Source organism: Bos mutus, chromosome 5, assembly GCF_027580195.1.
Source record: "Bos mutus isolate GX-2022 chromosome 5, NWIPB_WYAK_1.1, whole genome shotgun sequence".
NCBI classification, from domain to species: domain Eukaryota; kingdom Metazoa; phylum Chordata; class Mammalia; order Artiodactyla; family Bovidae; genus Bos; species Bos mutus.
The window spans coordinates 19,591,931-19,736,109 of record NC_091621.1 but is presented as its reverse complement, the minus strand read 5'-3'; positions in this window follow the sequence as shown (position 1 = coordinate 19,736,109).

Genomic DNA, 144,179 nt, shown 5'->3' with positions numbered 1-144,179 from the left:
TCTATGGGGTTGTAAAGAGTTGGACATGACTGAGCAGCTAAGCACTTGGCACAACACACACACTAGCAAAGTAATGCTCAAAATTCGCCAAGCCAGGTTTTACTGTTGAAACTTCCAGATGTTCAAGCTGGATTTAGAAAAGGCAGAGGAACCAGAGATCAAATTGCCAAAACCATTGGATCATAGAAAAAGCAAGAGAATTCCAGAAAAACATCTACTTCTGTTTGATTGACTACACTAAAGCCTTTGACTGTGTGGATCACAACAAACTGGAATATTCTTAAACAGATGGAAATACCAGACCACCTGACCTGCCTCCTGAGAAATCTGTATGCAGGTCAAGAAGCAACAGTTAGAACTGGACATGGAAAAACAGACTGGTTCCAAATCAGGAAAGGAGTACGTCAAGGCTGTATATTGTCACCCTGCTTATTTAACTTATATGTAAAATACAGCATGTGAAATGCTCGGCTGGATGAAACCCAAGCTGGAATCAAGATTGCCAGGAGAAATATCAGTAACTTCAGCTATGCAGATAACACCACTGAAAGGCAGAAAGCAAAGAGGAACTAAAGAGCCTCTTGATGAAAGTGAAAGAGGGGAGTGAAAAAGTTGGCTTAAAACTCAACGTTCAAAAAATGAACATTATGGCATCTGGTCCCATCACTTCATGGCAAATAGATGGGGAAACAATGGAAACAGTGTCAGAATTTATTTTTGGGAGCTTCAAAATCAGTGTAGATGGTGACTGGAGGCCATCAAATCAAAAGACACTTGCTCCTTGGAAGAAAAGGTATGACCCACCTAGGCAGCATATTAAAAAGCAGAGACATCATTTTGCCAACAAAGGTCTGTCTGGTCAAAGCTAAGGTTTTTCCAGTAGTCATGTATGGATGTGAGAATTGGACCATAAAGAAATCTAAGTGCTGAAGAATTGATGCTTTTGAACTGTGGTGTTGGAGAGGACTCTTGAGAGACCCTTGTACTGCAAGGAGATCAAACCAGTCCATCCTAAAGGAAACCAGTCCTGAATATTCATTGGAAGGACTAATGCTAAACTGAAGCTCCACTACTTTGGCTAATTGATGTGAAGAGCTGACTCATTAGAAAAGACCCTGATGCTTGGAAAAAATGAAGGTGGGAGGAGAAGGGGATGACAGAGGATGAAGTGGTTGGCTGGCATCATCAACTCTATGGACATGAGTTTGAGCAGAATTTAGAAGCAAGCTCCAGGAGATGGTGATGGACAGGGAATTCTGGCGTGCTGCAGCCCATGGGGTCACAGAGTCAGACACAACTGAGTGACTGAACTGAACTGAACTGAATGATGTCTTTGACCAGATGCTTCATTAGAGCCTCCTTCCCTTCCTTGTAAAATCCATCTTCCAGTAGTGAGTAACTTCGTTTCACCAGTCTTCCATTGGTTTATTTAGTTGTTCAGTTCCAATTTACAGGTATGTAGGTGCCAGAATTATTAACCCATGCTGCCTTGGCAAAAAAATACCATCTAGGATAGAATGATTATGTATGGTTTCTTTTGTCTTTAGTTTCACACACTGCATTCAATTCAAACATTTACTTAGGTTAGCATCTTTTTACCCTACATCTTTAAGTGAAGTTATATTCATTTGTATAATATAATACCATACTGGCAACCCTTTACCACCTAAATGTTCTTTTCAAAATATTTGCACACAGTAAGGGTCACGCTTTGTGTTGTGGAGTTCTATGGATATTTGACTAAATATGACATGTCATGTAACCACCATTAGTGTGTAAACAATTAGTAAGTAGAAACCTCAGTGAAATAGAGAAGGGAGACCAAAAGGAGGAACACTCATGCCCTGCAACAAGAGCAGAGCCCATATGGAAGAAGAAAAACACCTGGACTTCCCTGCCAAGGACTTAGCCAATGAAAAGGCATGGACTCCTTGTTACAGTCCTTTCAACTTCCTTTTTCTTCCTATAAAAGCATTCTCCTTCCCTTGCTGAGTGAGAAACTGAACATGCCAGGGTGGCAGACTGCAATTCTCTGCTGATTCTGAAAAAAATCCATCTTTTCTGGAGAAATATCTGGCAGTCTATTTGTTTCAGGTCAACAGGTGTCACAAGGAATAGTTTCCCAGCCTAAAAAATCTGTCCTTGACCCATTCAACCCTCCACTGACCCTGGCAAAAAGCCTTCAGTTCTATCCTATATAAAATGGGTGAGAAGATGTTCCCTCTACTTGTTTTTGGAAGAAATTATAGAGAATTGGTATGATTTCTTCTTTAAATATTTGGTAAAATTCACCAAATTATCCAGGCCTGGTGTTTTCTTTATTAAAAGGTTATTAATTATTAATTAAAATTTTAATAGATATAAGCCTATTAAGATTGTCTCTCCTTATGTGAGTTTTGGTAGTCAGCATCTTTCAAAGAATTAGTCTATTTCATCTAGATTAGAAATTTGCAGGGCTAGAGGTGTTCATAATATTCCTTTTAAAGTTTTTCAATGTCTCATGAAACCAATAGTGAAGGTCTTTTCATTTCTGATACTAGTAATTTGTGTCTTTTCCCTTTTTTTCTTCTTTAACTTGGCAAAAGTATGGCAATTGTTTTGATTTCTTTTGAAAAAATCTGTTTTAAATTTTTTGGAATTAACATATTCTGTTTTCATTTTCATTGCTTTCTGTTTTGATTTTTATCTTTTCTTTGATTACTTTAGCCTTAAATTACTCTTCTTTTTCTTCTAATGTAAGTTATTGATTATAGGTCTTTCTTCTTTTTCTAATTATATGCATTTAATGCTATAAATTTTCCACTGAGAACTGATTTTACTGCATCCCACAAATATTAATAATTTAATATTTTATTTAACTAGAATATTTCTAAAATTCTTGAGGCTTTTGCTTCCATCCATGTGATATTTTCAAATGTTATTTAACTTACAAATAATTAGTAATTATCTAGATAGCATGTTATTGATTTTTAGTTTAATTCCATTGTGATATGGAAACATAACTTTGTGTGATTTCTTTTCTTTTAAATTAACATTTGTTTTGTGGCCCAGAAAGTCCTTTATCTTAGTGACTGTTCTGGACTTGAGAAAAATATATATCCTGGTGGTTTAAGATAAAGCATCCTATAAATGACAACTAGATCACGTTAATTGATGGTTCTGTTCAAGTCAACAATATCCTTTCTGATTTTCTGGCTGCTTGACTCTATCAATTACTGAGAGAGGGGTGTTGAAGTCTGTCCAGCTATAGTAGGGAATATTTTTTCTTGCCGTTCTATTGGTTTTTGTCTCATACAGTTTTACTTTCTTCTGTTATGTGCACACACATTTAAGGTTATGCCTTCCTGGAGAATTATTACTCTTATTATTTAATGTCTGCCTTTATCCCAGATATTCATTTTTATTCTGAACTTAGCTTTATCTGAAAGTAATTTAGTTAATCCAGCCACATTAGTGTTAACAAAGTATATTTTTCTCCCTCCCTTTACTTTTAATCTATCTGGATTTTTTAGCAGTTAAAGTGGATTTCTTATAGACAGTAGAGTTAGGTCTTTTTTTTTTTTTAATTTTATTTAATTTTTAAACTTTACATAATTGTATTAGTTTTGCCAAATATCAAAATGAATCCACCACAGGTATACATGTGTTCCCCATCCTGAACCCTCCTCCCTCCTCCCTCCCCATACCATCCCTCTGGGTCGTCCCAGTGCACTAGCCCCAAGCATCCAGTATCGTGCATCGAATCTGGACTGGCATCTTGTTTCATACATGATATTTTACATGTTTCAATGCCATTCTCCCAAATCTTCCCACCCTCTCCCTCTCCCACAGAGTCCATAAAGACTGTTCTATACATCACTGTCTCTTTTGCTGTCTCGTACACAGGGTTATCGTTACCATCTTTCTAAATTCCATATATATGCGATAGTATACTGTATTGGTGTTTTTCCTTCTGGCTTACTTCACTCTGTATAATAGGCTCCAGTTTCATCCACCTCATTAGAACTGATTCAAATGTATTCTTTTTAATGGCTGAGTAATACTCCATTGTGTATATGTACCACAGCTTTCTTATCCATTCATCTGCTGATGGGCATCTAGGTTGCTTCCATGTCCTGGCTATTATAAACAGTGCTGTGATGAACATTGGGGTACACGTGTCTCTTTCCCCTTCTGGTTTCCTCAGTGTGTATATGCCCAGCAATGGGATTGCTGGATCATAAGGCAGTTCTATTTCCAGTTTTTTAAGGAATCTCCACACTGTTCTCCATAGTGGCTGTACTAGTTTGCATTCCCACCAACAGTGTAGGAGGGTTCCCTTTTCTCCACACCCTCTCCAGCATTTATTATTTGTAGACTTATGGATTGCAGCCATTCTGACTGGTGTGAAATGGTACCTCACAGTGGTTTTGATTTGCATTTCTCTGATAATGAGTGATGTTGAGCATCTTTTCATGTGTTTGTTAGCCATCTGTATGTCTTCTTTGGAGAAATGTCTATTTAGTTCTTTGGCCCATTTTTTGATTGGTCTTTTTCCCCCCAAGTTCACTCTGAAAATCTTTGTATTTTAATTGATGTATTTAGACCCTTCATCTTTAAAGTGAATACTGATGTGTTTAGATTAATATGTACCATGTTGTTTGTAGCTGGTTTTGAGGTAGGAGATAGATGGGCTCCAGGTTGGACATTTGCAACTAGCCTCCTGTTTGCATTTCTCGAGTCATGAGATAGGTAGACCCCAGTTGAGCAATTTACAGTCAGCCTTGTATTTACAAATAGCCAGTCCTTTAAACACCTCAAGATAATAATCATGGCAAGGATAAAGAGAGGAAAAACAAAACAAAACACCTGTTTGGGTAAAGGATTAAGGGATCTCACTCTCCCCATTTTATGACAAGGGAGACACTACATATGCGCAGAAAAACTCCTTGGGGTCAAAAGTCAAGGGATAATGAGTCTAGCTCCTCTCAGAAGCCTTCATTTAGAGATCCATCTTGGCTCGGGGTGCATGTGCACCTGAGGATCTGGAAACAAATAATCCAGGGTGGAAATGGGAGGTGGGGTTGGGTGTTGGAGACAAAGCAAAATGACTGGCCTGAGGGAAGACAAAAACCCAGAAAACTGCCCCCTCATGAAAGATTTAAACTTCTCTGGGTTTGATTCCTGGGTTGGGAAGATCCCCTGGAAAAGGAAATGAACACCCACTGCAGTATTCTTGACTGGAGAATCCCATGGACAGAGGAGCCTGGCGGGCTACAGTCCATGGGGTCACAAGAGTCAGACTGTCTTGGAGACTAAACCACCATCACCAAGGTGCAACTCTCTGAGTTCACCTGTGCGCCTTTCCACATGTACTTTTCTTTTTACTTTGCTCTTTACCTTCTGCCTCCTCACCTGAATTCATTCTTGACTAGGCATGCAAGGACTAGGGACCCTAGCCGTAACTGCTGGCTCCTGTGGTTCAGTAGTTAGGACTCCAGGTCTGGGAAACTAAGACCTTGCATCCATTTCCCACTCTCTGCTGCTTGCTACAAGCTGTCTTTCACTGCTGCGTGCATCTCAAATCAGTTTCTATTTGTTGCTTTTGTTTATTTTTCTTTTTCTCTGGTTTTAAGCATTTTTTATATGATTCTATCTTATTTCCTCCTTAGTTTTCAGTTTTTTAAATAATTTTTAAAAGTTACTTTCCATTTACAGTTATTACATAGTATTGAGTCTGTTCCCCATGTTGTCTAATACATCCTTGAGCCTATTTTACACACAATAATTGTACCTCCCACTCCCTGATGCCTATGGTACCCCTCCCCACTTCTCAGGGTAATCACGTGTTGGTTCTCTATATCTGTGAGTCTGCTTCATTTTAAATTTATTTACTAGTTTGTTGTATTTTTTAGATTCCATATATAAGTGATATTATATAGTATTTTTCTTTCTCTGACTTATTTCACTTATCATAATGCCCTTCAAGTCCACCCATATTGTTGCAAATGGAAAAATTTCATCTTTTTTTATGAATGAGTAGTATTCCATTGTATATATGTACCACATCTTCTTTATCTATTTATCTGTTTGTAGATACTTAGGCTGCTTCTGTATCTAGGCAATTATAAATAATGATTCTATGAACATGGGGTCCATATATCTTTTTCAAAGGACTGTTTTTTTAGATATGTATGTACAATATTGATAAGTATATATACATATATATATAAATAATGCTGCTATGAACATTAGGGTACATATATTTTTTCAAATAACTGTTTATATATATATATATATATGTATATATATACTTAATTGTATGCATCAGTTCATTTAGTTCAGTCTCTCAGTTGTGTCCGACTCTTTGAGACCCGTGAATCACAGAACACCAGGCCTCCCTGTCCATCACCAACTCCCGGAGTTCACTCAAACTCATGTCCATCGAGTCGGTGATGCCATCCAGCCATCTCATCCTCTGTCATTCCCTTCTCCTCCTGCCCACAATCCCTCCCAGCATCAGGGTCTTTTCCAGTGAGTCAACTCTTCGCATGAGGTGGCCAAAGTATTGGAGTTTCAGCTTCAGCATCAGTCCTTCCAATGAACACCCAGGACTGATCTCCTTTAGGATGGACTAGTTGGATCTCCTTGCAGTCCAAGGGACTCTCAAGAGTCTTCTTCAACACCACAGTTCAAAAGCATCAATTCTTCGGTGCTCAGCTTTCTTCATAGTCCAACTCTCACATCCATACATGACCACTGGAGAAACTATAGCCTTGACTAGACGGACCTTTGTTAGCAAAGTAATGTCTCTGCCTTTGAATATGCTATGTAGGTTGGTCATAACTTTCCTTCCGAGGAGTAAGCATCTTTTAATTTCATGGCTGCAGTCACCATCTGCAGTGATTTTGGAGCCCCCTCAAAACAAAGTCTGACACTGTTTCCTCATCTATTTGCCATGAAGTGATGGGATCAAATGCCATGATCTTGGTTTTCTGAATGTTGAGCTTTAAGCCAACTTTTTCACATACATACAATTAAGTCTATGTAAGCCAGCATTCCACGAGAGAGAGACAGAGACAGAGACAGAGAGAGAGCACATTTAATCTGAAAGGAGCAGAGCACACATTCTTTTTTAATAGCAGCTTTACTAAGGAAATGGCAACCCTTTCCAATATTCTTGCTTGGGAAATCCCGAGGACAGAGAAGTCTGCCAGGGTACAGTCCATGGGGTCGCATACAACTTGGAGACTAAGCAACAACAGCATACTAAAAGGTTAAGATGTTGCACATTTTTTGATATACTTATTGACCATTTGCAGATCTTATTTGAACAAATATCAGTTCAAGTCCACTGTCCATTTTTCAATGCAGTTTTCTTTGTTATCGAGTTTTAGGAGTTATCTATATATTCTGGATATATCAATTCACAATATAGTGACTTTGTTTATTTTTGGCTGTGTTGGGTCTTCATTGCTGCACACAGGCTTTCTCTAGTTCTGGTGAGTGGGGGCTACTCTTCGTTGCTGTTTTGGGCTTATCGTTGTGGTGGCTTCTCCTGTTGTAGAGCATAGGTTTTAGGGTGCATGTGCTTCGGTAGTGGTGCCATGGGGACTTAGTAGTTGTGGTGCATGGCCTTAGTTGCTCTGTGGCTTGTGGAGTCTTCCTAGATCAGGGATCAAACCTATGTCTTCTGCAGTGGCAGATGTATTCTTAACCACTGGACTTCCAGGCAACTCCTTCAGTATGGTGTCTTTTGATGTACTAAATTTGAAAAAATTTCATGAAGTCCAGTTTCTCAATATTTTTTTTTTTGTTACCTGTGCCTTTGATATCTTATCCAAGTTATCAGTGCCAAATCCAATGTCACTCTATTTGTTCTGTTTCTTTGTTTTTTGTTTGTTTGTTTGTTTTAACCCTACATTTAAGTGTTTAATCCATTTTGAGTCAATTTTTATACATGGAATTAGTTAAGTTTTCACATTTATTCTTTTTCATGTGGATAGACAGTGTTCCCTGTCTAGCCTTTCCTGCACTGAATGGTTTTGGTATCCTTATAAAAAATACTTAGACCTTGCATACAAGAGAATATTTCCACTCTATCTACTGTATCTCATTGTCTATATATCTGTACTTATGCCAGTACCTAACTGTTTTGATTACTTTATCTTTGTAGTGTTTTCAGTTACAAAGTACGATCTACCAGTTTTGTTATTTTCCAAGATTGATTTGGATATTTGGAGTTTGTTGAGAATCCATAAAAATTTTAGAATTTTTTTCTATTTCTCCAAAAAGTCATTGTACTATTGAAAGCGATTGCATTGAATATAATTTGAATAGAATATTGAAAAATTGGCCTATCAATATTAGAATACTATTGATTTCAGCTGCTTCTAGCTGCCTAGTGATTTTGTTGGTAGTGTGACTAAGTGATGTCTGTCAGTTCAGTTCAGTCTTTCAGTCGTGTGACCCCATGGGCTGCAACAGTCCAGGCTAACCTGCCAACACCAACTCCCAGAGGTTGCTCAAACTCATATCCATCAAGTAGGTGTTGCCATCCAACCATCCCATCCTCTGTCGTCCCCTCTCCTGCCTTCAATCTTTCTCAACATCAGGGTCTTTTCTAATGAGTCAGCCCTTCACATCAGGTGGCCAAAGTACTGGAGCTTCAGCTTCAGCACCAGTCCTTCTGGTGAATATTTAGGACTGATTTCCTTTCAGATTGACCGGTTTGATCTCCTTGTTGTCCAAGGGACTCTGAAGAGTCTTCTCCAACACCACAGCTCAGAAGAACAAGTGATGTCTATACCCCATGAAAGTGTCAAACCCTAGACCAATTTGCATTCTGATTTGGTTACTGTTATTTTCAGAATATGTTCCAAGCCAGTTTCTCTTGAACCAACTCTGAGACTTTCCAGAGTCCTCTAAAAAGCTTCTTTCTTTTGGAATTGCTATTGTTTGAACTGACATACCCATATTGATATAGAAAATATAACCTAGATTATTTTCAGACAGAAACAGGAGGGATTATATGATTTATTTTCTGGGAATTTTAGGGTTGCAGGCAGTGAAAATATAGTTACTCTTTCAAATTTTTAAAAATTTTCATCAATACTAGAAAACAGATCATATTTTTGTGTATCATCATTTGCAAGGAAGCATCCACTGAATAAAGGTTTGGGGGCAGGCAGGTAGGTGCCCAATATGCTACTGGAGATCAGTGGAGAAATAACCCCAGAAAGAATGAAGGGATGGAGTCAAAGCAAAAACAACACCCAGTTGTGAATGGGACTGGTGACAGAAGCAAGATTCGATGCTGTAAAGAGCAATATTGCATAGAAACCTGGAATGTTAGGCCCATGAATCAAGGCAAATTGGAAGTGGTTAAACAGGAGATGGCAAGAGTGAACACAGACATTCTAGGAATCAGTGAACTAAGATGGACTGGTATGGTTGAATTTAACTCAGATGACCATTATATCTACTATGTGGGTGGGAATCCCTTAGAAGAAATGGAGCAGCCATCATGGTCAACAAAAGAGTCTGAAATGCAGTACTTGGGTGCAATTTCGAAAACAACAGAATGATCTCTGTTCATTTCCAAGGCAAACCATTCAATATCACAATAATTCAAGTCTATGCCCTGACCAGTAACACTGAAGAAGCTGAAGTAAACAGTTCTATGAAGACCTACAAGACCTTCTGGAACTAACACCCAAAAAAGATGTCTTTTTCATTATAGGGGACTGGAATGTAAAAGTAGGAAGTCAAGAAACACTTGGAGTAACAGGCAAAATTGGCCTTGGAGTACAGAATGAAGCAGGGCAAAGGCTAGTAGAGTTCTGCCAAGAGAATGCACTGGTCATAACAAACACCCTCTTCCAACAACACAAGAGAAGACTCTACACATGGACATCACCAGATGGTCAACACCGAAATCAGATTGATTATATTCTTTGCAACCAAAGATGGAGAAGCTCTATGCTACTGCCACTAAGTTGCTCCAGTTGTGTCCGACTCTGTGCGACCCCACAGACGGCAGCCCACCAGGCTCTGCTGCCCCTGGGATTCTCCAGGCAAGAACACTGGAGTGGGTTCCCATTTCCTTCTGCAATGCAGGAAAGTGAAAAGTGAAAGTGAAGTCGCTCAGTCGTGTCTGACTCTTAATGACCCCATGGACTGCAGGCTAACAAGCTCCTCCATTCATGGGATTTTCCAGGCAAGAGTACTGGAGTGGTCTGCCATTGCCTTCTCTGGAGAAGCTCTATACAGTCAGCAAAAACAAGACTGGGTGCTGACTGTGGCTCGGATCATGAACTCCTTATTGCCAAATTCAGACTTAAATTGAAGAAAGTGGAGAAAACCACTAGACCATTCAGGTATGACCTAAATCAAATCCCTTATGACTATACAGTAGAAGTGAGAAATAGATTTAAGGGACTAGATCTGATAGACAGAGTGCCTGATGAACTGTGGATGGAGGTTTGTGACATTGTACAGGAGACAGGAATCAAGACCATCCCCAAGAAAAGAACTGCAAAAAAGCAAAATGGCTGTCTGAGGAGGCCTTACAAATAGCTGTGAAAAGAAGAGAAGTGAAAAGCAAAGGAGAAAAGGAAAGATATAAGCATCTTAATGCAGAGTTCCAAAGAATAGCAAGGAGAGATAAGAAAGCCTTCCTCAGTGATCAACGCAAAGAAATAGAGGAAAACAACAGAATGGGAAAGACTAGAGATATCTTCAATAAAATTAGATATACCAAGGGAATATTTAATGCAAAGATGGGCTCAATAAAGGACAGAAATGGTAGGGATCTAACAGAAGCAGAAGATATTAAGAAGAGGTGGCAAGAATACACAGAAGAACTGTACAAAAAAGATCTTCACGACCCAGATAATCACGGTGGTGTGATCACTAACCTAGAGCATTCCAGACATCCTAGAATGTGAAGTCAAGTGGGCCTTAGAAAGCATCACTACGAACAAAGCTAGTGGAGGTGATGGAATTCCAGTTGAGCTATCTCAAATCCTAAAAGATAATGCTGTGAAAGTGCTGCAATCAATATGCCAGCAAATCTGGAAAACTCAGCAGTGGCCACAGGGCTGGAAAAAGTCAGTTTTAATCCAATTGCAAAGAAAAGCAATGCCAAAGAATGCTCAAACTACCGCACAATTGCACTCATCTCACATGCTAGTAAAGTAATGTTCAAAATTCTCCAAACCAGGCTTCAGCAATACATGAACCGTGAACTTCCAGATGTTCAAGCTGGTTTTATAAAAGGCAGAGGAACCAGAGATCAAATTGCCAACATCCGCTGGATCATGGAAAAAGCAAGAGAGTTCCAGAAAAACATCCATTTCTGCTTTATTGACTATGCCAAAGAGTTTAACTGTGTGGATCACAATAAACTGTGGAAAATTCTGAAAGAGATGGGCATACCGGACCACCTTACCTGCCTCTTGAGAAACCTCTATGCAGGTCAGGAAGCAACAGTTAGAACTGGGCATGGAACAACAGACTGGTTCCACAGGGGAAAAGGAGTACATCAAGGCTGTATATTGTCACCCTGCTTATTTAACGTGTATGCAGAGTACATCATGAGAAACGGTGGACTGGAAGAAACACAAGCTGGAATCAAGATTGCCAGGAGAAATATCAATAACCTTAGATATGCAGATGACAGCACCCTTATGGCAGAAAGTGAAGAAGAACTAAAGAGCCTCTTGATGAAAGTGAAAGAGGAGAGTGAAGAAGTTGGCTTAAAGCTCAACGTTCAGAAAACGAAGATCATGGCATATGGTCCCATCACTTCATGGGAAATAGACAGGAAACAGTGGAAACAGTGTCAGACTTTATTTTTCTGGGCTCCAAAATCACTGCAGATGGTGATTGCAGCCATGAAATTAAAATATGCTTACTCCTTGGAAGGAAAGTTCTGACCAAACTAGACAGGGTATTAAAAAGCAGAGACATTACTTTGCCAACAAAGGTCAGTGTAGTCAAGGGTTTGGTTTTTCCATTGGTCATGTATGGATGTGAGAGTTGGACTATAAAGACAGGTGAGCCCTGAAGAATTGATGCTTTTGAACTGTGGTGTTGGAGAAGACTCTTGAGAGTCCCTTGAAGTGCAAGGAAGTCCAACCAGTCCATTCTAAAGGAGATCAGTCCTGGGTTTTTCATTGGAAGGACTGATGTTGAGGCTGAAACTCCAATACTTTGGCCACCTGATGTGAAGAGCTGACTCATTTGAAAATACCCTGATGCTGGGAAAGATTGAGGGAAAGAGGAGAAGGAAACAACAGAGGATGAGATGGTTGGATAGCATCATCGACTCGATGGACATTGTTTTGGGTGGATTCTGGGTGTTGGTGATGGACAGGGAAACCTGGTGTGCTGCGGTTGATGGGGTCACAAAGGGTCAGACATGACTGAGCAACTGAACTGAACTGAGGAATTGTTACTGTAGGGTACATGATGGTTAAGATAAATTGCATTAAATGTGGAGGTCTTTATTTTTTTTCCCTCTTTTAGAAACTATAGAGAGCTTAAACAAATGGAAATAAAGTCCAAATTTCCAGAATCTTGTCTCAAATTGTGTACTGACAGACACTTTATGTTACTATGCTATTCATTTTCCCCTTGAAGCCACAGTTCTTTAGCAAACTGAAATCAAACTCACATTTCAATCCTGTGCCTTATTGACTTTAAAAGACATTTAAATCCCTTTCAGGTCACTAATATGATGTGATCATATTGATTGGCAAATAAACAACAAATAGAATTGAGATATTGATAATTTAAGTCCTGAGCCCTCAAACTTTACTGAATCTTACTTGGCATCTGAAGCAGACTTTCTTCATTTGATATGACCTTCCCTTCAAAGTTTGAAGAGGTTGATATTTTGAAAGAAACGGACAGTTCTCTTTGTAACTGAAATTGCTCATCCTTTATAATCTCCATCTAATTAAAGGAAAGTTGTACTTGTGCTACCTGGGTGAAGTGGAAGGGGTAATAACAGTGTTAAACCTTGAACAAAAAGTATACACTTGAAAATGCAAAATGCATTTTGATAAAGCACATAAAAATTAATGCATGGGGATATAAGTGCTGGGAATATTTAACTAAATATAAAAACATCCAGCTTTTTTTAAAAGTGATTTTATCTGCGTGGTGTACCTATGAGATATACTGGATTCAGTGTGCCAGTAAGAAGGCCTGGAAGAATTTGCACTTGTTTCATTTGGTTAATGGATAGAAATCTGGATCTATAGTAGATAAAATTAAGTCAAGCAATCAGAATATTTTGGCAAATGTACATGGTAGAATTTAGAGATTTAGATAAGTCTGCTGCTGCTGCTAAGTCACTTCAGTTGTGTCCGACTCTGTGCGAACCCATAGACGGCAGCCCACCAGGCTCCCCCGTCCCTGGGATTCTCCAGGCAAGAACACTGGAGTGGGTTGCCATTTCCTTCTCCAATGCAGGAAAGTGAAAAGGGAAAGTGAAGTCGCTCAGTCGTGTCTGACTCTTAGTGACCCCATGGACTGCAGCCTACCAGGCTCCTCCATCCATGGGATTTTCCAGGCAAGAGTACTGGAGTGGGTTGCCATTGCCTTCTCCTTAGATAAGACTATTTCCATGGATTGTTAAATGTAGTCTATGTACACACTTTGAAACTTTATTATAAGAGGGTCCATAGTCATATACTATAGCTAAACAATGAGAAACATATTGATAAAGGTAGAAACTACACTTTAAAAAGCAGAGACCAATATTCATAGGCCAGGGGTGATGGAGAGTTATGCTATAAATGAGTTCACTGATTTCTTTGGGAATATTGGGTTCACAGTGAGACACAGACCAATTATTGGCATTTCAGGGCTGAATGCAAAGTGAATTTTGTTTCCATAATAAAATGTTAAATTTGATTTCCATAATAAAATAATAAATATATTTGTTAATCAGAATAGTGTGACCTGCGGAAGTTTTTGGTCCTGTAGTCCTAGGACTGATATAGTTAGGCAACTTGCTAAGTTATTAGTAAGTGCTGCGTTGGAAAAAAGCAAAATTTAAACGTGAAAATAGGCCTGTCTGTCTTGAGCAACTCCAATAGAGAATTACAGCCTTTTGCCCAATTTCCAAATATGTCAATTCATAGACCTGATACTTTTTCAATAAAGAAAGCCCAAGTGCTTTTTAAACAAGCCCTCAAAATAACATGACAAGTACATCATGTGAATCTTTTCCTCAGCAGTTTACAAATGGAATCTCTAACAGGCAGCTGCACTTTGGAAAAGAAAACTGAGATATCCTCAGTGTTTATTTAACACTGGATATGAGTTAATACTAATTCTAGGAAAACTGTGATTTGACAGACATGGTGATATCAGATGATTAATGAAATTTTAATGTGAGTCTGCCTCAAAATGATCCAAGTGTAAGGCTTGATGCCTTCCTTTTTAATTGCTTTCTGAGTTTCTGGATATCAAATGCAAAAATCAATGTATCTATGTGCCTATCTGTGTATCTGTCTATGCATCTGCCTGTTTGTCTATGTATCTACTGAGCCCTCCATGGCACCTGACCCAGGAAATATGAATTGCTGTGGTAAATATGGCTCAGTAGCATGAATGCACAGAAGATTATAGAATGCCTCCTAACCAAGAGTAAATCTCAAATGATACCAACTCTGGAGAAACCACAGAGATTACATTTAAGTCTTGAAACTATAGTAGTGAAATTTCAACTCTTTGGCAGGTTGAAAAGATGTAAGGATCTTGGTCATTATAAAATTAATATGCTAGTTACTTCTGCACTTTTCCCTTTATGTTCTCTGTTTTAAAACAAGTCAACACAACTTAGTGTACCTGGTAAAATACAGGTCTGATAAGTTTTCCCTTTCTTCCCATCCAAGTTCACATAGACCATTAAGATTATGACTTTTGTCATAACTTTTCATTAAGACATTTTAGGGAAAGTGTACATCTGAGACATCTTATTGTAATATCATCTCTTTTGCTCTGTGTAGCAATTTGGTTCCCATCATCTTAGATTTTCTTACCTTACTATAAAGCATTATGCTGGAAGGATCTAAAGAGTCACAAATAGCAATAACACCAAGTTGTCTTGAGAAGACACATACCTGCCTGTGAAAAAGTAATTTTATAAAAATACAGGGACCATACAACTAATTCAAGTTCTGAGGATCATATATGGTTGGAAATGATGACATAATCTGCCTAGTGAAACATAAGTTTCTATATAATTTATACCTATGCTGCAAAAAAAAAAAAAAAAAAATCAACAAAACTCACAAAATTTGGAGTTCCTTAACTTTTGAATACAATGTATGTTACAATTAGATGTTCTGCTCCAATTGATCCCTTTGAATTAAACCTGAATAAAGAAATTACCTTTTAGGTTATCCTGAACTGCAATTGAAACTGCTTTACCTCTTAATTTTTATGATCCAGATATTCAATGGTTTGATAGTCATCAGGTTTTTGGAGTCATTTTTGATGAGTGAGAAAATTTTTCAAGCATAGATCCATGGATAGAACTTTTAATGTATCCAAGTGTGGGATTATTTGTGAATGTGTAAAATAAAATTCGCTTTCACTTTGAGGAGGCTTTCACTAATTGGGAGGATTATATGATACACATTGTGAATATCAGTCAATTTCTGTTCTTAACTGCCTGAGTATTTGCTTAATGGGCTCATGAATAATAACTCAGTCATTAGACGAATCTAAGTTATGCACACTCTCAATAAATTACTTCTCAAGACAGGATATTATGTTCACAAGAAGCGCTTAAAGTCAAAACAAAAAAGACATGTTGGTGTATGTTTCAGGCTTAAAGACAAAGTAACCACCATCAACTATGCAGCCTAATTAATGTAATGTCCTTAATTAGATGCTCCTCTTTTGGAAAGAAATAAGTAAAAACAATGAGAAATGGCTGAAATTCTTTTCACTAGGAATGTTGGATGAGTTTCCTTATTTGTGGGTTTAAGTAGACATGGGGTGAAAAGAAAGGGGTTGTCTCCTACATAGCCCTCAGATATTGGGACCAGAATAAGGCAACCCAAAGTACCAAAAGAATGTAAGTATAATGTGTTTGTAAATATTTTATTCATATATTATGTTTAGTTTTCATAGAATCATTTCTTAAGATATTGTGAAATCGGTACCAATTCTCCAATTTTATGCCAATTCAGATATATTGTCTGCAATCTGTTTAAAACTGGGCATCATAACAATTCTAATTCAGAAAGTCTCAGAAGTATTTGAGTTTTTTCCTAAGTTGCTTCTTCACTTATTCAGCTTGTGTTTTCTGTTTTTTTTTTTTTTTTTTCGGGGGAATTGAGGGACAAGAAAGGAGGTAGAGGTGGCTTGTAGATAGAATAGTCATCGTATAGTTATTTGTCCACAGATGCTGTCTTGTGGTGTAGGTAATTGTCATTCTTGCCAGAAAACTGGAGGTGGAAATTGATTGATAGTAAATACCCTTTATACATACTGATGTGTGATTAACTTTTTAGGCTTTGGGCACTGACTCTATTATATCTGTGGAAGCCAGATAATCAGCAGCAATTTTTCCTGTAAGCTTCTTGTTTTCAGATTTGTTTTACAGTGGTATTTTGGTAAAATTATTTATCTGGCTAATTGTAAGATCTTCAAGAAAATAAGTTATTGGCAGCCTCTCTTCTTGAACAGCTTACAGTTTTCAGGGACTGCTTACAATTCAAAAAATTCTATATCTAAAATTATTGCAAGTGAAAAACCAGAACTACTTTCTTAAAGGTTGTGGATGCCTTAATCTCCAGAATATCCTGGGGGTATAGGGATTTTTTTTAAAATTTATTTTCACGATGCAATGAGGTGAAAAATATATACATATAATTGGTAAATTTTCATATTGGAATTTTTCTGTTCTAACACATGTCTATATCATTGTCTTAGTCTGTTCAGGCTGCTATAACAAAATACCACAGACTAATAAGATTATAAATAGCAAAATTTTATAGCTTATTGTTCTGGAGGCTGGAAAGTTCAAAATCAAGGTTCCAGTATGATCACCATCTAATGAAAGTACCTATTCTGGTTCCTAGCCTGTACCTTCTTATGTCCTTATACCATAGAAAGAGTGATCTCTCTGGAGCCTCTATTATAAGGTATTAATCCCATTCATGGAATTAACCTGGTGGTTCAGACGGTAAAGCATCTGCCTGCAATGAGGGAGACCCAGGTTCGATCCCTGGGTCTGGAAGATCCCCTGGAGAAGGAAATGGCAACCCACTCCAGTACTCTTGCCTGGAAAATTCTATGGACAGAGGAGCCTTGTAGGCTATAGGGTCACAAAGAGTCGGACACCACTGATCGGCTTCACTTCATTTCACTTCAATCCCATTCATGAGGGCTCTACCCTCATGACCTAAGCACTAAATCTCCTAATACTATCATCTTCAAAAAATAGGGTTTCAACATAATATTTGGAGGGACATAAACAATCACCCCATAGCAATAATTAACTGTACAGATAATCTCTTCCCAAAGGAAAATATGACTGTAAGTATTAATTTTTCCACATGCATATTACTTTTTCTAAGCTATATAAATCAGGGAAACTAATTGTAATATTCATGCTTTTGACATTAAAATATAAAACAGTGAATTTTGTATTTTTCCTTGATATTTTTGAAGCTCAGAGACCATTCTTATGTATGGTGGTAGTTTAGTCACCAAGTCGTGTCCGACTCTTGCAACCCCATGGATGGTAGCCTGCCAGGCTCCTTTGTCCGTGTGATTCTCGCAAGAATACTGGAGTGAGTTGCCATTTCCTTCTCCAGCGGATCTTATGGACCGTGGGATGGAACCTGGGTCTCCTATATTGCAGGCAGATCCTTTACCATATAGCCAAAGACTAAAAATGCAATTTTGTTTATGTTACATTGTAGAGAATGGTTTCATTCAAATGAATTCTTCCTGCGATTGAACACACATTAAAATGCTGTTACTAGTGAATTAAAACTCCTTAAATTTAAACGTATTTGATGAGGTTATGATGGATATTGAAAATTACAACATGCTGTGTCCATTGCAAATGCAGAGAAAACAAAATAAAATAACAAAGGGGACCTAGGGTGTGCCTAAATATTTAAATGTATTTTAATGGCTACTTATAAATTAAGGATATACAATAAACTCAAAATTATAAATGTGCATGATATAAAACCTACATAGGAAAAACAGCTACCAGGTTAGTAGTTATGACTTGATTGACTATTTTTATAGCCCTTTTACATGAATGTTTACTTCTCCATTGAAAAGAATTAGTAGAAGCTTAAGCAGGTTATCTATAATTTAACAGTGAATTTGCCTTGTTTATGTTTGTGAATAGACTGTGAGGCTAATAAAGCCAATTTGAATTCTTTTGTCCTGTGATGCCTTGCATGTTTATTTTGTTGCCTATAGGAATTGAGAACAACCTTTCTAAGCAATATAGGTATATTACTTTTAGGCATAAAAGCAAAGACATTTAAATTTAGGCATGTCAGATTGTAACTAAAGTCAGATAGTTAGCAACTGGATGCATATAAATATGGACAACTGTATTCCTACCAAAAAGATAATCATCTATTATCTTTTGAAAATATGTTCCCTCTAATATTGATTCATTTTTTTGTTTATATGTTTTACTTTATTTTTTGAAATAAAGTATTTTGGTTTTTAGATAAAACATGAAAAAAATTCCTTGCACCACACCAAAAAAAAAAAAAAATGTCAAGTCACAGTTGGCCAAAACACAGCTATCTACTAACATGTACAGATAACTCTATGCAAAATTTAAAAGTACAAAATTTAAAAAAATTTTAAACTTCTACTAATTTTTTTTAAGGTTTGATTTCTGAGCCATTTTAGATTTTAAAAAGTGTCTAATCATAACTGAATCTCTTCTAATGGTCATGGGACTTTGCTGTGGAACTTATTTAGTTGAGTGTGTTGGTTAACAATTTTTAAAACTTAAAACTATAATTAAATGTTGCAGAGAAGATAAACATAGAAAACTCTGAGAATAATGAAATTACAGTAATTATTTTATTTTCTGTTTCTTTAGAATCTAAAATCCATTTAAGGTAGGGATATTTGACAAGTTAACTCACAATTCTCTTCCCCCTCTTAGAATATTGCCTAGCACATTCAGGTGTTCAATAAAATTTGAACATTAGTAACTGGATTTTTAAATGATTTGAGCAATCAATAGATTAACTACATTTCTCTCTTCTATATAACATTTCAAAATATTATATCAAATAATGAAAATTTGAGAGATTATAAAGTTCCTTAAAATAAAAAGAATATTTGAATCTTAGTTACTATAAATGAAGTCTTATACTGTCACACTTTGCCAACTAAATTAACCTAAATTAATTTCAAATTACCCTAGCAGTTCAGTGGTAAAGAATCTGCCTGCAATACAGGAGAGAGAAATTCAATCACCAGGTTAGGGACATCTCTTGGAAAAGAAAATGGCAACCCACTCCAGTATTCTTGTCTATAAAATCCCATGGACACATGATCTTGGCAGGCTCCAGTCCATGGGGTCACAATCAGATATGACTTAGAGACTAAGCAACAATTTCAAATTGAAACAATCTGAATGAATGCAGAAACTATGTCAAGAGACTTCAACCTAATTTTTCTTTGAATGTGCAGAAAAATGAACTTTATTTAGTCTCTACTATTTTGGCAATGGCACCCCACTCCAGTACTCTTGCCTGGAGAATCCCATGGATGGAGGAGCCTGGTAGGCTGCAGTCCATGGGATCGCTGGGAGTCAGACACGACTGAGCGACTTCACTTTCTCTTTTCACTTTCATGCATTGGAGAAGGAAATGGTAACCCACTCCAGTGTTCTTGCCTGGAGAATCCCAGGGATGGGGGAGCCTGGTGGGCTGCCGTCTATGGGGTCACACAGAGTCGGACACGACTGAAGTGACTTAGCAGAGCATAGCATTTTGGCTTTAGCTTCCTTCCCAAACTCTTAGTGTTTCTGAACATAAGTTTGTGTGTCTGGTGCACAATGAAAGTGAAAGTCATTCAGTCATGTCTGACTCTGTGACCCCATGGACTGTAGCCTGCCAGGGTCCTCTTTCCATGGAATTCTCCAGGAAGAATACTGTTGTGAGTACCCATTCCCTTCTCCAGGGGCTCTTCCCAACCCAGAGGACAAACCCACATCTCTTATATCCCCTGCATTGGCAGGTGGGTTCTTTACCACCTAGCGCCACCTGGAAAGCCCCAACATTATTTGATCAAAACCCCCAAAATCCTGATGATTTTCAGAGAGAGGATTTTATAGCTGAAATTTGGTGTGAGGGCTGTGGGGTGCTTGGATTTCTTCTGATTGGTCGGGACTGTGGTGAGTGGGCAGTGTTGCAGGAGTCCTGTCTGTTGCCTTAAGTTACCATCCTTCACCTGGTGGGGGCCTTAGTTTCTGCTTCAGTTATGTCAAACTCTTTGTGAGTCCAGGGAATGTAGCCCGCCAGGCTCCTTTGTCCATGGAATTTTCCAGGCAAGAATACTGGAGTGGGTTGCCATTTCCTCCTCCTGGGGATCTTCCTGACCCAAGGATCAGAGCTGCATCTCCTGTGTCTCCTGTATTGCAGGTGGATTCCTTACCACGGTGCTTCCCAGGTGCTGCTAGGGGTAAAGAACCCACCTGCTAGTGCAGGAGGCCTAAGGTTCAATCCCTGGGTCAGGAAGGTCCCCTGGAGGAGGGCATGGCAACCCACTCCAGTATTCTTGCCTGGAGAATCCCTATGGACAGGAAAGCTTGGCGGGCTACAATTCATAGGGGGGCAAAGAGTCAGACACCGACTGAAGTGACTTAGCATACACACACTCTTTAACACTAGTGCCACCTAGAAGCCATTAATTTCTGCAGAACAACTCAAAGGTATTGCTTTGTGTATCCCTTGAGGAGGGAGCAGGTTCCTGTCCCAAGTCTGCACTATTGTTTCTCCTTTGTTCCTCCCTTGTTTCTGCATTTACTCCTTCCTAGATTTGTTGTTTAGTTGCTCAGTTTTGTCCAACTCTTTGAGACCCCATGGACTGCAACATGCCTGTCTTCCCTGTCCTTCACTGTCTCCCCAAGTTTGCTCAAACTCATGTTCATTGAGTCAATGATGCCATCCAACCATCTCATCCTGTGTCCCTCTTCTCCTCCTGCTCTCAATCTTTCCCGGCATCAGGGTCTTTTCCAATGAGTTGGCTCTTGATGCCAGTATTTATTGATGCCAATAGCTTTTGATGCTAGTATTTCTCTTGGAAACATAGTGAACATTCCTAAAACACTCCAAATATTCAGTTCAAGTGTGGCAAGTTAGCAGTCTCATAACATGACATGGGACCAGAAGTGCAATGATTTCCTCCGTTCCCTAAAAAAGAAGCCTAATGACAGAAAAAACAGCTATGGTTGTCATGCTAAGCAGGTTTTCTAGAAGAAGGTCAGACTTCAAAAAGGATTGTTCTGGGGTTTACTGGCCATTAATAGATATATAAATTTTTAACTGGAAGGAGCAAGAAGAGGGAAAGCCAAGTCATCTTGTTCTAACCTTCATCTTTTTTTAGTAAAATTAAGATAGTAAAACTGTGAAGTTATGTTTAAAAAATATAATATATATATATATAGTTGTTTCAGTAACTATTTAAAAGGTCTCTTTTCATCCAAAAAGAGAAATATTTTCACAAAGTAAAACAAACTGGTATACTATAACCAGAAAAAAATCAGATTGATTATTTTAGTAGCCAGTAGAGTCTGATGTAGATGATATATTTACATGTTTTCCCACCACACAGTTATACATATGAATCAAATAAAAATCTCACACACGTGAACACCTGAATACTGAAGGATCATACATATGCATACTTCAATTTTTCATTTAAAATTTTAAGTCTATAGCTTATTTCCCATTGAACAGAAAAGCTTTCTGCCATTATTATGTTATTACTAGCTATACAGACACAAATATTCTGTTTATTATTCAAGGACATTGTATTAGAACCCTGTGTATTTAGAGCAGAGGAATTAAGAACATGCTAGAAAATCACTGATAATGCAATATTCAAGGAACGTGGTGCATTGAATAGGATAAAAACTTTTAGAAGCAAGGTAATAAATGTCAAAACTTGCTGTTAAACAAAGGCTGCCCTTTATGGGTCTCATAAGATTAACAAAAATAGTTACTGGTGTGTCTGCTAGCATCTCTAGAACAATTACTGCAATGTAACTTTCTATCTACAGACTTCATTATATTTTGTTGGATATATTTTGTTGGATATACTTTTATTCCTATAATAGATGTTAAGGTAGATGATACACAATAAAAGATAAAGAAAAAAATAATCCCTAGCGATCTGGAAAACTCATACCCATCAAATATCTCTTTCTCTTTCCCTAGTCTAACTTCAGAAAATTCTGTTGTAGCATCTAATATTTAGAATGGACATGCAAGCTACACATTGATTTAGTGATCTCTTTTCAGCAAACTGTATTAAAAAAATATTTGTTTGGAAATAGAAAAACAAATTTTTGGTATGATTATAAATGATTAACTTGCATAAGATTAGACAAACCAAATGCAACTATATCTTCCCGTTAGTGGAAATCAGGTTAAAACTTTATTTCCAGGTTTGTGTTCATACCATTTCTGGAAGTTTAAGAATGTTTATACATTTTATTAAATAAAGAAGAAAATTTAGTTCTGTTTTGGTGAGTTCTTGTAAAGAAAAGATATATTAAGGTATATACTTTCATTCCTGACTCAAAAAATTATCAAAAGGATTAATGAGACATTTGGGTTAAAAACACAATTTTAAAAGTTGTAAACATTTTAGTCTGTTTATGATTTTCATTTGACATAGGTAATTGAATAACTAATGAACCAATCATAATAGCTAATACTAAATTTATTTTTAAATTATTAAGGTTTCTCAGCAATGTTTGTATTAATATTTAATCTTCAGATTTTAATTTTAAACATTCAGTGACATGGCATGATCATGGTCTTACTTGAATTTATACTCAGATTTGACATTCAGGTTTCTTATCTATAATATTTCTGTAAATATTTTACTTAAAGAAATAGTCATTATTTCAGTAGTATAGAATGAATCATCCCATTTGGCCTGTGATCTCAAATTGTGCTAGACTTGGCCTATGTCCTGTCAAGGTCACTCTTGTTTCTCTACTTCTTATTAAAATGTCCATTCCTCATAGGCCAATGGAATAGATAAGAAACTCTTTAGTAATGTTCATATTTTGACAAAATTGTTACATAAATGACAACTGGCTGGTGTCTGCCATTCTGTAAATTTGATAATTTGGAGCCAGACTTATGTGAGAGTTTTGATAATATTAAAAATTTTATAAAAACATGTTCCCAGTTTATAAATTACTGTGGCCATGACCTAGTTTTCCTGTGTGCTGGAATAATGTTTTAACTATGAGACATTAATATCAAGTACTTTTTATTTGAAATCTTAGGAAGAAGTATAAATCAATTAAAATCATAATTCTACACGATGTATGGAGAACTCTGGTGCTTGTTACAACACAATCTTGATAACTATAATGAAGCCAGTTGGTTTCTTTTTTTCATAGAATTGTCTATAAACACAGAATGAAATAGTGTCTAAACACCAATAATGAAGAGTTGCTAAGGGCAAATGACCCATGGATGACTTATTACTACATATAATTTAATCAGATACTGATTATGTCCATAAGTAGCCTTGAAAATTTGATTAAAGACTAATAGATAATGTGAGAGATAAACAACATAATTACTGAAAGTATGGAAAATTGAAAAAACTTTCAAACGGATCATAGTTATGTGCCTCAGAAGTCAGCTTGCACCCTCTCTCTTTCTCTTTCTCTAAGGATACTGAGTCATTTATTACTCTAAATAAAGCTTTTATTTAGAATAGTTTTAGATTTGCAGAAAAGTTGTGAGGATAGTGCAGAGTTCCCATACTCATATCCATACACAATTTCCCCAGTAATTATTTAATTTGGAATATTTCTCACAACTGATTCAATATTGACATATTATTATTAACTAAAGTCCATAGTTGTTGTTATTGTCCAATCGCTAAGTTGTGTCCGACTCTTTGCAACCCCATGAATTGTAGCACGCCAGGCTTCCCTGCCCTTCACCATGTTCAAGAGTTGGCTCAAACTCATGTCCCTTGAGTCAGTGATGTCATCCAACCATCTTATCCTTTGTCACCCCCTTGTCTCACCATTTTCCCAGCATCAGGGTCTTTTCCAATGAGTTGGCTCTTAGCATGAGGTGGCCAAAGTATTGGAGCTTCAATTCAACGTCAGTGTTCCAATGAATATTTAGGGTTGATTTCCTTTAGGATTGACTGATTTGATCTCCTTGCTGTCCAAGGGATTATCAAAAGCATTCTCCAGCACCACAGTTCAAAAGCATCAATTCTTCGGTGCTCAACCTTCTTTATGGTCCGACTCTAACATCTGTACATAACTACTGGAAAAACCATAGCTTTGACTATACAGACCTTTGTTGGCAAAATTATGTCTTTGCTTTCTAATATGCTGTCTAGGTTTGTTGTAGCTTTCCTCTCAAGGAGCAGGCGCTTTTTTTTTTTTTTTTTTTTTTAAATTTTGTGGCTGTATTCACTTTTTGCAGTGATTTTAGAGCCCAAGAAAATAAAATCTTTTACTGTTTCCTCTTTTTCCCCTTCTGTTTGCCATGAAACAGATCGACCACATGCCATGATCTCAGTGTTTTTAATGTTGAGTTTTAAGCCAGCTTTCTCACTCTCTTCTTTCACCCTCATCAAGAGGCTCTTTAGTCCCTCCTTACTTTCTCCCAGTAGAGTGGTAACATCTTCATATCCAAGGTTGTTGATATCCTTAGTTTCTATATTGAGATATCCTTGGTTTTTACCTATATCTATATCTGTTCCAGAATCTCATCTGTTATGTCATATTACAGTTAGTTGTTATGTTTCCTTAGACTCTTTTGGCTGTGATATTTTCTCAGATTTTTCTCATTTCTAATGTCCTTCATAGTTTTGATATTGATAGATTCTTGTATTCTATGTAAATAGAATCATATGTACATATTCTTTTGTTTCTGATTTCTGTTGTACAACGTATTGTATTTGAGATTCATCCATATTCTTGAGTTTATCAGTTCTTTAATGATTTTTGGCCATTGCGTTACAACACTATATGTTGTATAGTCTGTTTTTAAGTCTGTTCTCCTTTTGATACGTACGTGGTTTCCAGAGTTTGGTCTTTAACCTGTATAACTATGATATTCTCTTACATGGATTTTACTGGATATAGACACTGTCAGTTATTGTAAAGGTCTGAGATTTTTACACTTCTTACAGGTTTTCCAGGTAGTTAGCCACAGTTTCCTGAGTCAGAGATGAAGGCCAGTTTATTATTCACAACAAGAACAGTAGCTAGGGTATTAGCATTTTTGCATTGGCTCTCTGAGCTCCAATTCCTACAGAGCAATACAAAGAAAGCTAGTTGACAACTGTACATTAGAGAACACAAGTCTTTTTAAATGGGCACTAAGATTGCAGGTACTTTGGTTCAGAAGGGTTTTTTTTTTTTTTTTTTAATACTGAATGGGAAAATTGCATATCTTTGCTTCAGAAGTAGATATTATCTCTATCTTTCAAGGCTGTTTGCAATACAAATAACCCTGTAAAGGTAGTCTGGGACGAGGGACAGTCAACATTTCTACTAGAAAGACACATAGTACAAGAGACCCTTGGAGAATTGTTTCAACTATGTCATGTGAAGAGTTGACTCATTGGAACTCTGATACTGGGAGGGATTGGGGGCAGGAGGAAAAGGGGACGACAGAGGATGAGATGGCTGGATGGCATCACCAACTTGATGGACGTGAGTTTGAGTGAACTCCGGGAGATGGTGATGGACAGGGAGGCCTAGTGTGCTGCGATTCATGGAGTCACAAAGAGTCGGAAAAGACTGAGCGACTGAACTGAACTGAACTGATGTCCACTTTTGTTTCTATATCACCCTGATCTCTGGTGAATATTCTGGTGATTAACCTGACCAAGAGATCAGATCAGATCAGATCAGTCGCTCAGTCATGTCCGACTCTTTGCGACCCCATGAATTGCAGCACACCAGGCCTCCCTGTCCATCACCAACTCACGGAGTTCACTGAGACTCACATCCGAGTCAGTGATGCCATCCAGCCATCTCATCCTCTGTCGTCCCCTTCTCCTCCTGCCCCCAAACCCTCCCAGCATCAGGGTCTTTTCCAATGAATCAACTCTTTGCATGAGGTGGCCAAAGTACTGGAGTTTCAGCTTTAGCATCATTCCTTCCAAAGAAATCCCAGGGCTGATCTCCTTCAGAATGGACTGGCTGGATCTCTTTGCAGTCCAAGGGACTCTCAAGAGTCTTCTTCAACACAACAGTTCAAAAGCATCAATTCTTCAGCGCTCAGCCTTCTTCATAGTCCAACTTTCACATCCAAACATGACCACAGGAAAAACCATAGCCTTGACTAGACGAACCTTTGTTGGCAAAGTAATGTCTCTGCTTTTGAATATGCTGTCTAAGTTGGTCATCACTTTCCTTCCAAGGAGTAAGCGTGTTTTAAGTTCATGGATGCAGTCACCATCTGTAGTGATTTTGGAGCCCAGAAAAATAAAGTCTGACACTGTTGCCACTGTTTCCCCATCTATTTCCCATGAAGTGGTGGGACCGGATGCCATGATGTTCGTTTTCTGAATGTTGAACTTTAAGCCAACTTTTTCACTCTCCTCTTTCACTTTCATCAAGAGGCTTTTGAGTTCCTCTTCACTTTCTGCCATAAGTGTGGTGTCATCTGCATATCTGAGGTTATTGATATTTCTCCCAGCAATCATGATTCCAGCTTGTGTTTCTTCCAGTCCAGCGTTTCTCATGATGTACTCTGCATATAAGTTAAATAAACAGGGTGACAATATACAGATTTGACGAACTCCTTTTCCTATTTGGAACCAGTCTGTTGTTCCATGTCCAGTTCTAACTGTTGCTTCCTGACCTGCATACAAATTTCTCAAGAGGCAGATCAGGTGGTCTGGTATTCCCATCTCTTGAAGAATTTTCCACAGTTTATTGTGATCCACACAGTCAAAGGCTTTGGCGTAGTCAATAAAGCAGAAATAGATATTTTTCTGGAACTCTCTTGCTTTTTCTATGATCCAGCGAATGTTGGCAATTTGATCTCTGGTTCCTCTGCCTTTTCTAAAACCAGCTTGAACACCAGGAAGTTCACGGTTCACATATTGCTGAAGCCTGGCTTGGAGAATTTTGAGCATTACTTTTACGAGCATGTGAGATGAGTGCAATTGTGCAGTAGTTTGAGCATTCTTTGGCATTGTCTTTCTTTGGGATTGGAATGAAAACTGACTTTTCCAGTCCTATGGCCACTGCTGAGTTTTCCAAATTTGCTGGCATATTGAGTGCAGCACTTTCACAGCATCATCTTTCAGGATTTGAAATAGCTCACCTGGAATTCCATCACCTCCACTAGCTTTGTTGGTAGTGATGCTTTCTAAGGCCCAGTTGACTTCACATTCCAGGATGTCTGGCTCTAGGTCAGTGATCACAGCATCGTGATTATCTGGGTCGTGAAGATCTTTTTTGTACAGTTCTTCTGTGTATTCTTCCCACCTCTTCTTAATATCTTCTGCTTCTGTTAGGTCCATACCATTTCTGTCCTTTATCGAGCTCATCTTTGCATGAAATGTTCCTTTGGTATCTCTGATTTTCTTGAAGAGATCTCTAGTCTTTCCCATTCTGTTGTTTTCCTCTATTTCTTTGCATTGATCACTGAAGAAGGCTTTCTTATCTCTTCTTGCTATTCTTTGGAACTCTGCATTCAGATGTTTATATCTTTCCTTTTCTCCTTTGCTTTTTGCTTCTCTTCTTTTCACAGCTATTTGTAAGGCCTCCCCAGACAGCCATTTTGCTTTTTTGCATTTCTTTTCCATGGGGATGGTCTTGATCCCTGTCTCCTGTACAATGTCACGAACCTCATTCCATAGTTCATCAGGCACTCTATCTATCAGATCTAGGCCCTTAAATCTATTTCTGACTTCCACTGTAAAATCATAAGGGATTTGATTTAGGTCATACCTGAATGGTCTAGTGGTTTTCTCTACTTTCTTCAATTTAAGTCTGAATTTGGCAATAAGGAGTTCATGGTCTGAGCCACAGTCAGCTCCTGGTCTTGTTTGTGTTGACTGTATAGAGCTTCTCCATCTTTGGCTGCAAAGAATATAATCAATCTGATTTCAGTGTTGCCCATCTGGTGATGTCCATGTATAGAGTCTTCTCTTGTGTTGTTGGAAGAGGGTGTTTGCTATGACCAGTGCATTGTCTTGACAAAACTCTATTAGTTTTTGCCCTGCTTCATTCCGTATTCCAAGGCCAAATTTGCCTGTTACTCCAGGTGTTTCTTGACTTCCTACTTTTGCATTCCAGTCCCCTATAATGAAAAGGACATCTTTTTTGGGTGTTAGTTCTAAAAGGTTTTGTAGGTCTTCATAGAACCATTCAACTTCAGCTTCTTCAGCATTACTGGTTGGGGCATAGACTTGGATTACTGTGATATTGAATGGTTTGCCTTGGAAACGAACAGAGATCATTCTGTCATTTTTGAGATTGCATCCAAGTACTGCATTTCAGACTCTTTTGTTAACCATGATGGCCACTCCATTTCTTCTGAACGATTCCTGTCCGCAGTAGTAGATATAATGGTCATCTGAGTTAAATTCACCCATTCCAGTCCATTTCAATTCGCTGATTCCTAGAATGTCAACATTCACTCTTCCATCTCTTGTTTGACCACTTCCAATTTGCCATGATTCATGGACCTGACATTCCAGGTTCCTATGCAATATTGCTCTTTACAGCATCGCACCTTGCTCCTATCACCAGTCACATCCACAGCTGGGTATTGTTTTTGCTTTGGCTCCATCCCTTCATTCTTTCTGGAGTTATTTCTCCACTGATCTCCAGTAGCATATTGCGTACCTACTGACCTGGGGAGTTTCTCTTTCAGTATCCTATCATTTTGCCTTTTCATACTGTTCATGGGGTTCTCAAGCAAGAATACTGAAGTGGTTTGCCATTCCCTTCTCCATTGGACCACATTCTGTCAAATCTCTCCACCATGACCCACCCGTCTTGGGTTGCCCCACAGGCATGGCTTAGTTTCATTGAGTTAGACAAGGCTGTGGTCCTAGTGTGATTAGATTGACTAGTTTTCTGTGAGTATGGTTTCAGTGTGTTTGCCCTCTGATGCCCTCTTGCAACACCTACCATCTTACTTGGGTTTCTCTTACCTTGGGTGTGGGGTATCTCTTCATGGCTGCTCCAGCAAAGCGCAGCCATTGCTTCTTACCTTGGACGAGGGGTATCTCCTCACCGCTGCCCTTCCTGACCTTCAATGTGGGATAGCTCCCCTAGGCCCTCCTGCGCCGGTGCAGCTATGGCTCCGGGTAACTCCTCTCATTGCAGCCCCTGGCCTCCGGCGTGGGGGTGTGGGGTAGCTCCTCCCGGCTGCTGCCCCTGACCTCGGATGTGGGGTAACTCCTCTCGTCACCACCCCTGGCCTCGGGCGTGGGTTGCTCCTCCCGGCTGCTGCCCCTGGCCTCGGGCATGGGGCGAGCGGTAGTTCCTCCCCGCTGTCGCCCCTGGCCTCGGGCTTAGGGGTATGGGGTAGCTCTTCCCAGCGGCCCCCCTGAACTCGGACGTGGGGTAGCTCCTCTCCGCAGTTCCTGCGCCATTGCAGTCTGGTACTCTCGGCCGCTGCCCTTGACCTCGAACGTGGGGTAACTCCTCTTGGCCGCTGCCCTTTGGGCGTGGGTTCCTCCCGGCTTCTGCCCCTGACCTCGGACTTGGGGTGGCTCCTCTCAGCCGCGCTATGGTGCACCATGTCACAGCCGCCTGTGCTATGGCGTGCCATGTCGCAGCCACCTGCGCTATGGCGTGCCCATCGCAGCCGACAGAGGATGGGACCAAATCTAACACTTAATTAAAACCATCATTACCATAGGATGAGACCAATATATAGTGCTGACTTCAATCCAGAACCAGAGTCTAGGACAAAGCCAGCAGAGCAATTTCCATAAGTCATTAATAATTAGAATTCCAAGTGATGTTCTCAATTTTTTTAAGGGTAATTTGTATTACCTTTTTCACTTATCCCATGCCTTGAAGCCCAAGATACAGCAGGATATATTAGTGATTGCAAAAGTTCTGCCTTTGCCCGCAACAAAGAAATCTAGGCCAATTCTGTCATCTAAAACAATGGTAGACATTGAGTTGAGTCTTTTCAGATCCAGTGTGATCATATTAGGAACAAATTTTGTACCACGTTTCCTAATTGAAGACTTTTCTAGCTGGAGTACAGGCAGTTGCCTGTGGAGTGGTTATAAACAATGAGTCAATCATCTTAGTTTTCCTTTTGGAAAGGTCTCTTCATAACCAAGTATAGCCTCATGTTGGTGAAACTTCTGTAGTTAGAGCTATGTGAGCTACTGGTATTATCTTCTTACATAATTGAAGAACTCATATGATTACTTCTAAGAAGAAAGTCAGTGTGCCAATATCTGACTTCTCCACAAGAAGTACAGTCCCAGAACATAGATGATGCCCACAGAAAGAAAATGTTATTTATGGTATAAGGGTCCTCCAAGCAGGGCTCACACCAGGAAAGGTGACAAGTCTACAGAATCTTTAATATGTGCTCCTGTCTGGCTATTAAATCTCTGGGTTCCCAGTTCAGTTCAAACAATTGAGTAAAGACCTTGTTTTTGAAAGGACTTCCATAGGGTACTCATTTCAATATGTTCTCTATCTATGCTACCAGCTGCATGACTTTCCTTTGTCCCATAGAATTACTAAGCAGTGACTATGGAAATGGGGAAAATATAGCACACAAATCTGACAAAAGAAGTGTGATGGGGAAAAGAAAATGAAATGTCACTTTGTTATGGAAAATATAAAAATTACTAATGACTACATGGAAAGATATTCAAAGAAATTATTTATTAGCAAAAGTCAATCAGTACCACAATGAAATAACACTTTTTACCCACTCTAATGGATAAAATGCAAGGGTTGGCAATACCAAGTGTTGGCAAGAATATGATTCAACTTAAAAATTCATAGTAATACTTTGCTGATAGGAAGGTAAAATTGTAGAACTATTTGGAAGATATTTAGGCAGTGCCTCATAAAGCTCAACATCCAGTGACCCAACAATTCTATGTCTAGGATTTTACTCAAGAGAAATAAAAGTTTATATTAAAATCAACACAAATGTTCATAGCTTTATTTAGTAAGAGCCAAACCTGAAAATGATACAAACGTCCATTGAGAGGTAAATGGTTAAGAAAACTCTTTTCTATTCATATGGTGGAATATTAGTCAGCAATAAGAGATGATAAACTACTGATGCATGCAATACCATGCCTGAATCTCAAACACATTATTGGAGCAAAATAAACCAGAAACAAAAGAGGGCATAGAAAGGAATTCCATTTATAAGGCATTTGTTTCACAGAACAGACAAGTCTTGTTAATGTTGTGGGGAGCTTGCTCACATCAGCTTATGGTAACCTGTTATAAAACTTTCAGGGTTTCATTGAGCCAGTTAAACACAGCAACTATTAGAAATCAAGTTGTATAAATTTACAATTAGGTAATATACAATGAACACTTAAAATTTATCAGTTCTTACCTATGTTGAGTTTATTCATTTACACTTATTTGAAATATGGAAATAGTGTTTATGTGTGCTTAGTCACTCAGTTGTGTCCGACTCTTTGCGACCCCATGGTCTGTAGCCTGCCAGGCTCCTTTGTCCATGGGGATTCTCTATGCAAGAATACTGGAGTAGGTTGCCATGCCCTTCTCCAGGGAAATCTTCCCAACCCAGGGATCAAATCCAAGTCTCCTGCATTGCAGGTGGTTTCTTTACTATCTGAGCCACCAGGGGAAGCCCACCATAATGTATGCTGCTGCTAAGTCGCTTCAGTAGTGTCCGACTCTGTGCGACCCCATAGATGGCAGCCCACGAGGCTCCGCCAACCCTGGGATTCTCCAGGCAAGAACACTGGAGTGGGTACCATAATGTATAATAGTATGCTAATTCATGTTTCTTCCCAAATCTGCATTCAGTGAAGTTAACCTTGATAGTTTAAAATCAGCCATGCTATCATAGTAGGCATATTTACACTATCAAAATTGACAAACTTTACAAAATAAGTTTGTTTGGTTTTTTTTGAGACAATTTTTAAACCAGCACACCCTTGAATCTAGTTTGTAGTGACAGAAATCAGTAAGATCATTGGGAAGGTGATAGATGAGGATTACCTAGTAAGGGATCTAAGAACTTTTGCTTTATAGAAATATCCTCATTCTTGTTAGGAATATGGTTAAATGAGTGTATAATTTGTCAAAACTGATAAGAACAAGGAGGGCATATGTAAGAGCAGTGGTGTAGCAATAAAATAAATAACAAGAGAAGTGTAGGTTACTGGAGATTTGCCCAGATGTACCTAGAACACTGAAAGTGCAGCTGGTTTGGTAAGGCATAGCATCTAGGAAACATAAATATTAATATATGTTTTTTTAAAAAAAGTGTGGGAACTAGTCAGATTCCTCATTAGAAAATGAGATCCCCCAGAGATGATTAAGCACATGAACTTATGACTGAATTTTTGCTAGCATTCTGCTTAAAGAGATATCCATTACTTGTGATACTTTTCTTCATAGGTCAACAGCTAGGTAAGCAGACTTAGTTTTCAGAGCTAGGCTTGAATCCAAGAGAGGAAATATATTTTAAAATAATTCAATAAAATATTAGAAGAGAGAGTAATGGCAAAATCCTAGTCACTTCAAACAAAGGATGAGAGATTTAGTTAGATTCCAAGGGAAATTAGACAAGCCCATATTCATTCCTAAAATACAAGGAATTCAATGAGAAAAATAATGCCCCACAATATTTTCATGCTGAGGCTATTTGTATAATGCTAGCTCTGAGATTGCAAAGATGATAGGAGCTAGATTTTCAGTTAAACTTGTCATTGATTAAAGCAAAAATGGTAAATTAGGTAGAACTGATATTTTTTTCTTGAATGGTAGTTATTACTTTGAAGGCACTCAATGAACCACACCCTTATATTCATGCCTTTGTAGTCTTCACCCACATTATTTTCTGAGTTGACCATATAACCAGTGTGGGTCAAGAAACATAAGCATGCCTGATGAATGTTAAGGCTGGGTAAGAGCTGACATGTTGGTGTTTGTATACTTAGACTGCTCCTTCATGGAACTAAACCATTTTGATGTAAGTCCTTGAAGTCGTGCGGTGAGGCCCTGTGCAGGAGTGCTGAGGCTACTCATTAATGATTTCAGCCAGTCTCCCAGCTGCCAGCCTTATGAGTAAAGCCATATTTACTTTTTTAGTCATCCTGGCACCCCGTTAGACACCATATGAACCTGATCAACACACCAACTCCTGGAAATAAATGATTTCTGTTATTTAATGCCATTGCTTTCTGATGATATGTTAATTCAGCAGTATAAAACAGAAATGATATATCCCTATTTTTGACTTATTTTTGTCCTCACTGCTATTATTGATACATCTATCATCATTCAGATAGTGTACAGTGTGAAAAATATTAAGAAATGATTTACCTAAGACTATGAACAGTATTTTTAATATTTACTCCATTTCAGTTTATATTTTAGGAAAAAAATATTGACTCTAAGGGCAAGATTGAACAATTTCTTACAGGCATTTCCTATAAGCAGGAATGTATTGACTCTAAAAACACATATTGCACAACTTTCTACGGGTTTGGAAATAGTTTTCTTCAGAGCTCTACAAATGAATGTTTTTCAATTGAAAGAAATATTTGTGTGGATTAGTGTTTATTTAACTTATATGAAGAGTACATCATGAGAAACGCTGGGCTGGAGGAAGCACAAGCTAGAATCAAGATTGCTGGGAGATATATCAATAACCTCAGATATGCAGATGACACCACACTTATGGCAGAAAGTGAAGAAGAACTAAAAAGCCTCTTGATGAAAGTGAAAGAGGAGAGTGAACAAGTTGGCTTAAAGCTCAACATTCAGAAAACGAAGATCATGGCATCCTGTCCCATCACTTCATGGAAAATAGATGGGGAAACAGTGGCTGACTTTATTTTGGGGGGCTCCAAAATTACTGCAGATGGTGATTGCAACCATGAAATTAAAAGATGTTTACTCCTTGGAAGGAAAGTTATGACCAACCTAGACAGCATATTAAAATGCAGAGACATTACTTTGCCAACAAAGATCTGTCTATTCAAGGCTATGGTTTTTCCAGTGGTCATGTATGGATGTGAGAGTTGAACTATAAAGAAAGCTGAGCACTTAAGAATTGATGCTTTTGAATTGTGGTGTTGGATAAGACTCTTGAGAGTCCCTTGGACTGCAAGGAGATCCAACCCAGTCCCTCCTAAAGGAGATCAGTCCTGGGTGTTCATTGGAAGGACTGATGCTGAAGCTGAAACTCCAATACTTTTGCCACCTGATGCGAAGAGCTTACTCATTTGAAAAGACCCTGATGCTGAGAAAGATTGAGGGCAGGAGGAGATGGGGACGACTGAGGATGAGATGGTTGGATGGCATCACTGACTCGATGGACATGGGTTTGGGTAGGCTCTGGGAGTTGGTGATGGACAGGGAGGCCTGGTGTGCTACAGTTCATAGGGTCACAAAGAGTTGGACATGACTGAGAGACTGAACTGAACTGAACTGTGCAAAAATGCAAACATTTTAGAAAGAAGACCCCCCCTTAGGCTTAATCTATTATATTTTGAGATAATCAAATACACATTAATATCAATGATATTAATAAAATACACTTTAGAAACTCTCATGTGTTTGATTCATGTGACTTATGTAGAGCTGTATTGTAGAATACTGATTAAATGCATATTGTGTTGAACTACAATCCTTGATTTGTATCTTTGCTCTGCTCTTATGAGTTGTGTGACCTCAAATTATGTAATCTCTCTATCTGATTTCTCTTATCTATGAAATGGTAATAAGGGTTGTACATACTATATATAGGGTTATGATGAATTTTAAAAAAAAGTTAGCATGAGGGAACTTCTTACAACAGTAAGTACATAAAATGTACAATATATTACACATACTTCAAAATTACATGTGATATGTGCAAACATTTTGATGACTGTAGGACCACTAAAGATCAATTGCAGAGACGGACACATTTATAAACCCTACAATCCATTAGAAAACTGGGAGAGAAAATCTTCTTAAAAAGAAAGGTAAATTAACTCAGAACCTCACAAGCAATGATATTAATTTAATATAATTTTAAAAATGCAAATAATCTGATTAATCATGAACTATAAAAAACTTAGTATTTGTTTTTCAGAAAGGGATATTATTCTGAAGTAGGTATTTTATTCGTGGAATGGATTGTTAGCTTATTGCCTATGAGTTAACAGCTTTTAAATTAAATATTTTGGTTTTAATAAAATTTTATTTGTAGTATATCCCAGTTAAATATGGGGAATGTAAAATTTTGATTTCACTTTGTTTTACCCTCAGTAGGTCTTACTGTGAACAAATTTCTTCAGATCACCATTCTTAAGTATATATTATCTCTTCAAACAAATAAATTGATTGCAATTTATTATAAAAATTATATATAATACAGTGTATACCAAAACTTATTAAATAAAAAGTTGAAGTTATAATTTGAGTATTTTTATAATAGTGGAAGAATTATTTTGTTTAGCAATGGACCAAATTACATTTACTCTTATTTAAAGCTATAAATATAAATCTGTACACATGATAGACTACTTAACATACTTTCCTGTCGAAGGGCTTTCTTGAGTATCTGGCTTTTTAAATTCAGATAAATATCCCTTGAATTATTTTGTGTACCTCTAAGGGTTTGGTCTCTTTTCATATACACAGGAAAAATATTAGGAAACAGCTGGCAATAATGAAAGCAGAAAACAGAAACTGGAGATGGAAAAGACCCATTAAAACTAGTGCTTTGTTCCCTGACACTGCAGGGAATGTAACTGATCAAGGATGAAAAGCAGAAAGAGAAGCAGGACAGGGTGGAGATAATAAAGGTTTACACAAAGCCCAGTCAGCTGGTAAAGTATTCAATATGGCACACTCCAGAGCTGAAACCCATGTTCATACAGGTTGATTGGCACTACAGACTTCAGGGATCTAAGCCACCACTGGAGCTGGGATCAGAGAACATTTTAGCTTTAGGTTTTTAAGACATGCTGGTTTCACTTGCAGGCAGAAATAATCCCTCTGAAACTCTACTGGAGGAAATGTTCAGGATGTTAATTCATTTGGATATACCCATGCATTTATTTTCAAACATTTGGGCAAAGAACGGAACTAGAAAGTCACTAAATCTTTATCATTCAGATATTTTACTAAAATAGAGGCACTTAAACAATAATTTTCTTGTTTTCATTCTTTAAAATTATTCAAATTGCACACATTTTAAAGGGTCACCAGAGGATTCATTTATACCATCTATTTATTTTCTTTAACTTAGAGTTCTCGAAGAAGATTGTACAAATTTTCTAACTGCTAACTCAAACTGCCCTTTATTATATAACCCAATACTTTCAAATAACTATTATGAGTACAGCACTGTGTTATGAGCTAGGAATACACAATGACTAGAACAGACATTGAACCTACCCACACTATATTTAAAATATAGGTGTAAAGAAAATAAAACCAGTGATAAAAACAAAGTGTTGTAAATATAATGACATACAGGGAGTAAGAAAACTCTAGGAAGATCTAGTCTAGTTAAGAGTAGGTCTCCATGAGTCAGTCATCAACCAACACATAGGCTTATTTTTTAAGATTTAACTTGGTAAGTAGTCAAAGCTGTTTCTGGAACATAGTAAGAGCTCAGTGAATGTTTATTTGTATTAGTATGACTATTCGTCAAGCTTTGAACCATTTTAAAGAGGGAGATTTTGATGGGCACATTAGAATAGTTTTAAGAAGGGGGAATCCAATATTTTCACTTGGTTCCCAAAGGTTGTGCTTAAAAAAACATGCAATATCTTCATTTAGAAGGTAGGAAGGGCATATGCAATTTTCAATCCCAAACTTACCACTTTGGTATGTATGAATACATTACATACTCTTTGTATGTGTGTGTTAGTTGCAAAGTTGTGTCTGACTCTTTTTCGACCCCATAGACTGTAATTCACCAGGCTCCTCTGTCCATGGAATTCTGTCCATGGAATTCTCCAAGCAAGAATACTGGAGTGGGTAGCCATTCCCTTCTCCTGGGGATCTTTCCAACCCAGGGATCAAACCCAGGTTTCCTGGATTGCAGGCAGATTCTTTACCATCTGAGCCACCACAAATGTGTTGCTAGGGTTCCTGAATTACATTTTTTAATGTAATTTCTCATGCTACCTCCTATTGGTAACTCCTATTGATCTTTAGCTACCTCCTATTGGTCTCTTTGAATCTTAACAGATGAAGCACTCTGTAAACCATTTCCTGGATTCTTTACTACTCTTCTTGGTGAATTTACTCAACATTTCATTTTAGAGAGCATCACTAAAACATCCTGTGATGTTGCATCTGGCCAGGCATTTTGTTTCAACTGCAGCCATCAGAAAGGCACACTCAAAAACTAAATTACCAGAGCTAGCAGAACCAATATTGCATTTTAGAAATTAATTTAAAAATCACAGTTTTAGAAAGCTATAACCTGATATTATTAATTTAATATCTATCTGAGGCATATGAAGAGACATAATCTCTTTTTTTCTTTTTTTCCTTAAATACTGAAGTCCCAGAGGTAGATAGCTGATGGTCTAGGAATGCAAAATGAGTATTACATGCATGGGCCTATAATTAAAATTAAGGAGGAGATCCATTTACCCAATTAATCTCAAAGGTAAATGAAGACCAGTGCTTATGTTTCATCATAAGTCTACTTCTCAAATCTAATTCAAAAGGCTTATACTGTGAAAATGAAATATCTATGTTTTTAAAAGAAAAAAATGGTAAGTTAAATAGGATAGCTCCAATTATGGAAATGAGCCAATTAAATCTCATATCTTACTAGGGCCCAATCATGTTTGTTATCGAAGACTAATTATATTAATGAAACTGTTAAAACATAATTTAGATTATCACAATATAGTCTTTGATGATTTAATTGAGTTATTATTATTTTATGATTTAATGGAATGTTCAGGAATGACCTATAAAATTATATCACTCTGTACTTCAAAAAGAAATACCTCCATGATGATAACAGAGCATCTGGGTATAATAAAATGGTTCAACCCAATCTGCTTTGGATGCTGCATGCATTTGATTTTATTAAAATATCAAGATGTATTTTCCATATTCTGATGCATGAGTGATTAAGGATGAGAAAAGGAGAGATTTTTGTTCATTAAGTTAAATTATAGATATGGGGAAAAGTTTCATTGAAAGGAAGTAGTTGTAAAAGTTTCCTGATTGATTTCTTAAAAATGTATTCAGATAATTACAAAATTTAATTTGTTTAAAAATACTACCTTTTTATAATGTTAAATGGTATTTTCTGAATTGTTATTTTTAGTCTTGTGAATTAATTCAATCTCCTGCAAGAGATACTAGAGATTATTAATATCTCTAATTTAATAATTAAATAATTTAACATGAATGCTTTACTTTTTTACTTAGTTCAACTTTTCAGAAGCTTCATTGAGGTTATGGGCTGTTGGGCTTAATAACTACCCTTTAGTATGGAAAATCCCATGGATGGAGGAGCCTGGTGGGCCGCAGTCCATGGGGTCGCTAAGAGTCGGACAAGACTCAGCGACTTCACTTTCACTTTTCACTTTCATGCATTGGAGAAGGAAATGGCAACCCACTCCAGTGTTCTTGCCTGGAGAGTCCCAGGGACGGGGGAGCCTTGGTGGGCTGCCGTCTATGGGGTCGCACAGAGTCAGACACGACTGACGTGACTTAGCAGCAGCAGCAACAGCATTCATACTTCTTACTATTTGGAAGCATGCCTTCTTCCTCTGTACGTTCTGTTATCAGATACCATCAGTGTAGTGTTGTTTCTGTTTGGTGGCCATTCTACAATGAAATGCGTTTATTCAGGGGTTAGCCTAAACTCAATGGAGGATTGGCTGGAGGGAAAGTGGTAATTTTCTCTCTAAGGAAGGAAATGCCTTTTCAGGGAAAGACTGCTTTCTGGAGCAAGAGAGACCAAGTGGAAAGTGTTGCAGAGATGTTTTGGAGTCCGGATACTTAGAGCTCTCTAAAACCTCTCAAAGTTTTATTTTTTAATTAAAAAATTTTTTTAATTTAAATTTATTCATTTTAATTAGAGGCTAATTACTTTACAATATTGTATTGGTTTTGCCATACATCAGCATGCATCCGCCACGGGTGTACCCGTGTTCCCAATCCTGAACCCTCCTCCCAACTCCCTCCCCATATCATCCCTCTGGGTCATCCCAGTGCACCAGCCCCAAGTATCCTGTATCCTGCATCAAACCTGGACTGGCAATTCGTTTCTTATATGACACACAAGTTTTATGTGAGGGATAGACATGTTCTGATTATTAGTCCTCCTCATTTGACAACTGTCTTTCTTAGTAAATCAAAATTTGTATGCCTCTATCTTTCTTCTTTTGAGTTGGATTTCTTACAGGAGAAACTTTAGTCTTACAAAGACAATTGCACTGAAAAACAAATTACACTGGAACCACACCAGTGGAGTTTCAGAAATGTATTCACTAACACTCTTGTTGAATTTCCTCAAGCATGCCATCTTGAAACCACTGCATCCATCAGCCTCCTTTTACATATTTGATTTAAGTTTCTGTAACTCCCCTTCTTACATTTTACCATTCAAGAGTGCTACACAACTTACAGTTCATAATTATGCTAGGATTTATCATTCATTCTTAACAAATTGTATATCCTGTAATGTTATTCCACCTTTGACCATGTGGCAAAATTCTGATTAATTCATCAAGAGACTCAATGGCTGCCTTTTTTGTTGAGTCATCTCTGAATTCCCAAGCACTCAAGTGATCTTTCCTCTACATTATACAGGAACAACACGATTTACCATTTAAAATTGTATTATTTTTATTAACATTTTAAAATGTCTATCATTTTTAGATTTGAGTTCTTCAAAGTTGGAGGCAGGGAATGAGTTGTCTTTTTTTTTTTTTTTTTTAAACTTACATCTTTAGCCTGAGCAAATTACCTGCACTTTAGTACATATGCCCAATAGTATTTTGTTGAATGAAGGAACAGTAAAGTGGAAACTTAACATTATTTCTCCAAAAGGAAGTTCCATTGTCTTGTATAGGCATATGTCTTAGAACCATTGTTAGAACTCTTATTTTTGTTGTTATTTTATCCTCATTGTCATTATGACAATCATGTTTTAGGCAATTGATATTAAATAGTAATTTAATAGTTATTGACAATATCACATGAGAATTACTGTACACATTACATGAGTGTTACTGTCTTTATAATTTGAAATACTAAAACATATACCAGCATTTTTATACCCCAAAATACATCATGGTGCTGATCTGATCACAAGAAGCAAAATATTAATACACATCTTGAAATAAGTGCAATACTGAGGAAGTTCTGAAAATAGACAGGTGTTCTCAAAGAGAAGTTTTGCTGACATCTTAAAGTCATGGTAGGCCATGTTCTTGACCTTAAAATAAATTCTGCCTGGTATATCTGAGTGTCAAAAGCAGAACTCAGCTTTCTACATCCCAAGAATTACATTCTGGCCTGGAGAATCTCATGCACAGAGGAGCCTGGTGGGCTACAGTCCATGGGGTTGCAGAGTTAGACATGACTGAGCGACTAACAAGAATTGCATTAATTATTGATTTCTTTTAAGAATTAATGCTTGTCTTTTCTAGACTAGCTTATGGGTTACTTATAGGAAGGGATTGTTTTAGTGTCCTTAGAATTTCTCATAATGTTTAATACTGCCAAGTGATAAAGAAATTTTAAAATGATCACATTATAGGAATTACATTTTATTTTCTACTCCTGCATTCTTGATCTTATTCAAGTGTTCTCAAATAATGCTTTTATTTGAAGAACCTAACTATCTCACTATGTAAGTTATTTTGCCTATGAATAAATTTCCTGAAAGATGTATAATTTAATAAGATCTGAAACTGTGTCTAAATACTCCATAACTGCATTCTTCCTGCCTGTTTTTCTTCTGCTTGAGTGCTATTTGACAAATTTAAGGATTTCCCTGGTGACTCAGATGGTAAAGAATCCACCTGCAATGCAGGAGACCTGGGTTTGATCCCTGGGATGGGAAGATCCCCTGGAGGAGGGCATGGCAATGCACTCCAGTATTCTTGCCTGGAGAATCCCCATGTACAGAGGAGCCTGGCAAGCTACAGTCCAGGGGTCACAAAGAATCAGACACACCAGAGCAACTAAGCATGGACTACTTTAAAAACTTATACCTAAAACTCTCGGCATCCTTACCTCAACTAATTCTTCAGACCAAGTTGTTTCCTAAAGTTCACCCACCTAAATCCTGGGTTTATAAGAGGTAATTGCAAAATGGTCAAGATTGTAATATCTAGGTTAAAATTGCCTGCAGTTAGACTCTAGTTCCACCTCTAGGTGTATAACTGGAATAAATTGCTGAATGTATCTAAACCTAGTTTCCTAATCTGTACAATAGGAGCAATAAAAATTTCCTACTTCTGAGGCTGATGAGGTTGAATAGTATGATGCATGTAATACATTTAGAACTATTCCTAGTACAGCAAGACTCTGTCTTACTTGTGAACATCAGTTCAGTTCAGTTCAATCACTCAGTCATGTCTGACTCTTTGGGACCCCATAATCACAGCACGCCAGGCCTCCCTATCCATCACCAACTCCTAGAGTTCACTCAGACTCATGTCCATCGAGTTGGTGATGCCATCCAACCATCTCATTCTCTGTCGTCCCCTTCTCCTCCTGCCCCCAATCCCTCCCAGCATCAGAGTCTTTTCCAACGAGTCAGCTCTTTGCATGAGGTGGCCAAAGTATTGGAGTTTCAGCTTTAGCACCAGTCCTTCCAATGAACACCCAGGACTGATCTCCTTTAAAATGGACTGGTTAGATCTCCTTGCAGTCCAAGGGATTCTCAAGAGTCTTCTCCAACAGTTCAAAAGCATCAATTCTTCGGCGCTCAGCTTTCTTCACATTTCAACTCTCACATCCATACGTGACTACTGGAAAAACCATAGCCTTGACTAGACGGACCTTTGTTAGCAAAGTAATGTCTCTGCTTTTTAATATGCTGTCTAGGTTGGTCATAGCTTTCCTTCCAAGGAGTAAGCATCTTTTAATTTCATGGCTGCAATCACCATCTGCGGTGATTTTGGAGCCTCCAAAAATAAAGTCAGCTACTGTTTCCACTGTTTCTCCATCTGTTTCCCATGAAGTGATCACATTCAAATGCCTCGTTGTTCTGAGACCTGTGCCTAAGCCACTTCATGTTGGTAAATGTCCCTTCTCACTACACTTTCCTTCAAAAACCTGGGCTTCGACTACCCAAGACCCTGAATGTCTATTGTCTTGAACTGTTTCTGTGTTGCTTATTGTTGAACTGCCGTTATTTTGGGTAGTGGTATTTACCTTTCTTCTTCTCATTTTTTTAGCTTTTGCTTTAGTTAGTGTTTTAAAACTCAGAAGACTATCATGTACCCTATAGATGACACATTCAAACATTCAGTAAATGAAGTTTCAACTATGTCCCATGCATGAATTTAAATATTTAACTATGTATGTCTAATGCCATTAAACAAATAATTCATGACCTGAGGACAAGGTCAGTTTCACTTTTATAAAACTCAATATTTTAAACTGTTATTAGTGCATTTGTATGCATAGAACCTATACTTTATCTAAAATGGTTATTAAAATACCTTTATAAAATTTAAAATTGTAATATGAATATATATATTTTAGGAACTTTCAAATTGATTGATCTTACTACATTAGAATATTTGTGATGTTTAAAATGCAAGTATTATTTTATTTTTCCATGACAGCATATCAGTTCCACATTGAGAAAACCATCCAACATTTATATATTTTATTAATATATACTTTTATATTAATAATTTTAATAATATATACTTTTATCCTGGAGAGACTACTATATAGAGAGTAAACATATATGATTTTTTATCATTCAATATTTTACTTATGTTAAAATTCATAGAAGGTATGTGTGATGCAAAGGGAAGGTTTATTGTGCACTTCTTTTTTGTTATTTTGGCTTAACTCTAGAGATAAATATTTTTATGGGATATGACCTATTCTTTAATAATACGTATTCTCCAATCTCACTATTAAGTGAAAGAAAACAGTCAATCTCATAGAAGCAGAGAACAGAATGGTGGTTTCCAGAGGCTGAGAAAAGAGGGAAATGTAAAGTTGTTGTTTAGTGGTTATAAAAGTTTACTTATATGAGATGAATTAGTTCTAGAGACCCACTTACAACATAGTACCTATAATTAGTAATACTGTGGTACACCCAAACTTTTTGTTAACAAAGTAGGTCTCATGTTAAGTGTTTTTACCACAAAAACAGAAATAACAAGAAAAAATTCAGGTGGTGACAGATTCGTTTATCGCTTTGATTGTAATGATGCTTTCACGGGTATATGCGTATGTCCAGACTCATCAAATTGTATATGTTAATTATGTGAAGTTTTTGTTTGTCAATTATACCTAAATAAGGCTGTTAAAAAAAGATACAACTCATTCCATAGACAAAGCTTATGTCAGGATATTATAGTATCCAATTGCATTAGTCCTCCTACATTCACACATTTCAAATTAAGAATCATTAGCAACAGAGTCAAGATTTCTTTCTTTTATAGAGGATATTGAGTAAATTTTGAGCAATGACAAGAATTTTCACTATCATTATGCCCTATTCACTATTAACTTAGTATAAAACTTCATGGAGGTAATGAGAGGTAGCCTAGAATAAATCTAACTTTGTTTCTAAATGGTTAATTCAGTTATCCCATAGGAGCTATTAATAATCACTTAAACTCAAAATCCAATTCCTTAATAAAATGTAGTTTCTAGTATGTTTTATTTTCTTTGTTATTTTGCTGATTTCAAACATTTTTCAGAACTTAAAGTGAAATATAATGTATAAATGGGATAGATATAATCAATCAATGTTTTATGTGTAGAGACTAGAATATAAACCTGTTTAGTATTTAACAAGTTATCTCAGTCTATGCTCCTATATAACAAAATGCCACAGATTGGGCAGATTAATAGCAATTTTTTATTTACAGTTTAGAAAGCCAGGAAATCCAAAATCAGTGAGCCAGAATGGTTGCATTCTGATTCACAGCCAGTGTCCTCTCATTGTGTTTTCCCGTAGTGGAGACACTAGGGGTTCTCTCTGATTCACAGCCAGTGTCTTCTCACTGTGTCTTCCCATAGTGGAGAAACCAGGGGTTCTCTCTGTATGGAGGCTCTTTTATGTGCACTCATCCCTTTCATGATGGTTCCATCCTCATGATTTACACATATGTCAAATGCCCTCCCATGAAAACCATCACCTTTTAGGAGGTTAGGATTTCAACATACAAAATCTGGAGGGACACAAACGTTTAGACCATAGCTTATGAAATGAAAGAAAATAAGATAGTATGGGTAGTGGGTTCAAATCTCAGAGATAAACTGTTGCTTCCTTCCTACATGGTGGTAAAGTAATAATGCTCAGTTGAATACAAGTGCTAAAGAATTTGATTGTAACCCCCTAGACTGCTTGATTCATTTCATTGTATTTTTTCCCAGTTGTGAATTTCTTCCCCCAAACTAAAAGTTTTCTAGTAAACTAATGACTGTAAACCTTGAAATGCAGAAATAATTTTGAAAATAGCACTACCACTGCATTTACATCACATAAAAATTTAAGCACATGAATAGCGAAGGCCAAATTAATATGTGATTTCTACAATGCATGGTATTTGTAATACTAATAAAATTCTGAAAAACAACATAGTCATATTCTTTTGGGTCCTGAAAATACCCTATAACTAGCCTCACATTATTCCATACAATAAGGAAGCCTATGTAACTGGCAGAGACAAAAATTAGTATTCCCTGGGAACTAAAGTTAATTATGTCAGGCTGCTTTTGATAATGGATTGAATTAGATACAGGGGGGAAAAAACTCAATATTTTTAACTGTTATTATGCATTTGTATGCATAGAACCTACACTTTATCTAAAATGGTTATTAAAATACCTTTATAAAATTTAAAATTGTAATATGAATATATATATTTTAGGAACTTTCAAATTGACTGATATTATTACATTAGAATATTTGTGATGTTTAAAATGCAAGTATTATTTTATTTTTCCATGACAGCATATCAGTTCCACATTGAGAAAACTATCCAACATTTATATATTTTATTAATATACATGTTAATTTTAACTATATAATATAGATATCCATAAAAATAGTTACATGTTGTAAGTTTTGTAATATGACTATTTGAAAATTATAAAATGGTAGACTCTAGCACAACGTCATTAAAACATGGTACATAGAAAGTCAATGGAAGAAAGAACTACTATTTATGATTATAGTCCTTTATATTACTTTAATGGAGAAGGCGATGGCACCCCACTCCAGTACTCTTACCTGGAGAATCCCATGGGCGGAAGAGCCTGGTAGGCTGCAGTCCATGGGATCGCGAAGAGTCGGACACGACTGAACGACTTCACTTTCATTTTTCACTTTCATGCATTGGAGAAGCAACCCATTCCAGTGTTCTTGCCTGGAGAACCCCGGGGACGGGGGAGCCTGGTGGGCTGCCGTCTATGGGGTCGCACAGAGTCGGACACGACTGAAGCGACTTAGCAGCAGTAGCAGCAGCATGTTACTTTAAACTTACATTTGAATTATTATTTAAATATTTCATACTAATACCTAATATTTTGACTTTCAAGTGTAAGGTGGTATGGGTTGCTCTAAGTTTCATGGTGTTTCTTCATGTGATAAAAGTTTTAGAAATTGTTCACTGGATCTTCACTTTATAGTGCTTTCCAATTTTAAATAAGAAAAGAAAGCATTGATAGATAAATAAATCAATAGATACCATCCTTTTTTATTTTAAGAAATGTCCTAGGGGACTTAGTTGCAGAGCAGGTTGCTTAGTTAACTCAAATATTTTTGTCCTCAAAATTCATCAGTATAATGTTAAATACAGTAGCATGTAAATCAATGCTTCCAAGATGGTTTAAGTGCCATTTTATAGAGCAAAAGCTATAGAACAAATTGGAACCTTAATGCACTGTGTTGTAACAAACTGGTAAATATCATTCTAATGTGTATGCATGTTTTCACATTTTGCCGTGCTCTATTTGCTCTGCAAGCTGGTTTCAGAATATCATAGAAAACTCTGGCTATCTCATGTTTAGTGAGGAAAAAAAACGTATAAAAAGTTAAAAAAAACTACATTTATTTGTATTCTGTATCCATTCTTTATTTATAATTATTTTGGTCTGATTCTTTACTATTTTATTTGTTGCCTTCAACATCACAGTCCATGGGGTCATACAGTCCTGGCATGCTGCCGTCCATGGGGTTGCAAAGAATCGGACATGACTGAGTGACTGAACTGAACTTGTCATCACATATAATTTAAATGTAGTAACCAGTAACGCTGAAGAAGCTGCTGTTGAACGGTTCTATGAAGACCTACAAGACCTTTTAGAACTAACACCCCCAGAATATGTCTTTTTAATTATAGGGGACTAGAATGCAAAAGTAGAAATTCAAGAAACACCTGGAGTGACAGGCAAATTTGGCCTTGGAGTATGGAATGAAGCAGGGCAAAGGCTAATTAGAGTTTTGCCAAGAGAACGCACTGGTCATAGCAAACACCCTCTTCCAACAACAAAGAGAAGACTCTAAACATGGACATCACCAGATGGTCAACACCGAAATCAGATTGATTATATTGTTTGCAGCCAAAGATAGAGAAGCTCTATACAGTCAGCAAAAACAAGACTGGGAGCTGACTGTGGCTCAGATCATGAATACCTTATTGCCAAATTCAGGCTTAAATTGAAGAAAGTAGGGAAAACCAATAGACCATTCAGGTATGACCTAAATCAAATCCCTTATGACTACACAGTGAAAGTGAGAAATAGATTTAAGGGACTAGATCTGATAGAGTGCCTGATGAACTATGGACAGAGGTTCGTGACATTGTACAGAAGACAGGGATCAAGACCATCCCCGTGGAAAAGAAATGCAAAAGAGCAAAATGCAAAAAAGGCTGTCTGATGAGGCCTTACAAATATCTGTGAAAAGAAGAGAAGCAAAAAGCAAAGGAAAAAAGGAGAGATATAAGCATCTGAATGCAGAGTTCCAAAAAATAGCAAGGAAGGATAAGAAAGCCTTCCTCAGTGATCAACGCAAAGAAATAGAGGAAAACAACAGAATGGGAAAGACTAGAGATCTCTTCAAGAAAATTAGAGATACCAAGGGAACATTTCATGCAAAGATGGGCTCGATAAAGGACAGAAATGGTATGGACCTAACAGAAGCAGAAGATATTAAGAAGAGGTGGCAAGAATACACAGAGGAACTGTACAAAAAAGACCTTAATGACCCAGATAACCATGATGCTGTGATCACTCACCTAGAGTCAGACATCCTGGAATGTGAAATCAAGTGGGCCTTAGAAAGCATCACTATGAACAAAGCTAGTGGAAGTGATGGAATACTAGTGTAGCTCTTTAGAATCTAAAAGATTTTGCTGTGAAAGTGCTGCACTCAATATGCCAGCAAATTTGGAAAACTCGGCAGTGGCCACAGGACTGGAAAAAGTCAGTTTTCATTCCAATCCCAAAGAAAGGCAATGCCAAAGAGTGCTCAAACTACCGCACAATTGCACTCATCTCACACGCTAGTAAAGTAATGCTCAAAATTCTCCAAGCCTGGCTTCAGCAATACATGAACCGTGAACTTCCTTATGTTCAAGCTGGTTTTAGAAAAGGCAGAGAAACCAGAGATCAAATTCCCAACATCCGCTGGATCATGGAAAAAGCAAGAGAGTTCCAGAAAAACATCTATTTCTGCTTTATTGACTATGCCAAAGCCTTTGACTATGTGGATCACAATAAACTGGAAAATTCTTAAAGAGATGGGAATACCAGATCATCTGACCTGACTCTTGAGAAACCTATATGCAGGTCAGGAAGCAACAGTTAGAACTGGACATGGAACAACAGACTGGTTCCAAATAGGAAAAGGAGTACGCCAAGGCTGTATATTGTCACCCTGCTTATTTGACTTACATGCAGAGTGCATCATGAGAAATGCTGGGCTGGATGAAGCACAAGCTGGAATCAAGATTGCTGGGAGAAATATCAAAAACCTCAGAAATGCACATGATGCCACCCTTATGGCAGAAAGTGAAGAGGACCAAAAAAGCCTGTTGATGAAAGTGAAAGAGGAGGGTGACAAAGTTGGCTTAAAGCTCAACATTCAGAAAACGAAGATCATGGCATCTGGTCCCATCGCTTCATGGGAAATAGATGGGGAAACAGTGGAAACAGTGTCAGACTTTATTTTTTTGGGTTCCAAAATCACTGCAGATGGTGATTGCAGCCATGAATTTAAAAGACGCTTACTCCTTGGAAGGAAAGTTATGACCAACCTAGACAGCATATTCAAAAGCAGAGACATTACTTTGTCAACAAAGGTCTGTATAGTCAGGGCTATGGTTTTTCCAGTGGTCATGTATGGATGTGAGAGTTGGACTGTGAAGAAAGCTGAGAGCTGAAGAATTGATGCTTTTGAAGTGTGGTGTTGGAGAAGACTCTTGAGAGTCCCTTGGACTGCAAGGAGATCCAACCAGTCCATTCTAAAGGAGATTAGTCCTGGGTGTTCATTGAAAGGACTGATGCCACAGCTGAAACTCCAATACTTTGGCCACCTCCTGCTAAGAGTTGACTCATTGGAAAAGATCCTGATGCCAGGAGGGATTGGGGGCAGGAGGAGAAGGGGACGACAGAGGATGAGATGGCTGGATCGCATCACTGACTCGATGGACATCAGTTTGAGTGAACTCCAAGAGTTGGTGATGGACAGGGAGGCTTGGCTTGCTGCAATTTGGGGTCACAAAGAGTCAGACACGACTGAGTGACTGAACTGAACTGAATGAACTAAAAGAGACATTAAATAAACAAATATATGCAAATCCACTATTTCATCAAATCAAATGTAGATTTTGAAATGTAATTTTCAAATTCAGAAAAAGATTAATATAAATTTATTTAGTTAGGGCTTTAAAACAGCCATTTGATTACTGTGTAAAGATATTTTATATTTAAAATATAAGTTCATGTAAATAATTTATATAAACTTATATAATAATTTATACTAATTGGAAATGGAATTCTTTTCACATCTTTATCACCAATGCTTGTTCTTTATATACTTTTTGCAATGTAATTTTCTCCATCCAGGTAAGCAGGCTTATTTTAGAATTTGCTAAGATATAACAGTCCTTTTAGAGGCTAGACTGGATCAAATCTGTCACCTTCTTTTTGTTCACATTGGTGCTCAGTGACTCTTCTGGAAACTAATGCTTATAGCACTCTAGTGGTTTAGTTGCTAAGTCGTGTCTGACTATTGCAACCTATGGACTGTAGCCTTCCAGGCTCCTTTGTCAGTGGGATTCTCCAGGTAAGAATATTGCAGTGGGTTGCCATTTACTTCTCCAGGGGAACTTCCTGACTCAGGAATCGAACCCTGGTCTCTTGCATTGCAGGCAGATTCTTTAATAACTGAGCAATTAGGGATCACAAGTTGAACTTTTTTTTTTTTTTTGCATTACAGTTTTAGTATTCAGAGTTTCTCTGTGACTTTTTTTTCTTAAAAAAATATCAAACCATATAGCATAAAAACAAATAGGCAAAATCATGAATAAAGCTTATGTAACCAAGTTCAATATAAGTTGCTTTTGAAAGTGTGTAAAGTTTATGATTTCATATTTATCATTTGTACCATTTATGCTAAAATATAGTCATAAGTGTTTGTGATGAAAACCATCATCCCATTCCAGTTTTAATATATACTCCATGAAAATTAAATTATGGTTTAAAGCATTCAGTAATTGAAGATTTCTATGTGGAGTTGAATTTTATTTTTCAAATACACGAGTTATAATTTATATAAAATGCAGTTTTTAGTATAAAGTTTCATTTGTTTTAACAGAAACATACTCCCAAATAGCCATCAATCTTATCAAGAGGTAAAATATTTTCATTATCTGCCAAACTACCCTTTGAGCTACTTTGTAGTCAGACAGCTTCAGGCAATAATCTGTTCTTTGTCATTATTTGTTAGTTTGCATGAGAATTTCAGGTTTATTCCAACTATTACACATATCTACAGTTTGTTTATTTTATTATTTTTAGTAGTATTCTACTGCATGGAGGTATCATTATATGCATATTCACTCTTTCTGAGTGCTTAAGTAGATCCCTGGGTCAGGAAGATTCCCAGGAGGAGGAAATGGTAACCTACTCCTGTCTTCTTGCCTGAGAAATCCCATGGACAGAGGAACCTAGTGGACTAAAAAGTCCATGGGGGCACAAAGAGTTGCACATGACTAAGCGACTGAGCACACACATAAATAAAGCTGCCATGAACATTCATACAGAAGCATTTCTGTCAGTACATGATTTCATTTCTGTTGGCTAAATGGTAAGACATGATATTGCTGGATCATACATTAAGTTGGCACTTAACTTTATAAAACACTAGCAGACTTTTCTTTATGCAGAACACTAGCAAACTTTTCTAAGGTGATTTAGTTGACCCATCCACAACCTTGCCAAAACTTACTATTGTCCATCACTTAAATTTAGCCATTTTAGTGGGTTTGTATCTGGTTTAAGTTTTGATTGGCATTTCTCCAGTGACTAATTGTACTGAGCGTAGCTTCACTTGCTTATTGGCTAGTTGTATGTTTTCTCTTGTGGAGTGTTATTTCAAACATTTTGCCCATTTGTTTTTGGGTTTTTTAATTGAGACTGAGTTTATAGAAGGTCTTAATATATTAAGGATATTAGTCCATTGTTGATATATGTATTTGAATATTTTATCTAATTCTAATGATTGCCTTTTCATTTTTGTAAAAGTCTCATTGAAAATCAGAATTACTAAATATTTAAATTTGGCTTATCAATTTTGTTTTTTTGAAATTTGCCTTTTTATTTTGTCTAAGAAATCTGTGAAATCTAAGAAATCTAAAGCCATGAACATTCTTCCCATGTTATTTTTCAGTATCTTTTATAGATTTATTTTAGCATGTAGATCTGTGAGCAATTTTAAGACATTTTGTGTTTGTTAAAACTTAAGATTCTATTTTCTTTTTCCTTACTGATAGCTAATTGTTTCAGCCTATGTGATACAGAGACTGTTCTTCCCCCTCATTGAATCACCTTGGTGTGTTTGTTAAAAAGGAACTGAACTTGCATGGGTCTGTTTCTGAACTCTCTATTCTGTTTCACTGATTTGTATGTATCTTTATGTCAATGATACAATATCTTGATTATTGCCTTTATACTAAGTTTGGAAATCAGACAAATATTTTCCTACATTGTTCCTTTTTTCAACATCATTGTAACCTTCTAGGTACTTTGTATTTCCATATACATTTTAAAATCAGCTTGTTAATTTTTACAAGAAAATAAAACTGGTAGGACTTTTATTGAGATTGCATTAAATTTATAGATCAATTTGAGGATAGTACCGTAAATGTATTGACATCTTAATTTTGAATTTTTCATTTCTTAAACATGGAATTGCTTTTAATACATTTAGGGCTTCTTTATTCTGTCAGCAATGCTGTATTATTTTCAGTGTACATATCTTGCATATATTTCATTAACTAAGTTTCTACATGCATTTAAAAATATTTTTTATGATATTGAAATTAGTATTTATTTTTATAAAATTATTTTCCAATATTTGTTGCTGTTTTATAGACCTATAGCTAAATCCATTCATTAGCTTTAGCAGCTCTCCGACTTTCTGTATATTATTGCCTTTTCTCAAATCATTGTCTTTTTTAGGAATTTCAGTACAGTGTTATCTAGAACATACATTTCTGTCCTTTATTGTGTCCATCTTTGCATGAAATGTTCCCTTGATATCTCTAATTTTCTTGAAGAGATCTCTAGTCTCTCCCATTCTATTGTTTTCCTCTATTTCTTTGCACTGATCACTGAGGAAGGCTTTTTTTCTCTCCTTGCTGTTCTTTGGAACTCTGCATTCAAATGGGTATATCTTTCCTTTTCTCCTTTGCCTTTAGCTTCTCTTCTTTTTTCAGCTATTTGTAAGGGCTCCTCAGACAACCATCTTGCCTTTTTGCATTTCTTTTTCTTGGAGATGGTCTTGATCCCTGCCTCCTGTACAATTTCATGAGCCTCCGTCCATAGATCTTCAGGCACTCTGTCTATCAGATCTAATACCTTGAATCTATTTGTCACTTCCACTGTATAATCATAAGGAATTTGATTTAGGTCATACCTGAATGGTCTAATAGGATTCCAATAGTCAGTCTCTCCCATCAAGAAACATCCATAAGCCTCTTATCCTTATCCATCAGAGGGCCAACAGAATGAAAACAATAGTCAAAGAAAACTAATCAAAGTGATCACATGGACCACAGCCTTTTTTATTTAAGGTTCAATTTTGTGTTCATCTGTGATGATGAGTGAATCTTTTTCACTGAACAGAACTTATATTGGGTTGGCCAGAAATTTCTTTCCATAAGATATTACCTGAGTGAACTTTCTGACCAAACCAATATATTTTTACTTTTAAAATTGTTGTTGATTCTAAAAATATTTTTATACACATCTTTTGTTCACATGTACATTTTTACAGTGTGTTTATTCAGGAATGGAACTGCTAATCACAGGATATGGCTATTTCTACTTAGATGATAATTCTGAACCATTTTCTGTGATAGTAATTTTTTTTTCCAAAATGCAATTTGTTTTCACCTTTCAGTTTGTCTTCATCAAAACCATGAGTGTAAAGAAATTTATTCCAGTGCCTTATCTGCTAACCTAGTATGTGCTCCTATTTCTCTCTTTTAAAAATTTTTATTGTAGTATAGTTGCTTTACAAAGTTGTGTTGGTTTCTGCTGTGGAACAAAGTGATTCAGTTACATGTATACATATATCCCTTATTTTTGTATTTCCTTCCCATCAGATCACCACAGGGCACTGAGTAGAGTTCCTGTGCTACACATAGGCTTTCATTAGTGCTTTACATAGTGTATATGTGTCGATCTCAGTCTCCACATTCATCCCCCCTTGGTATTCATAAGTTTGTTCTCTACATCTGTGTCTCTATTTCTGCTTTGCAAATAAGATCATCTGTACCATTTTTCTAGATTCCACATATAAGTAATATTATATCATATTTGTTTTTTTTTTCTTTTTTACTTACTTAACTCTATGAAAGTCTATAGGTCATTTCTCTTGATTCTTGATCCTTTCTTTTAGTTAAATCATAAGTTATTATGATTTTCAATACTGCACATTTACTTTGAATGTTGATGTCCTCTTAATTACCTTTCATTTCAAGCTGCCTAATATTCTGTAATATTCATTCTTTATTTATTGGTGCAAGGGTTGAGTAAGTAATTTTCTATATAGAATGACTTCAGGGATATCAGAAACATTCTGATATTCCTTAGATACTTCTATTGCAATGAGTAAAGTCAAGAATTATGTAATCATACTTAATATCTATTAACAAAACTTTAAGATTAGAATAAAAGCCCACAGATGAATGAAATGCATACTTAGCTTTAAGGGGACAGAGTTGCAAATGCATATCCTGGGAGGTATAAGCAGTAAAAAATGTGTGCCCATAGAAGGGAAACTGACCACAGCTTAAGGATGAGTTTTGAGAGGTGATGTAGACTTGGCTTATTTTTATGATTAATATTTGTCAATTTCTAGAACTTTTAAAAGAATATTCTCTTTCTATCTGCTACTCTATTCCACAGATCCCAGATGATTCAGGAGCTTCAAACTTTAATATAATTCTCTCATGGTAAAACCATCATGCTCTGGATTTGCCTTCCTTGTACCATACTCTGAACAGGAGTTTGACAGAGAGCCAGAGCAGTGGTCTGACATACTGTCAAAAACTTTGATGAGTTTGAGCTTCACCCTACATGCAAGCTAATCAGTTAACCTTCCATAGTTTCATGGTTGCCAGTAGAAGATACTAGACTCCTAGGTCAGAGACAAAACAGATCATTACTCACAATATAAGCAGATATAATGAATTTTATGTTCATGTGAGTTCCTTTTATCTCATAAATTTAATGGGTTTGAAGCAGAGGTAAGCAGGGGCAGATGCTACACGTGCAATTAGTTTGTGTTACACGTGAAGACTCGCGAGCCCAGCAAAGCCCAATCTTTTACATGGAGCTTGTAAGAACACTTGCCTAGTCTTTGCCAAGAAGGGAGATACTATCTCACTGTTCTAAGGCTATTTGTTATACAAATGTACTTAAAAAGGATTAGGACAAAAGTAGTCAATATCGATGTTGGCAATGTGTGCAGAGATACAGTCATGGGCAATTGACTCACAACACTTGACTCATTTGTTCCGCTTCTATTAGGGATCACTGTCCTGTGCTGCTTCTTGTTCTAAACCTGAAAACAGCTATTTCATAAATTATAATTGACCCACTTTTATAGTTGTTCACACAGAGATTACTAGTCAAGTGATAGTCACATCAAAGAGGAAATCACAGTTAATATCGTTTTAAGGATCAGTCAGTTCAGTCAGTTGAGTCGCTTAGTCGTGTCCAACTCTTTGCGACCCCATGAATTGCAGCATGCCAGGCCTCCCTGTCCATCACCAACTCCCAGAGTTCACTGAGACACACGTCCATCGAGTCAGTGATGCCATCCAGCCATCTCATCCTCTGTTGTCCCCTTCTCCTCCTGCCCTCAATCGCTCCCAGCATCAGAGTCTTTTCCAATGAGTCAACTCTTCACATGAGGTGGCCAAAGTATTGGAGTTTCAGCTTTAGCATCTGTCCTTCCAATGAACACCCAGGACTCATTTCCTTTAGAATGGACTGGTTGGATTTCCTTTTTAAGGATAGCCATTTCAAATAAGGTAAAATGTAGTTCATATAATGATAAATCTTTTGAAAAAAATGACATCTTGCAGGATGTTCCCAAATAGAGTCTTTCTGCATGAAATAAAATTTTAAATTTATTTCAATTTCTTGTTTTATATGTGTATGTGGGGCTTCCCTGGTAACTTAGCTGGTAAAGAATCTGCCTGCAATGCAGGAGACCCCAGTTCAATTCCTGGGTCAAGAAGATCCCTGGAGAAGGGACAGGCTACCCACTCCAGTATTCATAGGCTTCCCTGGTGACTCAGATGGTAGAGAATCTGCCTGATATGCGGGAGACCTGGGTTTAATTCTTGGGTTAACAAAATCCCCTGGAGGAGGGCATGACAACCCACTCCAGTATTCTTGCCTAGAAATCCCCATGGACAGAGAAGCCTGGTGGGCTATAGTCTGTCGGGTTGCAAAGAGTCAGACACTCCTGAGGGACTAACCATACAGTATGTGTATGTATACACACATATATTAAGCTTTATGAGATATTTGCTAATTATGATTAGAAATAGTAAATCTGTTATAGGATACTGAAATTCTAATTTTTAAAAAATTATTTTCTTTCAAAGAATATGCTTTATATCTGGAATATTCTTTCCTGCTTTTTTCTTACCTAGCTCTTACCTATTTGTTCTTAAAGATCAAAATTAAATGTTAGTTTGTTTACATATAGAACATATAATTTTGAGTCATTAGTCTAAGCCAGAATCTAAATATTAGGTGAATATCATGGAAACTAGCATTTGAGAATCATCGATCTTTATGATGAAAATACTCTCTTGGATGCTAATGAGCAACATTGCATATTAGAGGCAACACAGACAATGGTTTGAAGAGAAGATTAAAGGTAGTGAGATAAATTTGAAAGAAGAGTAGATGAAGCCACAGCAGCACTGGGAATTAGTGTAGCAATGTATAGTTGGAGGTCAATGACAGTGTGAATGAATACTTAAGAAAGGAGAATCTTCTGGGCATAGGGATTGCTTAGATGTGAGCCATAAATGATAGAAAGAACTGCAGGGTAGCTATTTATGAGGTTTTACTTAGTTCCCCAGCAAAATAGTATTTTGTGCAGCCATAACCTTTTCCTAACATCTGTTACAAAATATTATTTTAATTTCATATATTTTACATTTCCCTTTTCCCATTCAATTTTAAAATGATGATAATCCAGGGTACATACTGATTCAACCTCCACACATCACTGAGTGGGAATAAACAGGTCAGAGACAACTTAGTAACACCCTAATTTCCTCTTTATTCTCCATGGTAATCATACCAGCTGAAGAAACTTGATATGGGCAGACATCACAGAGAACTCACAAATACAATGAAGCTATCAGCTTTCATACTGTCACCCTCATTTATAGCTTCCTAAAGCCCAACTCTGTATCCTTTCCTCTTTTTTCCTTTTGTTCCTCTATCTTCACTTCTCACCATCTCTGCTATTTACATCCACAGGATAACAGACTCAATTAAATTGCTTTAATCCTGCTCTCAATAAAACATAAATCCTTTTTGCATTTATGGCACTGGTGGTAGAGATTCTGAATAAATACTGCCTACTTGAAATCTCTGGAAGATAATATAGTGTTTATGAAATCAGAAGGAACAGGCTGACAGGCAAGCTCTTATAATGGTGAACATTACATCACTTATATTCTCCTTAAACACTCACTATATTTTCAATGCTCTCTTGTCCTCAAACAATTAGAAAACAACAAAACGTTCCTCCCTTGGTATCTCCTAGAGTATTATTTACAGGACCCCAGATGATACTAAAAACCAGAGATGCCAAAGTCACTTGCATAAAATGGCCCAGTACACTGAATACAATGTACCTTCCCTATCTCTGGGTTCACATCTGCAGATTCAACCAAACACAGAAATTTGGTTGAAGTGACTCTAAAACTCACAGAGATAGAGGATCAACTGTATTTCTAGTTACTATGAAGATTTTGTCAAGTAAGCAGTTGTTTTGTAAACCTTGCATATAAAGACCGAACAAGCATCTGAAGTTAGTGATTTTCAAACTACTTTGAGTAAAATAGGAAAGCACAACGTGAAAATAATTCAAAATAGGTAAATAAAGATTTCCCTGGTAAAGAATCTGCCTGCAATGCAGGAGACGTGGGTTGATCCCTAGGTCTGGAAGATCCCCTGCAGAAGGAAAGGACAACCCACTCTGGTATTCTTGCCTGGAAAAATCCCACGGACAGAGGAGCCTATGGGCTATAGTCCATGAAATCACAGTCAGATATGACTTAGCAAATCAACAACAAACACAGAATAATACTTGAAATAGTACTAAAACAATGCTCTTAATTATAGCTCTGCTAATGTAGGCTATCCAATTTCACTGTAAAGCAGACTGTCCAGGCAGCTTTAGGAAAATCCTTTCCTGAATGCCTAGCGGAAAGACTAGATGTGCCATGTGCTCCATTTCCCTACTCCTTCCAGAATGTGTCTTCAAGAAAGGCAGCAGCACTGGGACAGGGAGGTTTTCCTGAAATCTGTAAGTAGGCTACTTAGCTGTAGGGGTCAGGCACCAATTTTCCAGGAGTCAAAATTTCTCTATGCTTAGTGGGAAATGAAGAAACAAATGACTCCTGCCAAAAACTATTAGGTCTTTTCCTGGATGTAAAGATAATACTATTAAAAATTGCATTAGAATTTTATGTACAAATGCTGTGTCTTACCTTAGAACTAAAATATTAATTTCTCAGAAGTGTAATAGTACCAAGAGGAAAATGAATGTCTGAGGATGACTAACACATAACCAAAAGAAAAGAAACGATGAAAGCAGTAGTAAACTTTTAAAAGGCTAAAAGTTAGTGAGTAGTTGTGTGGCATGGATAACTCATTTTACTTTTCTAAATCTCAGTCTTCTCAGTGCTTCAGTGAAGGGTTTATCTGGATGTCTTGGCTTTCTCCTAAAGCACTGAAATGCTTGGACACCACATGACTAGATCATTTTCAGCTAGAAAATAAATTCAGATCAAGGCACAGTGTTAGCTACAACATCATTTTAACTTAAAATTTTGACAGTCTTTCATGAGTTGACTTAATTGATGGTCTCATTGGGAGTTATTTTCCATAAGTAAAATATGAAATAAAGGAATGAAATAATTTAATTTGAAATGTATGATATTAAGCTTAACCTGTATTTTTTCTGTTTCCAGCAAAAGCCCTTTTACTATCATCTACTCTCTTACTCTCTTCTATTGTTTCTCTAGTTCATACTCTTAAGAGAAACTATGCCATATAACCACATTGCTTTATAAACAACTTTCACACAGCTTTCAAAATATATTGCTTTGACTCAAACACAAAACTTGCTTTATACGTATACTGCTTTGTTTTATAATGAATTGTCAAATTTAAGGACTCCTTGGAGAAATGTATATAAATGCTATCTGGGAAGTATTATTTAATCATTATGAACATATAATATCCTTCTTTTTATGTTTACTTATATATCAAAGATTTCAAGTATTTGTCACTTTTAACTTGAGTAAGCATGCAGTCCTGGAATACAAGGAGTGGAAATTTTCTTATATAGCTGAAACAGCTATTGAAAATGTACATGGGTCACAAAAACAGATAAAGTAATTTTCTTTGCTTTATTGATTAACAAGTAAATTTGCTGTTATTTTGATTTATCTATAATTCTTTATAAACTTAAATTTGACATTTATTCTCTAATAAGTAACACAGTTTTAAAAACATCAATAATTATATACCTAAATATATATATATATATATATATATATATATATATATATATATATATATATATTACCATTAGATAAGAGCATAAAGGGGCTTCCCTTGTGGCCCAGCTGGTAAAGAATCCACTTGCTATGTGGGAGACATGGGTTTGATCCCTGGGTTGGGAAGATCCTCTGGAGAAGGGAACAGCTACCCACTACAGTATCCTTTCCTGGAGAATTCCATTGACTATATAGTCCATGGGTTTGCAAACAGTCAGACAGGACTGAGAAACTTTCACTTCACAAGAGCATAAAGCTCTTGAAAGGAAAAAAAAGAAAAGATGCAGAGATACAGAAACCGGTGGCTAAGCGTAGAGTCAGATACATGTAGAGAAAGGAACAAGATGGGAACCTATAGTGCATGAAGTCCAGGGAAGAAGAAAACTCTGAAAAAAGGACAACTTTTTTAAAAAGCCAATATGAAAAGGGATGGAATTTGGTTACTAGATGTCCTAGATAGCCTGGCTGTTGCGGTAAAGCTTTCCATATAGCACAGCATGGCACAATGACTCTAAAAATGCTAAACATTGAAAAATTATTTTACAAGATATGGCTCTGGGCAGACAGGGTATACTTGCAACCTATTAAGTATCTAAAATTCCTTAAATAAAAAGTAGAAATGAACCTTCTGCCCCACCCCCCCGCCCCATGCTAAAAAACAAAAACTGAAAAAAAGAAAAAACAAACCCAAAGACTCCAAATAAGCCAGTATATTGATTAAAGACGTTCATCTTTCAGTAATCATTAAGGATCTAGTTTTGGAAAATGGAAAATTGGGAACAAAAGATAGATTACAGGTACAATATTTGGATATTTATGGAAGAAGTAGATAGAAATTATCTTTAATAATCAATTGGAGAGGTGCTATTTCTTTTGCTGCTAATAGTGCTAATTTATACAAAGAAGTGCTTGTACACTATACCTTCAGAGTAAAAATCCTCTCCCAAAATCCCAGTTGCTTAACCCAACAAAGATTTAATTTCTTGGTCTCATAACATGTATATCTTGGGTCAGTGGGGCTTTTGCTATACTTAGTGACTCAGATATACAGGATGGGAAGGCTTCATATATTGAACCTGTTCCATCTGAGATATGAGGCCCCTGTGGCTTCCAGGGATTCGTGTTTTAGCAGTAAGATGTTTTGATCAAAGGACACACTATTTTTACACACACTTCATTGGCCAGAGCTAGTTATTTGATCCTGTAGGCATGCTAAGTTTCTTCAGTTGTCTCTGACTTTTTGAGACTCTATGGACTGTATACAGCCTGCAAGGCTCCTCTATCCCTGGGCTTCTCCAGGGAAGAATACTGGAGTGGGTCATCATGCCCTCTTACAGCGGATCTTCTCAACCCAGGGACTGAACCTGCATCTCTTCTGCCTCCTGCATTGGCAGACGATTCTTTACCACTAGCACCACCTAGGAAACCCCAGTGTTGTTTGATCCTACATAAGTGAAAACAAGCATAATCTTTCCATGTGCTCAGGAGAGAATAATGAATATAGGCATATCTTAAGGTCTCTACCATGATGCCCAGGCTGACACTGATTAACTGAGGGATAAAGGAATACCCAATGCCAGCAATGTGCTTGTGGGCCAATAAATTAAGAACTTAGGAATTCAGTGTGTTTCCAATCGTGATTCTCATTCAACACAGCCACTTTTCAAGTACAGTAATAAACATTTAGAACACATCATTCTTTAAACATGCAGAAGCTTCATCTTCTCTTCCTATGAACCTCATTAATTTGAGGAACACTAAATCTCACCAGGTCTTTTTCAAGTTGGAACACGACAATGCAACTGTTTCTATATATGACTAATGCTTTACACTTGCATAAAATTTCTGTCTTTCTTGTTTAATCACTTTTCTAATGCCATTTTAGTTAGAAATGAGTTATGATGTTTGGCTTAAACAAAATAAAATCTTCCTATGGTGAATATGTTAGATATAATTTATTAGAAACAATCACAGTAAAAACAAAATAGGTGTTAATTAAACCAGGCTCTTTGAGCAGTGGCTCACAGATCTTTAAAAAGCTGATTTAGAACAACCAAGACAAATGTTGTTAAAAATTAGTAAGGTTTTTAAAATATATCAAGTTTTGATACCACTCTCAATATAACACTATAATCTGGATGTTAGACATACATTTCAATGCTATACTAGAGAAGGAAATCATCTTAATCTTTCATAGGCAAAAAGAAATTTAATAGTTAAAATAATCTATTTCTATTCTTTCATTTCCAGTTAATAAGCATAATTTTGACAATAAAATACTTAAATCTACATGTTTTCAACTGCATTACACTTCTTATATATACTGCAAAAAAACTCTTAAAAAGACATAAATAACCTAATGTTTCTGTGAAACATTGTATTTTCAGATTAAAATTTTAGGTTTGATAAGTTTATAGGGAAATTATTTTAGTTCGCTTCAGCTAGTTTTAGGTTCAAGGTAACAGTTCCTTCTCCATGTTAGTATCAACAGTTCACATTGTCATAAAGTCTCTCTCCCTTTATTCTGACCAAATATTTTTGGTACAAAATGACCTGTGTCTACTTTTCCTTCCCCATTTTCCCTGGAGGATCTGAGAGGAAAGAGTGTCACTGCTGTTTCTGGTTGGTTGAGTTTTGACTGGAGTCCTTGCTGCCCATATTCTAGTTGGGGGATTTGGAAATCCTCCCAGACATTGGTTCTGAAAGGGGCCATGGGTGGTAAGTATTGATTCAGATAGGACCATTTTATGTCCAAAACCCACAAGTGTGACATTTAAAGATTCCTATTAAAGTTGCCAGACTGGCTATCGAGCCATGCAACAGTCCCCAGGCAGCAGCAAGATGACAATTACTACAGCAGCTGGCTTGCCACACTTTTCAGAGATGTGGCATGTATGGCAAAGAGATTTACAAGTTTATTACTTCCCCACTAGTTATACTTACTATTTACCGCTTCCTCTCCATGTAGAATGTCAGCACTTCAAGAATTAAGATTTAGTCTGAGTCACTGTTGTACACTTGAATGAGTTCATTACCAGCCAGATCTCTGCAGGTTTTTATGAAATTGTCACTTCTGCATTAGGCCTGTTGTTGTTTAATTGCTAAATTATGTCCGACTCTGCAAGCCCATGGAGTATAGCTCCTCTATCCATATTATGATGGTTAATTTTATGGTGTCAGACATTTGATCAAACATTTTCTGGATGTATCCGTGATGGTATTTCTTGATGAGGTTAATGTTTGAATCAGTAGATTGAGTAAGGCAGATTGCCCTCCCTGTTGTGAGTGAGTCTCATCCAACCAATTGAAAAATTGAATAGAGCAAGAAGGCAGAGTAAGAGGGAACTTCTCCTGCCTGACTGCTTTATATGGAACATTGGTCTTTTCCAGCTTTGAAACTGAGCTGAAGATGACTTTTCATGGGTTTTGAGCCTGCCAGCTTTCAGACTGGCTGTCCTGGGTCTCCAGTTTGCCCATTTCAGATTTGGGGATTTCTTAGTCTTCATTATCAAATGAACCCATCTTTTATAATAAATCCATTCACATAGGTATTGACTGTATTTTTGTGGAGAACCCCTATATACACTGTATATACATGTTTAAAGAAAAAAAAATTATAATGTTAGTGTAAGGACTCTGACAAACAGAGAGAAAATGCCCATACAAACTGTGCAGACTCACTCAAACCTTTATGATTCTTGACAAGTAGAAGTGTAGGCCTGTTAAGAGGATAAACAGTTTCATGATAGTCACCTAATCTGATTTTTTACATAAAATGTTCTGTCTTAAAATGTTTACAGATTTAAAAAAAAAAAATTTTGTGCCAAACCTAGATTTGGCATATCAATCATAGGCTTATGATCTGTGTAATTATTTGTTTCAAGCTAATGTCTATTTTTATATTTAGGGTTCTTCCCCATAATTCAAGAAATATGCATTGCATTGCATTCTGGAGGATTCCCTTATTGATTACCATCAGTGTCAAGGAGAGCTTGAAAGATAAGCTCTGATGTGATTACTAGCTGCTCTGGCAACATACAAAGGTCTGATGTGAGAGAGGGGCAAAGAGATTAAGTGTCAGTAATTATCACAGTTTATCACATCTGAGAAATGAAGTTCAGCCCAGCATGAAATCATGAAGAGTATTTCCAGTGTACTGGAGACCTCTTTTTATATTCTGGGAATGGATATCGATATCGATTGCATCCAAGACTTCTTTATTATCAGATCATCAGAACTCGTCTCCTTAAGGTGCAAGGGTTCTTTCTTACTCAGGAGCCCAAAGTTCCTATATCAGAATTTTGAATAAATGATTAGAGTGTACAAGCGCTATTTGAAGCAGGCAGGTCATAGAAAAGCAGATAGGTCATAGATAAGTACCCACTCCAGTATTCTTGCCTGGAGAATCCCAGGGACAGAAGAGCCTGGTGGGCTGCCATCTATGGGGTCACACAGAGTCGGACATGACTGAAGCGACTTAGCAGCAGCAGCACCATAGATAAGTAAAACTCTCCAAGGAGTTATTTGCATTTAACAAGTAGGGAAGCTTAACTTGTGATACATTCAGACATCATCTGAGATATTACTAAATTAGTCAAAAATAGTCATTAAAAAGGAGCAAAGGAGGTGACTCAAAGGCAGGCAGTGTAATCTGTGATCATTTAAACTAAAAAATATGCTGTTTCATTCACAACCATGTGTCTCTCCTTTGACCAGTTGAATTGACCCTGTTGTTAGTTACTGAGAAAGGGGGCAGTATAGTGGGTTTCCTCTCATTTCTTCTATTTATCACTCAAAAGTCACTGTTTCTGATCTAATTATTGTTGGCATCTCTGATTGTGGAAATTGTAAACCATAGTTACTAGTCCAATAATTGATTGGATATTTAATTGATTTGATAATTAAAAGAATGCACAGCACTTAGTGATTAAAACCAGTCCTATTTTAACAAATACTCAAGAAAAGGTTTACAAAAAAGTTTATAATAGCAGGGACGTGTATGTAAAATGGGTACAAAGTATGAGTACATAAAAGTTATGCCAAAATTAGGCTTTTCACAGTTCTGACAAGGTCAGATATATATGGGTCCTGGGTGTTAACAATGACCACCGCTTTGTACTGCCTTAACTATTTCTTAGAGATTTTGCTCTGGAACTCTTCAACAAAATAGGTTTCCAACAAAGCTATGTAAATTACACTTTTTTTTTTCCCCCTAGAAAATGGAATTTAAGGACAAACTGAAATCTGGCAAACTCTCATTAGCACTGGGTTCATAAAACCATTTAGTTCTGAGACAAAAGTCTACCTAATGGCAATCCCAAACAACGCATGAAAAACCAAAGACTTGAACCTTATAGAAGAAGGAGCATATTCTGCAGAAAAGAGAATGGAGCAACCTCAGAAAAGAGGAGACTGAGAGACTTCTTGCTGTATGGATTTCTAAGTCCTGTGAAATCTAAATGTGCTTTTAACAGGTTTGATACTCTTAAACTAAGTCTGTCTTTTCTTAAGTAAGTTTGAGTATATTTATTGCAGTAGTCTAGTGGTTTCCCCCACTTTCTTCAATTTCAGTCTGAATTTGACAGTAAGGAGTTCATGATCTGAGCCACAGTCAGCTTCCGGTCTTGTTTTTGCTGACTGTATAGAGTTTCTCCATATTTGGCTGCAAAGAATATAATCAATCTGATTTCGGTGTTGACCATCTGGTGATGTACATATGTAAAGTCTTCTCTTGTGTTGTTGAAAGAGGGTGTTTGCTATGAGCAGTGCGTTCTCTTTGCAAAACTCTATTAGCCTTTGACCTGCTTCATTCCATACCCCAAGGCCAAATTTGCCTGTTACTCCAGGTGTTTCTTGACTTCCTACTTTTGCATTTCAGTCCCCTATAATGAAAAGGACATCTTTTTTGGGTGTTAGTTCTAAAAGGTCTTGTAGGTCTTCATAGAACTGTTCAACTTCAGCTTCTTCAGCGTTAATGGTTGGGGCATAGGCTTGGATTACCGTGATATTGAATGGTTTGCCTTGGAAACGAACAGAGATCATTCTGTCGTTTTTGAGATTGCATCCAAGTACTGCATTTTGGACTCTTTTGTTGACCATGATGGCTACTCCATTTCTTCTAAGGGATTCCTGCCCACAGTAGTAGATATAATGGTCATCTGAGTTAAATTCACCCATTCCAGTCCATTTTAGTTTGCTGATTCCTAGAATGTCGATGTTCATTTTTGCCATCTCCTGTTTGATCACTTCCAATTTGCCTTGATTCATGGAGATTTGGTATCTGGTGCCATCACTTCATGGGAAATAGACGGGGAAACAGTGTCAGACTTTATTTGGGGGAGCTCCAAAATCACTGCAGATGGTGATTGCAACCACGAAATTAAAAGACGCTTGCTCCTTGGAAGGAGAGTTATGACCAACCTAGATAGCATATTGAAAAGCCGAGATATTACTTTGCCAACAAAGGTCCATCTAGTCAAGGCTATGGTTTTTCCAGTGGTCGTGTATGGATGTGAGAGTTGGACTGTGAAGAAAGCTGAATGCTGAAGAATTGATGATTTTGAACTGTGGTGTTGGAGAAGACTCTTGAGAGTCCCTTGGACTGCAAGGAGATCCAACCAGTCCATCCTAAAGGAGATGAGTCCTGGGTGTTCATTGGAAGGAATGATGCTGAAGCTGAAACTCCAGTACTTTGGCCACCTCATGCGAAGAGTTGACTCATTGGAAAAGACCCTGATGCTGGGAGGGATTGGGGGTAGGAGGAGAAGGGGATGACAGAGGATGAGATGGCTGGATGGCATCACCGACTCGATGGACATGAGTTTGAGTGAACTCCGGGAGTTTGTGATGGACAGGGAGGCCTGGCGTGCTGTGATTTGTGGGGTCACAAAGAGCTGGACACGACTGAGAGACTGAACTGAACTGAACTGATTGCAGTAGTATATCCTATAACATTGCAAAAGATAATTAAAACAGGAAATTGAGAAGATAGTTAAGGAATTAGAGATGTAGTCTTCATGGATTTTATGTAAAAAAATAATAAAATTGGTTTCATAAGAATATTCTCACCAAAGCCCCCTTCAATAAGACTTCTTCACTTCCACTCAGTTTGTCTCCTCTGAATAGATTTTGATAACTGAGCACACTGCATTTGATGATACATGTATAATTTTTTGAGATAAAATGTTACTTTAAAATCATAAGGTTGAATATTCTGTACATTAGTGCTTTGATCCTAAGAAAATTCCATAAAGCTTTACATTTTTTGAGAGAAAAATCACCCTTTGTAATTTGACCTTTAGTATGTTACATTTTGTTTAACTCTCTGAGTTAAAACTGGTTTATGGAATAAAGTCATGCTAATACACTTGGTATTTGAGGCCTATGTAAAATGCTCATGGGTCATTTTAAAATATCCTAATGAAACTTATATATTTGGATGTGTTCTATCTGTATGCTATCATTTCATGTACAGTCATGTGATTTAACACAATGTGACTGATGAAATCTCTCAGGAGCAGATGTAACTGACAGAACCTAAATTGATGTTTTATGAAAATGTACTCTCGATATGCCTGAAAAGATGTCTTTGATATAGCATCAGGCATTAGCATGCTATCTTTATAACTTATGACTTAAAAGGTTAAAAAGTTCAAATATATCTCTAGAGAAGGCAAGATCTCAAAGTAACAGGAATGATTTAATTTTTTTTCTGATGTTCCCATCTAGACTCTTATTAAATTCTTTTTTTCTATGGAAGAAATGTTCCTCTATAAAACCAGTGATTTGAATTTACCCAATCCTTATTAGTAATTATTGTTTTTTTTTTCCTACTCCCATTATTTATAAGATATTCTAGATATTTGACACCTCAAACCTGTTTAAGTATTTGAATATCCTAATTGATCTTCTGACTCCAGCATATATCCTCTGTTATATATTCCATATAGAAAATATAGTGAAACCCTGATCACATCTTCTATCACAAAACCTAGAGAGAGACTTTTGCCAAAAGTTTCCATGAATAAAAATAAAGGAATCAATCTTCTTGAGAAGATATGCATGTGCTTTAGGTGATGGCAAAGATGACAGGGAGGGGAGGATATATCTCTGTATATTTTGAAGCTGAATTAAGCCATGATTATATTAACAAATAGGCAACTGCTCTTTGAGAAAGGTGGATGTCCTCCAACAAAGGAATTTTTTTTTTTTCTCTTGAGAATTCTCTATGTACTTGGATAAGGAATTAATTGCAGTCCTGGATATGAGTATGAGAACTGAGGAGCTGAATTGTTCTGTATGTTAGATTTGGAAGAAGTCAGAGTTCAAAAAACACCTTAGAAAGCAAGTCACGAGGCTGAGCCTGAGAAACATGGCAGGAGGCTATCATTTGAAGAGCAGAAACAAAAAACAGACATATAAAAATGAACACGTGTAAGGAATATTTTATAAATTCATACATGTTGTAAAATGGCTCATTTGTTTTCATTGTGTAGTATCCCTTTTATGACTGTCACAAATTATTCACTCATTCTGCTGCTGATAGATATTTGGCTTATTTCTAGTTTAAAATTACTATTCATGAAACTGCTATGAACATTCTTGTACATATATATTTGTGGACATTTCTACTCAGTATTTTTGGAAATATATTTGTAATAGTCCTCTGAAGGTACTTCCTAACACCTATCCAAAGTGATTGTAGTGATTTTTTACTCACACTGACAATATAAGTTTTGTCTGTTTCGTGTCCTCATCAGCACTTAGTAATATCAGACTTTTCAGATGGAGCTATTCTCGTGGCTGCACTTCTCACATGAATAATGATGTGAACCATTTTTGCTTGTTTTCTGGCCATATTGAAACTCACTTTTGCCAAGCCCCTGTTCAAATCTTTTGTTTGTTTAATGAGGTTAATGCTAGGTAAAAGAATAATAATTTCATAGAATTTTAAATATATTTTGGATATGAGATCTTTTTCAGATATATGTACTGCTAATATCTTCTACCAGTATGTAGTTTACATTTATCTTAACTTCCTTAATGGCAATTTTGATGGATAGATTGCTTAATTTTATTGAAGGCTAATATATCATAATTCTTTTGTTATTGAAGTTCATGTCTTGTTTAAGAAATCTTTGTCTATATCAAAGATGTAAAGGTATTCTAATGTATAGTCATTTAAAAGTTTTTTGTCTTATCTTCCTAGATTTGATCTATCGGACAGGTCAAGGTGGATTTGTTGTTGTTGTTGTTGCTGATGTAAAGAGTAGTAAATATACAATTTTCCCAGCACCAGTTTTGGGAAAGATCAGCTTTCCATATTGAATTGCAGTCATAAATCAAGTGATAATATATGTGTGTGTATCTGTCTCTGTGCACAGTATTATGTTTCATGTCTCTATTTTATCTGAATTTGTATTTTGTAATTAATAACAGTAACTACCCCTTATTGGAAAGATTTGCAGATTTTCAAGGTAGGAAAATAATAATGTTTATATGCATATAGGAATAGTCCAGCAGTCTTAAATATTAATGATTCAGGAGACAGTAAAATTTTTCTAGAGCAAACTATTCGAATAAGTGGGAAATGTATAGGTAAAGTGATTGGCTTTAGCTGTGAGAAGGAAAGTTCAAATAGAGTAAATGGACTGAAAGTAGAGATTCAGTGAAATAAGCAGCAATGTCATCAGTTTGATGTGATGATGGGAAAGGAAGCAATGATGTTTGATTTAAGAGGATAAATTATGAAATAATTAAGAAAGTGGAAAATGTGAATGCCCAAATTCGGTATAGTCTAATTGCTAGCACCTTCAGGGCTTGATTGAGGTTTTTGATCATGAACTTAAGATGAAAGCAGTCCACGTTTTTCTCATTTACGTTCACCTGTGTAAATGTATTTTAGATTTAACTAGGATTATGATTTAAGCCAGTGAGTACTATGAAGCTAGAAAGAATTTGAGAGCCTATGTGAGGGATGACTGTGGTGATTTTCCTTGTGATGTAAGGCAGGTAAAGAGGGAAGTAAGAGTATGGAGCAAGTCATAGACAATGAAAACCAGAAAGGATCTAAGGATTGAAGAAGGTCCAGATTTATTTTGAGGATTGTTTGAGTGGGGCTATTAGAGGAAATGAGCTGGAAAATAGGAGGTAATGATCAGAATATGGTACTTAAATTGAGATAATACACATTCTGCATCTTTCCTTGTCTCCTAATGTTCACTGCAGTGTCCTGTGTATACAGTTAACTTAAACATTGTTGTGTATGAGTGTGTGCCTGTGTATGTGTGTGTCCACAAAAATTAAAGTGCAGAGTTTTATAGCTGGGCAAACGTGGGGAGCAAGAACAGCTCAAATGTAATGGCATATGATTGCTAAATTGAACTAATTTAGCAGAAGCAGGATTTATGAACCATACAAGATTATAAGAACATATGCCTCTTGGGAATTTTCAGAAAGTCTGTGGAGGCAATACATTTTTCAATATTGCTGCAATAAAAGTTTAAGGACATTTTTTTCTTCCTATCTCAGAAAATCAGTTTTGCTGATATCTGGGGTACATTTGGAATTTCCAAATGATCCATCAAAGCAAGTCAGTGTCTTTGTAACAGTAAAGCCCAGATGAAAAAACATAGATAAAATTAAGATAGTGCTTTACACATAGTAATTATATTATCTGCCAAATGATGTTTTCTAAAAACTCACTGAGAAGGTAGCTTAACTTTATCTGGTACTTTGCATATGTGTATCTTCACTAACTTGAAACATAGGGTCAAGGTTGAATAATTTTGGGAAGAGTTGTCTTCCTTAACATTTTTACTTGATTTAAATATTTTTCAAAATTTCATAATTTAATAGGTTTTCATGGTGTTTTAAGTTAATTTTATTTGTTATAAATTATAATTGATATTATTTATACAACAATGGAAGATAGAGAAAAATATAGACATATGAGAACTCAATTATAATGGCCACCAAAAATCTAAAAAGTAAGAAACAATGACAAAGAAAAGGACAAATAGTATACCAGAAAAATATTTATAACACATATAGCTGGCAAAAGGGAACATTCCTAATATACAGTGAGTTTCTGCAAATTGATGAGATAAAGGCATACCATTTTATAAAAGTAAGTAACTTGATGATTATAGAATGTATTTTGTGTGGAATTTTGAGATTTTGACCTAATTTTTATGAACCACAGGGAGGTTTAGCATTGCTTTATGTCTTTCCTTTGGAAAGTGCTTAATCATGTCCCATACCCATGGGTTGTTTGTACTCTCCTTTTGTTGTTTCTGCTTTGCTTCTTTCTACCATTTTGCAGGGTGTAATTTTGTATAGGTTGATATCATTTTTTCAATTTTGTATCATGAGAATTTACTCCCAGTGGTAATTCATCTTTTAGTTTTCTTTCTTTTTTTTTTTTTTCTAATTTTATTTTATTTTTAAACTTTACATAATTGTATTAGTTTTGCCAAATATCAAAATGAATCCGCCACAGGTATACATGTGTTCCCCATCCCGAACCCTCCCCTCCTCCCTCCCCATACCATCCCTCTGGGCCGTCCAGTGCACCAGCCCCAAGCATCCAGCATCGTGCATCGAACCTGGACTGGCAACTCGTTTCCTACATGACAATCTCTTTAACAAGTGGTGCTGGGAAATCTGGTCAACCACTTGTAAAAGAATGAAACTGGACCACTTTCTAACACCATACACAAAAATAAACTCAAAATGGATTAAAGATCTAAACTTAAGACCAGAAACTACAAAACTCCTAGAGGAGAACATAGGCAAAACACTCTCCGACATACATCACAGCAGGATCCTCTATGACCCACCTCCCAGAATATTGGAAATAAAAGCAAAAATAAACAAATGGGACCTAATTAACCTTAAAAGCTTCTGCACATCAAAGGAAACTATTAGCAAGGTGAAAAGACAGCCTTTAGAATGGGAGAAAATAATAGCAAATGAAGCAACCGACAAACAACTAATCTCAAAAATCTTTTAGTTTTCTTTAGTGTATTTTTCTTAAGATAGAAAGTTGAAATTTAATACATCTTTCTTCATATGAATAACACTTTCCATGTCCATTTATTGAAAGTCCTTACTTGCCCAACCTATCTGACATGTCATTAAAATATACATTTATCATAGACTCTCATTTCTATTCTGTGGTTCAGTTTATCTATCCCTGTGTCTTCTCATACTATACATTTTTTTAAATAAATAAAACAACCCAACTTTATTATAGATCAGAAATTTGACTCTAGTGTCTTTGGGCTGAATTAGGATAGGTTTATAACAGATCTTGACATGTATATAAGGCAAGTCCTAACTCCTTATTCTTCACTTGAGAAGTGTACTAATTAGCCAAGAAAAATGGAAATACCTAGTAAAGATCTCACAACAACATCTATGGAGACAACTATGCATAAGAGCAAAAAACCTGCAATTATCTAAATGCACTAAAATTGAAGAATAAGCTGGGAGATTCAGTCAGTGGACTGTTACCCAGCAGTCAAAATGAATGAATGAAAGACAGTGCAAACACAGTGGTTAATTTTTTTCTATCACCTGGCCCTGGCCATGTCACCCAGTTGTTTTGTCAGACTCTATGCTTGACATTACTATGAAGGTATTTTGTGGGTGTGATTAGCATTTACAATCAATTTACTTTAAATAATGCATGTTACTGGAGAAGGCAATGGTACCCTACTCCAGTACTCTTGCCTGGAAAATCCCATGGGTGGAGGAGCCTGGTGGGCTGCAGTCCATGGGGTCGCTATGAGTCGGACACGACTGAGCGACTTCACTTTCACTTTTCACTTTCATGCATTGGAGAAGGAAATGGCAACCCACTCCAGTGTTCTTGCCTGGAGAATCCCAAGGACGGGGCATCCTCGTGGGCTGCCGTCTACGGGGTTGCACAGAGTCAGACACGACTGAAGCGACTTAGCAGCAGCAGCAGCAATGCATGTTACCTTCCTCATCCAGTCAGTTAAAGTCCTTAAAATCAGAAACCAGGGTTTCCCAAAGAAGAAGGAAATGTACCTTAAGATTGTAAGTAGAAATCAGGCATGAGTTTCTAGTGTGCTAGTTGCCTTATGAATCTCAACTCAGTACTGCAGATTTGAACATTATCTCAGTTAACAACCAGAAGGCAATGACACCCCACTCCAGTACTCTTGCCTGGAAAATCCCATGGGTGGAGGAGCCTGGTGGGCTGCAGTCCATGGGGTCGCTATGAGTCGGACACGACTGAGCGACTTCACTTTCACTTTTCACTTTCATGCATTGGAGAAGGAAATGGCAACCCACTCCAGTGTTCTTGCCTGGAGAATCCCAGGGACGGGGGAGCCTGGTGGGCTGCCATCTATGGGGTCGCCCAGAGTCAGACACAACTGAAGCGACTTAGCAGCAGCAGCAGCAGAAGCAGACCTGCCTTATAAATTTTAGACTCACCTGTCTTTATAATCACATGAGCCAATTCCTTAAGATAAATCTCTGCTTCTTTATATATATAAATCTCCCATTTGCTCTATTTCTCTGGAGAATACTGAAAATATGTATGATAAATCCTAGAAATGTAACATATATTAATAAAAGGAAAGAAAACAGAATTTGATGAGTCACAAAAGAAGAAATGCAAATGATCAATAAATTTAAAAATGATACCTCAGTGGCTAAAATGAATTATTTTCTTACATTTAAAGGATAAAACAAAAGAAAATATGATAATCAATTCCATCTACTAGTGTTAGGAAATCAGGAAAATGGGCAAAATAAATGTTTCCCTATATTTCTGGGAATACCATGAGTTACTATGATTTTATTGGAAATAATTCTGGAATGATCTGTTAACATTAAAAGCCAACTTATTTTTGAATCAACAAGTCAACTCTTGAAAATAATTGCCACAAAAAAAAAAATAAGCAATGGGACAATTATTGAATAAAATATATTTACTCTGTCTATTCTGTTATATTATACTGCTATTAAAGACACAAAAAAGCAGTGATTACTTTTATTAATATTATTATAATGTTTATATTATACTGCTGTTAAAGATACCAAAACATGGTAATGTGGAAGGTGGTGGTGAGATTATTTCTTTTAATATATTTATATGTTTTAGATAAATACCATTAAAGATTAATATAAAATTAAATGTAATAAGAATTACCTACAGAACTATTAAAATATTTAAAATTCACATTTAAGGTAATTTGTCTAATTAATTTATTGTTAAAGAAAAGTATGTTCCAATAATTTTAATTGCTTTCCCTTAGCAATAAAACCTGTAGGAAATATTGCCAACTTGAATATATTTTTATCTTTCTTCCTTTTATTTTTCTCTTTAAAGTTTTTTATTTTATATTGGAGTATAGCCAGTTAACAATGTTGTGATAGTTTCAGGTGGACAGCAGAGAAACTCAGCCATACATACACATGTATCTATTCTCCTCTAAACTCCACTCCTATTGTATTTCTTTCTTACTTACATTATTTATTTCTTATTTTATTTAAAAGTTGTTAGTTTCTTTTGAACGTTCCATTTTTCTTTTTATTGTCATTTTTAGAATGAAAGTCATAAACTGAGGAAAAAGTAGCAGAAATAAAATGAAAAATATAGGTTGCTCAGATTGGATAACATAGCTCCAAACAGGCACTGTATCATTCAGATTTGTTTTTTTCTCTAAATCAACACAAAACATTCTAAACTTCCATGACACTGTGGCTTCATTGCTTGTTCATCTAAAACTGAATTCTTTTGTCTTATGCCTTTTTGCATAATATTTAGCAAAATATTTATTTTAAGTATCTGAATTTAGATAATGCTGCTGCTGCTAAGTCGCTTCAGTCGTGTCCAACTCTGTGCAACCCCATAGACGGCAGCCCACCAGGCCCCATCCCCCCCTCCCCACCCCGTCCTTGGGATTCTCCAGGTAAGAACACTGGAGTGGGTTGCCATTTCCTTCTCCAATGCAGGAAAGTGAAAAGTGAAAGTGAAGTCGCTCAGTTGTGTCCAACCCTCAGCGACCCATGGACTGCAGCCTACCAGGCTCCTCCACCCATGGGATTTTCCAGGCAAGAGTACTGGAGTGGGGTGCCATTGTAATTTGATCAGAAAATAATTAGGTGCTTTGTTTTCAAAAAGTTATACAGATTTTTTTCCTTTAAATAACTTCCTTTGATGTTATTTTTATGTTTTAATTTATAAATACTGTATTTCAGCTGTTGGGAAAATAAATCTCTAGGTTTTTATGTTAAAACCATCATAGCATTCACCTTTACTTTTAGTGACTAAAAGAACAAACTCAAAAAAAAAAATTAGTTTTTGATGTAAAAACCTGTTTGAAAATGTAAATGTGAACAATATCCTCATATTTGTCTGAGCCCTGAAAGTTACAGAAGCACATTGCATATATGAGATAAGCAAAGTTAAGTATGCATACTTTAAATAATTATTGACAACTGTGACTTAATATTGTTAAATAAAAAACCTGATTATCTAATTAATAGCAGATTGAAAAATATATTTCTGATATCTACCTACATCATTATTTTAATCAAATATGCTTTAACTAGTAAAATTTTCATTATTATAAGGCAACCTATAGGTGAGTAGATGTTTCAAATAAGTAAATATATGATGGATTTTTAATGTCAATTTTACATTTGATAAGGAAAATATGCAGGTCAGGAAGCAACAGTTAGAACTGGACATGGAACAACAAACTGGTTCCAAATAGGAAAAGGAGTACATCAAGGCTGTTTATTGTCACCCTGCTTATTTAACTTCTATGCAGAGTACATCATGTGAAATGCTGGGCTGGATGAAGCACAAGCTAGAATCAAGACTGATGAGAGAAATATCAATAACCTCAGATATGCAGATGACACCAGCCTTATGAAATAAAGTGAAGAGAAACTAAAAAGCTTCTTGATTAAAGTGAAAGAGGAGAGTGAAAAAGTTGGCTTAAAACTCAACATTCAGAAAACTAAGATCATGGCATCTGGTCCCATCACTTCATGGGAAATAGATGGGGAAACAGTGTCAGACTTTATTTTTGGGGGCTCCAAAATCACTGCAGATGGTGACTATAGCCAGGAAGCTAAAAGACGATTACTCCTTGGATGGAAAGTTGTGACCAAACTAGATAGCATATTAAAAAGCAGAGACATTACTTTGCCAACCAAGGTCCGTGTAGTCAAGGCTATGGTTTTTTCAGTAGTCATGTATGGATGTGAGAGTTGAACTGTGAAGAAAGCTGAGCGCCAAAGAATTGATGCTTTTGAACTGTGGTGTTGGAGAAGACTCTTGAGAGTCCCCTGGACTGCAAGGAGATTCAACCAGTCCATTCTAAAGGAGATCGGTCCTGGGTGTTCTATGGAAGGAATGATGCTAAAGCTGAAACTCCAGTACTTTGGCCACCTCATGCAAAGAGTTGACTCATTGGAAAAGACTCTGATGCTGGGAGGGATTGGGGGCAGGAGGAGAAGGGGACAACCGAGGATGAGATGGCAGGATGGCATCACGGACTCAATGGACGTGAGTTTGAGTGAACTCCAGGAGTTGGTGATGGACAGAGAGGCCTGGCGTGCTGCAATTATGGGGTCGCAAAGAGTCGGACACGATTGAGCAACTGAACTGAACTGAAATGAACTGAAGGAAATATTGAATTGTGACTAGCGTAAATAACTAAATCTTTAACAATTACAAATGAGCACAATACAGTAGGAACCTTTTGCTTGGAGCCGAAACATTGCTCATTTCAGTTAGTAGCCAGAGACTGGATAGAAGCCATGATTCTGCACTAGAATTTATGGGAAATGGCTCTTATCTGATCCAGTTATCTGATGGACAATTTGCTGAACATAACTATGCTACCTTTCCCCCAAATATCGATAGATTCTTCTTCAGCACTTTAAAATCATACTAACAATAATATGTGAGTGTTTTTACACTAAGAAGATTAACTTTATAATGGTTATAAAATGATTTAGAATAGGAGACTTTTGGGGTAAGGGCTATTAAGCACAAAACAATGTGAACAATTACAAGCTTGATTTTCCGTTCTTCTCACACATTCTCCCCCTCTAGAGATAGTCAATTTAGGAAATTGAACAATTAGATTCATATATGGATAAATAGATGGCTGAATTTTTTTACAGAAAAAAAAAATGTTTTTGTGCTCTGCTTCATTTTGATATACCAGTCAGTGGCATGAAATGCATGAAATTTTATCCTGAAGGTCACTCACCAAGCTTTTATGAAGTTAAACCAATTGTTCAAATGGAGAAAAGTAAGTTTGTGAACAAATAGCTTTGTCTTCCTGCAAACCTCCTGAGAACTCGTTCATGCTGACTCCTTATCTTAACATGTAACACAATCACCAATTAGTGTCAGTTACTGGAGCCATCACATTCTCAACTGCATTAACCTTATGTACTGGTTCAAGGAAAATGCAATTATTCTTCTTCTAAACTAATCAGTAATTTCAAAGTTATTATTAACTAATTTAATCTTTAAATCGGCATAACTTATCAAGCTACATATCAGATTTATTGCTGAAAGAAAAGGGAAACTATTTAGATGGAAAACCAAAGCAAGTGGAAAATAGCATTTTTTAAAATTCAGTTGCAGAGAACCATGCTTTTAACCTTGTCCAGGTCAGAACCATTGGAAGGGGGAAAAAAAGACATTATTCATGTCATTGAAGACTAGGGGTAATTTTTCTAATTCCCTGGCATATTAATAACCAACAATGAGTGAGCCCCTTAAGTACCTCATTTATTGTCTTAAATATGAAAATGTTTTAGAGATTAGAGAGGAAATTGTTTGAATTAATTAACTGAACTGGCGCTCAAGGGATCTAGTACAAGATTTTCAGACAAAAGCTGGAAATTTACAATAATGACATTTCTTTCATGGTTAGAAAATATAGCACCAGTGGGATTTGGAGGCACTCTTAACATTTTAGCTGATGTCTGTTGAGGGCTTAAGAACCCTCTGAAACCATTTATTTTATTCATTGGAGACTTCTCTCAATTACATTATAAAAGGCATCATATTAAAATAGCCATGAGGCCCACAAATTTCACCATATAAGTGGAATTGGATAACTGGCACAATGAAAATTCAAAATGCAAATGGAAACTATTAAAGTAATAGCATCATTTAAAAAAAATCTTTTTTCAGGAAAGGTAATGTGTAGATAGATAAAAACAGAATGGTGTTGTACATGGTTGGCTTAACCACATTTCTTCCCTATTCTCTTGTGGGTTATCAGTTGCAAATAAGACTCCTCTGTGCTTAAGAATCCATCCATTTGGTGTGGTGATTCTTCAGAGGAATTTGAAAAAGTGTTTGGCTTAACCTGGATTATATAAATACCAAAAAATATAAACTTCAAGATTAGATTAAAATGTGAATTTACTGATTTACATATCTATCTATATTTCCCTATTCCCCCATTCATCTACTCAATTTATCTATCAATCCCCATCCATACATCCATCCATTCACCCATCCATTTATCACCTATCTACACTATGTTGTATAAAACCACATCTGATATTTTCATTCTTTCTAACAAATGAACTATTTAAAAGTGATAAATGTTAAAGCAGAATCTGCCTTGCATGAATACATTCTCAGTCATGTTTAACTCTTTCTGCAGTCCCATGGTTTGTCACCCACCAGGCTCCTCTGTACATGGGATTTTCCTGGCAAGCATACCAGAATAGGTTGCCAAGCCCTCCTCCAGGGGATCTTCCTGACCCAGGGATCGAACCCAGGTCTCCTGTGTATTCTGCCTTGTCAAGCAGACTCTTCACCACTGAGCCACCAGGAAAGCCCAGAATCTGCCTTACTGAACCCAGTTTGATAAGGAATACTCAAGCATTTACATGTGTCATTCCCTACCCTGTAATGATAATTTTATTTTCTATCTTTATATACAAAAAATCTAAAGTTTAAAAACAGTCTCCAAACATCATTTATTCCAGTTTTAATAGTTTATGAGCATATACTTTATATAAATTCCGCATAGTTAAAATATAAAATTTGTTAAATATTGATATGTGTACATATCCATGAAAGCATCACCACCATCAAGATAACATATTAGTCACCTCAAAGTTTCCTCATGAACCTTCATAATTCCTCTCCTTTCCTTCACTAGAATCTTACCTCACCCTATCCTTAGGCAACTTTTGATTTGTTTTCCATCACTATGGATTATTTTACATTTCCTACAAATTTATTCAAATAGAATCCTATAATATGCAGTCTTTTGTCTTGTGTCTTTCATTTTCTTGAGATAGATTTATGTTGTAGTTTGTATCAGTAGTTCATTGCTTTTATTATTGTGTACATAAATAACAGTTCACTTATGCATTCTTACACAGATAGACAGGAGACTGTGATCAGTTTTTAACTATGAACATTCATCTGAAGTTTTATAAGGATATATGCTTTTCTTTTTCTTTTATAATAGGTTTTCCGTAAGATTTGTTTTGAATTGTCTTTGAATATGGTGCGATGCATAAATCAAATATTGTGGATTTTTTTCTTTGCATGTACAATTTTGCATAAGCCAATTCTTCAGTAAAATACCATGGGGCTTCCTAGGTGGCTCAGTTGTAAACTCCTGGGTCTGGAAGATCCCCTGGAGTAGGAAATATCAACTCACTCCACCATTCTTGCCTGGAAAATTCCATGGACAGTGGAACCTGGTGACCCACAGTTCATAGGGTCACAAAGAGTTGGGTGATTTAACCTGTAGGAATTGATTCAGCAACATTTTTTTTTAACCTGTCCTTTCTCCACTGAATTGCCTTTGACCTTTGCTTAAAATCATTTAGTCATACATGTATAATCTGATTCTGTTCCATTTGTTTATTTACCAACATTATGCTGTTATACATAAGTTTAAGTTTAGTTGCTCAGTCGTGTCTGACTCTTTGAGACCCCATGGACTGTAGCCTACTAGTCTCCTCTGTCCATGAGATTTTCCAGGCAAGAGTACTGGAATGGGTTGCCATTTCCTTCTCCAGAGGATCTTCCCAACCCAGGGATCAAACCCAGGTCTCCCACATTGTAGGCAGACGCTTTACCGTCTGAACCACCAGGAAAGTCCTGAAATATAAAATTTCCTATTATAAAGCTGTTATACATAGTTCAGCTTTATAATAAATCTCAAAGGTGATATATTTCTACTTATTTTTAATTTTCAAAACTGCTTAGGTATGTATACTTTGCTCGTCTATATTACTTTTAGAATCAGTTTGAAAATTTCTACCAAAAATGTCTTCTGGCAATTTGAGTAAAACTGCATGGACTCTGTAGTTCAATTTGAGGAGAATTTACATCTTAAAGTTACTGAGTCCTCTAATTCATGACCACTTATTTAGGTGTTCTTTTATCTTAGCAATGTTTTGTAATTTTCAGCATTCAGGGCTTTCATATCCTTTGTCAAAATAGATTCCTAAATATCCCATATTTTTTGATATTTACAAAAGTAGTTATCTTTAATTTGAATTTTTGGTCATTTCTAACAGAGCTATAATTAATATTATATGTTAATTTCTACAACTTTACCAAATTCACTTGTTAATGTTAGTAATGTTTTTATAGATTCCAACAGATTTTCTCTATAATGATTATTTTGCCTGTAAATAAAGACAAGTTTATTTTTTTACTTTACAAAATGAATATTTTTTTCTTTTTATTTATTAATTTTTTATATATATATTTTTACTTTTATTTTATTTTTAAACTTTACAATATTGTATTGGTTTTGGGGAACTCATGTATACCTGTGGCAGATTCATTTCGATATTTGGCAAAACCAAAATGAATATTTTAAAATTATTTTTCTTATCCAGTAGCCCTGACAAGGGCTTTCCTGGAAGCTCATTGGCAAGTTCCACCTGTCATTGCAGGATATGCAGGTTTGATCCCTCATCCTGGAAGATCCCCTAGAGAAGGAAATGATATCCCACTCCAGTATTCTGGCCTGGAAATACCATGGACAGAGAAGCCTGGCAGGCTAGAGTCCATGGGGTCACCAAAGAGTGGGACATGACTTAGTGACTAAAAACAACAATAGAGCTGACAAACAACAAAAGCTGACAATAGGCAGTAAGATGTTGAATGAAAGTGATAAAAACAGACATTCTTGGCCATTTAATTTTTATGATGCTAACTTCAGGTTTGTTCACAAAAGTCCTTTAGTAGATTACTGAAGTTCCCCTTCATTCTAACTTTGCTGAGAGGATTTGTTTATTTTAAACCAGCAAGGGGTTTTTGTTTTTATTTATTTATTTATTTTCTGCTCAATTGGCTTGATTATACGGCTTTCCTCTTGCAATTTGCTAATGTGTCAAATTACATATATTCATTTTTGGACATTAAATCAAACCTCCATGTGTGGAAGAAACCACTTGATCATGTTTTTTATTGTTTTTTTTTTTTTTTATGTGGTTGTTGTCACTCAGTTGTGTCTAACTCTTTGTGACCCCATGGACTGCATTACTGCAGGCTTCCCTGTCCTTCACTATCTCCCTGAGTTTGCTTAAACTCGTGTCCATTGAGTCAGTGATGCCATCCAACCCTCTCATCCTCTGTCACCCTCTTCTCCTCTTGCTCTCAGTCTTACCCAGCATCAGGGTCTTTTCTAATGAGTCGACCCTTTGTACTCAGGTGGCCAAAATATTGGAGCTTTAGTACTAGTCCTCCCAATAAACATTTAGGTTTGATTTCTTCTAAGATTGATTGGTTTGATCTCCTTGTTGTCCAAGGGATTCTCAAGAGTCTTTTCCAGTGCCACAGTTCAAAAGCATCAATTCTTCAGCACTCAAGCCTTCTTCATGCTCAAACTTTCACATCTGTATATGACTACTAGTAAAACTATAGCTCTGACTATAGGGACCTGTCTACACAGAGATGTATTTGTTTTTTAATACACTGTCTACCTTTATATCAGAGAAGGCAATGGCACCCCACTCCAGTATTCTTGCCTGGAAAATCCCATGGACGGAGGAGTCTGGAAGGCTGCAGTCCATGGGGTCGCTGAGGGTCGGACACGACTGAGTGACTTCATTTTCACTTTTCACTTTTGTGCATTGGAGAAGGAAATGGCAACCCACTCCAGTGTTCTTGCCTGGAGAATCCCAGGGATGGGGGGCTTGTGGGTTGCCATCTCTGGGGTCGCACAGAGTCAGACACAACTGAAGTGACTTAGCAGCAGCAGCAGCAGCTACCTTTATATATGATGGTAAATTCAATTTGCTAAAATTTTGTTTAGGCTTTCTCCTCTAAATTGAAGAGAAATAATTTCTTATATTTATTTGGTTTTGGTAACAGGATAATATTGGCCTAATACAATAAGTTGAGAATTATTCTCTCTTCACTTTTCTTGAAAATTATTGTAGAAACCACCTGTACCTATAATTTTTTCTTTTGAGAAAGTTTTTAAATACAGATGAATTATTTGATAGATATTAAGCGAAATGGATGATCTAATTCTGTTTGAGTGACTGCTGATAGTTTGTGTTTTGGTGGGTATTTATTGATTTCATCAAAGTGATCAAACATATAAGCATGAAGTTGTTCTCAATAGTGGCTTATTATGTTTTAATATCTATAGGATTTGCAAACCTGCAATGATACTACTCCTCTAATTATTGATATTGGTAATTTGTGTTTTATCTATTTTTTCCCTGATCTATTTGCCTAGATATTATTAATTTTATTGATATTCTCAAACCACCAACTTTTAATTTAATTGGATTTTCATACTCAAGTCAGTCCCCCTTCCTCCCTTTGTTTTCTGTCTTTAAGGTTTTAAATATTTTGCATATTTCATGTAAATATAATCTTGTCCTATATAGCCTTTTCTGTCTGGTTTATTTCACTTAGCATAATGTTTTCAAGGTTCATCTGTGTTGTAACTTGTATCAGTAATCCAGCCCTCTTAATGGCTGAATAATATTCCATTATATGAGTAGACCATGGAGAAGGCAATGGCACCCCACTCCAGTACTCTTGCCTGGAAAATCCCATGGATGGAGGAGCCTGCTAGGCTGCAGTCTATGGGGTCGCTAGAGTCGGACACGACTGAGCAACTTCCCTTTCACTTTTCACTTTCATGCATTGGATAAGGAAATGGCAACCCACTCCAGTGTTCTTGCCTGGAGAATCCCAGGGACGGGAGAGCCTGGTGGGCTGCCATCTATGGGGTCGCACAGAGTCGGACACGACTGAAGCGACTTAGCAGCAGCATATGAATAGACCATGTTTTGCTTATCCTTCCTCCAAAAAGAAAGGTCTGGGTTCTTTCCACTTTTTCACTGTTTTGAATAGTGCTCCTTTTGTCATTTCTACACAAGTACTTGTTTGAATACTTTTCTTTTAGGTATATATCTATGAGTAGAATTTCTGAGTCATAAATTTATTCTATGTTTAGCTGTCAGAGGAAACATCAACCTGATTCCACATGGCTACACCATTATACATCTTCACCAGCAATATATGAGAGTTCAGATTTCTCCACAGTCTTGTTAATACTTGTTATTATTCATTTCTTAAAACTACAGCCATCCTCAGTTCAGTTCAGTCTCACTTGTGTCTGATTCTTTGTGACCTCATGGACTGCAGCCCGCCAACTCCCAGAGTTTTCTCAAATTCATGTCCATCAAGTCAGTGATGCCATCCAACCATCTCATCCTCTGTTGTCCCCTTCTCCTCCTGCCTTCAATCTTTCCCAGCATCAGGGTCTTTTCCAATGAATCAGTACTTCACATCAGGTGGCCAAATTTTGGAGCTTCAGCTTCAGCATCAGTCTTTCCAATGAATATTCAGGACTGATTTCCTTTAGGACTGACTGGTTTGAATTCCTTGTAGTCCAAGGGACTCTCAAGAGTCTTCTCCAATACCACAGTTCAAAAGCATCAACCTTTTGGTACTCAGTTTCTTTATAGTCCAACTCTCATTCCAAACATGACCATTGGAAAATCCATGGCTTTGACTAGACAGATGTTTGTTGGCAAAGTAATGCCTGTCTAGGTTAATATACTGTCTAGGTTGGTCATAGTTTTTCTTCCAAGGAGCAAGTGTCTTTTAATTTCATGCCTGCAGGCTCCATCTGTAGTGATTTTGGAGCCCAAGAAAATAAAGTTTGTCATTGTTTCCATTGTTTCTCTCTTTTCTATGATGTGATGGGACCAGATGCCATGATCTTAGTTTTTTGAATGTTGAGTTTTAAGCCAACTTTTTCACTCTATTCTTTCACTCTCATCAAGAGGCTTTTCAGTTCCTCTTCATTTTCTGCCATAAGGGTGGTGGCATCTGCATATCTGAGGTTATTGATATTTCTCCCGGCAATCTTGATTCCAGCTTGTGCTTCATCCAGCCCGGCATTTTGCATGATGTACTCTGCATACAAGTTAAATAAACAGGGTGACAATATACAGCCATCCTAGGGGGTGTGAAGTTAGTATGTCATTATGAGTTTTGATTTGCAGGCATCACTGATTCAATGGACCTGGGTTTGGGTGGACTCCGGGAGTTGGTGATGGTCAGAGAGGCCTGGTGTGCTGCGGTTCATGGGTGGCAAAGAGCCGCACATGACTGAGCAACTGAACTGAACTGAATGACTAATGTTCTTCTCATGTACCTGTTGGCACTTGCATATCTTCATTGGAGAAATGTCTGCTCAATCTTTTGTTCATGTTTAAACTGGTTTGTTATTGAGTTGTCTGTGCTGTGCTTAGTTGCTCAGTTATGTCCAACTCTTGATACCCCATGGACTGTAGCTGGGCAGGCTCCTCTGTCCATGGGAATTCACCAAGCATGAATACTGGAGTAGGTTGCCATGCCCTCCTCCAGGAGATTTCCCTGATCCGGGAATTGAACCAGGGTCTCCTGCATTGCAGGCAGATTCTTTACCAGCTAAGCTGCCAAGGGAGCTATTGAGTTGTCAGTCTCTTCATAGAGTCTGCATACTTGACCACTACTACATTTATAACTTGAAATATTTTCTTCCATTTTGTAGACTGCCTTTTCACATCTGTGATAGTGTCCTTTGATATACACAAGTTTTTCATTTTGAAGAAGTCCAGTTTGCCTTTTCTTTTTTTGCTCATGCTTTTTTGTCATATCTACAATTTACTTGACAAGTCCAAGGTTTTATGTGTCTCTATTCTACTTAAAATTGCAGAAGTGTTCTTCCTCCTGTTTTTTGTTATTGTTGTTGTTTGTTTGTTTTTCTACAAAACAGGATGGGTTATTCACAAGTTTTGTAATCCATCATATGTTTTTCTATATCTATGACAGTATTGACATTCTGCTTCTGGAAGAAAGCAGTTATGATATAGAAGCTTAAAACTGAAACCAAGTAAAAACTAGTAAAATAATATACATTTGAATATTTATCATTAAATGGAAAATTCCCATTCCTTGTAATCCCCAAATCCTGCTTTTAGAAGCTCTATAAAGAATATAGAAATCCTAGTTCATAAACATATGTAGATGGCATTTATTACAGTAAAATTTGGGATACGACAATAAGAGATGGAGCTGTATGAGTGGTGAATATAATGGAATAAAGTGCACTAATTTTTTTTTAAAAACAGTATAATTTTCAAATAGAATTCATAGAATTAAAATGGAAATATGTCAAGATTTATTGACAAGTTAAGAAAAAAATTGTATAACTATTCTCAGAAATTATAAAGCTAAATTTAAAATCTCCTTATGCCAAAAATCTTTCATGTCAAAACATGACAAAATTTTGGATAAGGCATAAAAGCTTAATTTTAAAAATGTTTCATTGAGTTAACAATAATGTAAAGCTCCCTGAGAATCAAAACATAGTGAAGGGACTTCTTTGGTGGCCCAATGGTTAAGATGTCACTTTCCAATGCAAAGGGTGCAGATTCGGACATTGGTTAGGTAGCTAAGATCCCACATGCCTCATGGCCAAAAACACAAAACATAAAACAGAAGCAATATTGTAACACATTCAATAAAGATTTAATAAATGGTCTGCATCAGTTCAGTTCACTCAGTTTAATCCAACTCTTTGTGACCCCAGTCCATCACCAACTCCTGGAGTTTGCTCAAACTCATGTCCATTGAGTCAGTGATACCATCCAACCATCCTCTTTCAGCTCCTTCTCCTCCTGCCTTCAATCTTTCCCAACATAAGGGTCTTGTCCAGTGAGTCAGTTCTTCACATTAGGTGGCCAAAGTATTGGAGCTTCTGCATCAGTCCTTCCAATGAATATTCAGGATTGATTTCCTTTAGGATTGACTGGTTTGATATGCTTGCTGTCCAAGGGACTCTCAAAATCTTTTCTAGCACCACAGTTCAAAAGCAGCAATTCTTTGGCGCTCAGCTTTCTTTATAGTCCAACACTTACATCCATGTGTGACTACTGGAAAAACCATAACTTTGACTATATGAATCTTTGTTGGTAATATCTCTGCTTTTTAATATGCTGTCTAGGTTTATCATAGCTTTAAAAGATGCTATCTTTTAATTTCATGGCTGCAGTCACCATATGCAGTGATTTTGGAGCCCAAGAAGTAAAGTTTCTCACTGTTTCCATTGTTTCCCCATCAATTTTCTGTGAAGTGATGGGACTGGATGTCATGATCTTAGTTTTTTGAATGTTGAGTTCTAAGCCAGCTTTTTCACTCTCCTGTTTCATCTTCATAAGAAGCTCTTTAGTTTTTCTTTGCTTTCTGCCCTAAGGGTGGTGTCATCTGCATATCTGAGGTTAATGATATTTCTTTCAGCAGTCTTGATTCTAGCTTGTGCTTCATCCAGCCCAGCATTTCACATGATGTACTCTGCATATAAATGTAAATAAGTGGGATGACAATATACAGCCTTGATGTACTCCTTTCCCAGTTTGGAACCATGTTGTTCCATGTCTGGTTCTAACTGTTGCTTCTTGACCTGCATACAGGTTTCTCAGGAGGCAGGTGAGGTGGTCTGGTATTCTCATCTCTTTAAGAATTTTGTGATCCACACAGTCAAATTGACTGTGCTTTAGCATAGTCAATGCAGCAGAAGTAGATTATTTTATTAAAGTTTTGTTTATTTATTTTACAATAGAAATATAGATGGTATATTTTTAGCATGTCTCCAATAGGTATTATATAGAGAGTGAAAAGATGGAATAGAAATATTATTTACAAAGTTGATAGCAGATACAGTACAAGCATTTTTGAAAGACATGAATGCTTAGATTCAAGAAACAAATGAACCACTGGGTAGCAAATATTAAAAGGAGAGTACATCAAGTTTTGAAGTGAAACTTCAAGGAAAGAAAAGACAAGAATTTTTTTTTAATCAAAGAATTATACAGACTGCCAATAAAACAATATGTATAAACAGATTCATTAAACTTAGCAATAAAATCTTAAATGAAATAAAAATACGAATGTAAGAAGTTCCTTAATTTCTATAGTCTTTACTCACTCAAGCTTCTTTCAAGTCCAAGCTTCAACTGATCACTCTACTTAAATGGAACCATTTAAAATTATAAGATTCTGGGACTTCCCTGGAGGTCCAGTGATTAAAACTCAGACTTCCACAGCAGAGGGCACGGGTTCACAAATTCCCACAAGCATGGCATGGCCAAAAAATTGAAAAAATTTAACCCTGGAGGGGACTTTACAGGTCATCTAGTCTTACTTTCTCATTTTAGGACTTAGCCCAGAGCTTAAAATATTGGCTTATAATCCAAGAGTTAATCTGTTGAATAGTGAAGTCCACAATAAACACAAGTCATCTGACTCACAGTCCTGTTCTCTTCCAGCTACACCACGTTGTCTCCATTCATATGGAATTTGTCCTATATTTACCATTCTTGCTGAAATAAGAAAAGTAACCATTAACATATGATTATATGAAGAGAGACCTGAAAATTTTATTTTTTTTATTTTTTTTTCCTCTAATTTTATTTTATTTTTAAACTTTACATAATTGTATTAGTTTTGCCAAATATCAAAATGAATCCGCCACAGGTATACATGTGTTCCCCATCCCGAACCCTCCTCCCTCCTCCTTCCCCATACCATCCCTCTGGGCCGTCCCAGTGCACCAGCCCCAAGCATCCAGCATCATGCATCGAACCTGGACTGGCAACTCGTTTCCTACATGATATTTAACATGTTTCATTGCCATTCTCCCAAATCTTCCCACCCTCTCCCTCTCCCACAGAGTCCATAAGACTGTTCTATACATCAGTGTCTCTTTTGCTGTCTCATACACCGGGTTATTGTTACCATCTTTCTAAATTCCATATATATGTTAGTATACTGTATTTATGTTTTTCCTTCTGGCTTACTTCACTCTGTATAATAGGCTCCAGTTTCATCCACCTCATTAGAACTGATTCAAATGTATTCTTTTTAATGGCTGAGTAATACTCCATTGTGTATATGTACCACAGCTTTCTTATCCATTCATCTGCTGATGGACATCTAGGTTGCTTCCATGTCTTGGCTATTATAAACAGTGCTGCGATGAACATTGGGGTACACGTGTCTCTTTCCCTTCTGGTTTCCTCAGTGTGTATGCCCAGCAGTGGGGTTGCTGGATCATAAGGCAGTTCTATTTCCAGTTTTTTAAGGAATCTCCACACTGTTCTCCATAGTGGCTGTACCAGTTTGCATTCCCACCAACAGTGTAAAAGGGTTCCTTTTCTCACACACCCTCTCCAGCATTTATTATTTGTAGACTTTTGGATCGCAGCCATTCTGACTGGTGTGAAATGGTACCTCATAGTGGTTTTGATTTGCATTTCTCTGATAATGAGTGATGTTGAGCATCTTTTCATGTGTTTGTTAGCCATCTGTATGTCTTTTTGGAGAAATGTCTATTTAGTTCTTTGGCCCATTTTTTGATTGGGTCGTTTATTTTTCTGGAGTTGAGCTGTAGGAGTTGCTTGTATATTTTTGAGATTAGTTGTTTGTCGGTTGCTTCATTTGCTATTATTTTCTCCCATTCTGAAGGCTGTCTTTTCACCTTGCTAATAGTTTCCTTTGATGTGCAGAAGCTTTTAAGGTTAATTAGGTCCCATTTGTTTATTTTTGCTTTTATTTCCAATATTCTGGGAGGTGGGTCATAGAGGATCCTGCTGTGATGTATGTCGGAGAGTGTTTTGCCTATGTTCTCCTCTAGGAGTTTTATAGTTTCTGGTCTTACGTTTAGATCTTTAATCCATTTTGAGTTTATTTTTGTGTATGGTGTTAGAAAGTGGTCCAGTTTCATTCTTTTTACAAGTGGTTGACCAGATTTCCCAGCACCACTTGTTAAAGAGATTGTCTTTAATCCATTGTATATTCTTGCCTCCTTTGTCAAGATAAGGTGTCCATATGTGCGTGGATTTATCTCTGGGCTTTCTATTTTATTCCATTGATCAATATTTCTGTCTTTGTGCCAGTACCATACTGTCTTGATAACTGTGGCTTTGTAGTAGAGCCTGAAGTCAGGTAGGTTGATTCCTCCAGTTCCATTCTTCTTTCTCAAGATCGCTTTGGCTATTCGAGGTTTTTTGTATTTCCATACAAATTGTGAAATTATTTGTTCTAGCTCTGTGAAGAATACTGTTGGTAGCTTGATAGGGATTGCATTGAATCTATAAATTGCTTTGGGTAGTATACTCATTTTCACTATATTGATTCTTCCAATCCATGAACATGGTATATTTCTCCATCTATTAGTGTCCTCTTTGATTTCTTTCACCAGTGTTTTATAGTTTTTTATATATAGGTCTTTAGTTTCTTTAGGTAGATATATTCCTAAGTATTTTATTCTTTCCGTTGCAATGGTGAATGGAATTGTTTCCTTAATTTCTCTTTCTGTTTTCTCATTATTAGTGTATAGGAATGCAAGGGATTTCTGTGTGTTGATTTTATATCCTGAAACTTTACTGTAGTCATTGATTATTTCTAGTAATTTTCTGGTGGATTCTTTAGGGTTTTCTATGTAGAGGATCATGTCATCTGCAAATAGTGAGAGTTTTACTTCTTCTTTTCCAATTTGGATTCCTTTTATTTCTTTTTCTGCTCTGATTGCTGTGGCCAAAACTTCCAAAACTATGTTGAATAGTAATGGTGAAAGTGGGCACCCTTGTCTTGTTCCTGACTTTAGAGGAAATGCTTTCAATTTTTCACCATTGAGGATAATGTTTGCTGTGGGTTTGTCATATATAGCTTTTATTATGTTGAGGTATGTTCCTTCTATTCCTGCTTTCTGGAGAGTTTTTATCATAAATGGATGTTGAATTTTGTCAAAGGCTTTCTCTGCATCTATTGAGATAATCATATGGTTTTTATTTTTCAATTTGTTAATGTGGTGTATTACATTGATTGATTTGCGGATATTGAAGAATCCTTGCATCCCTGGGATAAAGCCCACTTGATCATGGTGTATGATCTTTTTAATGTGTTATTGGATTCTGATTGCTAGAATTTTGTTTAGGATTTTTGCATCTATGTTCATCAGTGATATTGGCCTGTAGTTTTCTTTTTTTTGTGGGATCTTTGTCATGTTTTGGTATTAGGGTGATGGTGGCCTCATAGAATGAGTTTGGAAGTTTACCTTCCTCTGCAATTTTCTGGAAGAGTTTGAGCAGGATAGGTGTCAGCTCTTCTCTAAATTTTTGGTAGAATTCAGCTGTGAAGCCATCTGGACCGGGGCTTTTGTTTGCTGGAAGATTTTTGATTACAGTTTCAATTTCCATGCTTGTGATGGGTCTGTTAAGATTTTCTATTTCTTCCTGGTCCAGTTTTGGAAAGTTGTACTTTTCTAAGAATTTGTCCATTTCTTCCACGTTGTCCATTTTATTGGCATATAATTGTTGATAGTAGTCTCTTATGATCCTTTGTATTTCTGTGTTGTCTGTTGTGATCTCTCCATTTTCGTTTCTAATTTTGTTGATTTGATTTTTCTCCTTTGTTTCTTGATGAGTCTGGCTATTGGTTTGTCAATTTTATTTATCCTTTCAAAGAACCAGCTTTTGGTTTTGTTGATTTTTGCTATGGTCTCTTTTGTTTTTTTTTTGCATTATTTCTGCTCTAATTTTTAAGATTTCTTTCCTTCTACTAACCCTGGGGTTCTTCATTTCTTCCTTTTCTAGTTGCTTTAGGTGTAGAGTTAGGTTATTTATTTGACTTTTTTCTTGTTTCTTGAGGTGTGCCTGTATTGCTATGAACTTTCCCCTTAGGACTGCTTTTACCGTGTCCCACAGGTTTTGGGTTGTTGTGTTTTCATTTTCATTCGTTTCTATGCAAATTTTGATTTCTTTTTGATTTCTTCTGTGATTTGTTGGTTATTCAGCAGCGTGTTGTTCAGCCTCCATATGTTGGAATTTTTAATAGTTTTTCTCCTGTAATTGAGATCTAATCTTACTGCATTGTGGTCAGAAAAAATGCTTGGAATGATTTCTATTTTTTTGAATTTACCAAGGCTAGCTTTATGGCCCAGCATGTGATCTATCCTGGAGAAGGTTCCATGTGCGCTTGAGAAAAAGGTGAAATTCATTGTTTTGGGATGAAATGACCTATAGATATCAATTAGGTCTAACTGGTCTATTGTATCGTTTAAAGTTTGTGTTTCCTTGTTAATTTTCTGTTTTAGTTGATCTATCCATAGGTGTAAGTGGGGTATTAAAGTCTCCCACTATTATTGTGTTATTGTTAATTTCTCCTTTCATACTTGTTAGCATTTGTCTTATGTACTGTGGTGCTCCCGTGTTGGGTGCATATATATTTATAATTGTTATATCTTCTTCTTGGATTGATCCTTTGATCATTATGTAGTGACCTTCTTTGTCTTTTTTTACAGCCTTTGTTTTAAAATCTATTTTATCTGATATGAGTATTGCTACTCCTGCTTTTTTTGGTCCCTATTTGCATGGAAAATCTTTTTCCAGCCCTTCACTTTCAGTCTGTATGTGTCCCCTGTTTTGAGGTGGGTCTCTTGTAGACAACATATGTAGGGTCTTGTTTTTGTATCCATTCAGCCAGTCTTTGTCTTTTGGTTGGGGCATTCAACCCATTTACATTTAAGGTAATTACTGATAAGTATGTTCCGTTGCCATTTACTTTATTGTTTTGGGTTCGAGTTTATACACCGTTTTTGTGTTTCCTGTCTAGAGAATATCCTTTAGTATTTGTTGGAGAGCTGGTTTGGTGGTGCAGAATTCTCTCAGCTTTTGCTTGTCTGAAAAGCTTTTGATTTCTCTTTCATACTTGAATGAGATCCTTGCTGGGTACAATAATCTGGGCTGTAGGTTATTTTCTTTCATCATTTTAAGTATGTCTTGCCATTCCCTCCTGGCTTGAAGAGTTTCTATTGAAAGATCAGCTGTTATTCTTATGGGAATTCCCTTGTGTGTTATTTGTTGTTTTTCCCTTGCTGCTTTTAATATTTGTTCTTTGTGTTTGTTCTTTGTTAATTTGATTAATATGTGTCTTGGGGTGTTTCTCCTTGGGTTTATCCTGTTTGGTACTCTCTGGGTTTCTTGGACTTGGGTGATTATTTCCTTCCCCATTTTAGGGAAGTTTTCCACTCTTATCTCCTCAAGTATTTTCTCATGGTCTTTCTTTTTGTCTTCTTCTTCTGGAACCCCTATGATTCGAATGTTGTAGCGTTTAATATTGTCCTGGAGGTCTCTGAGATTGTCCTCATTTCTTTTAATTCGTTTTTCTTTTATCCTCTCTGATTCATTTATTTCTGCCATTCTATCTTCTAATTCACTAATCCTATCTTCTGCCTCTGTTATTCTACTATTTGTTGCCTCCAGAGTATTTTTAATTTCACTTATTGCATTATTCATTATATATTGACTCTTTTTATTTCTTCTAGGTCCTTGTTAAACCTTTCTTGCATCTTCTCAATCCTTGTCTCCAGGCTATTTATCTGTGATTCCATTTTAGTTTCAAGATTTTCGATCAATTTCACTATCATTATTCGGAATTCTTTATCAGGTAGATTCCCTATCTCTTCCTCTTTTGTTTGGTTTGGTGGGCATTTATCCTGTTCCTTTATCTGCTGAGTATTCCTCTGTCTCTTCATCTTGTTTAAATTGCTGAGTTTGGGGTGTCCTTTCTGTATTCTGGCAGTTTGTGGAGTTGTCTTTATTGTGGCGTTTCCTCACTGTGTGTGGGTTTGTACAGGTGGCTTGTCAAGGTTTCCTGGTTAGGGAAGCTTGTGTCGGTGTTCTGGTGGGTGGAGCTGTATTTCTTCTCTCTGGAGTGCAATGAAATGTCCAGTAATGAGTTATGAGATGTCTATAGTTTTGGGGTGACTTTGGGCAGCCTGTATCTTGAAAGCTCAGGGCTGTGTTCCTTTGTTGCTGGAGAATTTGCTTGGTATGTCTTGCCCTGGAACTTATTGGCCCTTGTGTGGTGCTTGGTTTCAGTGTCGGTATGGAGGCATTTGATGAGCTCCTGTCAATGAATGTTCCTTGAGTCAGGAGTTCCCTGAGTCAGGGTTTGGACTTAAGTCTCCTGCTTCCGATTATCGGTCTTATTTTTACAGTAGTTTCAAAACTTCTCCTTCTATACAACACCATTGATAAAACATCTACATTAAAGATGATAAGTTTCTCTACAGTGAGGGTCACTCAGAGAGGTTCACAGGGTTACATGGAGAAGAGAAGAGGGAGGAGGGAGTTAGAGGTGACCCAAATGAGATGAGGTGAATCAATAGTGGAGAGAGTGGGCTAGCCAGTAGTCACTTCCTTATGTGCACTCCACAACTGGACCACTCAGAGATGTTCACGGGGTTATACAGAGAAGAGAAGAAGGAGGGAGGTAACAGAGGTGGCCAGAAGGATAAAAGGGGGAATGAAAAGGAGGGAGACAGATCCAGCCAGTAATCAGTTCCCTAAGTGTTCTCCACCGTCTGGAACACACAGAAATTCACAGAGTTGGGTAGAGTAGAGAGGGGTTAGGGAGGAGGCACAGGCGACCTGGTGGAGAAAAAGGAGGGGTCCAAAGGGAGAGAGAGCAGTCAAGCCAGTAATCTCACTCCTAGTGAAAATGGGTCCTGAAGATTGGGTCCTTAAAGGTACAAAATTGGTGACAAATACATAAAAGCAAAAATTAAAAATCTAGAGTAGAGTTTGGAATTTCAAAAATACGACGTTAAAGAAAAAAAGAAGAAAAAAGAAAGAGAGAAAGAACGAACAAACAAAAACAAACAAGGTCGCGAAAATTATAAAGAAAGTACAGGTACACAATTGATAACTAATACCAGAAAGCGAAAATTAAAAATCTAGAGTAGAGTTTGGAATTTCAAAAATACGATGTTAAAGAAGAGAAGAAGGAAAAGAAAGAGAGAAAAAACGAACAAACAAAAACAAACAAGGTCAAAAATTATAAAGAAAGTACAGGTACAAAATTGATAACTAATACCAGAAAGCAAAATTAAAAATCTAGAGTAGAGTTTGGAATTTCAAAAATACAATGTTAAAAAAAAAAAAATAAAAAAAAGAAAGAGAGAAAAACAAACAAACAAATACAAACAATGTCACAAAAATTATAAAGAAAATACAGGTACAAAATTGATATCAAATACCAAAAAGCATAAATTAAAAATCTAGAGTAAAGTTTGGAATTTCAGATATACAATGTTATATAAAAGAAGAAGAAAAGAAACAGAGAAGAAGAAAAAAAAAAAAAGTCACAGAAATTATATAAAAAAAAAAACTATAGGTACAAAATTGATAACATATACCAAAAAGCTTAAAATTAAAAATCTAGAGTAGAGTTTGGAATTTCAAAAATACAATGCTAAAGAAAAGAAGAAAAAAAAAAAAAAAAAAAAAAAAAACCAAGGTCAAAAATTATAAAATATATATATATGAAGTTTGCTGAAGAAGAAAAAAATAGGGTCTTTTTTTTTTTTTTTTTTTTTTAAAGTAATAGGTTATAAAAGTGAAAATTAAAGGAACAATAGAGGACTTAAAAAAATTTTTTTTAATTAAAAAAAATAGAAAGAATGATCGTAAAAATAATAAAAATATATCTAGGACTTTTTTTTTTTTTTGTGGGTGTTGTGGGTTCAGTTCATTTTTGGCTAGTTCCTTGGTCAGATTTCTATTTCTCAAGATCTATAGGCCCCTTCCTATGTAGTCCGTAGTAACCACAGGGTTTTGATCTATTGCCTGTAGCTTCCAAGGCGTTTCCCTCTGTTATATCTTCTTCTGTTTGCTAGTCTCTTCAGTATCTGGTTTCCGCCTGACTCAAAGGGCACGGTGGAGGACACTTTTTTTTTTTTTTTTTTTTTAGGCTTACTTGTTCAGTCGCACTGTGTGGAGGGAGGGAGGAATGCTGCAAACAAATAACACTGGCGTGGGCTCGCAGTGCCTCAGCCACCCTGGGTCTGCCCGCTCACGGCGCGTGTAGCCTCCTGTCCACACTGCTTGGACTCTAGGTTGTTCCGCCAGGAACAATCCGAACTGGCCCTGGGCTGCATGCACCTCCCAGGTCCAAGCCGCCAGGTTCAGGCACTCCCTCAGAGGCGCAGACTCAGTTGGGCCTGCGTTTTGTGCTCTTCCCAGGTCCGAGCAGCCAATTTGCTCTTCCAGGCGAGCGCCAATGCTGCGACTTAGCGCCTCCCCGCCACTCGGTTATCTGGATGTAAAACCGCGCACCTTCTCAGGCAGATGTTGATCGTCCAGACCCCAAAAGTTTTAGTTAGCAAAGAAGCCCGCTTACAGTTTTATAGATAATGTCTCTCTGGGGCTTGCGACTCCCCTCCGGCCTGGCTGCCTGTCACCGGAGGGGAGGTCTGCAGCCGGCTATCTCTGTTCAGTCCTTTGTTTCGTGCGCTGGCCTGGCGGTCTTAGGTTAGGGCTGGCTTTTCGTGGTAGGTATCCCACAGTCTGGTTTGTTAGCCCAAATTATTTCGCCAAGATAGTGCATAGGTATTCAGGCCAGATTCTTACTGTATTTATGTTTTTTCCGCTGCACCTCCCTGCCCAGCCCCGGTTTGTAATGGCGGATGCAGGCGCCTGCGCAGTTTCTGCTGGGGGAGTTACCACCCTCAATCTTAGTTTTAAATTGTTTATTTATTTTTTCTCCTTTGTGGCTGAGTAAAACTCCATTGTCAGCAGTGAGAAGGTTTCCTGTGTTTGGAAACTTATCCATTCAAGACTCCTTGCTGATGGAACTCCATCCCTCCTTTTGTTTCCATGTCCTCTTTATATTTTTCCTACCTTATAAACAGTGCTGCGATGAACCTTGGGGCATTCAAGTTGTTTTTTCCTTCTGGTTTCCTCTTTTGATATGCCCAGCAGAAAGGATTGCTGGATCATAAGGCAATCTTGTTCTATTTCCAGTAGACTTTTGATCGCAGCCATTCTGACTGGTGTGAAATGGTACCTCATAGTGGTTTGATTTGCATTTCTCTGATAATGAGTGATGTTGAGCATCTTTCATGTGTTTGTTAGCCATCTGTATGTCTTCTTTGGAGAAATGTCTATTTAGTTCTTTGGCCCATTTTTTGATTGGGTCATTTATTTTTCTGGAGTTGAGCTGTAGGAGTTGCTTGTATATTTTTGAGATTAGTTGTTTGTCAGGTTGCTTCATTTGCTATTATTTTCTCCCATTCTGAAGGCTGTCTTTTCACCTTGCTAATAGTTTCCTTTGATGTGCAGAAGCTTTTAAGGTTAATTAGGTCCCATTTGTTTATTTTTTGCTTTTATTTCCAATATTCTGGGAGGTGGGTCAAGAGGATCCTGCTGTGATGTATGTCGGAGAGTGTTTTGCCTATGTTCTCCTCTAGGAGTTTTATAGTTTCTGGTCTTACGCTTAGATCTTTAATCCATTTTGAGTTTATTTTTTGTGTATGGTGTTAGAAAGTGGTCCAGTTTCATTCTTTTTACAAGTGGTTGACCAGATTTCCCAGCACCACTTGTTAAAGAGATTGTCTTTAATCCATTGTATATTCTTGCCTCCTTTGTCAAAGATAAGGTGTCCATATGTGCGTGGATTTATCTCTATTGCGTTGAATCTATAAATTGCTTTGGGTAGTATACTCATTTTCACTATATTGATTCTTCCAATCCATGAACATGGTATATTTCTCCATCTATTAGTGTCCTCTTTGATTTCTTTCACCAGTGTTTTATAGTTTTTTCTATATATAGGTCTTTAGTTTCTTTAGGTAGATATATTCCTAAGTATTTTATTCTTTCCATTGCAATGGTGAATGGAATTGTTTCCTTAATTTCTCTTTCTGTTTTCTCATTATTAGTGTATAGGAATGCAAGGGATTTCTGTGTGTTGATTTTATATCCTGAAACTTTACTGTAGTCATTGATTATTTCTAGTAATTTTCTGGTGGATTCTTTAGGGTTTTCTATGTAGAGGATCATGTCATCTGCAAATAGTGAGAGTTTTACTTCTTCTTTTCCAATTTGGATTCCTTTTATTTCTTTTTCTGCTCTGATTGCTGTGGCCAAAACTTCCAAAACTATGTTGAATAGTAATGGTGAAAGTGGGCACCCTTGTCTTGTTCCTGACTTTAGAGGAAATGCTTTCAATTTTTCACCATTGAGGATAATGTTTGCTGTGGGTTTGTCATATATAGCTTTTATTATGTTGAGGTATGTTCCTTCTATTCCTGCTTTCTGGAGAGTTTTTATCATAAATGGATGTTGAATTTTGTCAAAGGCTTTCTCTGCATCTATTGAGATAATCATATGGTTTTTATTTTTCAATTTGTTAATGTGGTGTATTACATTGATTGATTTATGGATATTGAAGAATCCTTGCATCCCTGGGATAAAGCCCACTTGATCATGGTGTATGATCTTTTTAATGTGTTATTGGATTCTGATTGCTAGAATTTTGTTTAGATTTTTGCATCTATGTTCATCAGTGATATTGGCCTGTAGTTCTTTTTTTTTGTGGGATCTTTGTCATGTTTTGGTATTAGGGTGATGGTGGCCTCATAGAATGAGTTTGGAAGTTTACCTTCCTCTGCAATTTTCTGGAAGAGTTTGAGCAGGATAGGTGTCAGCTCTTCTCTAAATTTTTGTAGAATTCAGCTGTGAAGCCATCTGGACCGGGGCTTTTGTTTGCTGGAAGATTTTTGATTACAGTTTCAATTTCCATGCTTGTGATGGGTCTGTTAAGATTTTCTATTTCTTCCTGGTCCAGTTTTGGAAAGTTGTACTTTTCTAAGAATTTGTCCATTTCTTCCACGTTGTCCATTTTATTGGCATATAATTGTTGATAGTAGTCTCTTATGATCCTTTGTATTTCTGTGTTGTCTGTTGTGATCTCTCCATTTTCGTTTCTAATTTTGTTGATTTGATTTTTCTCCCTTTGTTTCTTGATGAGTCTGGCTAATGGTTTGTCAATTTTATTTATCCTTTCAAAGAACCAGCTTTTGGTTTTGTTGATTTTTGCTATGGTCTCTTTTGTTTCTTTTGCATTTATTTCTGCTCTAATTTTTAAGATTTCTTTCCTTCTACTAACCCTGGGGTTCTTCATTTCTTCCTTTTCTAGTTGCTTTAGGTGTAGAGTTAGGTTATTTATTTGACTTTTTCTTGTTTCTTGAGGTGTGCCTGTATTGCTATGAACTTTCCCCTTAGGACTGCTTTTACCGTGTCCCACAGGTTTTGGGTTGTTGTGTTTTCATTTTCATTCGTTTCTATGCAAATTTTGATTTCTTTTTGATTTCTTCTGTGATTTGTTGGTTATTCAGCAGCGTGTTGTTCAGCCTCCATATGTTGGAATTTTTAATAGTTTTTCTCCTGTAATTGAGATCTAATCTTACTGCATTGTGGTCAGAAAAAATGCTTGGAATGATTTCTATTTTTTTGAATTTACCAAGGCTAGCTTTATGGCCCAGCATGTGATCTATCCTGGAGAAGGTTCCATGTGCGCTTGAGAAAAAGGTGAAATTCATTGTTTTGGGATGAAATGACCTATAGATATCAATTAGGTCTAACTGGTCTATTGTATCGTTTAAAGTTTGTGTTTCCTTGTTAATTTTCTGTTTAGTTGATCTATCCATAGGTGTAAGTGGGGTATTAAAGTCTCCCACTATTATTGTGTTATTGTTAATTTCTCCTTTCATACTTGTTAGCATTTGTCTTATGTACTGTGGTGCTCCCGTGTTGGGTGCATATATATTTATAATTGTTATATCTTCTTCTTGGATTGATCCTTTGATCATTATGTAGTGACCTTCTTTGTCTTTTTCACAGCCTTTGTTTTAAAATCTATTTTATCTGATATGAGTATTGCTACTCCTGCTTTCTTTTGGTCCCTATTTGCATGGAAAATCTTTTTCCAGCCCTTCACTTTCAGTCTGTATGTGTCCCTGTTTTGAGGTGGGTCTCTTGTAGACAACATATGTAAGGGTCTTGTTTTTGTATCCATTCAGCCAGTCTTTGTCTTTTTGTTTGGGGCATTCAACCCATTTACATTTAAGGTAATTACTGATAAGTATGTTCCCGTTGCCATTTACTTTATTGTTTTGGGTTCGAGTTTATACACCGTTTTTGTGTTTCCTGTCTAGAGAATATCCTTTAGTATTTGTTGGAGAGCTGGTTTGGTGGTGCAGAATTCTCTCAGCTTTTGCTTGTCTGAAAAGCTTTTGATTTCTCCTTCATACTTGAATGAGATCCTTGCTGGGTACAATAATCTGGGCTGTAGGTTATTTTCTTTCATCATTTTAAGTATGTCTTGCCATTCCTCCTGGCTTGAAGAGTTTCTATTGAAAGATCAGCTGTTATTCTTATGGGAATTCCCTTGTGTGTTATTTGTTGTTTTTCCCTTGCTGCTTTTAATATTTGTTCTTTGTGTTTGTTCTTTGTTAATTTGATTAATATGTGTCTTGGGGTGTTTCTCCTTGGGTTTATCCTGTTTGGTACTCTCTGGGTTTCTTGGACTTGGGTGATTATTTCCTTCCCCATTTTAGGAAGTTTTCCACTCTTATCTCCTCAAGTATTTTCTCATGGTCTTTCTTTTTTGTCTTCTTCTTCTGGAACCCCTATGATTCAATGTTGTAGCGTTTAATATTGTCCTGGAGGTCTCTGAGATTGTCCTCATTTCTTTTAATTCGTTTTTCTTTTATCCTCTCTGATTCATTTATTTCTGCCATTCTATCTTCTAATTCACTAATCCTATCTTCTGCCTCTGTTATTCTACTATTTGTTGCCTCCAGAGTATTTTTAATTTCACTTATTGCATTATTCATTATATATTGACTCTTTTTTATTTCTTCTAGGTCCTTGTTAAACCTTTCTTGCATCTTCTCAATCCTTGTCTCCAGGCTATTTATCTGTGATTCCATTTTAGTTTCAAGATTTTGGATCAATTTCACTATCATTATTCGAATTCTTTATCAGGTAGATTCCCTATCTCTTCCTCTTTTGTGTTTGGTTTGGTGGGCATTTATCCTGTTCCTTTATCTGCTGAGTATTCCTCTGTCTCTTCATCTTGTTTAAATTGCTGAGTTTGGGGTGTCCTTTCTGTATTCTGGCAGTTTGTGGAGTTGTCTTTATTGTGGCGTTTCCTCACTGTGTGTGGGTTTGTACAGGTGGCTTGTCAAGGTTTCCTGGTTAGGGAAGCTTGTGTCGGTGTTCTGGTGGGTGGAGCTGTATTTCTTCTCTCTGGAGTGCAATGAAATGTCCAGTAATGAGTTATGAGATGTCTATAGTTTTGGGGTGACTTTGGGCAGCCTGTATCTTGAAGCTCAGGGCTGTGTTCCTTTGTTGCTGGAGAATTTGCTTGGTATGTCTTGCCCTGGAACTTATTGGCCCTTGTGTGGTGCTTGGTTTCAGTGTCGGTATGGAGGCATTTGATGAGCTCCTGTCAATGAATGTTCCTTGAGTCAGGAGTTCCTGGAGTCAGGGTTTGGACTTAAGTCTCCTGCTTCCGATTATCGGTCTTATTTTTACAGTAGTTTCAAAACTTCTCCTTCTATACAACACCATTGATAAAACATCTACATTAAAGATGATAAGTTTCTCTACAGTGAGGGTCACTCAGAGAGGTTCACAGGGTTACATGGAGAAGAGAAGAGGGAGGAGGGAGTTAGAGGTGACCCAAATGAGATGAGGTGAATCAATAGTGGAGAGAGTGGGCTAGCCAGTAGTCACTTCCTTATGTGCACTCCACAACTGGACCACTCAGAGATGTTCACGGGTTATACAGAGAAGAGAAGAAGGAGGAAGGTAACAGAGGTGGCCAGAAGGATAAAAGGGGGGAATGAAAAGGAGGGAGACAGATCCAGCCAGTAATCAGTTCCCTAAGTGTTCTCCACCGTCTGGAACACACAGAAATTCACAGAGTTGGGTAGAGTAGAGAGGGGTTAGGGAGGAGGCACAGGCGACCTGGTGGAGAAAAAGGAGGGTCCAAAGGGAGAGAGAGCAGTCAAGCCAGTAATCTCACTCCCTAGTGAAAAATGGGTCCTGAAGATTGGGTCCTTAAAGGTACAAAATTGGTGACAAATACATAAAAGCAAAAATTAAAAATCTAGAGTAGAGTTTGGAATTTCAAAAATACGACGTTAAAGAAAAGAAGAAGGAAAAGAAAGAGAGAAAGAACGAACAAACAAAAACAAACAAGGTCGCGAAAATTATAAAGAAAGTACAGGTACACAATTGATAACTAATACCAGAAAGCGAAAATTAAAAATCTAGAGTAGAGTTTGGAATTTCAAAAATACGATGTTAAAGAAGAGAAGAAGGAAAAGAAAGAAAGAGAAAAAAAAGAACAAACAAAAACAAACAAGGTCAAAAATTATAAAGAAAGTACAGGTACAAAATTGATAACTAATACCAGAAAGCAAAAATTAAAAATCTAGAGTAGAGTTTGGAATTTCAAAAAATACAATGTTAAAAAAAAAAAAAAAAAAAAAAAATAAAGAAAAAAAACAAACAAACAAATACGAACAATGTCACAAAAATTATAAAGAAAATACAGGTACAAAATTGATATCAAATACCAAAAAGCATAAATTAAAAATCTAGAGTAAAGTTTGGAATTTCAGATATACAATGTTATATAAAAGAAGAAGAGAAAGAAACAGAGAAGAAGAAAAAAAAAAAAAGTCACAGAAATTATATAAAAAAAACTATAGGTACAAAATTGATAACATATACCAAAAAGCGAAAATTAAAAATCTAGAGTAGAGTTTGGAATTTCAAAAATACAATGCTAAAGAAAAGAAGAAAAAAAAAAAAACAAAAAAAAAAAAACCAAGGTCAAAAATTATAAAATATATATATATGAAGTTTGCTGAAGAAGAAAAAATAGGGTCTTTTTTTTTTTTTTTTTTTTTTTAAGTAATAGGTTATAAAAGTGAAAATTAAAGGAACAATAGAGGACTTAAAAAATTTTTTTAATTAAAAAAATAGAAAGAATGATCGTAAAATAATAAAAATATATCTAGGACTTTTTTTTTTTTTTTTTTGTGGTGTTGTGGGTTCAGTTCATTTTGGCTAGTTCCTTGGTCAGATTTCTATTTCTCAAGATCTATAGGCCCCTTCCTATGTAGTCCGTAGTAACCACAGGGTTTTGATCTATTGCCTGTAGCTTCCAAGGCGTTTCCCTCTGTTATATCTTCTTCTGTTTGCTAGTCTCTTCAGTATCTGGTTTCGCCTGACTCAAAGGGCACGGTGGAGGACACTTTTTTTTTTTTTTTTTAGGCTTACTTGTTCAGTCGCGCTGTGTGGAGGGAGGGAGGAATGCTGCAAACAAATAACACTGGCGTGGGCTCGCAGTGCCTCAGCCACCCTGGGTCTGCCCCCGCTCACGGCGCGTGTAGCCTCCCTGTCCACACTGCTTGGACTCTAGGTTGTTCCGCCAGGAACAATCCGAGACTGGCCCTGGGCTGCATGCACCTCCCAGGTCCAAGCCGCTCAGGTTCAGGCACTCGGGTAGTCCTCAGAGGCGCAGACTCAGTTGGGCCTGCGTTTTGTGCTCTTCCCAGGTCCGAGCGCCAATTTGCTCTTCCCAGGCGAGCGCCAATGCTGCGACTTAGCGCCTCCCGCCACTCGGTTATCTGGATGTAAAACCGGCGCACCTTCTCAGGCAGATGTTGATCGTCCAGACCCCCAAGAAGTTTTAGTTAGCAAAGCCCGCTTACAGTTTTATAGATAATGTCTCTCTGGGGCTGCGATTGCCCCCTTCCGGCTCTGGCTGCCTGTCACCGGAGGGGGAAGGTCTGCAGCCGGCTATCTCTGTTCAGTCCTTTGTTTCGTGCGCGGGCCTGGCGGTCTTAGGTTAGGGCTGGCTTTTCGCATGGTAGGTATCCCACAGTCTGGTTTGCTAGCCCAAATTATTTCGCTCAGATAGCGCTCAGGTATTCAGGCCAGATTCTTACTCTCAGCAATGCAGCCCACGCCGCACCTCCCTGCCCAGCCCCGTTTTGCTAATGGCGGATGCAGGCGTCTGCGCTGCTTCTCTGCTGGGGAGTTACTGTAGGGCTCTCGCAATCTGCGAGTTTTAAATTGTTTATTTATTTTTTCTCCCTGTTATGTTGCCCTCTGTGCTTCCAAAGCTCGGCACAGATTCGGCAGTGAGAAGGTTTCCTGGTGTTTGGAAACTTCTCTCTTTTTAAGATTCCCTTCCCGGGACGGAACTCCATCCCTCCCTCTTTTGTCTCTTTTTTTTTTTTTTTAATATTTTTCCTACCTCCTTTCGAAGAGTTGGGTTGCTTTTCTGGGTGCCTGATGTCCTCTGCCGGCATTCAGAAGTTGTTTTTGTGGAATTTACTCGACGTTTAAACGCTCTTTTGATGAATTTGTGGGGGAGAAAGTGTTCTCCCCGTCCTACTCCTCCGCCATCTTGGCTCCTCCTCGAGACCTGAAAATTTTAGATGAACAAAATATGAAGCTGCCACCCAGTGATAAATAATTGAAAATTAACTTTAAGAAGAAGACTTGAACTCTGGATGGAATGTAACAGTAAATGTTGGAATGAAAGATAAATTTGTCAGTTAGTCATTAAAATAGTTAATGTTAGCTGGTGAGAAGCACTATGGAAGAAAATAAAGCATAAGAGGAAGATATATAAGGGGTATTTTTCGATTTTAAGTAATATGAGCAGGTAAGGTGCTTACTTTGAAGGTAATGTTTAAGCAAAGAAAAAATACAATAAACTATATGGATAATTGAAGAAAGAACATTCCAAGAAGGGAGCACTGTGCAGACCAAGAGGAAGGCTCTAAAGCAGGAGAACCTCTGGTGTGTCCCTGAAACTTCCATGAAGGCAGGTAGTCTGGGAAAATTGGGAGAGCAATACTAGGGAATGAGATGAAAGAATGAAAAGCACACCAGATCTTGTAGGCACTTATAGATCAAAGTAAAGATTCATTTTTTACTAAGACCAGAATGCAAAGAGGTTTTAACAGTAAATGACAGTGTTCCACTTTTGAAAATATAAAGGACAAGGTCTGAAGAAAGAGACTAATTAAGGGGTACCTGTCGTATTCCAGGCAGGAAATAATGATGGCTCAGAATCAGGTGGTGGCAGTGGTGGGGGTTGAATACATACTGTATATCTGTTTTTAAGCAGTGTTGATAGTATCTGCTGAAAGAATGTATGTGAGGTATAAAGGATAATTCCATGAGTTTGGTCCTGGGGAACAGGAAACAAAAGATGAAATTGACACAAATTGAAATGGAGAACCCATGAGAAGAACAATTTGTGGGCTAAATATCAGAAGCTCAGTTTGGAGCATTTTAGTATTAAGATATATGTTAGACATTCAAGGTAGTGATTTCACACAGGCACAATGATTTTTAGACAAGTCACTAAAGAGGAAACCCAATTAAAATATCAGTGAAATAGTATTTGCACTTGTTGCTCAGTCACTTAGTTGTGTAAGACTCTTTGTGACCCCATGGACATGTCAGGCTTCCCAGTCCTTCACAGTCCCCCAAGTTGGCTCAAACTTATGTCTATTGAGTCAATGATGCCATCCTGCCATCTCATCCTCTGTCACCCTCTTTTCCTCCTGCCCTCAATCTTTCCTAGAATCAGGGTCTTTTCCAATGAATTGGGTCTTCTCATCAGGTGGCCAAAGTATTGGAGTTTAGCATCAGTCCTTCCAACGAATATTCAGAGTTGATTTCCTTTAGGATTGATTGGTTTGATCTCCTAGGACTCTCAAGAGCCTTCTCCAACAGCACCACAGTTCAAAAGCAGCGATTCTTTGGCACTTAACTTTCTTTATGCTCCAACTCTCACATCGGTACTTGACTACTGGAAAAACCATAGCTTTGACTATATGGACCTTTGTTGCCAATGTGATATCTCTGCCTTTTAATATGATGTCTAGGTTTGTCATAGCTTTTCTTCAAAGGAGCAAATGTCTTTTAATTTCATGGCTGCAGTCACTGTCTGCAGTGATATTAGAGCTCAAGAAAATAAAATCTCTGACTGTGTTCATGTTTTCTCCATCTATTTGCCATGAAGTGATGAGATTGGATGCCATGATCTTAGTTTTTTGAATGTTGAGTTTAAGGCAGCTTTCCCACCAGCTTTTTCACTCTCCTCTTTACCTTCATCAAGAGGTTCTTTCGTTCTCCTTTACTTTCTTCCTTTAGGGTGTTGTCACCTGCATATCTGAGATTTCCACTCTAGGTAATGGAAAAAAATCTGAATGCCACATATTAGCAAGAATGCAAATGAGAGATTATTTTTACTTATTTGAAATATAAATTGTTACACCTTCAGTTAAGTATTTGGCAGAATCCAGAAAACTACAGATTTTTTTTTCATGATCCAGTATTTCATTCTTTTGTCTGAGATATTTTGTAATGATATAAAATTAAACAGGGCAACCTTGGGAAGAAACAAGTTTTAGAATGTGGATATAATTAAACCTCTCTTAATTACATGGAATTAGTGGATACCAATTGTTATAAAGAGGAACATAAAAATGTGTTTTCAAGTACTATATTTATTTCAACAAAGATAAATGTTTGAGAGGATACATGTGAAATGTTTATTATTGGTTAGTTCAAGACGGTAGGATTACAGAATTTGAGATTATAAGACTGAATTTTTACCTGTCACTCTATTAATAGAAAAGTTGTTAATCATTTAGAAACATTTTGGAATAGAAGGTAGATTTTAATACATTGTATTTGCAACATAATCATTTGCATTTTTATTATTAAAAATAAAATACAATTAAAAATTATATTTATTATGCTCCCCTTCATAAAAATATAGCTGAAATTAAACTATAAACAAAACAAAATGAAATGTCATTTGTAAAGCTGCTAAATTTATTTCATATGATTAGCACACTCAATTCTAAAAGTATGTTAATTATTAGAAGCAAGATAAATTGTTTATTGATATTTGATGTATTTATATGACAAAAATTATGCTTATATTCCTAAAGATCTATTAAGACTTCTATCTTGTATTGTTTTCCCAATGAAATCAACTTTAGATTTTGTTGACTAATGCTGATTGAGCACCTAGGTCCCAAGGGATGTTTTTGTAATGAATCCTTTCTATTTAATGTGTTAGCAGAACTATATTGGTTATGAGACAAATTCAATAACATTATATATTACATTTTTAAAAGAAACAGATTTTAAGTATCTTTTTCTTTACCCAAACCTGGGTAAACTCAGAGTTGATAGAGATTCACTACAATGCTACAAGGAAAAATTTTTGTCTGTAGCACTTAGAATTGAATAAAACATCATAGTCTGAGCAGTATCTATACATGAAAGGCTATGCCAGAAAGACTTCACCACCTACTTTGGGGGAGTCTGCCAATCAACAACAAATGCACACCAGGTAAGACTGCATGACTGAAGCTCAATGAAATGATGTCCTATTTTTAGCTTAGCTTTTTTCTCATTTAAAGAGGCACAACTGAGCTTTGTGTTCATGTTTTCATGAAATGATAGCTAAATAGCACCAGCTAGAGCCAAGAATAGAGAAGGCAAGCTTCCCTATGTGTCCTTGGGTGTTTCTGTCAGCAGTGCCTCTGGTATTCCCATCTTGGACCTATTTTTAAGAATTCCTGCCAAATATTCAGAACTGTGCCAGACTAGATAGAGACTCTTCTATGAACCATTGACCTCCCAGAGTCAGGATTATGTCCATGAATGACTAGACCTCTAAGGCAGTATCTCTTCCAGCATTGTGGTTAGTGAAAATAAATACTGTCATATCTAGGAATCAACAAACTGGAAAGAATTTTAAAAAGTCACTCATTTGAACCACACTCTAAATGTGGTCTTTAAAATGAAGGAAAATATCACACTAGTGTCCAATGTGCTAGGCTATATTCTTTTGCCCTGTAAATAGTCATTCTGAGTTCTTATAAACAAGAGAAACTTTTAAAAATCTTGGTCAAGAAATTGTTATAGACAATCTTCTTAATTATGATCTATTTATCCCAATTAATTGATATTGTAGGATTTCATCTTTGATCAAATCAATTTTCTAAATGAGTCTCCTAAAGCTATGGACCAATTCATAAATGTTTGTAGTTTATTTTTAAAAAAATCCATCAATAGCATAGTTCACACTTAAATACTATGTAGTGAGTTCTAAAGAATAGTAACAGTTTATTTTAAACACATTGAAATATTTGTTTTTCATCAACTTTATAGGTAAAATACATCACTAAATTCATTGTGAATGTTGGTTTTTGTTACAATTATGGAAGTTTGATATTTTACACTATTTTTATTCCTTGGTCAATTCTTAAATGTGATTCTCAGAGTTAAATTAAACATGAGTGTTTCCTTCAGTAGCAATTTCATTGAGTGACTACATTTTGTTATGCAGTAGAGTATGCAAAAAGTTTGCAACCATTAATATTAATGTTTTGATCATTGTGTTTCAGAGAAGCATAGTTTGACTAGAGAGAAAAATATGTAGCAAAGTGGTCAAAGTCTCAATTGTCCTTGTGAACAGTTAGGAATCATCAAATGAGTAGAATATACCACTTCTTCCAGCTGCTTGAGGAATTTCTTGAGGATCCTAAATACATTCCTATTTTCTTCCTTTAGAATAAAGAAATTTATTTAGAATAAAGGAATTTACTGACTTTTTCTTTTTTCATGTCATTATAATAATTGAATTTTGTTTTAAAGAAATCAAATGGGACTTTTCAGTATTATTCAAATTAAAACACTACTTAGATCTCAGGATGGTTGGCAATGGCAACTCTATGAGCCACATATAAAAATACTCAAACATGTTAAAAGCATCATTATGAGCCTTCATGGATGAGCTAATCAAGAGAAGTACATGGGTTTCAGATTGATATATGTATATAGCCACATCCATCTTATATGTGACCTGCTGAGACATGACAGGATGGGTAGAGGGTGACAATAAGAGTAGAGCTGCATTATACTGAAAATTTGAAAGAGATTACTGAAGGGAAAATAAAGGTGGACTGGGCTTACTCTAGCAAATCATCATTTTTTTTACAGTGGTGTTATCCAAAATATCCTCTATTGCCAACAAAAGTTAAGAGGTGTCACAAAAATGTTACTAACATGTAGTTTCATGGTCAAGTAACTTAAACCTGCATTAAACATTCATGAATAGTTTTCTTTAAAACAAGATTTTAATAGATTATTTGTTATAAAAATTTTAAAGAGAGTATATAGGCACTCTCTTTCAAAGTACAGGCAAACCTTCTGCAATTCAAAAAGAAAGATGATTATTACTGCAGTCATTCTAGCTTGCTGAGAAGAAACAACACTTTGTAAGAAGACCTAGCCACACCATCAGAAGGGTAACCACATATACACATCATCCCTAAGGTGGGCACCATAGAACCAGTGAAGCTAGCAGAAGGCAAATCCTGGAAGACATTGGTCAGTAGTGAAGATTGTATTGAAAAGGATCCAGACAGAGAGCAATGATTAAGCCTTCCGAACATGTGTGTTTACATAACATTTTCCCTTTGTGCATTGTGACACCTACACTAACACCGTTGGATTGTATTGACTTATCCTTTTCTTCTATTCTCAAGACAGCACTGTTTCATGGGCTATAAATACCAAGTCTCTGTTAACCTTTTCAATCTTGCCTGCAAGCTCCCCTCACTCCCTTCACCCAAACACATTCACTTGATAAAGGATCCAAGTTCCTGCACAGACATACTCCAACTTTGCTACAGTTAACAGGGAGGGGTAATTTATAATTTATATTCTTTTTGTCAAAGAGAAAGATGAGCTACTTATGTTTAATTTACATGAAATTATAGAAAATTAAATATTATATAATGGATAAGTATATAATTATATAATATAATTATATATAATATGATAATATATATAATATAATAATTATATATCCTTTGGGGTATCATGAAAATTCATTTCCTTGAGTAACAATTGTGTGGAAATTTATCCATATAATGTACATGAAAATGTGAAAATGCAAAGATGACAAAAAATTTCTGTTAAATCAGATAACAGTTGTATTTCATGATGCAGAAAACAAAAACTAGCATTTTATATGCAAGCAAATAGTCTCTTCTATGGATGCTTATGTTATGTCAAGGAAGCTCAATTCTCAAGCAGTAGTGCATTTGTAAATGCTGGGATTTTGTTTATTTTCTGGACTGTTACAAGTATGAGGCTATTTAACTTGGAGAACCGTCCTTCTGGCTGTGTTCCAAAGTGTAATAACTATATTTATACTTTGTTGATGTTGCTGTACATTTGCTAAGTCATGTCCGACTCTTTGCGACCCCATGGACTGCAGGACTCCAGGCTCCTCTGTCCTCCACTATCTTTCAGAGTTTGCTCAAACTCATGTCCATTGAGTCAATCCTGTCATCTAACCATCTTATCCTCTGCCACCCCTTCTCCTTTTGCCTTCAATAAGTATTTATACTAATAAAACAACAAATATTTTAGTTAATCTGAGGTACATTGAAAGGATATCAGAATGCCCAGGATCTGGCTATCTCCCAGAATGGAAAACACGATTCATTTCATGTTTTTATTCCTTTCTTACAAATTTGGAATTTATAATATATTATCTTGGAGGTTATCAACACTTTTCTAATATCTGCCTTTATTAGAAATTATAATTTCCTAGCCTTTTTTATTCGGAGAAGGCAATAGCACCCCACTCCAGTACTCTTGCCTGGAAAATCCCATGGATGGAGGAGCCTTGTAGGCTGCAGTCCATGGGGTCGCTAAGAGTCGGACACAACTGAGCGACTTCCCTTTCACTTTTCACTTTCATGCTTTGGAGAAGGAAATGGCACCCCACTCCAGTGTTCTTGCCTGGAGAATCCCAGGGACAGGGGAGCCTGGTGGGCTTCCATGTATGGGGTCTCACAGAGTCGGACATGACTGAAGTGACTTAGCAGCAGCAGCAGCAGGCTTTTTTATTAATAGGGAAATTTCAAAGCATAATTTGTTAGACACTTAGAGAAATAAGCACATGTTTGTTGAAATACTAAATAAAAAATAGTAAAGAGACAAAAGAGCACTCTGAAAAGAACTTTGCTGTGTCAACTCATGGCCCTATTTTTTGCCATTTGGATCTTCTTTCTTTCTGAAAGAAGTTGCTCTGAAAGTGAGTGAAACATAAGATGCCATGAGTTGCTAATGTATGAGGTATACCCTCTGATTTATTATTATAAGACTCTGTTCTGAGGGCTGGCATAGTTATTTGTCAACCACATTATTCTCTATAGATTTCAACTACTTCTCCCACGAAAGATAAGTTCCTTTACTTGTCAAAGTTGGTAGGGGTATTGTTTCAAATCTCAATATTTAAAGGAAAAAAAAACAGATAATAATTTGAGAGAAAATACAAACTCAGAACTTCTTGGACAGTCTGCTTGCATTAATCATATCTATAAAAGGGACAAATGTGAATTTTCATATCTTTAATGAGATGTTTTTCTTTACTCTCTCCCTCTCCATAACTCTGTACCATAAAGGATATTTTAAGAGTGATCCTTGAAGGAGTTATTCATGTTTGAATGCACCTCTTTGCCTTCCCTTCTTCCCACCATAGATTACAGCACTTTTGAACAATGTGAAAAACCTGCAAGTATGTGACTGTGGAAACAAATTCCCTTTTATCCTTTTTTTTAATGCTAGTGGTTCTCTTTAATTTTGAATTAAGAGAAATATTTTATACATTCTTGCATCTGAATCCTATTAAATTCATATGATCAGGCTAAGCCTGCACATGAAGTCATGACAGTAACCTCAAGTGCTTGGGATAGAGCAAAATTTCCAGAAAATGAGGATATTTAATATCATTGAAATTGTTGTTTGTCATACTTAGGCATTCACTTGTTAAGATAGTAATAATCAATCCTATTGTTCCTTCCAGATAAGAGGTTGGCTCCTTATCTTTCAAAATGCATTAAGCCTTTTGAAATATTTTTAAACTTTTGAGATATTTATGGGACAAAGGTTTCTTAGTTTGACCATAAATGACAAGGATAGAATCGGTATAGATATAAAATTATTATCTTTTGTGCCTTCCCAGACAGCCTGAATACCTCGTTATCCACCTGTGATATGGTAGAAAGAAGAATGTAATACCATGAGAAGTATAAACTTTTGCTTTGTGATACTAGATGCATTGCTTGCATATTTGTAGGTCTTGTTCCCTTATTTTGTACTAATAACAAAATGATAGCCTCACATGAATATTGTGAAGATTGAGTCAGAAAATATACATGAAAGAAACACTTCAAATATCTAATATATATTAATAGAACAACTGGGCTTCCCTGGTGGCTCAGATGGTGAAGAATCTGTCTGTAGTGCAGGAGACTTGGGTTCACTTCCTGGGTTGGGAAGATCCCCTTGAGGAGGGCATGGCAACCCACTCTAGTACTCTTGCCTGGAGAATCCCGTGGACAGAGGAGCCTGGCAGGCTACAGTCCCTGGGGTCACAAAGAGTCAGACACTACTGAACCTGAACGACTAAGCACAACACATTAATAGAAGACAATAAACACATTTTACCTTATGAATATCAAATGAGTGCTTTATTGTATTTTTTACTTTCTCTTTACTATCACAAGAGCATTAGCTGATATAACACATTATGCAGGATACTTTTACATTCTTAAAATCATGTGTGATTAAATAGATAAGCTGTACAATGTGCTTAAATTTGTATCTATAGTACACTACAGTGTACTATATACATTTACTATATACAGTGTAGTATATAAAGTACAGTGTACTAAATACATTTGAACATTAATTTATTGATTGAACAAATATTTCTTGAGCACCTGCCCTGTATTAAGTTTTCTAGTCACTGGACCTACAAAGTCATTAAACTTAACACTTAGAATGAAGATTGGATAATTAATAAATAATCAAATGAGTATAGTAATTTCAATGCATGTCGTTAGGTAATATGTGGTGAATCAGAGAGGCTAATGAACTAGATAGAAACTAGAAATGGTAGGACAACTTAGAAGTAACCTTAGAAGTCGTCTATGACAAATTGGCTTTAATGGTAATGTTAAGATTCGTGGCATTACTACAGTTACTATATATATATATATATATTTTTAATTACAGGTGGTTATTCATTGAGATGGAGCAGAATGGAAATTTTATACTGGGCTTTTAAGTTAACCCAAAGAGATGGTGAGTCATATTTTAGAATAAACGCTGTTTTGTGACGAGAGTGTTCTGGCAAAGTGGGCATTACTTTCTGACAAGTAATTTGATTTGTTTCAGATCTTTGCAATTATGTTTTAATGACCCTGGTTCCCAATTTCAGTTTTTTGGAATAGAGTCTTTGGTTGTTGTTTCTTTTGTATCATTTATGCACTTTGTATACAGTTTTACTCTCAAGAAACTCTTGCAGAACCTGGAAGCTTACAGAAGGGAATTATCCTCAGGGGACACAGCAGTTATTTCTGCATCCAGCACTGTTTTGAGTCTCAGATTGCATTATCGAGTACCTAATTTTTTTTCTTAACATCTATGCTTTTCAAAATAACCATTCCAGTGTACTGGTTGTAATATTTATAATTTTGATGGCTTTCACTGACTGTTTAATGTAGGGTATGCCATATGCGAATCATAGATGAAACTGCCATTAGGCATCAATTCGAGTTCAAATAGCAAACTACTAATGGTGAGGCATCTTTCACGTGCAGATCTTTTCTTAGCCCTAGATAGGTACATTCATGATAAAGCATTCTGTTTAGTAACCTTGTCAAGTGTGTATTAGCTCTCTAGGTATCATTTTATATGTTTTCTTACCATAATACATAATTCAACAGCATATTGTGGACTCAGGGCAATCCATTTACAATTTTAAACCTTGTATTTAGAGTGATAATTTTGAAGGTTACTACAGGTTGAAAAAAGTTGATTTATCATAAATAAGTACTCATATTAACTATTAACTTAAAATAATCTTCCTTTTATAGTCATATCTTCATTATTCTATACAATGTGTTTTACTGAAACAATAAATGAATCCAGATATTATATAGTACTTCTGTCATATTCTAACTTATTCATGTATAGTCCAAAATATTTTTACATTTTTACAATTTAAAAAATATAAACTTCTAATAGTCTTTTTCTCTCTACCCTCCTCTCCTCATACTTCTATTTTTCATCCTTGTCTTCTACTCCTTCCTCTCTGCTTTACATTTAACATTTAGATTCTTCCTATCCACTTTCACTAATTACTGGCCTAATATTTATATAATTTAAAACACAAACTAAAGAAATCTAAATGAGCAGAAACATGTGAGCAGAAGCTTTCTTCACCTGGACATTTTTATTTTCATCTTTATAGTCTTGGTTGTAATAATATTTACATATTATATATACATATGTTGCACATGTATATTGGGAGTCAATGTATTTTAATAGTGTGTGCACAACTCCTTATTTATATAAACATGTATTGATTGGAAGTGGTAAAACATTACTTAGAGTAATAATTCCATATATTATGTAATCAAAGGCACATGCTATAGAGAAAAATTGCTTGTAAAATTTTCATATAAATTTCCAGTTTTTCCTTACAAGGGAAACTGAAAAAAACTCTTAGAATAAGAGAACAGTATTTTTTTCTTGATAGTTTCTTTTATTATCTGCTTTCTGTTAATCCTTTGCTATATGTCACAGGCATTCTTGTCCCACACTCTTTTCAACTGGAATTGTGTGTGTTTATCCTTAGGCCACTTTTCATTTTGTTTTTAGTTTTTGTGTCTGCAAATACTTAAAAGTTTTCTTTAAGTGTGTCTTAAACAATGAACTCTCTAGAAAAGTTTCTTCCTGCAGCTCTATACCTTAAAATATTTGCAGTTATTCCTTGAGTAAGTCAGTTACCATCCCCATCAGTTCTCTCATCTATATTATAAAGTTAGCATATTTAACCAGAGGTGAGGATTAGAGAAAATTCATATGAAGCCCTAGAATAAAGAAGACATTGAATAAATAGTGTCTCAATTATTAAAAGAAGCAAAGGATGTAGAAAATGAAAGTTGAGTTTTACATAAGTGACTTTGTGGCAAGTTAACTTGCATTATAAATGAAGAGGGTTTTTAGTATGCAGATTCTGGATTAAACATCTGTAGTTTCTTAGGCTGCAACAAAGGCAAACTATTTCAAGATGAGAAATCTCTGCTGTTCAAAGATGACTTTTAAAACATTTAAATATTGACATTAGTTCAGGAGCACTGGATAGAAGCATTCCTCTGGAGACATCAGTGGTGCCTTCATTTCCTCCAAAGAGTCTAAGCTTTAAATATTTAAATGCAGTTAAAGGATTTAAAACTTGAAGAAGAAAGAATTTTATTTTTTAATGATGTGCACCACTTAGTTTACTCTATTTTTGTATTACTGCCTATTGCAAATTCCCCAAACACTTAGTTATCATTTCTAAATCTTTCCTCTAGTGATTTATACAAGTAATTTCCAAGAAATCTCTGAAGATAACTTAATTTCCCATGAGGTACAGGGTATATGCCTATGCCTATACACACACACACACACACATATGGATGTGTATATATACATTTGTATATATGCACCAGGGTGATTCTCAGCAGGCAGTATTTTTATGTCTCTTTTGCAGTGCAGGGAGCATTCACTGTGGAGCTGTTCGAGGTCTGGTCATTGTAGGAGGTCCCCGGATCTGTGGTCATTTATTGAGTACCTGTTACGTGCTAGCTCTGTACTTGAGTCTCATTGTACAGTAACACAGTAAGTGTTTAGAAAAAATTTGCACAGCATGTTATGAAAACCTATAGGAAAATATGAATCAAGATTGAGGGAATATCTGAGGGAAGGTGGGCATGAAAGCCTTTATGGAAATAATCCTCAGTTATATCTTAAAGAATGAATAGAGTTCAATTAATTGATAGGGGATTCATTGAGGCAATGGAAACAAAATAATCTGATATTGCTGAATAATTATGTGTAAATAGAAAACAGTGATAAAAAAGGATATCAGAATAAGCAAAACCTAAATTAGGAAAGATTTTAGAGTCCATGCCAAGAGCATCTATTTTATTTTGTTGCAGATGACGGTAAATCACATTGTAATATTTTTAAAAAAGGTTGAATATATAAATTTCTCTTTCCCATTCTTATCCCAAAATGCATGGCTACCCATATTAATACTTAGGCACATCCTTTTGGGAAATAACTTATTAAACTATTACATTATTTGTTATTCAGTTACTAAATCATGTTCGACTCTTTGCAACCCACTGGACTGAAGCACACCATGCTCCTCTATTCTTCACGATCTGCTTACAGTTTGCTCAAATTAATGTCCATTGAGTTGGTAATGCTATCCATCTCATTCTCTGCTCCCCCTTTCTCCTTTTGCCTTCAATCTTTCCCAACATCAATGTCTTTTCCAGTGAGTCAGCTCTTGGCATCGGGTGGCCTGAGTATTGGAGCTTCAGCATCAGTCCTTCCAGACTGGTTTGATCTCCTTGAAGTTGCGAATGACATAGTTCTTTTTTTAGGGTATTTTAATAGGAGGTTCCCAGAGGTACATTGTCTTTGCTCAAAGAAACAATTTCAATTGGTGGATAATAAATGTACCATAAAAGAAATGTAGAATTATTATTTGAAATAAGACAAGCTCTTATTTAATTCCTCGACTAAAAACCATCCCTACCCCATTTTGTGTCTACTCTTCTGATCTATATGAAACTTATATGATTATACTCTGGTAACTACCAGGAGTCTTTCAATGATTGCAGAAGATGGTATGTTCTGTGTGCATTAACCCATGAATTCTTCCCAAGCTACATCCCAACACGTGCTTGGCTTGCAGTGTGTCAGTGCTGGGAGGTGGAGGACAAACAGCTCCAAAATAATGCCACTGCAAAGCAATATTCACCATTTGAGCAATCAGGCAGAGCAAGTTAAAAACAGATGACAGTTGCATTACTGTCACATTCAGAGAGGCCCTAAAAGCCAAGATGGAGAAGTTTCCTAGTGGACAGAGCTGTAAGCAATATATCTGGTAATCCATTTTGTGTGCAAAGAGAAATGGGCTAAGATAATACTATGTACAGATGCCTGGAAAGTGGTTAAAGGCAGGAGGCTGAAAAGAAAAATGGCTGGAGGCTTAGAGATAAGGGAATTAGGATGTAGGCATGTGAGCAGACATGTGGACATGAAGTATGGAGATACTGTATTTACATGTAAATGTCTCCAAAAATGCACCCATCAGATAATAGACAGTCAACATTCAAGAAGAATTAACATCAGCTTATCTTCATTGGCTGTCTCAGATCGGGTATAATTGCATACAAAGTGGCCATGGTGGCAGATATAGAGTATATGAGTGAGGTCAATAGAATCCATTCTCATTTTCTCAGATGGATATGGCTAATGTCTGGGAACATTAAACCTGCAAGGTACAGAGACACATGGTGATCCCCTAACACAGCATCATTTCTTAAGGATAGACTAATTACCTATTGGTTATTATGCCCCTTCTGTTTGAGAAGGGCCATTGGTTTGTCTTCAGAGAGATAGATGCCTTTTCCAGGTATGGATTTGCCTTCTCATCCCATAGAACTAAAGCTAAACTGTTTTTTAGTTACTTATAAAAGTTTTATTTAAAATTTTACAGTATGTATATTTTATTTTTAATTAATTTTTATTGGAGTATAGTTGCTTTACAATATTGTGTTAGTTTCTACTATACAGCAAATGAATCAGCTATCAGTTCAGTTCAGTTCAGTCACTCAGTTGTGTCCGACTCTTTGAGACCCCATGAATCGCAGCATGCCAGGCCTCCCTGTCCATCACCAACTCCCGGAGTTCACTCAGACTCACGTCCATCAAATCAGTGATGCCATCCAGCCATCTCATCCTCTGTCGTCCCCTTCTCCTCCTGCCCACAATCCCTCCCAGCACCAGAGTCTTTTCCAATGAGTCAACTCTTCGCATGAGGTGGCCAAAGTACTGGAATTTCAGCTTTAGCATCATTCCTTCCAAAGAAATCCCAGGGCTGATCTCCTTTAGAATGGACTGGTTGGATCTCCTTGCAGTCCAAGGGACTCTCAAGAGTCTTCTCCAACACCACAGTTCAAAAGCATCAATTCTTCGGTGCCCAGCTTTCTTCACAGTCCAACTCTCACATCCATACATTACCACAGGAAAAACCATAGCCTTGACTAGACGGACTTTGTTGGCAAAGTAATGTCTCTGCTTTTCAATATGCTATCTAGGTTGGTCATAAAAGTATACATATATCCCGTCTCTCTTAAACCTCCCTTCCACCCCCATTCCCCACCCCTCTAGGTCATCACAGAGCACCCAACTGAGCTGTCTGTGTTATACAGCCGCTTCCCACTAGCTGTTTTACACATAATAGTGTATATATGTCAATGCTACTCTCTCAATTTGTCCTTAATGGCCAAGACAAAGATCATCACAAAAGTCAGAATGGTGATTAACTCAGAGACAGTTAGAATGATGTGACTGCAGTTACCTAGGTGTTCAGTTTAGTTCAGTTCAGTTGCTCACTCATGTCTGACTATTTGTGACCCCATGAAACAGCATGCCAGGCCTCCCTGTCCATCACCAACTCCTGGAGTCCACCCACCCATGTCCATTGTGTCAGTGATGCCATCCAACCATCTCATTCTCTGTCATCCTCTTCTCCTCCTGCCCTCAATCTTTCCCAGCATCAGGGTCTTTTCAAATGGACTCAGCTCTCCGCATCAGGTGGCCAAAGTATTGGAGTTTCAGCTTCAACATCAGTCCTTCCAATGAACACCCAGGACTAATCTCCTTTAGGATGGACTGGTTGGATCTCCTTGCAGTTCAAGGGACTCTCAAGAGTCTTCTCCAACACCACAGTTGAAAAGCATCAATTCTTCTGCGCTTAGCTTTCTTATAGTCCAACTCTCACCATCCATACGTGACCACAGGAAAAACCATAGCTTTGATTAAACGGACCTTTGTTAGCAAAGTAATGTCTTTGCTTTTGAATATGCTGTCTAGGTTGGTCATAACTTTCCTTCTAAGGAGTAAGCGTCTTTTAATTTCATGGCTGCAATCACCATCCACAGTGATTTTGGAGCCCAGAAAAATAAAGTCAGCCATTGTTTCCAGTGTTTCCCCTTCTATTTGCCATGAAGTGATGGGACGAGGTGCCATGATCTTAGTTTTTTGAATGTTGAGCTTTAAGCCAAGTTTTTCACTCTCTTCTTTCACTTTCCTCAAGAGGCTCTTTAGTTCTTCTTCACTTTCTGCCATAAGGGTGGTGTCATCTGCATATCTGAGGTTATTGATATTTCTCCCAGCAATCTTGATTCCAGCTTGTGCTTCCTCCAGCCCAGCATTTCTCATGATATACTGTGCATATAAGTTAAATAAGCAGGGTAACAATATACAGCATTGACGTACTCCTTTTCCTATTTGGAACCAGTCTGTTGTTCCATGTCCAGTTCTAACTGTTGCTTCCTGACCTGTATACAGATTTCTCCAGAGGTAGGTCAGATGGTCTGGTATTCCAATCTCTTGAAGAATTTTCCACAGTTTATTGTGATCCACACAGTCAAAGGCTTTGGCATGGTCAATACACTTCATAAATATTCTTTTACTATGCCTACACACATATGCAATTTCCGTGTGATCAATTCTCAATAAAAACTACATTAGAATTGCATTACAGTTAATGACACAAAATTTTAGAGCACTGTTTCTCAGCTATGTTAAGAATGCATGTTGATGTATGGCAAAACCAATACAATATTTTAAAGTAAAAAAAAATAATAATTTAAAAATATGAAAAAAATCACACCAAAGAGTTTTGAGAAAAAAAAAAAATGCTTGAAATGTAATATTGAAGGAAAATACATGATTCAGTTCAGTTCAGTTCAGTTGCTCAGTCTTATTCAACTCTTAGCAACCCCATGAACCGCAGGACACCAGGCCTCCCTGTCCATCATCAACTGCTGGAGTCTACCCAAACCCGTATCCATTGAGTCAGTGATGCCATCCAGTCATCTCATCCTCTGTCATCCCCTTCTCCTCAAGCCCTCAATATTTCCCAGCATCAGGGTCTTTTCAGATAAGTCAGCTCTTCGCATCAGGTGGCCAAAGTATTGGCATTTCAGCTTCAACATTAGTCCTTCCAATGAACACCCAGGACTGATCTCCTTTAGGATGGACTGGTTGGATCTCCTTGCAGTCCAAGGGACTCTCAAGAGTCTTCTCCAATACCACAGTTCAAAAGCATCAATTCTTCTGAACTTAGCTTTCTTTATAGTCCAACTCTCACATCCATACATGACTAATGGAAAAACCATAGCCTTGACTAGACGGACCTTTGTTGACAAAGTAATGTATCTGCTTTTCAATATGCTATCTAGGTTGGTCATAACTTCCCTTCCAAGGAGTAAGCGTCTTTTAATTCCATGGCTGCAATCACCATCTTAATTGATTTTGGAGCCCAGAAAAATAAAGTCAGCCACTATTTCCACTGTTTCCCCATCTATTTGCCATGAAGTGATGGGACTGGATGCCATGATCTTAGTTTCTGAATGTTGAGCTTAAATACATGATTAACAAAAACTAAGTTTTAGAAAGTACTTTATTCCAGAGTTTGTTATATGAAAGTGATCATACTTCATCACTTTTTATTGGGAAAATATCCAAAACTATATATTATATACAGAATAATACATTTAGAAAACAAGCTGAAGGGGATTAAATGGAAGTATAATCTCAACAACAAAAAATTCAAAATAAGAATGGCACAAAATATCATAGAGCAATTGGGGATTTCCTTCTCTTTCCCTAAAAAAGAACATCACATACATTATTTCCCTTGTTTTGTTTTCTAATGATAATCACACTCTATTTACGTGTTAGATACTGACTCAGTATACATTCATTGCCATAACTTTCACAAACCAAGACTGTATAATAGTCACTGATATCAGCCATGGTCTCAGCATGGTTCATGTGATTATTTCCTGGGCCAAGTATCTGAAACATGGACCTCAGGGAGTTGGATCTTTTGATGTGACAGTTGTGCAATTTTGAGGTAATCCCCTCAGAGAACACTTATGGGAAAATTTTCTCTGTGGATAAAATGAGTTGATAGGCTCCCTGGAGGTGAGAGGAGATAGGAAGGAAAGATTCAGGTTTTTTAAAAGTGTAATAAAACCAAACTTTATCCATTGCTTAGTTTTGCTAGAAACCAATTTCTATTGACCATTTGACTTCTGAATCAGGGAGAGGAATTAAAATCTGCCTTAACTCTTTTTGATATATTCATCATATTGCTTAACTAGAATGAGAATCTTGAAATGCTGGGTTAAAAAAATGAAAAAACAAACAGTAATAATGAAAGAACAGTATTGACTGAGTCACTGGATAAAAAAGGAAACAAAATAAATGATGTGAAAAGCATTAATCTGTCATAATTCTTCTCATGTCTGGACCCAAAGAAGGTTGACTCAGATATTCTCTCCTTGAGAAGGATGTGTGAGAGCAGATATGGAATCAAAGGTCTGTTTTGACCAAGACTATGACCCAACTTCTGCTTGCTTCTTCTATACATTTATTAGGAATCTTATGGAGTTCAACTCTTCACTGTGGAAGATGTGCAAGATATTATCTATAAGCTCAATCAGTGCTCCATTCCCTTATTATGCTTCTGCTTCTACCCTTCTCCCCTGAAATGTCCATTTCTAAGAACACAGAGCCACAGTAACTTATTTCTCCAAGATGAATTCAGAAAAAAATAAATTATTTATTTTGTGTTAGCTTATTTTCTCTAAGTCCTGCTAAAAAACTATAAACAGCAATAATAAGACATGAGATTCTCCCTTCTTTTCTTTAGTACCTGCCATACATGGAGGTGTGACAATCATATCTATGATAAATAACACAGCATAATCTTCTCATTACTTCTGCCAAGGGCTCTCTCCTAGGCATAGATGATTGATCGCATGATGTATATCAGATCTAGGGTTGTACATCCTTTCCAATCCAAGTAATTAGATTATTTTCCTCAGAATTTGCAATTGAGAGGTCCTGCATTTGAGTCAGTCTAAGGCTGGTATTTTTGGAGATGTCAGGATTAGGTAATGGCAGTCCTAAGAGCCAGACTTAGAGTGACTCTAACCTTGACATAGTCCTGAAAGTGTTACAGACCCCTTTACTAGGTAATTTTGCTTGGAGACTTTCCAACAGCCTCACTGAGATGTTCTCAGAGCTCTAAATAAATCGAGACTGGTTCTAATTCAAATATGCTACTGGGATATCACAATAACTAACATATATAATACTTTGCACAAAGCTTTCTAAGGGCTTTATATAAAAATTATTTAATTTTCAAAAAGTTCTCTATCAGTTGGACACAGAAATTCATATTTTATAGATGAAAACATTAAGATACCAAGATATTGATTTTTCCAAAGCTCGTAAGTTAGTAAATGCTGAAGAAGAAAGTTAAACCTGTATATATATCAGGCTGTAGAGTCTGCTTGACCATAGCAGCAGTCACACTCTAACCTGTGTTTCTTGATCCCTCTTCATAAACAGTGTGTCCTTTTTTTGCCTACTTAATTCCAGTGTGGGAAAACTCAATTCTCAGGTCTGTCTGTTGAGATCTCACTGGTAGTTGTGGGCTGGTAAGCAGTAAAAGAGGATAAGCTATCTTTACTCTTTAAGTATTAGGAATTCAGCTTAGGAATCTCTGACCTCTGGGTTGAGGTCTATAGGAAACAAAATGTCTATATTTAGAAAAAAGAAGAGAGGAAGACATCTCAGCACAAATTACACTCACATCCAATCCTGCCAACCTTGCCAGAAACCATATAGGACCACATGAACAATTTAGCAGTGGCAGCCCAGTTCCATTCAGGGGCTGAATATTAATGAAAATCATCTGAAGAATTCTTCTAAACCTTATTCCTAATAGAAGGATCAGTGGTATACACACCTAGCTCCATTCTAAATCTTAATCCCTGTTAAGAATTATTGCTTCTCCCTCTGACCTGATTTGAAGAACTGACTCATTTGAAAAGACCCTCATGCTCGGAAAGATTGAAGGCGGGAGGAGAAGGGGATGACAGAGTATGAGATAGTTGGATGGCATCACCAACTCAATGGACATGAGTTTGAGTATACTCCGGGAGTTGGTGTTGGACAGGGAGGCCTGGCATGCTGCAGTCCATGGGGTTGCAAAGAGTCGGACACGACTGAGTGGCTGGACTGAACTGAACTGGCCTGTCTACAATGCAGGGGACCCAAATTTGATCCCTGGGTCAGGAAGATCCCCTGGTGAAGGGAATGGCCACCCACTCCAGTATTCTTGCCTGGGAAATCCCATGGACAGAGGAGCCTGCCGGGCTACAGTTCAAGGGTTCCCAAAAGTCAGACACAATTTAGCAACTAAACCACCTGGCCTACCTACCCCTCATCCATAATTATTGCTTATGCCAGCATTTATCACCTAGAGTCACAATTGCAGAATATCATTGGTTTCTTCAGATTCCACCAATAGTTCTCTATAGTATTAGTATTTTTGTCTCCAGCAGAATAAGGGAAGAGGGGGAAGTTAGGTTCTTGCATTCCTCCCAGAATCCTCCATCACTCATCAGTCTTCACACATAGTTTAGAAGTAACAGCTTTGACTTCTCTAAATTTGCATAATGCTTTGTAACTTATTTTACAGGAACATTTTATTTTTACTGTATGCTGGCTATAAAGACTAAGCCCCAAGCATTGTATCACACTTCTAAGAAGTAATATAGTTTCTCCATTAAAATAAAGTTATTCATTTTGTAAAAATTTACTGCAAATAGAGGTTGTATAAACCCAAGGCAACAGAAAAAAGTACAATCTCAAAATATTCTCTAGTTCTAGGTGCATAATATTTCCACTTGATTGTAAAAGGTGTATTTTTATTTACTTTCCTAGTCCGTGTCTCAGGAGGCCCTATTCTTCCCTGAGGTTATTTTTAGTATAATAAGGAAAGAAAATGTTCTTCCTATCCAAGCATGTAGCTTTTTGTGCCTGATTATCTATCAGTCTCAGGAGCTTTAGTGCTGGAGCTTCATTGGTGTGAATCTGAGGTTTTCAGTGGCTTTCTATAACTTCCCTACATTCTACTTTGTGATGTATCTGATATTTTAATAGTACTTTAGAGAAAAAAAAAATCCTTCCCTTGTGGAGCACTATAGATTTTACTTTTTTCATTCTGTACTGAAGGATGCTTTTAAAATTTCTTTCTTCTAGCTTTAAACACATATTTTGATACCAAGAATCATCTGTTGTTTGGGTTTAACACAAAGCTCTCAGAGGCTTCAATATACAGTAAGTGAATAACTATGGTAATCCTGGCAGTTTCTGTGTTGTTACTTCTGCTCTTATTCATGTTCAATTTGTTGCCAAGCATGATTCTGACCAGCATTGATGACTAGTTTTAACATAGAAGATGCCAGATGGATTCATTTTTTCACCTCCATATTTAGTACTTCCAATTTTATTTTGGCCTCAGATTTTTCATCTGAGTAAGAAAAAATCCACTTAATTTACTGTTTTCTAACCTCAACTGAAGAAAGTAGGGAAAACAACTAGACCATTCAGGTATGACCTAAATCAAATCCCTTATGATTATACAGTGGAAGTGAGAAATAGATTCAAGGGATTAGATCTGATAGACAGAGTACCTGATGAACTATGGACAAGGGTTCATGACGTTGTATAGGAGACAGGGATCAAGACCATCCCCAAGAAAAAGAAATGCAAAAAAGCAAAATGGCTGTCTGGGGAGGCCTTACAAATAGCTGTGAAATGAAGAGAATTGAAAAACAAAGGAGAAAAGGAAAGATATACTCACTTGAATGCAGAGTTCTGAAGAATAGAAAGGAGAGATGAGAAAAGCTTCCTCAGTGATCAATGAGAAGAAATAGAGGAAAACAATAGAATGGGAAGACTAGAGATCTCGTCATGAAAATTAGAGATGCTAAGGGAATATTTCATGCAAAGATGGGCTCAATAAAGGACAGAAATGGTATGGACCTAATAGAAGCAGATGATATTAAGAAGAGATGGCAAGAATACACAGGGGAACTATACAAAAAAAATCTTCATGACCCACATAATCATGATGGTATGATTACTCACCTAGGTCCAGACATCCGGGAATACGAAGTCAAGTGGGCCTTAGGAAGCATCAGTATGAACAAAGCTAGTGGAGGTGATGAAATTCCAGTTGAGGTGTTTAGAATCTTAAAAGATGATGCTGTGAAAGTGTTGTGCTCAATATGCCAACAAAATTGGAAAACTTAGCAGTGGCCACAAGACTGGAAAAGGTCAGTTTTCATTCCAATCCCAAAGAATGGCAATGTAAAAGAATGTTCAAAGTACCACACAATAGCACTCATCTCACATGCTAGTAAAGTAATGCTCAAAATTCTCCAAGCCAGGCTTCAACAGTACATGAACCATGTTGATCCAGATGTTCAAGCTGATTTTAGAAAAGGCAGAGGGACCAGAGATCAAATTGCCAACTTTCGTTGGATCATCAAAAGAGCAAGAGAGTTCCAAAAAAACCCTTATATTTCAGCTTAATTGACTATTCCAAAGCCTTTGAGTACAGATTACAGCAAACTGTGGAAAATTCTTCAAGATATGGGAATACCAGACCACCTGACCTTCCTTTTGAGAAATCTATATGCAGGTCAGGAAGCAACAGTTAGAACTGGACATGGAACAGCTGACTGGTTCCAAATAGGAAAAGGAGTACATCAAGGCTGTATATTGTTACCCTGTTTATTTAACTTATATGCAGAGTACATTGTACAAAATTCCAGGCTGGATGAAGCACAAGCTAGAATCAAGATTTCTGGAAGAAATATCAATAACCTCAGATATGCAGATGACATAACCCTTATGGCAGAAAGCAAGGAAAAACTAAAGAGCCTCTTGAGGAAAGTGAAAGAGGAGAGTGAAAAAGTTGGCTTAATGTTCAACATTCAGAAAACTAAGATCATGGCATCTGGTCCCATCACTTCATGGAAAATAGATGGGGAAGCAGTTGAAACAGTGAGAGACTTTATTTTGGGGGCTCCAAAATGACTGCAGATGGTGATTGCAGCCATGAAATTAAAAGATGCTTACACCTTGGAAGAAAAACTATGACCAATCTAGATAGCATATTTAAAAGCAGAGACATTACTTTACCAATAAAGGTCTGTCTAGTCAAGCCTATGGTTTTTCCAGTGGTCATGTATGGATGTGAGAGTTGGACTATAAAGAAAGCTGATTGCTTAAGAATTGATGCTTTTGAACTGTGGTGTTGGAGAAGAGTCTTGAGAGTCCCTTGGACTGCAAGGAGATCCAACTAGTCAATTCTGAAGGAAATCAGTCCTGAATATTCATTTGAAGGACTGATGCTGAAACTGAAACTCCAATTCTTTGGCAACCTGATGCAAAAAACTGACTCATTGGAAAAGACCTTGATGCTGGGGAAGATTGAAGGCCAGTGGAGAAGGGGATGCCAGAGGATGAGATTGTTGAAAAGACTGAACGACTGAACTGACTGATTGACTGTTTTCCATGTTTAAGTCTTCTGTTTCTCTTCTTTACTTTCTACATGGTGTTTACTTATTGTTTATTTATGATTTTATCTAAACATTGCTAAGTCGTTTCATTTGTGTCCAACTCTGCAACCCATGGACTGTAGTCCACCAAGCTCCTCTGTCCATGGAATTCTCCAGGAAAGAATACTGGAGTGAGTTGCCATTTCCTTCTCCAGGGAAATCTTCCCGACCCAAGGATTGAACCTGTGTCTTTTATATCTCCTGCATTGGAAGATAGGATTTTTACCACTATCTCCACCTGGGAAGCCCGTCTAAATATTTGGATGTTCTATTAAATCAATGTAGATTTAATAAACATTGGTTCTTGAAAGCAAAGTAAAAATGATGCAACCTTACTATTAAGAAAAGAACTACCATTCAAATATTAGAGAAAGATTAGTTCATATTTGCATAAAAGTTATATGCTCATTTAAATATATATATATTATACCACATGATATTTTATATGTCAACTATGTACCATAAATATACAAGCATTATATAATGATATATATTGCATATGTTTGAAGAAGGGAATGGCAACCCATTATAGTATTCTTGTGTGGCAAATTCCATGGACAGAGGAGTGTGACATACTACAATCTGTGGAGTTGCAAAGAATCAGACACAACTGAGCAACTAAGACACATTGTATATGTTACATACTGAACATACGGGGAGGGAGGAGGGAAGAGGGTTCAGGATGGGGAACACGTGTATACCTGTGGTGGATTCATGTTGATATATGGCAAAACCAATACAATATTGTAAAGTTAAAAAATAAAATTAAATTAAATTTAAAAAGAAAAAAATATACTGATGCTAGAAATTTGAAATAATATATAGAGCTTCTAAAAAAACATAAATATACAGAAAAACAGAAATATACAGAGTAAGTGGAGGCTAAGTGTATATGGGAGAACAGAATTGACAGAGATAAAGAAAAATAATAGGGGTTTTAGTAGAATTTTTGAGATGAATGGACTTGTAGACAGGTGCAAGAAAAGGGAATATTCCAAGAGAAAAATAGCAAATTCAAAGCATAGTTGTGAAGCCGCATCAGTTACAGACTTCTGGTGTGATGTCATCAAAATGGAGTATGATTAAGCTGGGCCATTATACAATTGGCTGTTTCTGTTTCATATTCTACAGAGGATGCATCAGGTGATAGGAACCTGGATGTGATAGATGGTTTGTTCAAGTTAGGTCATTCCAGCTGCTTGTTAGACTAGATATTTTTAAGTGACAGTGGTATGAAAAAAATATTTTTATAGTAATAAATGAATTTTACTGATTGGAAACTGTATTTAACTACCTTAAATTTACTTTAAAACTGCTTTAAATTTCACTGTCTAAAATTAAAAAATATATGTCTGTTTTTAATACTGCAGATAGGGATTTTGTTACAAAGTCTTGAGTAGTTCAGTTCAGTCCCTCAGCTGTGTCGGACTCCCTGTGACCCCATGGACTGCAAAACGCCAGGCTTCCCTATCTATCACCAACTCCTGGAGTTTACACAAACTCATGTCCATTCAGTCAGTGATGCCATCCAACCATCTCATCCTCTGTCATCCTCCTTCTCCTCCCGCCTTCAATCTTTCCTGGCATCAGGGTCTTTTCCAGTGAGTCAGTTTTTCACATCAGGTGGCCAAAGTATTGGAGTTTCAGCTTCAGCATCAGTCCTTCCAATGAAAATTCAAGACGAATTTCTTTCAGGATGGACTGGGTTTATCTCATTGCAGTCCAAGGGACCCTCAAGATTCTTCTCCAACACCACAGTTCAAAAGCATGAGTTCTTCAACGCTCAGCTTTCTTTATAGTCCAACTTTCACATCCATACATGACTACTGGAAAAATCATAGCTTCGACTAGAGGGACCTTTGTTGGCAAAGTAATGTCTCTGCTTTTTAATATGCTTGTTGGTTGGTCATAGCTTTTCTTCCAAAGGAGTCTGTTAATATCATGGCTAGAGAAACCATCCACAGTGATTTTGGAACCCCAAATATTAAAGTCTGTTACTGTTTCCATTGTTTCCCCATCTATTTGCCATGAAGTGATGGGACCAGATGTCATGATCTTAGTTTTCTGAATGTTGAGCTTTAAGCCAACTTTTTCACTTTTCTCTTTCACTTTCATCAAGAAGCTCTTTAGTTCTTCCTCATTTTCTGCCCTAAGGGTGATATCATCTGAATATCTGAGATTATTGATATTTCTTCTGGCAATCTTGATTCCAGCTTGTGCTTCATCCAGTCCAGCCTTTTTCATGATGTACTCTGCAGATAAGTTAAATAAGCAGGCTGACAATATACAGCCTTGATGTACTCCTTTCCCAATTTGGAACCAGTCTGTTGTTCCATGTCCAGTTCTAACTGTTGCTTCCTGACCTGCATGCAGATTTCTCAAGAGGCAGGTCAGGTGGTCTGGTAGTCCCATCTCTTGAAGAATTTTCCACAGTATTGTGATCTACACAGTCAAAGGCTTTAGAATAGTCAATAAACCAGAAGTAGATGTTTTTCTGGAACTCTCTTGCTTTTTTGATGTTCCAGTTTGAATATCTGGAAGTTCATGGTTCATGTACTGTTGAAGCCTGGCTTGGAGAATTTTGAGCATTACTTTGCTAGTGTGTGAGATTCATCCAATTGTGCGGTAGTCTGAGGAAGTGAGAAATAGATTTAAGGGCCTAGATCTGATAGATAGAGTGCCTGATGAACTATGGAATGAGGATCATGACATTGTACAGGAGACAGGGATCAAGACCATCCCCATGGAAAAGAAATGCAAAAAAGCAAAATGGCTGTCTGGGGAGGCCTTACAAATAGCTGTGAAAAGAAGAGAAGTGAAAAGCAAAGGAGAAAAGGAAAGATATATGCACGTAAAAGCAGAGTTCCAAAGAAGAGCAAGATGAAATAAGAAAGCCTTCTTTAGCGATCAGTGCAAAGAAATAGAGGAAAACAACAGAATGGGAAAGACCAGATATCTCTTCAAGAAAATCAGAGATACCAAAGGAACATTTCATACAAAGATGGGCTAGATAAAGGACAGAAATGGTATGGACCTAACAGAAGCAGAAGATATTAAGAAGAGATGGCAAGAATACACAGAAGAACTGTACAAAAAAGATCTTCACGACCCAGATAATCACGATGGTGTAACCACTGACCTAGAGCCAGACATCCTGGAATGTGAAGTCAAGTGGGCCTTAGAAAGCATCACTATGAGCAAAGCTAGTGGAGGTGATGGAATTCCAGTTGAACTATTTCAAATCCTGAAAGATGATGCTGTGAAAGTGCTACACGCAATATGCCAGCAAATCTGGAAAACTCAGCAGTGGCCATAGGACTGGAAAAGGTCAGTTTTCATTCCAATCCCAAAGAAAGGCAATGCCAAAGAATGATCAAACTACTGCACAATTGCACTCATTTCACACGCTAGTAAAGTAATGCTCAAAATTCTCCAAGCCAGGCTTCAGCAATATGTGAACCGTGAACTTCCTGATGTTCAAGCTGGTTTTAGAAAAGGCAGAGGAACCAGAGATCAAATTGCCAACATCCATTGGATCATGGAAAAAGCAAGAGAGTTCCAGAAAAACATCTATTTCTGCTTTATTGACTATGCCAAAGCCTTTGACTGTGTGGAACACAATAAACTGTGGAAAATTCTGAAAGAGATGGGAATATGAGACCACCTGACCTGCCTCTTGAGAAATCTGTATGCAGGTCAGGAAGCAACAGCGAGAACTGGACATGGAACAACAGACTTGTTCCAAATAAGAAAAGGGGTATGTCAAGGCTGTATATTGTCACTCTGTTTATTTAACTTATATTCAGAGTACATTATGAGAAATGCTGGACTGGAAGAAACACAGGCTAGAATCAAGATTGCCGGGAGAAACACCAATAACCCCTGATATGCAGATAACACCACCCTTATGGCAGAGAGTGAAGAGGAACTAAAAAGCCTCTTGATGAAGGTGAAAGTGGAGAGTGAAAAAGTTGGCTTAAAGCTCAACATTCAGAAAACAAAGATCATGGCATCCAGTCCCATCACTTCATGGGAAATAGATGGGGAAACAGTGGCAACAGTGTTAGACTTTATTTTGGGGGGCTCCAAAATCACTGCAGATGGTGAGTGAAGCCATGAAATTAAAAGACGCTTACTCCTTGGAAGGAAAGTTATGACCAACCTAGGTAGCATATTGAAAAGCAGAGACATTACTTTGCCAACAAAGGTTCATCTAGTCAAGGCTATGGTTTTTCCTGTGGTCATGTATGGATGTGAGAGTTGGACTGTGAAGAAGGCTGAGAGCCGAAGAATTGATGCTTTTGAACTGTGGTGTTGGAGAAGACTCTTGAGAGTCCCTTGGACTGCATGGAGATCCAACCAGTCCATTCTGAAGGAGATCAGCCCTGGGTGTTCTTTGGAAGGAATGATGCTAAAGCTGAAACTCCAGTACTTTGGCCACCTCATGCGAAGAGTTGACTCATTGGAAAAGACTGTGATGCTGGGAGGGATTGGGCGCAACAGGAGAAGGGGACGACAGAGGGTGAGATGGCTGGATGGCATCACTGACTTGATGGACGTGAGTCTGAGTGACCACGGAGTGACCAGGAGTTGGTGATGGACATGGAGGCCTGGCGTGCTGCGATTCATGGGGTTGCAGAGTCGGACACGACTGAGCGACTGATCTGATCTGATCTGATCTGAGCATTCTTTGGCATTGCCTTTCTTTGGGATTGGAATGAAAACTGACCTTTTCCGGTCATGCGTCCACTGCTGAGTTTTCCAAATTTGTTGGCATATGAGTGCAGCACTTCCAAAACGTTATCAGTTAGGATTTGAAATAGCTCAACTGGAATTTTGTCACCTCCACTAGCTTTGTTCGTAGTGATGCTTCCTAAGGCCCACTTGACTTCACATTCCAGGATCTGGCTCTAGATGGGTGATCACACCATCCTGATGATCTGGGTCATGAAGATCTTTTTTGTATAGTTCTTCTGTGTATTCTTCCCACCTCTTCTTAATATCTTCTGCTCTGTTAGGTCCATACCATTTCTGTCCTTTATTGAGTACATCTTTGCATGAAATGTTCCCTTGGTATCTCTAATTTTCTTGACAAGATCTCTAGTCTTTCCCATGCTATTGTTTTGCTCTATTTCTTCTCATTGATCACTGAGGAAGGCTTTCTTACCTCTCCTTGCTATTTTTTCACTTCATTGCCACATTGTTAAGTGAGTGCTTAATTTCCTCTTAATGATTGGCGAAATGAATCACTTAATCCCGGAAGCCAAGATATAATTCTTAACACAATAATGGAAATGTGAACTAAAAATGATTAAGGCTTCTATCTATGTTAATTGGGGCTCCTGTGTTCTAAGTTTTATGGTTTTGTGTCTCCTTACCCAGGTTCACATTCTTAATTTCTCTCAATGCTTTTGTTCAAAGTTGAATTTAATACACACTATGTAAGTATATACACCAGGCTCCCCTGGTGGCTCAAATGGTAAAGAATCTGCCTGCAATGTGTGAGATCTGGGTTCAGTCCCTGGGCCAAGAAGATCCCTTGGAGAAGGGAATGGCTACTCACTCCAGTTTTTTTTTTTAATTAAAAAAAAGTTCCATTTTATCTCTTGAAAAGACTCGAGGGATAGACCACCACCCCCACCCTGGTTAAGTTGTGACCACCAGATCAGGGTTGCTTCTCTCTGCCAGTGTTCTTGCTTGGAGAACTCCATGGACAGAGGAGCCTGGCAGGCTACAGTCCATGGGGTCTCAAAGAGTCCAGCACGACTGAGTGACTAATACTTTTTTCATTTCATTGCCACATTAAGTTAAGTAAGTGCTGCTTCCTCCAAAACCCTAATACTTGATTGCTTATTAATTACTTCAGGTATTAATTGTCATTTTTGTATGGTATTGTGATAAGTGGACATCAAAGGGTATCTTTGCTTCTCTATATAAGCACACTATCTAAGCAGAGACTTCTATGACTCCTGTGAATTACCCTGGCCATTAATGACCAGCTTGTTTTTCTATATAAATGTAGAAGCTACCACTGACTGAAACTCAATGTATCCCATATATGGATATATATATATATATATATATATATAATATATATATATGTTAAATGTGTGTTTTTATTAGAGAGCCATATGTTTTATCCACTATCATAGTAATATCTTTTTGGAAGGGATTGCTTTTTAAATTGGAGTCCAATTTGAAAGGTTTCACTAAAAACACTAGTAAGTAAGCAATTTATTTACAGAAATCCATCTCCAACATTTTTGTTGCTTATTTATTTCAGTTCATTATCATTTATCCAGTATTAGCATGGTCTTGGGAATATGTATTTTTAAATTGAGTCAGTATTGCTTCTTCTTGCTCATTGAATATGCAGATTGACACTACAGTTAATGTTCAGTATGTGTCAATATTGATGCACTACTGTTCAGTAACAATATCAAAATTGCAAGGTAACTACAATAATTAGATCAAATTTAGAACTTTAGAGTTTTTTAAAAAATAATACAAATGTCTTAAATGCAATGCAATTTCCAGTGTTTGTGCTGTAGTGGTTGACCCCTCAGTAGAAAAGATATGGGTAAATTAACTTGAGATACCTCCAAATAGAGATGAGTCACTACTTCCATGGACATAATGACACAGTGAAAAGGCAAAAATAACCAAAAAGACAATCTAAAAGTACCAAGTAAAAGATATTATTTATCTTACAGTAAAGTAAGTGTGTTCATATATAGCATTTATCTTTTGTATGCTTTTGTTTTTTAAAATAGAATGTGAAATTTCTGTCTGGGTAGGAATAGGTTATTGAGTGACTCCTGCCACCATATTTTTTTCCAAGATTGAGAATACACTAGGCACTCAAGACACTTTGACTGATTGTGTCTCACATGATAGCTTTGTTTGAAATTCAATTTTTACTAAATTTCTTACCATTGCATTTCATAATATCTTCTTTTATTATCATTTCATCATTTATAATGAAATATATAAATTTTCTGTGTGCTTGTGCTGTGTAAAACCTATCCTATTATTTCTCTCTACAGCTGTTGCATATCAAAGATTCCTAGAAGATGTGTGTTATTGTTGCACAGTAAAGGCTCACGTTTTAGAATTATACCTTCAGTTCAGAGTTAGAGTGCTTTTTCCCCTGTTCTGGCAGGGTAGCTGATTCAGGATGTCCAGTGGAAAATTATAGCCATTCATCAGTGAAGGCAAGGGAGTCATCTTTTATTGTAAAACCTTAGGCTTCTGGATGATTGTAAACTATCACAGACAGAATTACTCCCATTGTACTCCTCGGGGGCTTTTCCCTTCTCAGAGAAGGAAAACAGAAACAGTAAAGTTTGTTTTTTTCTTAACCACTGTCTGTCGGCCTGGAGACTCCAGATATGTCCTTGCCTCAGACTTCTGTTAGGTCCTTCTCTCTCAGAAAGTATTAAGTTGTGGGATTCAAATCAGTGTAACTTATAACGTGATCTTGTCTATGGTTTATGCCCAGGGAAGGCATTCGTTTATGAACAGACATGGCTGTTCCCTTTGGGAGATGAAAGAGGCAACAGAGAGGGTTTTGTTTTTGTATTATTTTCTTCTTTTCTCAGTAGGTGGATTCAGCTAGGGCAACTTTTCTGGTAAGCTACCTGAGAACCATAATGAACCACATAGTTAACTCTACTCACAACACGGGAGATACTCTCCATCTTCTATACAACCTCGTATGTGACAACCCATCCCTTTTATTCCTTTAATTTGTCTGGTAAAGTAGAAATTAAAGGTAATGGTTTTGCTAAGAATGATTGATACACTGTAACCTGGTGTTCTACTTTTCTTACTGTATTGCCCTTCCTCGTCCCATTGATTTTTATTCCCAGATTTTTGCAAGTCTAGATTTTAGGATTTGTAGGGAAAAAACCATTTGTACCATCATAGCTTATGGTAAAGATCATTTATAAATAAGTAAACATTTTATGCCTGGAAAGGGTGTGACCATTTTGACAGTAATTTTTGAAAATTTTGTGTTTGTCTTAGGTTAGAGAATCCTTAAATTCAAGGGCCAACTAATTTTATTATTAAACTAATGGCATGTAATTTTTTACTGCTAACAACAATATACTCATAGTGATAGATGATATCTTAAATTTTAAGTCAACACATTTTTCTACTTTCTTTACATGGGTAAGTAAAGTATGTTTCCATGTGTGAGGGAACATATCTCAGATGTGTTAGATGAGATTGTTCACACATAATGTAGCTGAAATATGGCAACTGTATTTGAGAAATTCCAAATTGATAAGCATTCATCATGGTATTTAAAATCCTGTGGAAAAGAGATTTCAAATCTCTGCTAGTAACATATAAATCAGGAAATAAAACTTTTTATTAAAAAGCTTAAAAGTATCAGTAAGGATTTCAGTTTTGTATAATTAATTTTTAATAACATTTTAGACTGTTTGAGCTGGAGGAAAATTTGAAGATAATCTCAATCAGTTCTGTAATTTTACATATGAGGCTGTAGAGGCATGGGAATTATATCCATGAACTGTAGTTTTTCAATTTGTGATTTTGCAAATAATTTTCTACATTCAAAAACCTACTTTTCCTTAGCATCCTGTATTTGTTTACGTGCTACCATCAGGATGTACAGATCTACAACCCCAGACTTGTAAGTTGCATCTCTGCACATGGATTTAGCCTGATTATAGAATCAAATGCTAAAGGAAAGTGTGAACCTGAATTCTACCAGAGAAAGCTATTAATATGATTTATTATGAACATGATTTATTATATCATCACTAAGATGGGAACAACAACCTGTATTACAAGGGCTACATGGCTTTCACTTCTTACACCATATTTTAGAAACCTAAAGCCCAAAGTGTGACAGGTATGTATAAAGGGAATTGATTTAAACTCCTTTAAAAATGCAAATGCATTCATAACATTAAATCTACACATATATTCTAACACTGACTTGGACTTCTAAATAGTTTCAATTTTCCTACAGACCTTTTTTTAATGAAGTTTCCATACTTATTTTTTATAATGGATTCAGTTTTGTCATTAGAGACACAAATGCATCCTAAGGAAGTTCACATGTGTGTCAGGAGAACTTAGTGTACTCTTCAACAGAGTATAAAATCTTTATAGAATAACAATGAGGAGATCTTTGATCTTGATCTTAGTCTTCCTCATAGCACCAATAACAAATCCAAAGCACATCATTTAATCTTTCCTCCAGTTTATATGTGGAATAGGTACTGGGGAAAGTTAGGGCATGGCATTCTAATTCTAGGTTTCCTGAATTTCCTCAGTTCAGTTCAGTTCAGTCGCTCAGTCGTGTCTGACTCTTTCCGACCCCATGAATTGCAGCACTCCAGGCCTCCCTGTCCATCACAAACTCCCGGAGTTAACTCAGACTCATGTCCAACGAGTCAGTGATGCCATCCAGCCATTTCATCCTCTGTCGTCCCCTTCTCCTCCTGCCCCCAACCCCTCCCAGCACCAGAGTCTTTTCCAATGAATCAACTCTTTGCATGAGGTGGCCAAAGTTTCAGCTTCAGCTGAAACTGGAGTTTTAGCTTCAGCATCATTCCCTCCAAGAAAATTCCAGGGCTGATCTCCTTGCAGTCCAAGGGACTCTCAAGAGTCTTCTCCAACACCACAGTTTAAAAGCATCAATTCTTCAGCACTCAGCCTTCTTCACAGTCCAACTCTCACATCCATACATGACCACAGGAAAAACCATAGCCTTGACTAGACAGACCTTTATTGGCAAAGTAATGTCTCTGCTTTTCAATATGCTACCTAGGTTGGTCATAACTTTCCTTCCAAGGAATAAGCGACTTTTAGTTTCATGGCTGCAATCACCATCTGCAGTGATTTTGGAGCCCAAAAAATCAAGTCTGACACTGTTGCCACTGTTTCCCCATCTATTTCCCATGAAGTGATGGGACTGGGTGCCATGATCGTTTTCTGAATGTTGAGCTTTAAGCCAACTTTTTCACTCTCCACTTTCACTTTCATCAAGAGGCTTTTTAGTTCCTCTTCACTTTCTGCCATAAGGGTGGTGTCATCTGCATATCTGAGGTTATTGATATTTCTCCCAGCAATCTTGATTCCAGCTTGTGTTTCTTCCAGTCCAGCGTTTCTCATAATGTACTCTGTGTATAAGTTAAATAAGCAGGGTAACAATATACAACCTTGACGTACTCCTTTTCTTATTTGGAACCAGTCTGTTGTTCCATGTCCAGATCTAACTGTTGCTTCCTGACCTGCATACAGATTTCTCAAGAGGCAGGTCAGGTGGTCTGGTATTCCCATCTCTTTCAGAATTTTCCACAGTTTATTGTGATCCACACAGTCAAAGGCTTTGGCATAGTCAATAAAGCAGAAATAGATGTTTTTCTGGAGCTCTCTTGCTTTTTCCATCATCCAGTGGATGTTGGCAATTTGATTTCTGGTTCCTCTGCCTTTTCTAAAACCAGCTTGAACATCAAGAAATTCATGGTTCACATATTGCTGAAGCCTGGCTTGGAGAATTTTGAGCATTACTTTACTAGCGTGTGAAATGAGTGCGATTGTGCAGTAGTTTGAGCATTCTTTGGGATTACCTTTCTTTGGGAGTGGAATGAAAACTGACCTTTTCCAGTCCTTTGGCCACTGCTGAGTTTTCCAGATTTGCTGGCATATTGAGTGCAGCACTTTCACAGCATCCATCATCTTTCAGGATTTGAAATAGCTCAACTGCATTCCATCACCTCCACTAGCTTCCTCACTGTTACCATTAATTAAAGAAGGTATTTGGCATAAAACAGAACTGAAATTAAGCTCTGAATCACTTCTGCACTCATAACTGCAACACTTTTTGAGAGAATTGAGTCAGGGAAAACTCTTAATGATAATTGAGTTTCAAAGCCCATGGTTTATGGTCACAGTGTATATGATGGTATATAAGTAAATATGATTGCCTATTTGGCACAGTATTTCTCTTGAAAAGAAGTCTTGTTGTTGTTTTTTTTTTTTTAATTAATCACAGTGATTCATGATTTATAGATGCTGTGAAATATATCTGAAAGTGAATTTATAGTGACATTAGATATTTCCTAAAGTCTGTGAGGTTGTCCATAAATCAATTGGGGGGGGGGCAAAATTGAGTTTACAATCAAACCCCATACCTGCCAGAGATGCTCAGAGGTCTCAAACAAAACCTTGTGCACACTAGAAGACCCACTGAGACTGAGTCAGACCTGCCTTTTAGTATTTGAGTTTTTCCTGCTGAGGTATGGGTCAGCAGTGACCTGCCACAGGGGCAGTGGCTCTGGGTGCAGCAAACCTGGGTGTGGCATAAGCCCTCATGGAGGAAGTCACCACTGACTCCAACATAGAGCCACCAAGCAGACGACACACAAACTGCAAACAATTATACCAAATAAATTCTCACACTGCTAAGAAAGTTCTAGGACCCACAACTGAATTCCCAACCTGGGGATCTGGAAAAGGGAATGATAACATCCAGAGAATTTGACTTTGGAAGGCAGTGGGATTTGATTCAGAACTTACACAGGACTGGGGAAACAGACTCTTGGAGGGCACAAACAAAACCTTGTGCACACCAGGACCCAGGAGAAAGGAGCAGTGACCCACAAAAGGACTGACCCAGACTTGCCTGTGAGTGTCCAGGAGTCTCCAGCAGAGGCATAGTTCAGTGGTGGCCTGCTATAGGGTTGGGGACACTGAGTGCAGCAGTGTGTGCATGGATCCTTTTGCAGGGGGTTTCCATTATCTTTATTACCTCCATGATAGTTTGGTCTCAGGTCTCATGTCAAACAACAGGGAAGGAACATAGCCCCACCCATCAACAGAAAATTGGATTAAATATTTACTGAGCATGGCCCTGTCCATCAGAACAAGGCTCACTTTCCCCCACAATCAGTCTCTTCCATCAGGAAGCTTCCATAAGCCTCTTATCCTTATACCTCAGAGGACAGACACAATGAAAACCACAATCACAGAAAACTAATCAAACTGATCACATGAACCACAGCCTTGTCTAACTCAATGAAACTATGAGCCATGCCAAGACAGGACAGGTCATGGTGGAGAGCTCTGACAAAATGCAGTCCATGGGACAAGGCAATGGTAAACTACTTCAGTATTCTTACCTTGAGAACCCCATGAACAGTATGAAAAGGCAGAAAGATATGACACTGAAATATGAACCCCTTGGTTGGCTGATATCCTATTGCTACAAAGGAAAGAGTGGAGAAATAACTCCAGAAAGAAGGAAGAGATAAAGTCAAAGCACAAATGACTCCCAGTTGTTGATGTTTCTGGGGGTTAAAGTAATGTCTAATACTATAAAGAACAATATTGCATAGGAAACTGGAATGTGAGGTCCTTGAATCAAGGTAAATTGAAAGTGGTCAAACAGGAGATGGCAAGAGTGAACATTGACATTTTAGGAATCAATGAATTAAAATGGACTGGAATGGGCAAATTTAATTCAGATGACCATTATATCTACTACTGTGGGCAAGAATCCCTTAGAAGAAATGGAGTAGCCATTGAAGTCAACAAAAGAGTCCAAAATGTAGTACTTGGATGCAATCTAAAAAACGACAGAATGATCTCTGTTCATTTCCAAGGCAAACCATTCATTACCACAAAAATCCAAGTCTGTGACCTAATCAGTAATACTGAAGAAGCTGAAGTTGAATGGTTCTATGAAGATCTAGAACTTCTAGAACCAACACCCAAAAAAGATGTCCTTTTCATTATAGAGGACTGGAATGTAAAAGTAGGAAGTCAAGAGATACTTGGAGTAACAGGCAAATTTGGCCTTGGAGTACAAAATGAAGCAGGGCAAAGCTCAACAGTTTTACCAAGAGAACACACTGGCCATGAAAAACACCCTCTTCCAAAAACACAAGACTTCACACATGGACATCACCACATGGTCAAGACCAAAATGGCATTGATTATATTCTTTGCAGCCAAAGATGGAGAAGCTCTATACAGTAGGCAAAAACAAGACTGGGAGCTGACTGTGGCTAACATCATAAACTTCTTGCCAAATTCAGACTTAAATTGAAGAAAGTAGGTAAAACCACTAGACCATTCAGGTATAACCTAAATCAAATCCCTTACACATTATACAGTGGAAGTGACAAATAGATTCAGGGGATTAGATCTGATAGACACAGTGCCTGAAGAACTATAGATGGAGGTTCATTACATTGTACAGGGGGCAGTTATCAAGAACATCCTCAAGAAAAAAAAGGCAAAATGGTTGTCTGAAGAGGCCTTATAAATAGCTGAGAAAAGAAGAGAAATGAAAGAAGAAAAAGAAAGATACACCCATTTGAGTGCAATGTTCCAAAAAATAGCAAGGAGAGATAAGAAAGGCTTCCTCAGCGGTCAATGCAAAGAAACAGAGGAAAACAATAGCACGGGAAAGACTAGAGCTCTCTTCAAGAAAATTAGAGATACCAAAGGAACATTTCATGCAAAGATGGGTACAACAAAGGACAGAAATTTTATAGACCTAACAGAAGCAGAAGATATTCTGAAAGAAATGGGAATACCAGACCACCTGACCTGCCTCCTAGAAATCTGTATGCAGGTCATGATGTAACAATTAGAACTGGACATGGAACAACAGACTGGTTCCAAATCAGGAAAGGAATATGTCAAGGAGGTATATTGTTACCCTGCTTATTTAACTTATATGCAGAGTATATCATGGGAAATGCTGGGCTGGATGAAGCACAAGCTGGAATCAAGATTGCCGGGAGAAATATCAATAACCTCAGCTATGCAGATAACACCACCCTTATGGTATAAAGCAAAGAAGAACTAAAGAGCCTCTTGATGAAAGTGAAAGAGGAGAGGAAAAAGGTTCACTTAAAACTCAGCATTCCAAAAATGAATATCACTGCATCCGGTCCCATCACTTCATGGCATATTGATGGGAAACAATGGAAACTTTGAGAGACTTTATTTTCGGAAGGTCTAAAATCACTTCAGATTGTGATTGCAGCCATGAAATTAAAAAGTGCTTGCTCTTTGGAAGTAAAGCTATGACCAATCTAGACAGCATATTAAAAAGCAGAGACATTACTTTGCCAACAAAGGTCCCTCTAGTCAAAGCTATGGTTTTTCCAGTAGTTATGTATGGATGTGAGAGTTTGAAAATAAAGAAAGCTGAGTGCTTAAGAACTGATGCTTTTGAACTGTGGTGTTGGAGAAGGCACTTGAGAGTCCCTTAGACTGGAAGGAGATTCAACCAGTCCATCCTAAAGGAAACCATTCCTGAATATTCATTGGAAGGATTGATTCTGTAGTTCAAACTCCAATACTTTGGCCACCTGATGCAAAGAACTGACTCATTGGAAAAGACCCTGGAAGGTGGGAGGAGAAGGGGATGGCAGAGGATGAGATGGTTGGATGGCATCACTGAGCATGGACATGAGTTCGAATAAGCTTCGGGAGTTGGTGATGGACAGGGAAGTCTGGCATGCTGCAGTCCATGGGGTCACAAAGAGTCAGACACGACTGAGCGTCTGGACTGATAAATCAATTAACCTTGTAAATGTGTGGCACTTGTAAATATGAGTCACAGTATTATTAAAACTATACTGTAGAACTTATTTATTTATTTCTGTGTTTTTTTTTTTTTTGTATGGTCAACTAGTGGTCCAAGTGTTTTTCTTGAGGAGAAACTCAGTTTATTCCAAAAGAGGTCTGTCATTGAATCTGTCATCTCTGAATTATAGAGATGAATCAGGAAATGAATTAAAAAGCAATTTGCAGCTTAAGGTATTTTGCTGTTGCTGGTGATTGTGGTGTCATTTAATGATGATGACAATGATGATTACAGCAATAGCAAGTGATTATGAAATGCTTGTATAAGGCCAGGTTTTCCCATACTTTAATCTCATTTGATAGAGAATTTAGCAATGGCTATTAAAGGATTCATATTGATTACTAAGCTAAAATAAGAATAAATTTGAGACAATACAAATGCTACAAATAATCCTTGAAAGCAACTTTATTGATTAACAAAAAACTTTGTTAATAGTAGTTTTGTTTCTGATTCCATTATGCAAAATTTTGTTAATATGTTTTTTTTCCATTGTTAATATTTTTGTTCCTAAAATTTGAAGTCACCAGTGAAGAGAAAAAAATTAAATCATGTTAAAACTTTTATCTGAACTGAAAGTAATCAGGAGTAATGTGCTTTTTAAGTAGTCTGGAAAATCTTGGTGATAAATCTCAGGTTTTAACCAATGATAGGAAAGCAGGCATATTTTTCAGGTTATTTCTAAAGAGGAAAATTTGAGGAGGATAAAAGAAAGCAAAGAGGCATGAAAAGTAGACAGGAACTTTGGATGGAGCCTTGACATCATAGCAGCTATTAGTTGTATACTGCCTTGAACAACTAAGAAGCAGACTTGATAAGCACCCATGAAGCACCTTTTTATCAGGCATCAGACAGCCCAGGGCTGTGATTCTTGAGAGAAAGGACCTAAGAAGTGACCTCTGCATCTACACTTGCTTTCTGTAGGATCACTACCCAAATTGTGACAAACAGAATAGGAGCCTTAAGAACAGTCACCTAATTAAAAGACCCATGGAGAGGTTTGGAGGATGGGGCTCCTGAATCAGTTGGAATTTGTAGGACAAGAAATCAGGGATGAAGACTTTGTACAGAGAAGCAGATCTGGAGCTCTGCCTAGGGTCCTCCTTGAGGTTTTGCCTGAAGATGAAGCTGTGTGTGCACTGAGACACAGGAAGAGGACAGCTAATGGGGAACAGTGAAGATACCTAACTGAACATCTGGGTATTTTGTTACAATCCAAGAAAGATATTTTAGAAGTACAGTATCTCTAGCTCTTCAGTGAGGAATAGTCTGTATCCTGTATAATGATTGACACCAAGCTTTGACAGAATCAAGCTGATTTGCCTGTTTGTCAGAACAAAACTTGATAAAATTTAATTAGATGCAACAAAGTAAAAATACAGTATCCTATCTTGCTCAGAATAGAATTAAAATGACCAGACGTTCCACCTTATGAAAACAGATGCCAAAAGAGACCCATGTGAAGTTTCTTTGGCAAATAGGGCAGATGTATGGATAATGTACGAAGTACCCATAGAAGAATCAAAGTACAAACCTGTCTCTGTAGCCATACTCTCTTTCTATACAGATAGATAGAAAAATGGATGAGATAGATATAGATATACAAATAATTTGACTATTATGAATTACCCTGAAGTTTTATAGTGACATTTGTAGCTGGTGATTCAAAATACAAACATCTATCTTTGTTGTTTTAAGGCCTAAATTCATAAATGATCTGGAATATAAAAGACTTTTGAATGTTCTTATGTAAATCACTCCCTTTTTGAAATAGAGAGCTGTACAATAAATAGCAATTTACAAAAAACCTAATAGTGGTGGTGGTTTAGTTGCTAAGTCTTGCCCGACTCTTTTTTTTTTTTAATTTATTTATTTTAGTTGGAGGCTAATTACTTTACAATATTGCAGTGGTTTTTGCCATACATTAACATGAATCCGCCATAGGTACACATGTGTTCCCCATTCTGAACCCCCTCCCATCTCCCTCCCCATCCCATCCCTCTGGGTCATCCCAGTGTACCAGTCCTGAGCACCTGTCTCATACATTGAACCTGGACTGGCGATCTGTCTCACATATGATACTATACATGTTTCAATGCTATCCTCTCAGATCATCCCACCCTCGCCTTCTGCCAGGCTCCTACTGAAGTGGGTTGCCATTTCCTTCTCCAGAGGATCTTCCTAACCTATGAATCTAACTCAGGTCTCCTGCATTACAGGCAGATTCTTCACCGAGCTATGAAGGAAGTCCTAAGAGGAAAAAAAAAAAAGCCCAATAGTACTTTTTCCTTTTTGGTTTGGGTCCTTTTGCTTTTCTGAATTATTAAACTTCCCTTATTATATATTTTTATTTTCTCAGGTTATAGTTCACATTGACTAACATAATTTATCTAACATATATGTAAGTTTCCTGGGAACTTTACATAAAGATGAGAGGTATTGTAGAGAAAATATATGTCCCTGTCTTATCAAGTATAAAATGACTGGACTCTTGCACTTACTCTCCTTAACTGATCAATTTGAAGATAAGTGGAAAGCAAGATTTTTACATAAAGATATGGATTTAAATATGATATATGTCAAAGGATAAATATTGAAATTTATTCCTTTTAATACCTTATTACTTTGTTCTTGTAGTATGTATGCTGATGAACTGATTTGGCTAGATACTGAAGAAAGAATCAACATATATGTGGTATCTCTTTGGATACATCAGTGTAAATGCTCTTTCTTTGAGTTGAACCTGAGATGATGCAGTTTAAATACACTTGTCAAAGATACTGGGAACCAAATTTTTCTTTCTTTGTATTCTACTGCTCCCAGAACCTAGGAAGGATCAAATGATGCATAAATATGTGTGAGTATTGCATTTATATGCATGTGTACATGTGTGTGCTTGTAGTTAAATGGCTAGAGAAACAAAGGAAGATTGTAAATTAGTACTGGTAAGACCTATTCAATATATGAAACAGGCAAGCATTTCTTACCAAATTATCTGATTGCTGCTGCTGCTAAGTCGCTTCAGTCGTGTCCGACTCTGTGTGATCCCATAGACTGCAGCCCACCAGGCACCGCCGTCCCTGGGATTCTCCAGGCAAGAACACTGGAGTGGGTTGCCATTTCCTTCTCCAATAATTATCTGATTATTCTTTGTTTAAAATAGTCAACTTCTTTATAAAGGGGTTAAACATTCAGATAATTCATTAATTGAAGAATCTTAGTCTGATTACTTGTTACATATGCTTTGTTTAAACACATTTAGAAATCCATCAAGTGCAAAGATGATGTATCTTGAAATATGATAGAAGATATATTCTGAAGCACAAAGACTTTATGCCCTGTGGGGTTAATTGGGAAGTGCATGTCTGCCTCCTTACTCTTGCCAATAACTCTCCTGCATGGATGTCCCCAAGTAAAAACAACAAGGAAGGGAGCAAACACAGGAAGAACTGGAAGAATAAATTCGTTGAGGTCTCCACTGTGCATTTGAAACAAAAACAGCAACTTGGTGACTTCTTCACACTTGCATTACACTTGTCTAAGTCACTGGGTTGGCCAAAAATGCATTCTGGTTTTTCCCAATATCTTATGGAAAAACCTGAATCAAGTTTTTGGCCAACCCGTTATTTTGGACTTAGTAAACAAGTCCGAAGTTAGGTGAAATAAAAATGCTTTCTGCTTTTATTTTAAACTTCAAAATAAATGTTTTAACTTGTTAACACAAATTTGTATTCCTTTCAATTTTATGTGGGTTTAAATACTGAACATTTTTTATTTTGCTGTAGTTGGAAATAAAATATGCAGTATCCAACACTGCTGAACTACCATGGAAAATACATCCAACAATGATATAACTGAGAGTTTTTATAGCTGTAAGTAAATGATCTTTAAAATACACCAAATATATTGTCCAATATTAAATTAATCATTTGAATTTTATTCAAATATGTATTCATATATAGTATAAATATAGCCCTTTTCATAGAAAAGACTAAAGACATTTGAATTGAACAATATTAATACTGTTTAGTTCATTGCTAACTTTAGCTTATAATGTTTCAAAGTGGCAGGTAAAAGTACAGTATTCTGATACTTGTTTTTGAGCCCTAAGGAGGGATTAAACAGATATAGAGTGTTTTTACCATACTGTTTTATTAATATGATATATAATTACTTGATGGCTATCTATACCTTTAGAAAGATAGACCCTGACCTAGTATTTT